Below are 144,179 nucleotides of genomic sequence, written 5' to 3' on the forward strand. Positions count from 1 at the left end.
ACATAATAAAAGAAGGGGATGGGGGTTGTGAAGGGGGGAGGGGGGGTACCTGTTCATTAATAATTGATCAAAGAGCCGTTGAATCGAAATGTGTTTGCATCAATTAATCATCCCCCCAGATGCCACTAATCAGCCTTTTCCATCGCAGCATCATAGCAGTCCTGCAGACTCCACCAGTTGTGCTGAGCCTGAGCCATCATTCATCATGTCTTGCTGTGCTCTTAAGGCTGGCCTCAAGTCTGTGACAGAGTGATTAAAACACTATTGCCATTGAGCGCTGAGGGCTTTACTCACAATCTCCTCTGAACATTGGCTGCAGTCTACATTGTGTACAGTGTGAAACTTGATTAACATGTTTCTGTGAGTTATTGATATTCTTTGAACTTTAACAGGGTGGTGAGGCGTTCTGCAACAGCATGCGGGAACCGTTTCACTTTAAATGTTCAGTTCAATCACTGTCAGGCTCTACAATGACCCGGTTTGCTGAGGGGGTGGACAACCATTAGCAAGTTTTGAATGGTACAAAATAGGATTTAAAACGATGACTTAAAGGATGGCTTCATTGTAGCTCATGGTCTGAGGTACCTTTTACCTTGGAATATGATTTAAATGGGTCAATCTTTAATACAACAATTGACAAGCATTTCTCTGTATATAACCAAACACAATGGGATTGTTCAGCCAAAAGGCACCGGGAAATCGATGTAGAGCTAGTGAACTAAAGGGAAAGAAATTTGTAGCAAAATAAAATAAACATTGAATTTATACACAAAAGAAGGAGCTGTGAAAGAAGTTCTATTTCGTGAAAAATATGTATGGCCTCGTGGAGTGCAAGGTTCATTGGTGTGCTTGATTGGTTGTGTGTGTTGGTGGACTCTATCTATAGCCTATTGGTAAATATTTGAATTGTGAAGCTTTTTGTTGTTAACTTGCATTGGGTTAAAATTGTACTCAATTACCTATTACACATTAAGCACTTAAACTAATTACTAATGACTCAATATCAAAATCGATGTGTTACATTACAATACTGTTGTAATTCAGTCCAGTTCCATATCTTTCAACAAATTTAAAACTGACACACCATGTTTGACTCCCATATGTAAGACTACCCTGGGCTTAAAACCAAGCTAAGAGCCCAACATGTGAATAAAACAACTTTGGAATATCAGGTACTTTTTATTTCTCTGCTTTTTGGAAAGACTAACCGCATCCCCTCCCTTCTGCGCCAAGTTAAAATGCTTGGCAGTCTGTCCACTGAATGCTGAGAGACCAATCTTATATTAACCTATCCGTCCCTCGCTAAGAAAAAGTAAGCACATTACAGTTACTTCAAAACGCTGATGTTGTTTAAACCATGTCCTCTTCATGTTTGATCAGCCTTGGTGCTGATACCTCTGTGTGTGTATTGCTGTTTAATGTTTCAGGTTGATTCATTCTCGAGATATTATACGGATATTTTTTGCCCATCTATGTAAAATAAATTCATATCTAGTTTAAACACATTGTGCAGCAACAATCACTATTGTAATCATTACACATTTGTTTATATGATAAATATTAGTTCTCCATGCTGCTGATTGCCATGCCTTACCTAAGCTACCTGAAGAAAGGGTGATGGAAACTGTGATGTGTTCCAAAGAGTCACCTCCATCTAATCTGTTTGACATCAGAGCCCCCGTCTTTAATTAAGATGAAAGCACAAACTGATGCCTTTTTATATTTACTACATCGGTGAACATCCAGGTTAATCCAAGAAGGGATTATCAGCTTTGAAAGTGACCACTCGTGTAATAAACAGGTAAAGTGTCTCACGGCCGGGGGGAGTTACAGTCTGGCTCAGCCACAAGCCATAGGAGTCAGTCCAACTGAGCCATGTGATGTATCCATGTCCCCATCATCTTTATTTAAAGTTTAATATCGCCAGGCTCTGTTTCGGGCCTGTTGCTGTTGACATGAAAATGATCAATGACAGTAGATCAGCCCCATGGGAAGTGCACGACACACATCACATGATTAATGGCTTTGCTAGCTGTCATGAACTATACTGGACCAATACAGTGAAGGCTTCATAAATCATAAGTCTTCTGACACTTGAAGTTTTTGCGCACTTTATAAAAGCCAACATTGTGCATTTTCATTATTCAGTTTCTTTTTTATTTCTGCAGTCCTATCAGGAACATGGCAGGATCAATTTGGCTTCCAATGTTGTCTTTTCATAGTTATTTTGTAGACAGTGTTGCTATTGCAAAGTGCCTCCAGTCGTATGATGAATTAAACATGAAATTTTAGAGTACAAATAAGATGTCCCTCAGGAAAGTCTGTCGTTTGCTGTCATGCGCTAATGAATGTCTCTTAAACCTGCATTAAGTGTTTACCACTAGAGAGACTCCAAAACAAATTCACAACAACCAAGTCCTGATATACCATCAGCTTATCAAGCGCTTAAGGCTATACTATTAGGAGAAAATTGGCTGCTTACACATCCACCAGACACAGAGCAACATGGGCATCACATTGGTTTCTTCTTTCTTTGTAGCTGTCAAATGCTGCTCACATTTCTGCCCTGGTATATTCTACAAAGCCTTGAGGAAAATATTTGGATTTCTTTGGCTTTCTACGTGGTTAGTGGTATCTGCTTGCTACTGAATGCTGCAATATGCTATAGAGCTGGTTGTTGAGCTGTATTGCTTCAGATTTTACTCTGAGTTGATTTGGTTATTGTGATATAAGCAGGTGTGGTTTATGGGCCCTTTTACTCCCAACTCCTTTGGTCTGGACTTACTGAGTGAGGTGTGAAACCTCTGTTTAGTCCAGATCAAAAAGCCTAACATTGGTCTGAAAAAAAGAGGTGGTATCAGTCCTTAGCCAACTATTTCTAGTATGAAAGCATTTTCCAATGGTTCAGACTCTCGGAAAAAACAGAGGAAGTGGCAATACAGTTTCATGTTATAAGAGTAATTTAGTTCCTTATGGAATAGCTAAGTGAGTAGTGACCGCTTAGTCGAGTGAGAATGATTATTGACATGGAGCAAGTCGTTTTACACTTAACTGCAGAGCAAAGGTACGTTTTTGACCTTTCTTTGAAGTTAAAAGTCTCTGTCCTCTGTTGCCTGCTATTAAATAAATGTTGAGAGTGATCATTTTAGTATTTTAGATGCACTTTTGATATACCACCACAGTAAAAACATACATTGGGTTTACTGTGGTTGCTTCACCACAAAGGCCACTCTATGTTTTGCCAGGTGACTGATTTTAATGTCTAGCTGCGGCAGTAAGAAATGTACCCTTTGCATTAGCAGTCATTTTTGCTGTAATGTAAAGAGGGTGACAATAAACGGTCTGGTAAATTTACTGCATATTACAAGCTGTATCGTTTCCCGTGAATCCTTTTGTGTGTGAGGGAAATTTGTTTCCTGCTACAGAGTGTCGGGACTCTGCCGCTAACAATCAAAACGATTAAATTGTGAGGTAATCACTGATTGTACGTCTTTTGAGTGGTTGTTGCAGAAAAGGGCAGACCATGAATGGTATCAGAAAATGCCAGCCTTTCACATTTCAGCAAGCCATTTGATTCAGTGTAATACAAAATGGAGCTTTCAATGTTCAGTAATGTTTTATTAGAAATAGTTTATATTCTTTTTAAGTGCATTATGTTAATCCTCTGTTTTTCACTGGAACCAACTTTCTGTATTCTTCTGTGTGTATGTGAAAAAGTCCCTCACAGTAGTTTCCCTTATTATAGTGATGAACTTGAGATGCTATTCTGGTAAATGTTTCTGCATTTGCATTTACACGAATCATTATGCTGCCATGTGGTCACAATGGCTCTCCTTAACGACTGTATCAGCAAGAAAGGTCACCAGGGGTAAATCTTGGGGATGATTACAAATCCACCCACCAACCAACCTCCACATACTGTATGCTCAAGTTCATTACTCAAACATGCATGTGTGCACACAGTCTACACAGACGCCAAGGGGACAACAGGAGGTGGTGGAGATGGAGGGAATAAAGAAGGAGAGAGATAGAGGTCAGAATTAATAGAACATTGAACCTTTACTAACAACACTGTACAATAGTGAGGCCATTACCATTTTAATTACACTCATTAGCTTAATATCTCCTTCTCCATTGTGTCCAGGATGATATGCAACTCTATTGAGATCCATCAGCTGTATACCCGTTGGGACTCTGTGAACATATGGTGCATAAACGATGTGGAGAAAAAAAAACTAACATCTTCGCAAATCTTTAAAAAAAATGTTCTGACCGTGCCTTCGGGAAAGTATTGCTTTTCTATTAACACTGAGAAAATATAAAGAGAAAATGTAGGATTTTTTCTTTATATGCCTCCATTCCTGAACAAGCAAACCTTCCAATACTTTTTCTGTGTGTAGATTTTATACATTAAACCTGTAGCTTCATTAACTCAACCATGTTTCTTTATCCTTATCCTGAAGAAAATAATAGGCGATTGTTCAGCCTGGAAAATAACCGGTATAAGGAACTGTTATTCTTAGCATGTTCTGTTTCTTTCCGGCTTGAATTCAGAATGTGCCAATTTCTTCGCAGTGGGAGGTCACTTCTCGAACCATCTCTTTCACCCTCTACTCAACCCAAACAACAGCTTGTGGGAATCAACCAGTTTTAATCTATCATTTCAAGGTCAAGAAAAATGAATGAGCAGCTACTTTCACTTAGTGGATCTGCAGAAATACCTGCCAATGCCAAGAGAAAAAGATCACTGTTTAAAAAAGCTTGTCAAAAGCAGTACATGCTGTGTTTTTGGATCTGGTAAATGAAATAGGATAACTTTTACATGTGCATTCTTTTTGGATGCCCATCAGGTTTAACTTGGGTTGTTTTTCTATATCCTGTTTTCACCTTAGAGCCATGTGATAGACTTGCAACTGTGTATTGAAGCCAATGCATGCTGGGACAGGAGTCAGTCCTATAGGGACCCTTAACAGGATAAGCTTGTATTGAAAATGGATGGATGGCTGGATGCAGTGAAGTCTCCTAGGAGAAAGATGTGCGCGATCTGTTTTGAGAATGACAGGCAATCTGTTCTTATAAGGCTACAGGTATCCTCGAACATTGTGGATAGGTTTATTAAACTGTTTTGTTGAATTAAAGGTGAGAGTGAGAAGGATTGTGCTTATTGGTGTACCTTTTGTAGCAAACAGCCAGTACTACCAAGCAGTAGCATTAAAAAAAAAAGTTGATTTTAACAGTCAGCAGATACCAACATAATGCCGAGGAGTAGAGCTATAGATCCTTGAAGGTTACTGATATTGCAAAGCACACATGTATAACACAGTGGAGCAAAGGTAATGGCACATTCATGTTAGCACAAGCAGGAAATTGTTTGGTGGAATGTGCTTGTTGATGTGATGGAGTAATCCCTGTAGGGCAGCCCCATGAAAGTCAATGAGTTCAATTATCTTATCGGTGACCCCTGAGTTGAGTTTGAGATTCTGGAAATCATCCTACCTTTTTATTTTTCAGTTGCTATAATATATGGTATAAAATGTGAATGGTGATGACAAAAGTTATACCGGGTAATACGGTAAACCCAAAGGGATCCAGTTTATAAGAGAGGTCCGACATCAACGCAGATTCCTGACGCAGTAAGCAGTCTGGTCAATTGACTCGCTAGGAGCACGGAGAAATCACTAACACTCACGGCCCCCAGGGTGCCACCGCGGAGCAGGCCGCGCTTTACTGTCGCAAAGAAAATGTGACCGCAAGGTTCAGCGCCGGGAGAGTTTGCACGAAGGGATTCTCCCACACAGAGCAGCCACCCTGACATGCCAATTTGAGAAAAGGTACCGGAGAGTCGTATTATTTTATTGAAAAACTAAAATAATCTCAGCTTTGGGTACAGCTTTAGATCCCTTGCATCTCTGTATGAAACCATCTGGTACTTTCATTTATCTCAACCCTATTCTTATGTCTTCTTAAAGTGCATGTTTGAGGCTGGAGGCTAATGAACATCAAATAGAGTTGAGGAAGTCTGAACATCGTCAGACTTAGCTGCTGAGCAGGGCAGCCCAACAACCTGAAAGCGTATATGCTGTAGCAAAGGATGCTTTGGATGTACAGTATATTTCAGCCAGTAGAGTGGGAGCATGTGGGAGCATCACAGTGCAGTTTCAGGTTCATCTGATTGCCTGAACTTGCTGGCAGACTTCTCAACGGATTTCAAAAATAGAAAAGAAGTTCTTTCAGTTTTTGGGGAAAAAAAACAATTTCCTGTGCCTATAGGCCTAGATATTTCCCTAGAGTCACAACTGGGCCTTTCATTCTGTGAGCTTGCTTAATGCTGTCCACAATATACTTATATTCATACCATGAAACCGTATAGGTATATCTGAATGACAGCCATTGTTGCTTAAGTGGTCAATTTCCAAAGTCAGTTTAATGTGGATGTCTTTTTCTAAATGTTATTGGTGCAGACTTACTAACAATTATTTTGAATTGTCATCTTTTGCATGAACTGAGGAACGTCCAGGTGTTTGGACATTTACGAAATAGGTGGTCTTCCCATCAATAGTCCTTTTTTTAAAAAAATCCTCTTATCATCCCAATTATGTTTTCAGTGGCTGACATTGAAGAGAGCGTGAGTGAGACAGAGGGAGCCAGTACAAAACATCCTAATTAAATGTTGTGTCTCAGGCTGGGAGCCGCAAGGCCTGACCCTTTGATTACACCAGAGCCGGGGACAAAGGCAATCCAAAACACCTCCCTCACCATGATGATTAATACTGCAGTAGCTGAGGCTTCCCCATGCTTTGTTGATCATATCAGATCCTTTCTGTCATAGCGGGTACCAGAATAAAAAAAAATCAATGAAAATGAAAATGTAAAAACACCTTTAGGCTACATAGGAGGGGAGAGACTTCAAGCCTGTGAGATGAAACAATTCTCATTGGACTCTTGACTTGATCTTCAGGCAATTGACTTTAAATGTTAATTAAGGCTTAGGTTCAATAAACATATCTGGTATCATTAGTTCATTCAACTGCGTGTTACAAAGTACCATGATGGATTACATATAGCAAATGTGAATGTGTAAGCAGCAGGACTTTAGAGATCTTAAAGAAAATCACAAAAACTATTCTTTATGATTTGATTATTGACTTTCAGACTGATTAGAGCCACAGTAGGATGTGTTTTAGAATCCATTATCACGGCTGTGCTGAGTCTCTATCCTATTATGAATACATACATTTAAAAAACTGGATATTTACCACCAAAAATAGGGGTGGAGGAGGAAAGCTGGCACAAAAACAAACCTTATACACTGAAAAAACTGAAACGTTGACTTTAATTAAATGTATTTTGTCAACAAATTTCCCACAACTGTACTAGGTTAGTGGAAAGAAATGATATTAAGTTGAACCTAGTACTTTTCATTTAAACTTAATATCATTGCTTTCAACTAACTGAATACAGTTGTGTGAAATTTGCTGACATAATACATTTAATTAAAGTCAATGTTTTAGTTGTTTCAGTGTAGGCCAAGAAAACAAATATCTAAAGACAATTAGGAATTAAATGCACTTGTGAAGCAATGCACAAAAAGAAGTGAAGGGTAATAACAACAACAGTCATCTCTACTATAACAGCGTGGATAGACAATATATAAGATTATATGATGTGTATGCACATGTGATCCCGACGACCCGAATATCTCTCAAATTTGCTGTCCCCTACAACATTTCCATTGAAAAATAGAGGCAGCATACATTTTCTCACTCATCTATAATTAAAAACCAAATGTATGCGTAATTATTCCTTGGCTTATGTGCTCATGCTTAAATGTGCTAGCTATAAATTGGCTTAATGAATTAAAATGATATACTGAAGCTGTTTTCATGAAGCTTGGCAGTTGAAGCATTTCTTTTTATTTTGACAGCTTGATGCTAGAAGTGAATAATGCACCCTATTGCAGTGATAATGTCCTCTCAGTGAAGAGAATACTGACGTTAGAGGAAAGGCACTGAAAGAAGAGTCCTTGCATATCAAGAGATACTGAAAAAAGAGGTCATACTAGAGCCCCTTAGGCCATAAAGTCTTGATAAAGCGAGGGCAGAGTTTAATTTGTTTGTACATTCTAAATGTGCAGTGCTTGTTTTCATTTTACATTACCCCTTTTGAAAATAACTCCTAACCATAAGGTAGAAAAATAACCAATTCAAGGTTATTATATAGTAAAAGCTTCTGTTCAGTACAATGAAGTAGTTGAAAATGCAGGAACTCTTATGCAGAAACTGAAAATTGGTTTTAGAGATAAGATTTTGTGCAACGATATAACGAGCAAACAAAATACAGAGGTACTAAGTGCTTTTATAAATGTCTGTGCTCAAAATAATCCTTTCATTCTAGCTTCAACGGGTTTCACTTATTTCCTTATGATTTAAAGAAATGTGATGTTGACATATTTACAAATTGCGATGGCCTCCTGAAAACATAAATGTGTTTTATTTTTGGAGATAATTGCCACCTAATTAAGTTTATTGGATTGAGATGTCTTCTTCTATGGTTCAAACTTTTCCCACAAATGATGATGGAACTTGAAGTCATTAGCATGTCAGTGCTGGAAGCAACATCAAACCAAATTGAGAAAGAAGTACAGGATCCACTTTTTGTCTTAATTGCCCTACTTAAATACAGACTTAGAAATAAAAAAGTTGTAGCTTGTTAGTTCTATAAATGCTACATAAAGTAAGGTCTTATGAACGTGACTTCTCTAATGGGGCTAATTATTATGTGCAGACGGAGGGGACATTTATTCTTATAATATGAATTAGACTTGTAAACGGAAAATATTTTTCAAATATGTTGTTTTTCACATAGGAATTTGACAATGAATCCAAAATAGCTATATATTGTATTATATATGTTAATCAATGATTGCGGTGTTTCAGGAATCTCATGGATTTAATGCTCAGCCTTCACTGCGTTTCTGTGAACTGTGTGCAACGGTTTCATCATGTCCCCGTACACCCACTGTTGCAAGGGATTATTGCTTTGTTTTCATCTGGAAACACCATGCTGCATCCACACCTACTCTTTGATTATCCCATTTGTTGTCATCTTTGCAGTGAGGGGAAGGTACATACGGTATTATTTTTTATTGCCTTTTCTATCACAGCAGACAGAGAACATGCAGAGTGCTTTGTGGATTTGGTCAGATAATTTGTGTCCACAAGGCACAAGCCACAGGAATGATTGTGGGGAGTGGGGGGGGGGAGTCTTCTGTTCATTGCTGTGAAAAATGATCTGTGAACCTTTTCCTGAAAGCAGACAAACAAAATGATGGAAAAGGTGTCAAGGCTAATGCTTTGGATTGTTAACACGGCTGATTTTCGTGACCAGACTGTGCCCCCGGCCGACATGTGGCTCCGGTTATAACAAGGCCTTGTGGTCCAGAAAAGCAATGTTCCTAACTCCTTTAAAAGCTGTTCTGAATCAGGGACCAGGAAATACACTTTCTAAAATGTTTATTCTGTCTTTATGTGTGCTGCCTGCTTTCAAATACCATAATATGGTCATTAGGATACCCACATCACATATGCAATTACTAAATACATTAGTGTGCAACATCTGGAACCATTGAATTTCAGTCTTTTGGAGTTTTTGGTCTAAGAGTTGTTAAAGAGCCCTATAAAACATGAAATAAGTTGGCAGGTGGACATGATATGTATGCTAATCCCTCTTTCACGGTGAAATATGAATGAATGTGAAATATGAATATGGAGCAGCATCAGCGCCTCCTGTTTCCGGACACCTGGCCATTACGCCTCAACATAGCTGCTGCTCTGGTGACTTTCTTCAAGGTTGCTTCTGTGCTGTTCCTCTACTTGCAGGCTGCACATCTTAATGTAAATATATATATCACTAACTATTTTATACTATAAAGCTCAGCTTACCTATCAGAGGATAACAGATAATGGTGAACATCTATTCTCTGGGAATCTATTTTCAGAGCTATGATCATAAAAAAGAATTGAAGCACACGCCATTAGATGAAATGAATAATAAAGAACAAAAAAGAAGATGGATTTATACATTTTGTTTGATTTAAGAAAGTCATCTCTGGGGAGCTGTGCTGCTTCTCACTGCCCATCATTAAACAGGCAAGCAGTGCGAGGATCAGAAGAGTTAGAATAAGTAATAATCATCATCCTGTAACTTTAAGTTCCCACAGTGTAAGCTCAGTCAGTTTCTCTGCACACAAGGGTATGTCAGACAGCTTTACTGTGTACACCACCTCTGTATTTACTGGCTTCTATAATCTCTTTTGCGTCTTAATCACTGTCTGAGTACTCAAGAAGGGGATTTTTTTTTGGGAGGAAAAACCATTTGATGATGTGAATTATTAATTTAGAGAGAGGAAATCATTTTGCCCTGGATTTAGACGCTGCAGAATTCACAGCGCGCTCGCCAGGACAATAAAAGCACAGATGCACATTAATGCGTTCAAAACAAACACACAGCACAGATGCAGGAATCAAGGGCTGTGAATGGGTCCAAATACATACCCCCCTCCCCTCCCCTTCCCCCTCTTAATCTTGTTGGAATATTTAGTCGTTGCCGGCTCTTGGGTGAGCGAAGATGCAGGAATGCAGCTTCCAGTAAGTGCTGCCCTAAAGCCAACGCTGGTAGAGCCCCTGCTAGCCCGATGTGTTCTGCTAGCAATCACAGCCCACTGAGTCATGGGCCAGTGGAAAATGTCAGATAAACATCACACTGGGAATGAGCTTCCTCCCTCTCCCGCTCTCTCTCTGGCAGTATGAGTGGTTTAAGAATAGCACTAGAGATGGAGCTGCTTATTTTAAGCGACACCGTGAGAGTCATAAGGTCAAATGGAATATACAAGGTTAGAACACGAAAACACGGCGCTGAGTAGATCAGAGGACTGAGGTTCATGCCAGGGTATGTTGTGAGTTCCGCTGTAATGCAAACGCTATGCAGCATGGTACTCTGTCTCACCAACATTTCTGCTGTCGTCCTCTATTATGTGCTATGCAATAAAGGAGGAAAGTCTATAGGAAATGTGGAGAAAGGGAAACCTGTGTCTAAGAGTCCTGCTGCAGGAACGCTGCTTTGAGCCGAGACGTGGCTCCCTCCCTTCCGTCTCTATTCACACCTTCACAAAAAAACATTCACAAAAGCTTGTCGTAATTTCCTGTGAGACTCTAAAGAACACAGTCAGGCCGAACACTCACTGCTGGCTGCTATTGTAAATCACACGAGGCCAGCTCTGATATTTCATTTTTGCTGAACATTTCTCTGCTCATCGACCGGTGGGAGAAGGTAGCCTGTGAAACATCTCTTCCAATTTCATGACGTATTACACAAGCTCTAATGCAGCGCTGCAAGTGGGACTTACAGCATGTTACATTTTTGTTGGATATAATAGCTTCTTTTTGTTGGAGATATATTTATTAAAAAAAGACTCCCTGACCTCTAAGTTTTAATGCAGTGGTAAAAAAAAGTACATCTATTCAAGCATTTCTATCTGAAGCCACATAAGACTTTTACTGCACAAAACAGCGGTCATTTTTGCTCTTATTTTACTATAGTTATTTAACAGCCAAGGTAAACTGTCACTATCCTACAAATGTATGTACTGTTAGAGAATAAACTCACTATACAATATAATGTAGTATAAAAGTAACACTACTTTTTACAATTTACAACCATTACAATATGTAAACGCATTCAAATAAATGCGTCAATAATAATAATGGATCACTCGGTTCACGTCCGGATCGGACCAGTGTGGATGGGTAGCTGGTTGAGGTGTAGCTGGAGTGGACTGCCAGTTCACCTCCTGGTCACTGCCGAGGTGCCCTTGAGCGAGGCACCGAGCCCCCCCACCTCCGCTCCCCGGGTGCTGTACAATAATAGCTGTCCGCTGCTCCTTGTACTAGGATGGGTTAAATGCCGAGGTCCAATTTAGCTGTGTGCATGTACATGTGTGACAAAATAAAGAGGCTTTCAACCTCTGATTCTCTTGTAGAATAACTTTCATTTTTTGATATTTGGTGATTGAGAGCAGAACTTTTAATTAAATAATAATCATTTAGTATTGCTGCTTTTAAATGACTGCGTAACATGCATGTCTAGACTGGTAAAATCATCTATTCCACACTGATAATACAAGTATGCAACAACCCTTTTTTTCCCCATATGCTAGGCTGATGCATTTACAATACAGTCCTGAGGGTTTGGATAGGTGTGACTGCAGAAGTTTCTAAATTTAAAGATTTGAGTAAAGCATCAGAAATCTTTAAGCTAAAAAACAATCATAACCCCTTTCCTGAACTTTAAAAGACCTGGCAAAGCTACATTACAGTTCTCTCAGCCCCAGTTATCTTTACTGCATTAAAGGATTCTTTTTCCAGTCTGAGAAGATGAAAAGAAACGTTTCTGGTCCACTTCCTCTGCACTGCCTCATTGCTGTGCGAACTGAGTACTGCCCGGCCCTCTACTGTGTAGCTGCTGCTCATAGTAGGGATGAGCTAGTGTCTGTCGAGGTTCCATACCCTTGTCGCTCCCTGGCATTCACTTGTGGTGTCAGCCGGTGATCATGGCAACGGTGGGCCTTTTGGTGGGGCCGGTCAGGTCTAGACTGGTCCAAGCTGCAGCAGTCTGCCGGCTGCAGTGCTAAGGCGCTGTGTTTAATTAGGCCCGCCTTGCTGAGCTGCTGCTGTTTATTTCCCCTGTGACACTCTGCTGATCTCGGCTGAGCAGCCAGGGAGAGACGCAGAATCATTATGCAAACACTTCTGTGGTAAAGCACCTATACACTGACTGCTATAGACACTTGAAGTTACTTACACATGCACATACAAACACAGTACAGCACTGTCATATAACTACTTTTTTTCTCTACTCAATCATTTTATTGCAGATTTCATTCTGTGCACACACAACCACTTTCCAGGGAGACACTATAGTGGCTCATAGAGCTCAGCTGCTGATCCTCTGGTCTTAGTCTCCCACATTATCACACTGAAGCTGTATTCTAGACCCACACATCTCCCAAAAAAAATCACATTTAAAGTCGTAAAAGCCAAAAGTGTATACTTGATATTAGCGTTGTCATAAATAGGACTCATAATTAACCATCAACCTATAATCAATTAGATGTGGGTCCTTTTTCTTGGACAGAAGATAATTGAAATAAATCCTTTTAAAAGACATTAGCTTGACCCTTTGGGAAGTACGTGCTGAGTTAGATGAGCAGATCAATACCACTCTAATATCTGTACGGTAAATATGAAACTATAGCCAGTAGCTGGGTGCTTAAGCTTAGCGCAGAGAGTGGAAACAGGGTTTTGACACCTTGAGGTTTGAGAAAACTTTCACCACAACATGTTGTTTTCAGCCTTCAGTTTCTGGACGGAATAAACAAACTAAGTCAAATCTGTTAATTATAGTTTTTTTTATCCACATTAGCAAATTGGTAGAGACTGAACTTTTTTTTCAGTTGGCATCACAGCCAACATCTGGGAAGGAGTGGAGCAGACAGCATAGACCAGGTCTTTATTTAATAGTCGCAACATCATCTGACAAAATCTAAATTAATTCAGGTTAATGACAACCGTAATGCTGCAAAACTACACGGTACAGAGGGTTCTGCTGTTGATGTTAATATTTAACTCTCACCAATAATGTGAATCAGTATTTGTCATTGCCAAACTTTGGCAGAAAGCTATGTGAACACATCAGGTTACAGTCATTTTCTATTAAATGCGGAGAGTACTGCTGTAGTGGAAAAAGTCTGAACTTCTTGTACAAAAACTGAAACACATACACTTCTCCATCTCACAATGGAGAACACAACATGTCTCTCTGGTACAAAAAAATCAATGCAACAAAATAAAACCAAAAAAAACCAATAGCCCTTGACAGAAGTTAAGTTGGGCGTGTGAGTTTCTTGGATTCCCTGCAGGACAGAAAGTCCGTTGAGTTTATTAGCTGCTTAATTTAAGTGTGGGTCCAGTGAACTGGAGGAGAATTTCTGTTTATCTCCACCAAGTCTCAATGCAGCTGGGATAAGTCTCAGGTCAGCACAAAACTGCAGACAATCAGAGGGACAGAGATAGATGGATTTGCTGTACACCTGAGTTCCAAATGGCTCGTACTGTAGGACACAATTTCCAAGTCTGCATTTTAAACTGCATAGTTAAACAAACCTGGTTGAAGCAGAAGAAAGACAAACAGGAGAATGTAGTCTACACCACCTTTTCCTCTCTTTTTTTAACCCTCCTCCTTTTGGTTTCAGGAGTTGCAAATTGAACTGAATTGGAACATATGGCATGTTAGAAATCAGTTTGACTACTTTGGCACCTACCAAACTGTGAAAGTATGACTGGCAGAGCAACCATATGCTCTGTGCCAGATTCTCACACAAACACACAATTATTTAGTGGAAATATGATTGATTTCCTGCTTTTGGATATGAAAATCCACCTATCTATGCCCTCTAGTTGTGATTGCCAAGCATACCTGCAGCTTGATTTGGGAAGGGAAACATAAAAGTTGCTTTGCTTACAGTTTTAAAAACACTATAAGGTAAGTTCATTGTTAAAGTTGAGATGAATAACTTGTAAATCTATATTTCAGCTCCAGGCCTTTAATTGTTATGACATTACATTTTTGTTGTCTGGTTTCCCTTGGTCCCCAAAGACAGGATGAGAATATTTTCCTTGTTAAATTGAACAATTTCTCCTCCTTAGGCTAAATGTATGTGAAGAATAATTCATGAGAGACACTTTTTATAGGATCCACCTTGGTTTGTAATTCATCGGCCACATGGTGTCATTGTGTCTGGTTGATAAAGTGACTGAAAGCTACAAAAAGAACATCCAGGAATACTTTTGAAGTGCACAGCTGTGCTCATATCAGTTTGTATATGAAGTATAATGAGGGACCTCCTTGTCACTGTCACCTGTGATAGACTCATCAGACTCCAAATCACAGGGCTAATGGAGGGATGTCTCAGCGGGATGCAAAGAAGAGAGATATTGTTGCAGGAGCTGACAATGGCACCTAAGCGATGAAACAGGCTGCATAATGTAGGATTTATCTATAGTGTTAATGTATTTGAGAGGAGCTCATTTGTCTGTCTCCATGTATACTTGACTGGAGAGGATGGAGATTAGCCGTGGAGTCAATGTGACCTTTCTTTCCGTCTTTCCTCTTTCATTCTCTGTTGCGCCCAGCTTTGGTATTTGTTTCAGACCGAGTGACCCTGAACTCGGTTTAAAGAGGTCCTTGGCAGCAGCGGCGTTTCTGTAAGATGACAAAGAGAAGGAGAATGCCTGTAGGACGGAGCTGATTGCTTCTGGTGTTTACTTAACCTGATTAAAAAACACACTTATCATCACACAGGCACATGGGAGCAGTTTGGATTTGGAAAACGTGATTGTAGTTTTTTGCGGTGTTTGTTTGCTTTAGCCTGTCATCTCTAAATGTAATAAATATAAAACAAATAACAAGATCAGAGATTTTGCTGAAATTGGATCTCACAGATCCTCATAGCTTGTGTTTTAATGTTTGGAAATAACAAATGATATATAATGTGATACCCAAGGTAGTATCATGATATCCAGGCACCCAATTTATCAATGTTTACATAACGTTTGGTAGATCCCTACAGACAAACAGTTGTTTAGTGCCTTGACAGGCGTCAAAATCCTAAACCAAAACAGATTCACAGCAGAAAACCATCTTGCCAAATGTTTGTAAAGATTAGTCCCAGTCTAACTGGCACTTTAATTATTTTTGATTGCACAGCATTAGCAAAACTCTCAGTACACGTTCTGTGTCTCTTGTTTGGCAAATGAAGCCGATTGTTAATTTTCCTTTTTTCTCCATGTCACCACTGTTGGATTTGAGAATGATTGGGAGAAAAAAGAGAGCAGTGACAGGCTTGAGCAAACAATCTCAGCATGATCAAAGCTGCTGAGTGGAAGAGAACACTGTGTACAATGATTGGAGGAGGGAGGAGGGCGCTGTAGTGAAACAGATCACCTCAACACAAAGTTTGTCTGACACTGCAGTTCATGGGATGGAATGGGGGTGCAGTTACACACCATTAATCATAACTCCCCTACTAATGTCAAGCAATAGCTTTGTCGGCCATACGCGCGCAGCCCGGACGTGATTGCTAACTGCATCCTAATTAAACAGCAGCTTTTATTTATTCACTTAGAATATTATTACCCAAGGAGTGATAACAGGATACAAATAACATCAAAACAGATGTTAGAGAGGGAGAGAGAGACATGTGACACCCGTACCTACCAAGCACAGTCATTAGACACTGAGTGGAGGCAGAGTTCAGCAGACGGCTCCTGTATTAGGCCTAATGGTTACATGTTGGGATGAGGCGCTGATGGGGACAGGGTAACGGAAAACTTATAATGGGTTGGAGGAATTAAATGGAGGCTGTTAGCTGGGTGTGATTTAGAGGTAGCCAAATTGTGGTGGAGGCTCCAAATCTCTAAATAATACTCATTGATTTTAATGTTACATCATCTTTTTGTCCTCTCAGCAGCTCAAGGCTTTTCTGATTATCACGCGATCCTACATACTTGTTTTTTGTAATGGTACTTTTTGAGAAACACAAAGCATATATTTTTAATCTGTGAGTGAATTCAATTATGAATGTGAAAACAACTTCATATTTTATTGCCAAAATAAGGCTTTAAGGTAGGATCTCAAACATTGGGGGTTGAGTGTCAATATTCTAGGCTGCTCTTTAATATTTTAGCGTTTTTATTGTTACAAAATAGAAGTGGGAAATAGAAAATCAACGAAAAGAATCTGAGTTCAGGCTTCAGTGTGTTTACCTGAGAATTTGAGCCACGGATAGTTACTACACATGGGACAGTAAAATATTAAAATCTAGAGCAATATCCACATCAGTAGTAGGAAAACATAAATACATGCTCTTTGTTGTAGAATACATATTTCAACAATCAAGGAATCCCATTTTATCAAGAAGGACTTTAATTATTGATGAGTTTTAGTTCTGAATATGAAGCGTCAGTTCTATTTTACATCAACAGAACCAGTGTGACGTTAAGTTTAAAATTGTATTCATCCCTGTGTTTTCTGTTGAGTCTATGGTGTAATTCAGTACATATTTAAGCTGCGTTTTAATGAATATAATGTGTGCTTTCGAGTAAATGTATCTGCAAGACATTTTGGAAGACATACAGTGTACAGTATATGCATATAAGCTCATTGTCAGCGGACACTTCTGGGTCACTTCCTCTGCATTCTAATCCAATCTGCTCCCTCTATGTACAATTAAAATGCCACTCAGGAATACTGCTCTGTGTCCCAATTATATTTCTCCAAATGTTTCCCGGCAACATTTCTGCAAGATGGGCTCCTCTCCCACTCCTCCTACTTCTAAGTTTGGGTGACAGGCATCTGAAATACCTAGTTTGTCTGTTGAGCTTTTCACACAATGCCCCAGATCCATCATTGCAGGGCCATTGAGGCTCATTGTGTGCATCCATTAACTGTATGTATGGCGGAACCTTACAAAAGGCCAGTTTGAAGAGGGTCACTGGTGCGTGGGCCCCCGCCATCATAAATCTGGTGCAGTCCAGAGCTAAACCTCCCCTGTCCTCTAATCGCTAGTACCACTTCTTGGGTGGGATGGAGGGGTGTGTGCGTGTGTGTGGTTGTGGGGGTTGGGGAGTTTTTACGAGAAGACGTGGTGTGTAAAGCATTACTCATTTGTTTCTGAGCTCCGAGACCAATGAGCCCTAACTAATCATCCGGCTTTTTGTCTTGTCCATAAAAGTGTTTCTGTAGAGCACAAATTAGCCAGCCATTTGAGAGACACTTCCTTTGTCAAGATATTGATATTAATCATTGTCTTTATGCCCACTCCAGCACAGTGTTCATATCTATATGAATAAAATATAGGCTGCACACGAGAGATGGTCAAACCCCTTCCCCCGCTTGCTTTCGGATGGATCTCATTGTTCCTCATTATTGAAGTGGGTCAGTGCCTCTTCACCCCTCTGCACACCTGTAGGAAAACATATGGGTTGAGAGGGACCTGCAATATTAATGCCCTCATAAAGCAGGCAGGACCTTCTCTACAACCATTTCCTGCCATAAATATAAGTTATGTTTTGTTTTTGTATACTGGAAAACATCTCTATGGACAGTATAGTAGTAATTTGATCCCCCGTGCCCGGGTTTGCAAGTTATTGCGCGATTGTTTACAGCAGCTGCATTATTAAATCTTGTGAACTTTGTGTGTGGTAACTTTAATAAGTTATAAAACATTTGAAGTTTAATTTGTAGTGTTCTGCAAAAGCTCACCCTGAAGCAAATCAGAATGAGAATAATTTGGAAATATATTGGAAAAATGAAAAAAGGTTTCACTCGCTCTTTGACTTGTTATGAAAAAAGTTGTGTCAAAGAGTGAAACTGGCATTTGTACCAAAGTCACAAATTGTTTAATGTGTGTCCCTGCACTGTGAATGCTGAGCAGCATCCCTGTAACCATTGCCATGCAGGTACAAGTATTCCATTAATTTAGCGACATGGCCCTGGGATGGACTAATTCTCTGTAGCTGTATAACAGCGTCCATATGGGGTTTGTTTTTGAAAGCTAAGCAGGATATGAGAAGATTCTCTAACATCCGGTATCCCACTGTTTGTCCTCTGTAGATTGGGCAAATAATTTACATTTTTTCTTTTATTTCCTTTCTTCACCTTCAGCTTTGTAGGCTTAGTCAGAGAATCTCCCACCGGAGACTGTGGGTGTCCTCTTAAGTAAAATAATCTCCTATTGGTTTTTCTTCCACGTCCCACCCACACACATCAAAACGTTTCCCTCTTTTTTGCCAATCAGTCCCTGTGAGTCCTGGCAACCATCACAGTGTCTGAAACACAAAAGAAATGTGTCCACCTTAATACTGTCTCTGGGTGCAGGGAGATGCAGACTGCAAGTATTGGCCAAAAGAGAAGAGTGCCTTTGCTTAAGGGCCCTCAGTCCTCCTCTCTCCTTCATATGGTGTATGATCAAACCTCAGAGGAGCTTCAAGTCAAGTGCATAGATGACAGCATGTTTTCACTGCCAAACACTGCAGGGTTTTGGGTGGATTGTAGCCAGGCATATTCTCACATCAATTACGCCATTACAGATAATAGACTCTGTACACCGCTTGATGTTGGCTCCTGGCACTTAGGTCTACTTATGGAGCTACATTATTTTAATATTTTATATATATTTGTAGAAAAAAGCGACCTACTACCAAATAACCAACTTATAAAACTACAGTATCTTAAATTCTGCAATCGCGCTAACTAACTAACACGCTTCTTGCTCGGCTGTCAACAGAACAGACTATCTACATTCAACTTTAAATAAATAAATCATTTTAATGAACTATATTTCAATATCGTGCAGCGTAGCGGTCATTCTATTTTAGAATTAGCACACAATGGTGAGAGCGACTTTTCACTTTGATGCCTAGTAATATACCAAGTTTACAACCAAGTGTGCACACGCTAGTAACCTAGCTAGCTCACTAATATGCTATCTAACATGGGCAGCCTTGTTCAGCTAAATTAACACAGCAGCTAATTTATCTTGTTGATTTAGAGTGAGTGAGACAGTGTTATTGCTTGTCTTGCCAATGCCAACAGGAGCTAACTTGCTAAAGTTGGTAGCAGTTGATGTTATGATCATTTGAATTATAACACTTTGGGTCTCGTCGTATTTACTCTCTTTACAGGAAACACGTTTGTCCCAATCCAACAATATGTTGAAATGCTTGTTTTGCTCTTTCAAAACGCTTATTTGCATCAAGAATCCAAGTGACATATCACATTAGTCTTTATGCTATGGGAAGAGTGTAGGTGCCTCCATATGGTTAATTCTAAACCATATGGAGATACTTTAACCCTCACACTAGCACATGCTTTTGGAAAATGGATTTAACTAATGCATGCATAAATTTGCATCTAAATGAGCAGGTATTTTCAGTTTTTACATGCAGCCATAACTTAGAGCGTTTTTAATGATGCATTGTGTGCCTTTTTTCCTTATGACATTGTGTCAGGGGCTTAAGAAAATGTTTTCTCTTATATAATCTATAGCTATGACACTTAGTTATCAGTGAAGCGAGTGTAACGCACCACAGAAAGCCATATCAGAAATTCATTTGAGGTAATTTCCAATGCGTAAACATGAATGTCGTCCTTGATAAGGTTGTGCCCAATAGTCCAGCAATGATGATAGATGGCCAGTGAATCACCCGTGTGTTAGTTAATGCTCCTCTGAACGTGCTCATCAGCTGCAGAGATTACCATTCTGCTCAGGTCCTTCTCCTACTGTGTACCAGGACAGGAAGCAGAGGCTTTGCAAAAATATTAAATGCATACGCAAACAAGCAAGCAAGCAAATACAAAAAAAAAAAGGAAATATGTATGCCTACATGTTGGATGTTGTGTGGTAATGATTTCAGGATCACTCATGCATACAATATGATTTATTACATTTTTTTTCAATTGCTAAAACACTTTTTTTGAAAGCAGAGCTCATTTTCTCAAAACACTAAACACAATTCACAAAACCACACACTCAAAGTGCAAAACACCTCATATATCTTGCAGAATGAAGCACTGCACCCAAAACTACATGAACACTTAAAGGTGCCATAGAAAGCATCTATCTGGTTATTTAAATTTTTCTCTGATGTCTACAAAGAAGGTATATAACTTTGGTCGATTCAAAAAATGTCCAGATGCGGTTTTACAGGCCAATGTATAACTGTATGATTTAGTCCTAGAATGAAACCAGCTGAATTCCCTTATCTGGGGGCTCATTTAAATAATTATGATGAGCTCTGCTCTGATTGGCCGGTTTACAAGGAGCAATCCATGGCTGCCTCAGAGCCCGCAGAAGTAAGTAAAGTTTGCGAAACTGTGAGAGATGAACATGGAGGCTATTGGCATCCAACCTTACATGTTTGAGCCTTTATCGAAGAAGGAAATCGATGAATTTGAAGAACAGCCAGTTGGTCAGGGATTGGAGAGCAACGTTACGGAGTGTTAAGTGTTAGAGTTAGTTTTTTTTCCCAGCAGCTGGTATATGCAAATGGTGGGATTGGACTGCCGTGTGTGATGTAACACACAGGGATTGTTGTAATTCGCCCGTTTTGCCGCTGTGATATGCATATTCATGATTTGCACTTGAAGGAGGAAACAACGGTGTTTGAGGTTCACAGTATGTCAGTTCAATGTACCGAACTCTCCTTATTCAACTATGCCAAGGTAAATACAGTTTTCTATTCTATAGCACCTTTAACAAAACCAAACTTTTGCACCAAATGGCACACACTTGATTCACATCACAAGGCCCTTTGTCCAACCAACTAAACACGGATGTGATCAATCTAAAGCACACTCATCTTTATGGTCTTTTTCTGTATGGGGACAATTCTGCACCAAAGAAACACAAATATTCTGTTGAAACAAACCTTATTTATTTTTCTACACAACTAATGAGTGCAACATGCATGCACAGCACATACAGTTACAGTTAAGTGAACAAAAATGTGCTCAATTTTAAAGACGGTAAATGGAATAGAAAACGTTGAGTAAAAAAATCTAAAAACATTTTTCGAAAAAATAGAGAAATATTTAGGTTGCATTTGACTTCCTGGCTGGGTCTGGCCTCATCATCAAAAGGAACATCTTCCCTGCAGACATGGAGGGAAGAAGCTAGATCCGTGTCACACCAACAACACACTGTTGTTCTCAATCTAAAACACTTTCATCTGGCTGGCAGATAGCTTAGTGGTTAGAGCTGGTGGCCTACTCACAGAAAACCTTAGCCTGGTGGGCTGGTTTGAGTCCTGAGCTGGCTGGACCTTTCTGGCTATGACTGCCCTTCTGTTTCCCCCTTTTACTCTAACATCTCCAATAAAGGCCATCTGGCCAAAATATACCTTTATTGTAAAAGAAAGCATTTTCATTTGAGTTTTGTTCTGAAAATCTTTGTTAGAAAATTCCGCACCAGAGAAATATGTGCGGAAACGCCAATATAAAACGTACCACCATGCATGCATACACAGGGTGAGTTGTGTGAACAAAAATAGGCTTTCTATCAAATACAGCACATTGAAAACTAACTTTGAGCTAAAAATATAAAGATTTATTTTTACAAAAACTCATTATTTTGATTTGTGGCCTAGCTGTGTGTGGCCCCAGCACCTCTTCACCATCACAGAGGATATCTCCCCTCTCTCCCACTGCCTGTAGAAGAGGCATGAACACAAGGCTGACGCTCATACAGCTCCATGCTGAAAACCACTCCTCAATCACTAGATCTCCCTCTAGCTCTTCCTCTCGCTGCTATGTCCATATATCCATTGTTGTTGTAAAAGGTTATTAGGTGTAGTCTTTTTCTCGTGTTTACATCCTGATTATTGTGTCAAGAATAAAGCAGTTCCGTGTTTATGGTGATTTTGGCGCATTTGTTTTTTCATTTTTAATGGCAATGTTATGAAAATGGCAAACAAGTGAATCTGTCAGATGTCTGTGTCTTACTTAAAGAACTTTGTGCAGTGTTTTGCAAAAAGTGTCAAGATGAATTGAAAATGTAGTGCAAAGGTGACAATTTGTTTAGAGTTTTGGAGACTTGAGTTAAAGTTTTGCTCTTTGAGTGTCACTTTAAATAATTATGCTTTATGTGTCATTTTAGTGTGTTAGCAATGGAAAAAAAAAACTGTAAAGCAATTTAACTGTGCATTCAGTTGAAGATCAGATTATCTTTGGTGTTGTACAATGGCTCATTTTAAAGCTGGTGGAGGTTTTGTCAAAAGCGATTACACGATTATGTGGGTAATCCTTTTTCTGTCTCTCTCCTTTTGTAAAATACATTAAATAGTCCTAATACATACATTCCTGTCAGTGTGCTAAAAAACACAGAACAAGCGGGATCACCCCAGCCGAGAAAATGTTCCCAAGTTAGATACGCTAATTAGAATTTTTATCACAAATTCTAGTTTGCAGCAATACATTTACACTCTACTGCACAGGCAAGTCAAAAAATATATTAAGATGCTTCATAAATAATAAGAACATAACTCTATAGCAGCTCTATTTGAATATCCATGTTTTTTCCTCCTTTTTTGCTGGGTTTTCTGCCACGAGAAACCACCTTTAGTCTGAAGAACATGACAGGTTGCTATTGGTCTCAAATTGCCATCCATATCTCCATAAGAAAATCCACAATACACTCAGTAATAGTGGAGTAAGAAATATCGACTCATTGCCAAAACCCACTTTGGTACCATAAAACCAGTAGAATGAGTCAGAAAGAAAATAACAGAGATGCACGTAAAATAGGGAACTAGATGAAGGGCTGAGACAAGCTTCACCTCTTTCTTATTATAAGGTGTGATTGATCCCAGTATCATGCCATTAATGGTGTTGGAGCTCACATCGAGACGCCAGAAAAACAAGGTCATGCTACCACATTATTGTGCAGTGCTGTTCAGAGACAGGGTGGCAATATCCTCCTCTTCTGACCTGGACTTTAAAAAATATCTGCAGTCGCACTAAATTTACTTTATAAAAATTGGGTTCGGAATGAAAGTCTGTTTTGCATATGAATGTTTAATGACTAGCTCCCAACCAAATACAACCAAGGAATTATTGGCTTTGCATAGCCATTTAAACACTAATGCGTCTTAATGACATCTCTATGGTTCCTACTTAAGACACTAATGGGCAGTAACGAATGTCAAACTGTGGTGTGTTATATTAAATTAATTATTGATCCCTGCCTCATATGAAACTGAAGTGTTAGTCCTTGGCTACCTTGTTATTGATGTGTATACTCTTGTATAGGTGCTCTGAAGACTAAATTGCATCAGGCTCTCATGCAGGCACACTTCATGTACATTTTCAGCTGCCATGATGCAATTTGTAGTCCATATTGTAATGAGGAAAAAATCAATGAAATACACATGCGGATCGGCATTCACAATGTCCAGCTCAGCAGTGATGTCGACACAGGAAGATAATGAGCTGAAATGGTTATGTTCCGTGTTAATGGTGGGCATCATCTCCGCCATATTTTACACTTAATTAGAATAAATGTATGTTATTGTTGCAGCGTTGGCTCTCTAATTGAACAAGAAATGGTGGATGTAACGGCATTCTAGAGGTCATAAGACATCATGTAAATGATGTCACAAATGCACTGAATTCATAATGGGGGGAATTCAATTAATTAACTGGCTAATAAAGGATTTTACTTAATTATTTATTTATTTATTTATTTATTCATTCATTCATTTGAGCTATGTCAGAGTTAGCTTGATGCTACGCTGCATAGGTTGTACACTGAATGAAATGACTTAAATTAAATGTATTATGTCAACAAACTTCACAGAACTGTATTAGGTCAGTTGAAAGCAATAATATTAAGTCCCACCCAATAATTGTTATTATTGCTTTGGTCAGGAGACAGAAAAATAAAACTCTGTTAAGGATTATGTCTTTTATCCCAATGTAATTATCTGTTAAATGTTAAGGCCCCTCACTATTGAGGCGTCTTCGTTCACGTAATGCAACAGCATTGTGGGTATAAACTGAATATATTTCTTGGCTGTTTTGCTGCTGCCAGTCAACAATATTCAAACAGCAATACAACAAGCACGTTTGCATTGTTGATCCTTATTCTTGTGCATTGTTTTTGTTTGTGCACCTGACCAAACGGGTTTCCAGTGTGTTCCACATTCACATGATGAAGTGGTTTTGGAGTTCTGGGCTCTGTGTTTGAGCTTTAAAGCCAAGAAGATGATGTATCCTTCTTGGCAGGCATGCATTTGTGCTTGTTTATAAACTGAAGAGTTGATGGGCTTCTTAGCTTTGGCACTGCTGTCTTCATCTGTCTTCTGATACCACCGTTTCTTTTATGGAACAGTCTCTACGCTGCAGGGGAAAACAAAACATCTGAACATTGTTTCTTAACGCCTGCAAGTGTAGCGGCTTTAAGATACTACCTGACTGAGCTGACAGACGTTTTTGGACAATGCTGCATGTAAAAGTTTGATAAATTACATGAAGTTACACAAACTGTAAATGGTTGTAAGGTTGACTTTGTCAGGAAACCATAATATTTTCTTCTTCAGCCTCAGACTCCATACCTTCCTCAGCATTTTGGGACTGGGCAGCATCTGGCCTGTCTGTGTATTTGTTTACCCATAATACAATGCTTCTGTGCTGTAAACGAGACAAGTGAGACAGTCCTTGAGCTTGCTTTTGTTGAGGATCCTTCTTTGTGCTGTTAGTCAGCCCTGTTCTTTTTTTGTGCTAAAAATACTTATGTGGATAAACAGAAACCAGAGAAAAGGAGAAAGAAATACATATTGTTGCGACACATTTAGCATCCAAGAATTGGACAAGAATTTTTTGAAATATTCAAAACGGTGGAGCAGCTACATCTTTATTCCCACTCTCATACTCCTTTCAGTGAGGGAGTTGTTACGTTTTTAGTTCAACTGTTCCAAGAAAAATAAAATTGAAAGGTATTCCATGGATGCAACCAAAGTCATTTAGCACTATAATATGCAGTCTGTATACCAACATAAATCACCCCCTCTGCTTTCATCTCAAGAAGCAATAACTGGATTCATATTTTTATAAATCTCAAAAGACCTGAAAATTAGCCAACGACTACATGGCAGAAATCCTAATATGACACTTGTGAAACCTCTCCTGAGTCAAATCTCTGCTTGGACATGTGACTTCTAGAGAACAGAGCTTGTAAAAACGTCCTGCGACAGACAGAGGAGACGTTCCCTGTATAAGCCACCCTGCTTTTGAAGCTCCTCTCCACTTAGAATTGAGGGTAAAGGGTCAAATCAAGAGAAGACGGCATTTGCAAAAAGGAGAGATTAGTCAGCGTAGGGTGAAAACTAATTTAACATCATCCAGTTGCTGTGAAAATCTGTTTTACACCTTATGAGAGTTGCTGGGGCAACATCATATTAGCATGAAATACCAGTTTGAGCTATTTATTATATCATGGGAATTTTGTCAATTGAATTCAAAGTGTAAAAAGGGATTAAAGGGAGCTTATAATCGCTGTGTTTATCACTACTTAGACACTCACAGAGGATGATATGACATGTCAGAGTTGACTAATGGTTTTCAGCTGCTAATTCATCTTTATGTTACAGCTGATGTGTTTATGCATTTCACAGATGTCTAACAAAGAATAGGCCGATTAAAACATACTTGAATTGATGTGCATTCGTCGGGAATGTGGGAATGAAGCTGATGTTCCTCAGACAGACTGCTCTGGAGTTTTGCTCCCATCTTCCACTGGCTTGTCCCTCGGCTATCCATACGAATGAGCGGCTACAATGGAGTTAGTAGACGGGAAACACTGGCCTACCCAGTGGCCTCTTTTCTCCTCTACATAGACAATAAAACGACCCAGTTGTACAATCAGCTGCACATTGATTTCGAGGCCGTCTAGCCTTCAGCACATTTATTAGCCACTGATCATGGAAGTCCCTCACTAGTCGGCAGCAAGACCACAAGAACGGCGACATATTTGGTCTCATTGGAGGAAATAATTGTTTGTATGCGGCCAAGGGACATAAAGCCTTAATGACAAACGGGTGATGGAATGTCAAGTGTTTAAAAGCATAAATAAATCTAAAGGCTCTCAAGGGAGTCTTGGTTTCCATTACTTTTCCGTGCCTTTGTATTTTTCCTCAATCCGTTTTTGCATATTTTATTTCAAAGGAGAATAAAAGCATTTCTCTTGAGTGCGCAGTTGCCATTTGCTTTGGTTTAATGTCATTTCTTTTAATGTTTAGTCCTTTTTTAGGTTGTGATAAAGAAGGTTAGTGTGTGTGTGTGTGTGTGTGTGAGACAGAGGAATGTAAATTGAGAGAGAGAGATGGCCTGGGTGTCTGTAAATGTGTGTGTGCATGGTTTATGATTACATGTCCCTTTGTGGAGCACATCAACCATTCATGCAAGAGAAGCCACAGCGAGATGTGAAATTCCTTCCGTGCTCTCGCAGGCAGCAGAAAGTGACATTGAACGTACATATACAAGCTGAAAATCTCATGCCCGGCCGATATGCATCTTATGAACGAAACAGCGTTCATCATTCCTGTCTCAGTGCGCCCCGCCCTGCCCACCTCACCCCCCCACCCCCTGCTTTGTGACCACGGTGTCACGGCTGTGTGTGGACTGAGAATAATGACTGGATGGGGCCTGATAAATGGGAGCTGATAAATCAGTATCGCCAACAGAGGCAGAACAATATCTGCTGAAACAGAGGGCCAGCCATGCCACAGATATCTGCCTGCAGTCAGTGAGAACACAGGGAGCCGTAGATCAAGGCTGGATGTTGGTGTGATCGCAGCGCAAACACTCAAGAAGCGGTCCCTTCCTCACTCTTTGGGTGACGCAATCAAAACAAATTGATCTAATATTACACCTGGAGATCAACAGAGTAGAAATGAAATTGATTGATTCTACCCAAGTGACTGGGTCTATACATAAATGCAATAAAGACTGCATGCGCCCTGTGTGCGCGCTCGCTATCGTCCAACCTACTTACTTATTCATTCGAATGTAGCATGCAGGGAATGGGAAACCATAAGAAATATGCTTTTGCTGCTGAGGGCCAGAAGTTCCCATCGATAGCATGGGTAGCATCCATCTTCCCAAAGACCACCAAAGGTCAGGAGCAGCATAACTCAGAATCTGGTTTGCATGGGACCCGTGTCTGTATTCTGCATGTTTACTGACAATCCCCCCCCCAACGGAGGCTGGGTGGATCTGTGACACTTGCTCAGCCAACCACGCACGCACACTGAGGAGCTGGGGATGGCTGCCTTGTAAATCTGTGATGGTGAGGGGGTGTTGGTGAAAGCATTGTTTCACAGTCAATAAAATGGGCCCTGGGGTGCTACTAAGTACAGCAATCTGAAGCCATTTTCTAAAGAGAACATCTTGGGAGTACTCAGGGGGTTATAAGTTGAATTCCTCCTCGCATTTGGAGTTAATATTTCGGATGAAAACCCAAACAATGTTGTGCCGAGCACATATTGCAGCTTCTAATAGGAAAAGATGAGGAGTCGTTAGAATACGATGTGCACATGCGAGCCAGGAGGAAAGACAACAAAGCCATCAATGCTAGCCAACAAAAGATAGCACATTGATTATTTATTTATCTTTCTATTCCTGAGGGTTATTTTTTTTTTATAAATGTGCATTCTGTATGTCAAAGACATAAACTGGCAGATTAACCAATGTCATTTCCATCCAATTTAATTAGCTTTGCAAATAATTTTCTGCATATTTGCATTCCCTTGCATTACTATTTTTATCCATTTGTCAGCTAGCTAAATTGTGCAAATTAGATACTATTTTGAGCAATTATTTCACCCATCCTTGCTGAACCATATGGCAAATAGATGATGAAAATATGCATCTCACACAATAGCCCATTCCAATTACCGCTCAGTCTGTCAATGCCAATGATTATAATCCTCAAAATACATTCTCCTTTGATTTCCCATAAAGTATATTCCAGCATCACTGTAGCTGAAGCATACTCTTTTCCTTGCATTGTTGAACACATTACATGTCTATAAATGGCACACAACGATAGGTTTTGGGTGTGGGTAGTGAAGGAGCAGTGCAGCGATGGCCTTTATGTCTTGGGCTCTCTTAGATTGCCAGCTCTCCTTCGGGGATAATCCATGTTGTGAAATTGAAGTGCAGTTGCTGGAATATCAATTCTTTTTACTCTCCCTGCTGAGGGTTAAATGAAACAGGACTTGACTACTTGCTGGATATGAACCCATTGGAGCAATCTGAACATCAAGATGATAATACGGCAGGGTGGGGGAGCCTGTAGAGGAGCTAAAGCTGGGAAGAGATTATAAAGGACTGGACAAATGTACTCTGTGCTATAAAGCTTTTCATCTCCTGTGTTTAATTTCAAGGAATAGTTTGACATTTGGGATTTTCTGGCGAAGATTAAAAGATTGATATCTCTCTCAAATGTCTAACTGCTCCTTTAATGTTGTAGACTCTTTCTCTGAAAATAAGTCCTGCATGGCTACACAGTTGTTAACGTTGGGCACATCTTAGCCATAAAAAGGATTTGACGAAGCCCTTTTGAGATGTCGAGTCACTAACCACATCTGTTCCTGCCAGGGATCAAAGCAAAGACAGCAGTTTAAGTGGTGTAACGCTTCCATTGGCGAAGCTGAAACAAAAGCACATACATTTGAAAACCTCAAAGTTGAAGAAAGTGATTTGGCAAAACAAATATAAGTCAGCTACAGTTGGAACAACACCTCGAGGTCAGGCAGTTTGTTTTTTATTACTTCACCGGACTTGGCAACGTTACATTTCATGTTGCTTCTGGCAAATGGAGTGTGCCGCTTTGCATACCCTGAGATAAGTGATATGCACCAGACAAGGTCAATCGAATTCAACTCTGTAAAAATAACTCCTCACCTCACGCAGGAGGATTTATGAAGACGAGTGGTGTTCTTAAGAGGAACAGGATGTGGAACACAGCGCAGCGACACTGATTACCCCAACTGAAAAACAAAAGGCGGGGACGGTTCACTGGGTATTCTCTAATAGACATTCATTGCGTTTTGTGTGAGGACTGCAAAACCAAGCTGGAGTCTGTCTAATTAGGTTGGATTAATAAGCCATGTCAACGTCTATTCAGCTGGGTGCCAGTGGTGGCTCTGTGAATTACAAGTCCTGAGGTAATAGAGGAAGGGTGGTGGGGGCTGGGGGGGAAGGAAGGGCAGGTGAAGGCTAACCGGTCCACCTTTTGTGACTTCCATCATCCAGGTTCAACATACACGTGACGCCTGAACAGATTGTTACAGCACCACCACATACAGTACACACACACACACACACACACACACACACACACACACACACACACACACACACACACACACACACACACACACACACACACACACACACACACACACACACACACACACACGTCAATCTCGCCTTCATCCTAGCACATGTCCCAGGAGTGCAGATACACACAGAGTCCCTAGAGGACGTTTTCGGAGGCATTCTTCACTTTGAGGCCGGGTCCACTGTGACCTACAGTACCTTACAGTACTAACGGCTGACAGCAGACAGATGCTGATTGGACTTGGCGTTACCGTGAGCTTTTGTCCTTGACTTGGCTTAGGAACACACAGATCGTGTTACAGAATGAGCTAATTGTTTACTTCTCAGGCCGCGAGCCACACAACTAATCAACTACCTACTTGTAGGGGCCTAAAGAACTTTGTGTACAATGTGTGCAAACAAATAAATATGGTTATTAATGGTTCATTCTCCCCTCTGGTGAAATATTGTACAATAAACATTTTTCTTCATTTAAAGCTTTTGTCCTTTGAGATAGATTGCACAATTCACAATCTAATTACGTCTCTGCAACAATACTGAGCTGGAGTGAAAATGAATAAATAAAGAGGCAGTTAAGTTTTTAGCTCCAAAATTAGCATTTTATTTGGATGGTTGGGGTCAGAGATGTATAATTTGTTTTCCAGTACACACGGTTATCCTCAAGGCTTAAGTCCAAAACCTTTTCCAGTCTTTAAGCTGATTCAGTAATTAGTGCCTAGCTTGTCATCCCCCTCCCCCCCACTGCCCACCCTTTTTGGTACAAATTCAACAGTTGTGCTGACAAGATCACTACTTTTCCATTTTTATTAATGTGTTTTTTTTCCCACGTTTTATACAAAAAACTCTCTTAACGTCTACACATTTAATGTCACCCAGATTTTTATTAATTTTTTTCACTTTGTAAATAAATTTGGGAAACAACATTTTTCACTTTTGTTGTCATGAAAAGATAAAAACATGCAAAAAACTTGAATTTGTAGTCCAAATTATACATTTACAAGTTTTTGGAACTTTTTGCACTTCTTCATACACTACATCAAAAGAAAAAAGATAAAGGAAAAAAAAAACATTATGTACACACATCTTTTTACAGTGAAGTAAAGTTGAAAATATCAGATGATGACTAAGGCAAATGAAGTGTACATAGATTAGACCAAAACTGTTTTTTTGTGGTTTTTGTAAAATACTACATCACTTCAGAAACAAAAGAAAGAAAATCTGCTACAAAAGTATGATTCATAACTCCCTTTATTTGCAACCAGCTGCATCATTTTAATTTTTTAGTGAAAAAGTCTAGAAGTCTAGCGTACTGTACAGTGCTGTTCTTAATTGTTTTTCTCTCCATCCGAGCTAACAGATGATCCTTCATTTAGCGTCTTTGTATTTTATTTAAATAATCTTCAACAAACAGGAGCGTAGTGTAACCAAAGAAAAAAAGCATGTAGAAGCATACCAGAGTGTAACATACTTAGTTTGAAATCACTCCAAAAGTCAGTACCATTAAAGCCTTGAACATAAAACTAATCATTTAGATCCAAAAAAATGTACAAAAAGGCACATTATATCCCAGTGCTTCTGTACTGTGAAATTCAAGTGTAACTGAGCGCATTCAATACCAACAATCCAAGTGGCGACAGTCCACCAGTGTTCCCTCCCACATTCTCCATAACTGGACCACAGCCTATGCCAAAGCTTTCAACAAGCATATGTATGCGTAGACTACAACAATAAGCCTAGGTTGGTTTTTGAAAAAATTTCTGAATCAATGTTTATTTTTTTGTTTCATTTCTGTCACAGTTCCATCACTCTCTCGGGGAATATCAGAAGTTGTCCATGTCCATCAACAGGAAATCTTTCCTTTTTTCTTTAATTTTTTTTTATCTCTTCATCCTCTCACGGAGTGGCTGTGCGTCCTAGTCATCGTTTCCACCGTACATGTCTGCCAGTTTTCTAAAGCGAGGGCCCCAGTCGTTGAGGTAATCGTAGTCCTGGTCGCCCCCGCTGCTGGAGGAGTTGAGGGAGCTTAGGGAGCCAGCTGTGGAGCCGCTGCCCTCGTAGTCGAACACTAGCAGGGAGTCGTAGGGAGGAGCGGTGGGGTCGTTGTCCGCTGCCTTAAGTCCCTGCACAGAAGGAAATAAAACGGCGGTTAGATGAGAAGATTAAGCCACGTCTGCACAGCAACACTGTCTGCAACGAGGAGTGAGCCGCATCATGCACCCCCCTCCGGCTGCACACACTAATCTGTCCTAAAGTCAGTCAGCAGTTCCATCTTAACTTGGGCAGGAAATTACATGAATCAGGCTCTAGTGTTCCTGCGAGTTTCCTTTGTACGTTTGTTGGGACTCTCCTGATGTTGCTGGGATGTCGGATTATCTGCTGCTTGATCAAAAGCCAAGAAAAAGGATGTCCAGCAGCCTCCGATGTCTGGAATTGTCTCCCCCTCCCCAACCAGCCCATGCAAGCCCCCCCCTTCTCTTTCTCTATCTCTTCAATAAACCAGTGCTTCTTCAGCACTGATACTTTGTCTTTTAATATAGATGGCAACACCTTTTAATATATCATATTTATCCGAGGCCTGTCTTAACAGCAGTGAGCTCTAAGTTAAACTGAGTGGAATGTGTGTTATCTCCGAGCTCGCAGTGTTGGCAGGGGGTGGATCTATTTTAAAGATAGTGCTCGACATTCCCAGAAATCCTCATAGCACCATGAGGGGGTCCACATGGATTGTTATTGATTTCCAGCCGCATTCCCTAACAGGACTCCGGAGACTTGATGGATTGCTAATCGAGGAGTCGAGATGTGCTTTGGCCATGAACCACTTTGGATCTGAGCCTGGTTTCTCTCGCTTATCGCCACCACTGAGGTAACCCTACAAATAATAAATGAATTAACAGAAGTGGAGCAACATAACACCAACAAAAAAAGGAAAACGAGACCTCAGCTCATGGGGAACTTGTCAAAGATTTATAGTTTCCTCCATGCTGCCGTTACAGCGCTGGAATGCTTTCAAATAAAAAGGTGGATTGAATTAAAAGTGCCTGGGCACCAAGCGATTATTTTCCACTTGTTAGCTTTGGTTAAGTATTTGCTCAGGGCTGTGACGCTGATCATTTGGTGAGAAATATGACAGATGGATCTTTCATTACAATTACAGCCATGATCGCTGCGCTGGTTATAGCCCCCTCCGACTACAACAAATAACCCACCGGCATTTTCATAAGGTTAGTCAATCACAGCCCCATCATTTCATAATAACTGACTCATCCGCTGAGACAATCCCCACTCGCTGAGGGGAAATGCTGCACTGTCCTTACTTGTAGGAGTCGGCTGTCCCACAAAAACAAAAGAGTTGTGTAATAAAACCCACTGGTATTTCTATTCAGAGAGCAACCTTCCCGGGGCGGACGCTGGCCCTCTGCAGAAACAATGAGCGCAGTCACGTCAGCTTTGTGGCTCTGTGTCCACCTGCGCCCAACAGAGGTCATGCAAAGTGATGCTGCTGGTGTATCTCATTTTACCCCCCGACCCCTTTGTGAGAGAGGCTGACTAATAGACCTTTGTTTGTCCGTCTGCGAGGGTTAAAGTTCTTATGGTAAACCTCTGCCTAATTTCTTTTGTCCCCTCTAATTTAATTAAGAACCACAAGCTGATCTCCATTGCGGGGTGGAGATCAGATCCAACTCCCCCATCCCTTACGCTGTCTCCCTGCTCCTCTGGCAGCTAGCCCTTATCAGTTAGGTCATATTCCAGCTCCATGAGCGCTGGAGTTACCATGACTGAGCTTTAGCGACAGTCAAATCTGTGACTAAAAACAGATCGCTGCCTGGTTGCGCTGAGACGTTTTCTGGGTCAGGATGCTCAGACTGGGAAATGTCTCAGAGGTTTTGTGAGAACATCGCAATAACAAGTCTCATGAAGGGTTTCATACATTTTCAAACCGCTCCTTATTGAGCGGTGCAAAGCATTACATTTCAACTCAATACGGGCCGTTCCGAAAAGTGTATTATGTGTATTCATGACACATGGTGAGGGAGAAAATGAGTGGTGCCTGGGTAAAGGGATCCGAGAGATAGATGTGTCGGGGAGCACAGCTGAAAGAGCGTGTTCTAATCTAAAAACATGGGCGCCATCCAAAAACTAGGAGCGAATTCCATTTATAATGCTGTGAAACTCTGGTCTGTTGGAGCTATTGAAAAATACATGACTGCTCTTTTTCATTTTACATTCTCCCTTCATGCTGGAGTCAATGATGGCCTCCGGCAAAAGAGGGCACTCCAATAGAAAGCCAATGTATTGCTTCTCATCTCCTATTTCTATGCTGACACATCTATAACTACTTTGGCGGAGAAGTGAGGAGAAAAACAATTATATTTAAGTGAGTTAGCATCGTGTACTTTTTGGGGCTTCATTTGAGTGATGAGAAAAGTTTCTACTTTCTGCGGGGGAAATATGGAAACAATTCTAATAAAAGTTGATTACATTTTAAGTAGTTCTCTTTCTATCACTACAAGTTAATATACATCAAATTGTTTATTTAAATACAAGTTATTAACAAGAAGTTATTCAGCTTGAAAATGAAATTCAAGCTTTGTAAACAGCGCTGATCCTTTCACTTCAGCTATTTTCCAGGGATTTGATTTCACAATACAGCAAAAACAATCTCAGTTTTCACAAGCACTGTATGCCTGAGGGTGCTATTACCTCATTGATGAAGTCTCCGATGTCTCCAGGGTGGGGTGCTGCTGACCTCATGGGGTACTGAGGCTCAGGGTGGAGGGGTCTCTCGTCTAGACGGCGGATTCCCACCGGCTTGATGGCATCAGGCTCTAACGTGTCCGGCTGCTGGAGCTGACTCAGGTCGTAATCCTGTGGAACAAGTCGACAGATGGGAGTTAGCGAAGTGGCGTGGTGAGACCCAGAGCAGAGTGCGATTATCTAAATAGGTAAACACGTCCTGTGCCATATAGAGGATGAGAAGTTCAACTGAGGAGGGGAGATTTCAAAGTTTGTAGCAGGAAGAGTTGAGAGTACACAAGGGAAACTTTAAATCTACTTGTCTGTGAAGTACAAGCCCAGGGACAATTTGACACATTAAAGAGCCAGCACTGAGTGTGTGGGGTGGGGGTTGGGGGGGGTGGGGTCCAAGCTGAGGACCACATCATACGCTGCACAGTATTTGTGCGATGTGAAGCAGGAAGGATGTGCAGGGCGACTGTTTTGCTCTAATCAATGCCCAGACACGGGATGGTGGATATGCATAAGCCATTTCTAATCCTATTAACATTACCAAGGCAACCTGAATGGCTCGCAGTTTGTGCAAAGTCATGGGCAGGGAAGGAGGTGGAGAAAGAGCGAGGAGAGAGAAAGAGGAGTTAGGAGAGACAGAGGCTGTGGCGAGGAGCAGAGCTGAATGACTGGATGGTATCTCGGTGACAGCAGATATGATAGAGAAAATGCCATTCCAGAATCAGGGTGTGTGCCTAATAAGCGTGCATGATGGATTGTCCCTCTTTAGAAGATTTTCAGTAATCCATCCATCTCTAATATCCCCCCTTCAAAATTGTCTTTGCTCAGTTGCACTTGTACCTACACATACACACACGCACAGACGCTGGGGAAAAAAGAAAAAAAAATAGGCTGCCGAACAATGAAAAAAATAAAGGTGAGAATAAATATAAAAGCCTGTGATGATGCACGAACAATAAACGACGTGGCCACTTCACAAACACTTACTCAACTCCACACTAATAAGTATCATCTCCAATCTAAAACAAACACATTGATTATTCATGTGTAATTTGATTTCATGTGGAATGACACTCAACCCCGAGGCGAGCCGGAGAAGAACAATGGCCGCCACACATCGTGCAATAACGCCATCCATCATCTTTGGAGCGTTTCTGTCTGACTTCTGTTTGACCTTCTCTGAGGTCGCACACCGGAGGGGTCAGGAGTCTGTAGCAGGAATTGCAACAGAGACGTATAATGGCTGAACTCAGCAGGAAGGTCTAATGACAGACCAGCCCCCCTTCAGGGAATTGACTCCACACACACACACACACACACACACACACACACACACACACACACACACACACACACACACACACACACACACACACACACACACACACACACACACACACACACACACACACACACACACACACACACACACACACACGTTGGCCTGGTGAAATGGCCGCCCCTGGCCCTTGTGACCCACATTCAAACATGGGAGACTGGACAATGCTAAGCCGTATACCCTTTATCTGTAGTGAGTCATCGCTGAGCAATTTAAAAAGTGTACTGAGTTTATTGATTTTAACAGTTTTGCCGTTAATAAATAATAGCGGACACACTTATTATATTCTGCAATCTGGGAAAACAGCAACAACACTAAAAGGAATTACCAATGCAGCAGTTAAATAATCAAAAACCAATCCACTACAGTTCCTTTCATGTACGTCTGACACGTAGCCCAGTTATAAGTTCACACAGGGTTTCTATGCATTGATGGATTATAACAATAATTTGTGATATTGGGAAATTAGCTTTTTGTTGATTTCTTGACAAGATTTGAATTACTCTCATGTCTATCCATTCAATATGACAGTAATCCCTAGCCAGTCGTGATTCCTTGTGTATGATCTCATAATTCAGGCCAGGATTGCGGAAAAGAAAAAGCCCCAAATAAACCATCATTTTCTTAAGATAATATTAGAATCAGATCCTCTGTGCGTGTTAAACTCGTCTCGTCTCTGGTGACAAAAACGACACTTATACTATTTGCATAAACAGGTCTGATTCGTTTTGTTTCACTTACCGCATGAGATTGAAATACAAAACAGAATATTTTTTCGGAGCGTGCCCGCGAAGCCACGCTGTCTCATCATTCTTAGGTCATTTGAAGAAGAAGACTCTGCCCGTCTTATATTTTATGTCCTCACCTGCACACATGATTTGCTTATATTTCTGCATTTTCTCCCCCCCATGTCCTGGGAGCGAGGCCTGTTCAGCTGTCTGCCTGTGATGGAATGAGTGCTTCACAAAGCAATACAAGGCAGGGCAACTAAAATCATACACTCTGAAAGCGCCCCGATGGTGTGACACTTCAATTTCCTCCCAGGCGGGAGATAGGGAGAACAGAGGTGGGCATTATAAAGACCACATGGCTGGGAAAGTAAGGGCCATTTTATACCACTGTAACACTGACTCTTGATTCCGTAGACAAGACCCTTTTCCCCGGCGCCCTGCTCTCTTCTGCGCCACTCAAAATGGAAGTGTGTTTTCCATCAATAAATTGCTGCATCCGCTCGTTTGCCTTTTAGGGATATTATATCATGCTTCCTTTTTTTAACATGTTCTGCTCCACAAGTTTCACCATTCTGTCGGTGAAAACAAGGATGTGAATACACAAGTGTGTGCGCTCCCTTCTGCCTAACCACTAGCTGATGGCTTTCAAGTCGTATTGTTAACTTACAGAGCTTCATTATTGTGCCCCACCAGATGTCTATCTCCAAATGACATCAGCTTACCAATTACTAGTCTCCGAGGCTAATTTGGCACTGTGCTGGGTCAGACCGGGGTCTCGGGCTTATATCTGCTATACCTAAGCCACCGGAGCACTTCATCCAGCAGCAAGAAAATGGCCCATTTGGTATATTACTGCCTTTTTTATAAAATGATTCCGTTTTGTTAACAAGGGGGTCATTAGGACAATTGAGTTTGTGTCTGTGTGTGCCTGATCAGTGCAGGGGGATAAAGAGATGGGACTTTATTGATGCCCATGGCACTGCATTTCTATTGTCTTTGTGTGCAGCAAGACCCAGTTCCAGTTGAGGAAACATTTCCAATATTTCCAGAACTGATTAGATCAGATGGGTTGGTCTTATTGATTGCAGATTTGAATTCACAGCTCCTTTACAAAGAGAAAGTACTATTTCTATTTCACCATCAATCTGTCTTGCTCTCCATTGGGAGTCTTGGTGGTCCTTATACTGCTCCAGTACTGCCACTCACCTGCATACTGTCAGTGTGACCTGAGTGTTTCCCTTTAAGAGCACACACACACCTTTTTCAAAAACATTGCACAGCTTCCTGCTTCATAGGGCTTTGTGGAATGTTACCTTTTTATACACCAGCACTAAATGTCAGCGCCAAAACAAAAAGAATAATATTTTCTGATACCAATACGCCAGAATTGGGAAAATATAACTCTTAGATTCTAATGGGGTTCTGCTCCAAATCGATGAGGAAATGTCAGACAAATATCACAGGATTCCCTTTAAATCAACCAAACCCAAAAGTGTGTTACTATGCACCTTCCTTTAGAAGCACATTAAGAAAATAGGGAGTCTACACTCATGATTCTTACCTGATCCTCCTCTCCTCCACCTTCCTCGTCATACTTGAGAATGTTGTCTCTCACATCGTCCTCGGGGTCGATGAGGAGCTGCTTGGCCTGACGTTCTTTATCGCGGCGCTTCATCCACACCACGAACATCAGCACGAGAACTGAAAGGCAGACGGGGAGAGGGATCTCATATTACAAAACGTAATAACGTGCATGTTTTCAGACAAATGTAATCGGATCTGATGTTTTAGAGCTTGGATGGGGGGCTGATCGAGGCTATCTTCTTGGTAATCCTACAGTAATCTAGCCATATCTCGGATAATGTGTATCTGTCTTTATAATCCCTGTGTGTGTGATGTGCTGTTCGAGAGGGGCATTGAGACACTCACTGAGGAGGATGATGATGCAGAGGAGGATGGAGATGATGGCGCCGGTGCCCAGACCCGCAGCCATGATGTGTTGCTGGTCAGTGCAGTCGCCGTTGAAGTCGCACTGGCACACTTTAATCCGCAGATAGGAGGTGTTGGACATGGGCAGGTTGCCTGAGTCTGTGATTATGACGGGGATATCGTAGATACCGCTTTCGAGGAAGCCAATCTTCAGGCTCATCTGAGCATAGTCACCTGGGAGATGAAGGGGGACAAAACACAGCGTGAGTGGGTGGTCCATGATGGCCGTTTGTCTACGTGTACAAAGAAAATATAATAATATATATTTTACAGAGGAGTCTTTTAAAGGAGATTAAATCAAAACTCTGAATCCTTTGTATAGACCGCGTTCACAGTACGATTACACTCCTGTTACTACAAATATGCAGCCTCATTTCCTACCTGGAAGTTGCATCAGCACATCTAATCCAAAACACGGTCGGGATTTAGATTTTTGAGCTTATAAATCTACTGAATACCTTTTGATAATGCTGCTTAGGATGAATTCCCAGCTGCAATAATCCAAATGCCATTATCCTATTAAGATATATTCACTGCTTTATAACTCAAACTATCTAATAGCTTAATACACAACAAATGGGTTCCGACCATTCATATTTTCAATTAGCATAAACAATTAAAGACTGCATAGTTTTGTTAATATAATATTATTTAGTTTCCCCTGCTCTACCTGGCCCCTCTGCTTTATGCTATTAACATGTGTTCAAAGTGAAGAATCACAGCTTTAATTACTAAACAGACTGCTGAATGATATGTCGATATTGTAACATATTATGTTTTTAATCATTAATTAAGATTCATTAAAAATGCTGAAAAAGCTCATCTGCTCCTCTTTTAATCTTCAGTAACACATACAAATCAATGCCAAAAAGATGAATCTGTGCCAAATTAAGTTTACAGAGTATCCTGTGCCTTACCGCTGACTCTTGTGATGGTCCAGTTTCTCCTGACATCCGAGGGCTGGTGGGCTAACTCAAAGGCAAAGGGCCCGGCGTTGGGGTTCAGGTCTCCGTCGAGTGCGGTGATGTTGATGGCATTTGGCTCCGGCTTCTCACATATCTCCGTCTCCTGGGGGAACACCTTGGGCGCGTTGTCGTTGATATCCAGCAGGTTGATCTGGAGAGTACCTGTGCCACTTGCTGGAGGTATACCTGCACGGACCATAAAATGACACACGCTCAGCCCATGCATATTTATGGGGAAAAGGGATTTTCTTTTTAAATTTACATATGTATGGGGAATATATACTTTTGAAATGCAATCTTTCATTTTGCAGTCGTAAAGTAAATAATGGAATTTTCTTCTTGGATCTCATGCTATAATAAGACACTCTAAACAGCTATTTACTCTAGTGGGAGAAGACTCATCCAAACTGCATACTGATCTGAGAATCTTATCTCTAGTGAGGAGGTAGGCAGAAAGAGAGAGATATCAGGACATTTGGGTAGTGTGTGACTGTGTGCCCGAAGAACGTCTTCCTGACGAAGGACACGGGATGAGAATACTAAAGCAGACAAACAGAGCCCACTGTCGCTCCTCTCAGGCTCCTCTATGTATTCACTCAGCTAAGAGGCTTTTTACCATTCAGGCCACGCTCAAAGGAGCTAGTCATCCAATCCTGACCCATTAATGCTGAGAAACCCCTTTATTGGTAGAGTTTTTAAGCCTATTGGCCTAAGCTATGCTCGGCAGAGCAGGGTAAACCTGAACAGAGGTAAATCCCGCTAGGGCAGGGAAGAGGTGAATACATCCACATGCTGCACGGTTCTGGGATTGCTAGCACATTAACCTTCAGCTAAGGTTGTCGGCGTTTCAGACACGCCAAGTGCCTGGTACAAGGTTGACCTTCAAGCGTTGAGGATGTCTTTGTGTCTTTTACTACAAGTTTTTTAGATTTTTAAACTGAAGCGTTTGAGGACTGGCTTCAGGTGAAACACATCCCAGTGGAAGTCAAAGTGATGCTAGGTGGAAGATTGACCTTTCAGAGGTAGTCTACATTAGACATCCGCTAGGCTTTCCATTGAAGAGGCAGCATTACCTCCTCCTGAATGCTCCAACAATAATGGCCTGGAATAGAGTGCTTGTGAAACAGTCTGGCTACAACATCTAGACCATGTAACCGGTGCATCACTGGAGCTCAACAAGGTATTTTTGGAAAATGCAGTACCATTTAAATGGTTACTCACCGCTGTCAGAGGCCAGGAATGTTGCGTTGTACCAACTGTTCTTCACATAGGGCGACTCTCGGTCCAAAATGGCAATTGTTGTTATGCGGCCGGTATTTGGGTCAATCCTTAGCCAGTTGGCTGGATCTGAGAGTTTGGAGTATCTGAGGAAAGAAAACAAAGAGATTCACACATTGATGCCTGTGTAAGAGTATTAAGAAAGTTGTAAAAGGGTTAATTTTGTTACATGAAGTCTCCATTTGAGTGTGGGCTTCTTTGTTCTTCTAAAACAGCTTTTGTTCTTATTTGTTAAACATAGAATTAATATATCAGACATCATGCATTTTACATAGTTGTTCGAACTTTTGAGAACAGCCCCACAAGGAGAGCAGATTGGTTATCAGTAGCTCAAACTAATTTGTAGGACAAACCGAGTAATTACAAAGTTAGCTAATTTCACATGGACTGTTTTCAGGCAGATAAACTCTATCAAGGCCAAACAGCTGTGAGGCAAGACGTCTGATGATGAACAGGAAAAAATAAGGCTTGTTCAACAAAAATGAGATGCCGGCTGCATATTGTTTCTTGAGCAGTGATGATGAAAGGAAGTGGCCTCATCTTAACCTATCATTTCAATGCTGTTTCACAAACAGAGTACTATAGTCAGGGATGAAACCACCAGCATCTTCAATGCTGTTGTTGCCAATTATTTCCGCGTTACGGGTGATAAAACCCAGACATTGTATGATATTAAGATGTAAACTGGCCTTGATTCATTTCAAGATGTGTTCTCAAACACCTTCTGTATCATTTTCACTCTACCTTATGCTCTGCTGCATGAAGCGATCCGGGTCCTGTGCAGTGAATGTGGTCAGTGTTGACTCAGGCATCATTCCCTCTTCCAGTTTAATGTGTTTGGGGTTGGGCTCGAAGTAAGGACTCTCGTTGACATCTATCACTCTGATGGAGACAGTGGCAGTGGACTGGCGAGGAGAGTGGATGCCCCTGGCCAAGGAAACCTCATTCTTGGCTTCCACTGTCAGCACATACGTCCTACTAGTTTCATAGTCAATGGGCTGGAACACAATGAGAGGGAGTATATAGAAAGTCGATCACACGTCAGGATGAATTTAACAAAAGTGAGTCGCATTACATTTTGGGTAATGTGAAGTGAGTGAGAGCTACCCAAAGAACTAAAGCTAATTCTTCAGCTTGTCAGAGAAATCGTATTGGGAGCGCTCACAATAACCAATGAGATGCAGTAAAGGGAATGTGTCCTTTTGTGGTTGAAGGATATGCCACTGCAGGAGAATTGGCAGAGGACCAACCAACCAACCATTTCTTTATTTTTAAATCATGTTTCCAGTTTTAATAAATATATATTTCGATTTAGAGAATAGAGAATTTGCTAGTAGCACCCTACTCATCATGGTCAGAAAATGATTTGTAATATGTGACAAATATGGTGCAGTGACCTTTAATTTAACTGTTCATTGCACAAAGTACTTCTATCCTTGAAAAAGCTGAACTGTACCATTTGATTATTACCTTTTCGTAACCATGGGCAACATAACAAAAATATTAATGTTATGACAACAACGGCCAAATCTGTTATTGCAATATAAATTTACTATGCATCTCTAAGGGATAACAAGGGTGGAGTTTGAAGAGGAGGCCTTACCTTGACAACCGTTACCAGGCCCTCGTTAGTGGTCGGATCAGTGGGCACAGAAAACCTGCCAGTGGGGTCGCCCCCGGTGATTTTGTAGACGGCGTTCCAGGCGGGCGTGTTGGGCTGGTCCTTGTCAGTCACCGTCAGGTTGGCCACGATGACATTCACACGGTTTTCAGGCACCTCGCCGAAAAACTGCATGAATAAACCATAAACACACAGAGCTGTTAGTGATAGCGCTGTGGCAGCAGAAATACTGCGAGTGCTGCCTCACACAGCACAGCCAGACCAATCTTGGGTAAATAGACATCTAAGGTAACTTATCATGTCATCATGGTCATCTCGTTCCCTGTCCTCCCCTGATAGCACAACAGTAGCATTACAAATGTCAGTGATTCCCGGGCACAGTAAGTGCTTCTTTGACTCGGGCAGACATCCCAGTAGTTGCATGTGTCAACATTTTGGAGGGGAATATAACACTTAATGCATGGCTGCCTACTTGTATATCTGTATGGCTTCAGAAATGCTGGTCAAGCAGAACTAGGTAAGTGAGCAGAACTGGCGCCTGAGTGCTTATATGGGGTGAAATAGGGCGTCCTCGAGGTGCTCTCACTTCGCCGAGATTGCTGTGCTGATGTCTCAGGTATGAGTTAGTTTCTCACCGTCTCAGCAGTAAACTCCGGTGCATTGTCGTTAACGTCAGTGACTCTGATGACAGCGGTGGCTGTGTTGGAGAGGCCGTACATGGGGTTGCCCTCCATGTCAGTGGCCTGGATGATCAGCGTGTACTGAGGCACTTTCTGGAGGGACGGGAGAGAAGCAAAAACAGGATTAAAAACATGATTCTCTGAACTTTGCCAACAACAATATAATACCTTTTAGTAGAAATGTTTGGATATTGTGGACATGCTCACAGAATTGTCTGTTTATTTGGGTGTGTTTTAATGAAATCCAGCACAATACTCAGGTAACAAATGGTATCCAATATTTTACTCTGTGGTTGTTTATAATGTAGATGCTGTGTTGAGCCATTATGTTAAAATGTGTTTATATTCCACCTCATGCATGTTAATGAGGGTTAATTAAAAAAAACAATATCAAATATAATTTAAAGCTATCAATAAAAACACGGCCTCTAAACAGGCCTTAAAGTGAAATATACACACCCGTATTAATGTGTTCAACTCGAATAAAACAAATCTGAACTGGCTTCCTTCTAATTTACGATGACAAATGGTGGCTTTTTATATAAATTGTATTCATTCTCTGTGGAGTTTGCAAATGCATGCGTGAGCTTGCACCTCTGCTATGTACATCATCATGAAGCAAACAAATGGCTCTTTTCACATTAAAAGCCACTCAGGTGACGGACCAGTTGCTAGGTAATGAGAGTCGGGCAAATTACATTCATGGTAGCAACTGGTGAACATAAAAAAGTGGCCCCTGGGCGGGAGTGATTGAGCGGCCACCTAGCCAGATTGCTCTCACTAGAATAGCACCAACTGGCTCCAGCTTTCTATATATTTATTTTTTTCTCTAACTCATATGCGATCCAATTAAATAAAAGGTTGGTAGCATTTACAGCATGGGAAGTAGAGAGGAAAATGAAAGTAAAGATTTACCTTAGGGAAGACAGTGAAGGCAAGAATAAAAGGAAGGAAGCGTTTAGCTGCTCAGTGATGCAAGTATGAGTAAATAACTGCGAAACAACCAAGTCCGTTTTTACTTCTCATTTAGTTGCTAATCAACAACATTCCCTTTGGCTCATTAGTTCTCAGACAGTCGGAATATTAGCAAATATTCTCAAGCTGTGCTTTGTCATTATATTTACAAGGAAACATTTTCAGGACATTTATGTCAACACGAACAAATGTACACTTGTATGCATATCTACAAGATGTGGGAGTGCAAGACGGAAATTATAATAGGAGGCCGTGGTAATGTCTCACTTAAATACTGATACAATCTTTTTATAAGTCTACATTCACATTAAGTTCAAGAGTAAGAGAGACAAAAGTGAAAAGCTTATGAATGAGAAGAGAAAGAATAAAGGACAGAACATAAAGATGTGTCAGGCACCTCTCTGTCCAGGCCTGCCGCCACCGTGATGATGCCTCCGGTTTTATTGTTGATGGTGAACATATTGGAGGTTGGACTCTCTGGATTCTGAGACAGGATCTTGTAGCGCAGCATTCCATTTGCTGTTTTTGGGTCGTCTTTGTCAACAGATGTCACTGTCATAACAAATGTTCCTGCAGGACAAGATGCAAATACTTCCATGTCATCGCTCTATTTATTGCTTTTTTATTGACAATCAAAATATATTAGTGGTTGAGTGCAATATCGAAGACTACAAGATGTATAGTGTTGTAATACAGAAATCCAATGTTCCTTGTGTGAGCTGAAAATACCCCCACCCGCTTTAAAGCAGCAGAGGCAAAGTTAACAAAGTAGCCACCCTAGGAATGCCATCAATGCTGTTTGATCTGCTATCACCGCAGCAGCGTGTGAAGCCAGAGGCTCAGACTACAGCCAATCAGTTGCTCATACAGTGTGATGCTGTGCTCGGCTTTATGTGGTATATTACCTGGCTTGGAACCCTCTGGAACAGAGCCGTTCCAGATCTGATGAGTGAACTCGGGTCTGTTGTCGTTCATGTCGATCACATTGATCACAATGTCAATAGGGTTTTCTACCTGGTTGCCGTTGAGGTCCACTGCATGAGCTCTCAGCTGAAGGAAACACAAACACATCTGGGCTGTGGAACTGTTCAGGCAACAATGATTTTCAACAGTGCAAACATTATATCGGGACAAACCACCAATTCTGCACTCAATGTCACCCATGGAACTGCTGTGATAATTAACCCCACTAACCATCACTAAAAGTTGTTTACTTAATGCAGAAGAGCAAATACTTCAGTGAATCTCTTTATTCAGACCAGAGAGGAATCTTTGTTGATGTGAAGAATAAATTCTTTCTTCAACCAGCTCTGGCATGCCAAGGCAAAAGAGGAAGACATGATTAGATTCAGTCAGATGCCTGCCACAGAGTCGACAACAACCCAAGCATTTCATCTGCATTTTTATGGTCGTCTCTTGAAACAGATACAATCTGATTTTATTCAGTGGTGTTGCCTACACTGGGTCATCACAGGTTTAGTTCTTTGTTATGAAAAACAACTGATGTGCTGCAGTGTTTTGCACTTCAAGTGCATATTTCATGCATACACACTGTTGTAAGTTGTTGCCTTACACAGGATTTTTGAATCAGTGATATATTTACATATTGTGATCCTAACCATTCATTCTCTAGAATAACTACATATATTGAAAATCTAGAGGCTATATGCAGCATCATATGGCTTAGCCTAGTAGTTAGAGTATAAATGGATCAATTAATTATACTATACAGTGAAAGTAAGTCATAGTATAAATGATGGGAAATAGGAGACAACTTAATACTGGTCTCCCTTATTGCTCGACAGTTAACATTCCACTTACAGCTTCAACTGAACCAATGTGGTACTGTGTGAATGTCGTTTGACATACACGGTAGTAGACTCTAGTACAGTCATTTTATTTTAACTGCAGCCTGGCCTTGGGTTTACCAGTTATTGTTCAAGCCTATGTCATTTAAAGGCCATTGCAATTGCTATGTAATGGGAGAACCACTAATGAATAAAGCAGGTCTGAAGCTGGACGTTATCATAATGTATCTCTCTCACACACACACACACACACACACACACACACACACACACACACACACACACACACACACACACACACACACACACACACACACACACACACACACACACACACACACACACACACACACACACACACACACACACACACACACACACACACACACACACACACAGCATCACGTTAAATCCCCTACATTCTCAGACGGATAAGTCAGATTTCTGGGACACCCCGGTCTTTTATGTGCCTGTTTAGGCTACACATGACCCTTAAGCACATGCAGATTGCCAGGAATGTGCAGAGCCAGAAAGACCACCTTTCTCTGGATGAAGCTGGCATGAAACACCAATTGCTAACTGTAATACATTTAAAGAGTTTGTATTTTTAATTGTTTGTTTTTGACATACATGGAAGTTGGAGATGTGCTCTCGATCCAGGGGCTTTTTCACAGAAAGCTCTCCGGAGATTGGGTCGATGATGAAGACGCTAGTGGGGGGCTGGTCAGCACCGGGGCCCGTCACGCTGTATCTCAGGAGGCGGTTCTTGTCGTTGTCTGACCGGATCTGCGAATTTAAACATTTATTAATGAAAGCCGCAGAACAAAACTTACACTACCCATTCTTAAAGTGGACCATATCTGATTAACAACATTTGAAATGACACTCGTCTTTTTACATTGGCACATAACAAACATGGAGAGTGTGTGTTTGTGTGTAGTACTGCAGTTCTGTCTCTACTGGGCTCTCTTGTTTGCGATGTAAGCTGAGCCCCTCTGTGCCGACACTTTGGATCCATACTGAGAAAGACAACATTTTTCTCCTCCTGATATTATCCAGTAATCCCACAAACATCCTTATTAATATGTTTCGATTTAATGTGATACATACAAATAGCATGTACATGACTTCAGCTCAATACGCTGAAAACGGATCTGCTCCCAAGCTGTCCCGTATATGCTTGTCGTCTGTTAGCTATCAACACTGACCAGAGGAAAGATGCAAATGAACCTGGCTGTACGTGTCCTCGAGCCGTGTTTAAAAATAGCAGTATGATATCTCAACAGGCAACCGAGGGACAATTGGGCTTGTGGGCACTTAAGATTTCTCTTTGCTTCTAAATAATGCTAGGTTACATTTACTCCCACTGCCCCCTGAAACAAAAGATAAATAATATAGCAGAGAAAGAGAGCCCTGACCTTTAGAGAAGTGCTGTAAATATGAAACATTTTGTCGAAGGCACAAGTCTCATGTCTGTGACCCTCTGAGTGGGAGCTTAAGGCTACTGGACCTACAAGGTTGTCATATCGAGCAAAAGGCATTTCTCTTTTTAAGTTGTGACATTTTTGTGTGTGTGTGTGTGTGTGTGTGTGTGTGTGTGTGTGTGTGTGTGTGTGTGTGTGTGTGTGTGTGTGTGTGTGTGTGTGTGTGTGTGTGTGTGTGTGTGTGTGTGTGTGTGTGTGTGTGTGTGTGTGTGTGTGTGTGTGTGTGTGTGTGTGTGTGTGTGTGTGTGTGTGTGTGTGTGTGTATCTGTGCATGTGCTTGGGTGAGCTATGTTACCCGGACAAGCTCCTGCGGGAATGGGCCTCTTGAGTTCTCCGGGACATTGATTGGGGGGATGACCCAGTCTCTCTTCATGCGCTTCAGTTGGCTGTCCGTGTTTCGTGATGGAAACACTATTTCCTGCAAATCCGTCGACATGACTGGAGGGGCAGCAACTTGCTGGACCTGTGGAAAAGGAAATTATTTAGTTCAAGAGCCGGGTACAGATCACATCTTTGTTAAAAATTAAAAAAATGTTTGAGTACATTTATTCTTTGGCACTGCTACTATATGGATGGATGCGTTGTTTAGCCGGTCGGTCCACAACGTTGTCATGAAAGGTTGTTCAGACATGGGCCTCTATGTTGTCTATCCCCGACACAAGGTTTACATTTGTGGTTTTGCGGACAAGACTAACCGAATCAAATAGTTCTGGTCTGAAATCCTCCTTTGTCTTATTATATTATGTTTAATGTTTACTCTAAAAGAAATATTCCCCTTTAGCTACCATTAAGCTTTGATCAACCGCAGTATCTGCAAACCAAGATAGTAAAGTGTCCCCTTACTGCACAGAATAGTATTGTAAGCTGACTAATGACCCTCACCTTTCGCTTAAGTAAATTGATGTGGTGATAAAAGGGAACAGGATACCATTTCCTGCAAGACTAATAAGCTCTTCCAAATGTCAAGTATTCAAAATGTGTTTTTCATTAAACAATCTATTTTTTATGACTTTCTTTGTAGCTTAAAATATCTACAGTCCGAAATGTGATGCTATGCCCTGAAACGCTTTGGTGTGACGAGTGCAGCCACCGCTGCCCCGCGCCACCACTGGTTTGCGTTAAATGGCAAACCCCCTTCTTATGTGCTGATAAAATGCACCCACACAGACAGACCAGCTTCCATAATGGATCTGCCATCCTCCCTCGGCTGTAATGAATGAGATTTGAAACAAAGGAGGATGGTACCTGCAAGCCAGACACTAAACACACAGATGGCTCAAATTGCCTATGCTGCTCCAGAGACTGGGGAGACTGAAGTAGTGCCAGAGAAAGTTAAAATAACCTTGAACAGAATGAAGAAGGAAGGAAAACAGAAAAACAATATGTAGAAGCTGTCAATGTCAATGAATGATAGCTAGAATTTCAATGGAGCTGTCAAGCCCCTTGAAGTATCTTCCTTTCTGTTGCCTGTAATTATTTGAATGTGGATTGTACGCCAGGTAGTCTCGTGTCCTAGAAAATAGTACAGTGTGCAGTGTGCAAAAACATAAATTAATTAACACTTTGTCACCTTATAGCGTGACCCATATGCCACACTCACTCCCCCCCCCCCCCCTTCTAACATCTGGAAGCTGTTGCAGAGCTTCCACTAATCATGTTTGAAATCCGATTATACTGCTTTCACACATTGGCAATGCAGAGAGGCAAGCGGACAGATAGCGAAGGAGCATGCTTCAGAAATATCTATTACCCTATTAAAATGGGCGCGAGTGAGAGCAGTAATTATTTGCAACCTACGTCTGGAATGATGAATGGCACGGTGGGTTCGTTCAGCCCAACACGCATCTATCTCTGCTGCGCTGGAGGTCCCGCGCCTATCTACACTCTCAGAACCCCCTCTATCGTCTGACTAGGAGTCTGGAGTCCAGGAGAGTGTTAGACTGAGTGATGGCCTGTGTGTGTGTGTGTGTGTGTGTGTGTGTGTGTGTGTGTGTGTGTGTGTGTGTGTGTGTGTGTGTGTGTGTGTGTGTGTGTGTGTGTGTGTGTGTGTGTGTGTGTGTGTGTGTGTGTGTGTGTGTGTGTGTGTGTGAAGGATTAGGCACATGTGTTTGCCCTTTTAGAAAAAATCTCCCTTTCAGGAGGCTTTGATAGAGGTGGAGACTGCGACAGATGACACTCCTGTAAATGAGGATATTGTTTGGCTGTCATTGATTAAAATGTTTCCCCAAGGCTGCTGCATTCATAGACTAATACAAAAAATGTACTCGCTGATGTGATTAAGAGATGCGTGATGATTCTCGACAATAATTGTGATGGGGGGGAGATAACCGCTGATGACCTCTTAAATGGGCAAGATACAGGAAAGTCAATCCCTGACTTCATTACGGAAAATCAGGGCAAACTCAACAGCTCTCCGCAGATACAGATCAGAGAACAGCTGCTGAACATAAAGTTGATCATTTCTATGAACTTTACAGCCTGTGTGGGGTCTGAGTCTTATTACAGTGATGAAAGTCTATATTTACCTGTGTGTGACAAGTATGTATTTGTCTTTGACCAACAGACAACAGTGACTAATAGTGCCATTAAAATCACATACCTGCAGGAGTCCCTATTTTTAAAGCGTTGTCAGTGGCTAACGACGGTGTTTTGAGCAGCCATGAAACCATTACATGTTTAATTTCCGTTCAGCAGACCTCCGCGCCCGCAGCGCTCACAGTCACTACAAAGAACTGTCAGTACTAACTTTAATCTACACCCACACAAAATACACCACCGTTTCCTGAGATTATCTGCTGTGCTGCTCATTTAGAAATGGCCACTTGTGACCATTTACCTAAGTGTATTACAGGGATAAAACAAGACACACACATTGGTCTGTGTAGGGCAAACACGATTATTGCATTTGGGGTTGTTCATTAAGACACCAGAAGGCTAATGATCTAATATCTAACGGCAATGATTATTAACATATGCCCATAAAGACTCACTTATAACCCCTACGGGATGGGCCAGGACACAAAGTGGCACACTAACATAGCATGTGTGTGTCTGTGTAGGTTTACAGCGGCAGATATTTTCTAATTGAGCAGAGTCATATAATCCACTTACACTGAAGTTAAAACCCCTACAACAACACGGCCTTCTGAGCTTCTTTTCATTTCCTGGTTACTAAGCCAGACAGGAAGGACATGTGCAGTGCTTTTTTTGTGCACTTCCTCTGATCCCCCGCCAACCACAATGTTGACATATGAGCACACGGTCATTCTAACTAATTGTAGATGACTGCACAACGCGTCCAGCGGAACGGTTAGACGGCACTCTGCAGCTCAGACAGATGCTTCCTGTCTTCCAAAGCATCGAAAGAGGTGCGTCCCCTTTTGGATGACAAGGCAATAACCTCACAATCACGTTGTACGCTCACTGAAATGTGCTTTATGAGGTGCTTTTTTTTTGCATCTGCTCTCGCTACCCACTGACCATGTGGAGTATATGTTTGTGCTCCTAGTAAATTGACACATTAAGTTTTAATTAGCACGCATCCATCCAGTCTCTCGGAAACACCTGCTACAATTTAGGCATCTAGTCATCTGTGAATGTGCGATGGGTGGAAGTTATTCGATGAAGGGGAGAATTGATCATTCCACCTTTCTTCAGCACTAACACCAGTCAGACAATTAACAAACAAGTCAGAAATATCAGGGAGTTAATGGGTAGGGTATATTCACCTGCTGGCTGTAGTCTGAAGAGTATGTCAGCATGACCTGGGTCACCCATTGCTGCTGAGTCGTGGTGTCACTGGCCTTGATCAGCAGCGGTGACGCATGCAGCGTAGAGTGCTCAATGCTCCTGGCAGCGTACACTACTCCGTCAGACTCTATCCGGAAGTCCGATGGGTTACTGCATTCAAATCGCACCAGACCACCTCGGCCACAGTCGGCAAACCTCACTGTAAGAGAACGGGAAAAAAATACAGGATTAGCAAATTGGCCTAAGAGTGAGAAGGAAAACAAAAAGTGATAGAGAGACAAAGGAGGCGGAAGACAGACAGCCAGCCAGACACTGAGGGTCCACAAAGGTTTTCTGATTCTCCTTCTCGCTCATACATTATTCACTTCAAGCTGTGCCCCAAAGGTATTGCTTAAAACAGGTGCAGTGGAGGAGAGAGTTAGTGGGAGAGAAAACTAAAGAAAAAAAGGAGAGTGTGCCCCTTAAGGTCTATTAAATAAAAACCCAAAACACTACATTTAAAGCCTGACGTCTTAATTACACTGTCTCAATCCCCCACTGCGGTTGAGAATATATACACAGAATCTGTAAACATGTTTCTATAATTCAGCTAGATAATAATATTGTATTTCCAGCAAAGGTCACCCATCGCATGCTAGCTTTGTCCCTCATGACATACAGGGATGCCTTCTGCGGATGACTACCGATCCTCAGCTCCTCGAGAGACAGAAGTAAGTGCAAGTGATGTTTATTTCATCAGCATGTTCACACACAAAAAAAAACACTGACACTCACGCACGCATACAGACACTGCAGACAGGTGGCTCATGGGGGTTTGAGTCCCAGTGGTGGCAGTGGTACAACACCGGTTCATGTTACAAGTGAGTGACAGTACAGCAGAGCCTATGTAGCTCCTACATGTACACACACACACACACACACACACAAACACACACACACACACACACACACACACACACACACACCTTCGTTGAGCTTCTTTGTGTGATCCCTTTGTGTGGGTATGTGTCCCTGTCAGGCCCCCCTTCATGTTTATAGCACACAAAACAGCAAAAAGGAACAAACAAAAACTCCTCCTGGCCACACGGATCAGAACTTTGCTATATATCATTTGTGTGGAGGCTCTGCTGGTGCCGCTTTGAATTATTAAAGGAGATGTGGAATTACTTAACAAAAGCCTTGAAGGAGGGTGCCTAATCTTCCTTTGTGCCGCTACCTTAGGGACCCACAGATGTCTCCAGAGTATCATCTGCATTCGGAGCATATCGAGTTCCTCTGGCTTCAAGAGAGGATGCAGTAGATCAGTTCTGGGTCCAAAGGAACTCCTCAGTTTGGCTCCTAGGCCTAATTTAATAGCAACACTCGAACACATGCACTCGATTGTCCTAAAGTGTACCACACCCTACTCCTAATAAATCTCTCTGCGATGACGGGAGTGAATTTAGCCATTTTCTTGGTGCTTGTAACAGCAGTCATGGCAGATGTTTTCAGGTAGATACCCTTTGACCCAGCTGTGTCTGTTTTCAACTACATGCAGAATGGCTGAAAGCAAATGGGAAATGGAAGCAAAACTAGACCTGAAGAAAGACCACCTATTATTGAAAAAGAAATGTGGTGAAATAAACAAGTAGCATCCTTTACACAGTATCATGTTGTCGAACTAGAATGCATGTCTGAGAAAGGGAGAGGGAATGAATCAAAATAGGAAGTCGCACAAGAGAAGTTTGTCATGCAGTGTAGTCACAATGTATTCATCGTGTCCTGATGAATGAAAATGCAATCTTGCTATACTTTATCAAAACCGAAACGGGGGAGAACAAATCTTCCGCGAGGACCATGAGCTGCATTTCATAACAGCTGCTGCTAAAAGATTAAAACACAGACAAAATAAGTAAACAGCACAGAAAAGCACACTTTTTTTACCAGAACAATTGCAATTCATCTGAATATATCTAAATGGCACACAGCAGAGAGCATGCAGATCTGATAATGAAGATAGGAGATGACAAGATCTTCTTCCCTGGAATATACTTGTTATTGACCCTTTCCTTCCTAGCTGCTTTTGTTCAATTGCCCCTGACCAATTAGCTTTTTCTCTCTTTGAACCTAGCAAAGCTGACATCAGATAGATGACCTTCTCCCTCTGAAGGTTTTTTTTTGCCTTAAAGCTAGCTGCCTGTAAACTCAAAGTCTTCAGGCAATCAGCAGCCAGCCCAAGTCAGCAGAACCTCAGACAGAGGTAGAATACAGAGTAAGGGACTGTCAAAATAACTCACAATGCAACAGAAGACACTCCATAGTTTTACAATTTCTCACTCCACTATTCTGACTGATGTGCCAATGCTATATAATGTTACTCAAACAGTGTAAGCACAGCTGAACCGATGTTGATGAATTAATAAATACATCTGGATGATTACAGCTTAAATATGAGCATTTGCTGTTTTTGTTATTTGAATATATTTGGTTTAGGGACTACATGAAGAATTTAACAATATAACATTTGACTCTCAATGATTTCAGATGTATTTATAATGGAAATAATCATTATGGCTTATATACATTGGTTGCCTGCAGTTTAATTAGATGAATGCAGGTACATTTCATTGGGCTTGGGCAGCACTGGCTAATAAACAATTAAATGTTTTTGTCTTCATTTTTATATTTATGGAAAATTCCAATCATATCAGTGTTATTTAATAGCAACAGGACACCAGGCATGTAACACTGGCCTGCCTGATCTTAAAAAGTAAATATCCTCCTGCAAATTATCTAAAATATGTTCTACTAACTCACAATGTAACAATAAAGCCATAACTAAATGCATTTAATTGTCTCTGACTCATTTTGGATCCAGAAAAGCGGCAGCCCACATGCTTCCATTTTCTGTCCCATCAGCACTTTTGACTCTACATTTCTGTGAATGTGTGTAGCAGTGCAGTCCACTTGACAGCAGCCTTTCCCCTGTGAGTTATTTAAGCCCAGGCCTCTTGTTGAGCTGAGCTCCTGCTCTTTAACATTGTCTGAAATTTGGCCATCAGGACACCTCTGAGAGGCCCTTCAACAGTCAGCCCCCACGGCAATCGCTGCACAAACTCCCAGCAGGCACGACCATTTCCAATGATAATGAATGAGAATGTCCAGCATGTGTCTATTCATTTATCAGACACCCTCTAGTGGCTTATAAAACCGCAGAAATGTGCAGTGGGGCCCCGGAAAGACCCTGGCTGCTGAAACTTAACTATATCTAGATGTATTGGCTCCCCAAGGTTCAGGGCTAAAAGAGAATTTGGCTGCCACGCCCTATCAGACATGTCGTCATGGACACAACGATAAAGGCCTTTGGTTTGGACAGAAATGCCGATGCAGCAGAGGGGGACTGGGGGTTGAGGGTTAAAAAACAGAGGGGGGGAGGAGATAGAGGGAGAAACAGGCCTGTCAGCAGAAAGGTCTTTCCAACTAATGCCCTGCACCGGGGCCCAAAATTACCTCCGACTCAATGATCCTATTCACAGCTTAGATGCCCCCCCGCACTGACAAGCAACACAAAAACCCGGCTAACCTCTTCGTAGTGCCAGAGTGCCTCTCTATTGTCTGCTCCGTCACGTGGTAACTCTAACTCAGACGAACACAAATAGTTTGGGAGAGGCGGAGAGATGCATTGCATTTGGAACATGGGATGTGGACTGTGTGACTGCACAGAGGCAAATAAAATGTTCCACAATCTCAGCTTTTATTTCTAGCCTGTCAAACCCACTGGCTGCGAGTGATGCGGCTGAACGTCCCTCTAATGTGCCGTAAATATGACAAGACTGAAAGCTCTCATGTGAGATCATCCCAATATGCCATCATTCATTTCTGGGAAGTGAGGTCACTGACAGTTGAGAAATTCTCAGCATAGGTGTTTCATCAGTAGCTGTGGATAAATGCAGACCCAGGCAAATACCCCAGTGGCAAACTCCCCACCCCCCCTCCCCTCAACCCTGGCTAATGGTACAACACCCCTGACAAAATGCATTATTCACAAATGAATGTGACCAGGTTTAGTACAGTGGCCAGCTCTGGCAATGAGACAATGAAATATGAAGCAGAGGCTCCAGCTGAATGTGCTGTGTGACACATCCACGTCAGCACCACTGTTTATAAGATCCTTTTAAGCCCCAGTGGAGCCCCCACTCGGGTACCTGAATTCAATCTGCTGCGATATGAAATCCTAATCCAGTCCAAAAATTGGGGAGAACAAGCCAAATTAAGGTCAGCATTCTTGAACAGCGTACAGACCTTGTGCCCAAGCACAAAAACATCCTTCACAGCGTATTCTGTAATTGCCCAATTATTGTACAAAATGCTAAAAGCACAATACACTAATGTTTTTAAAATAGGACGGCGGCTCGCTTTGCTTAATTGTGCATGCATGTTATTTTCTCTAACTGTACTTTCTTTTCTCCTAATGCTATTATTTTTTATGCTTATTATACAGCTTCAAGGCTGGCAAGTAAACAAATACCACTGGGTAACTTATTACCTCTTATTCTTCACAATTATGGCTATTTTAATGTAGATGCTTAAAATGTAAGACTATTTTCCAACGGAAGATGTGCATTTTGTTTCAGCTCACTGATCTTAACTGCATATATTAAAAAGAAAACGGGAATCAATTTCGTCTAGAATTAAGTCAACAAATGTAGGGTTATAAAAGCATCTTCAATTATTTATTTTTTCATTTTAAACAGCACTGTTAGAGTAGCATTTGTTCAATCAATCAATGAATTTCTAAATATCCCTTTATTCAAAGAAAGTGTGATGCAGAGACGAGACAAAGATATATTTTAGGTTTGAGAAAATAGGGTATTCTTCAGAGAAAGTAAACTGTTTATAGCTGAAGCTTGGATCTGGGAATGATGATACTGCCTTTTGCCAGACTAAGCCCTTGAAGGCGTTTTACTAATGCACTTCACTTCAAACGCGCTGAGCATTCCATGCATTTATAGCCTGGCCTAAAATATGCAAGGGATTTGCATGAAAAAAACATGCAGTGTTTGTACTCTGTTCAGTGTCTCTAGCAATTAAGAAAACTAAAGAGGAATTGCATCAGAGCATAAACACATTAGCAAGCAGCTGGCTTATTTTCCTAGCGTGATTGTAGTGACCATTCCCCCAACACTGGGTTTGTGTAGTTTATGCATATTGTTGGAGCTATTTTTTCCTTCCTAAAACTGCTGCTTCAATTACAGAATTATGAAGAGGCCCTCGGAAAGCGTATTGATACTACCTTCCCTTATCACACACGCCCACATTGGGATACACACTGAGAAATGTAAGAAGCATGAATGTTTGAGCGTCTACAGCGATACGTGCTTGTTCAATCTCAAACTGAGATTTCTGAGCTCCCTTGATCTACAAAACGGGCCCTAAGGAGATGGAAACAAATTTAATTCGTTTTGACGTGTTCTTTCTTTTCTTTTTTTCACATGCATTTATATCACATTTGTGCATGGTCATTTGCACTCTCTCAAACCATTTTTGACAACCATTGTATTTAAGGACAATTACAAGGTAAGCAGGCCCCCCCACCAGGTGAGAGTCACCTCCGTTTCCTTCAGAGTGCCGAAAACTTTCCTTGTTCCTGTTGGCTAGGAATGTTTGGTACCACTTTACAATAAGACTACCCTTATAAAGGATTCATAAAGGGTTTATAATGAGGTTATAAAAACTTTAGTAATCATTAAGAACCATTTATAAACCAGTTCTAACATAGTTATCATACAGCAACACAGGCTCACTATTTGGCAAGATGACTAAGCCTTATATTGGCTACCTAGCTTACTTCATCTTCTTCAACAGCCAACATCCTTGGTATCTGTTGACTGAGTTGATGTTTCTTGGCATCTCTTTATGACCATTTACTATAAGTAGCCAATATAAAGCTTAGCAGTACAGATAAATGTGGGCTCAGTCTTTGGCAAGCAACCGGTCACAGTTGCCCTGTTGTCTTATGTCTTTATAAAAGCTTATTAATGATTTATAAGTGTTCACAAACTAATTAATAAATGAATTACAAACTATTCGTAAACCTTTGTAAGGGTATCTTAGTGTAAAGTGGAACCGAATGTTCTTTGTATTGTCTCAGCAATGATTGACTTTTAAGGAAACTACCACGTCACTCTCCGCTGACTGGCCCATACCTACACATCAGCGCTGTGCTTATTAGAAACCTGCTGTGTTCTGACTGAGCAAAAAGCTAGAACATATCCGGCTGCTGTGATCTTCCTAAAATGACATTCAGTAAGAGCCTCTTATTACCGTGGCAAAACATGTTTCTGTGTGAAGAAAAAAAATACATGATGACAGTTCGGCTCTTTTGAATAAGTAATATTTGGCCTTTGAAAATTATCAACCTCGATGGGTTTGTCGTGAAGGGGAAGCACAGGGGAAATCACAATTATTCTCGGGCCTTTGTTGGGTAAATGAAATGATTGTGTGTTTTCCAGTACAATGACAGCCAGGCATTGTGTGGATTACTGTGTCACTGGAGCCAAGAGCTGATAAGCCTAAGCTACATCCTTCTGCAGTTATCAGCGCATAGCTACTGGGATTTTGTTCCGCGAGTTATTGAGACGAGCGGCTTGATACGTAGGCTTTAGTGGGGTATTAAACTGACCACATTACCAGGATGTCAAACACTCTTACTCTTTATGATGTCTTTCAGAAAAGGCTCTGTGACCCATGGGACTGCGTACACGTGAAGAACCTTATGAAAGTCATCACGTTTATATGCTGGTAAATCAAACTACTAAAATGACAGAAGAATCGTCCTTCACGTATGATTCACTGTCAGAGTTCAAAGGACGATAATTGAAACTTTGTGAAGAGTGAGACTTATAATTACTGTAGACTGTGATTGGGCTAAGTGTTAGGTAAATGTGACCGTAAAATACAAACGTAGTCTCTAAATCTTTGAAGCCTTACTGTCTACCAAGCCCAGTTGGCAGAACCTCTGGGATGTAAATCAGAGTTATTGAAGATGAGGTGTTGACCTTCATGACCACAACAGCCATTCTTTGACTTCCTTCTGTCCTCACATAAAGGGTCATATGTTTTTAATTGCTCTCTATACCCTATTTCACCTTATAATTTTCTGACATTGGTCACTTTGTTACATCCACAAAAGCTTTAATGATTATCGGAGGGCAGGAGAAAGAGATGGAGAACAAAAGCAGGCAGGGGTAAAGTAAAGCAATCTGCACAAGGTTGGAGGCCAGCGGCAGTTTGAGATTCCTTTAAGAAATCAGGCTGTGAATAATAAGCCATTTAAGGTGGCCACATGCATCATTTTTATTGTTCCTTCATCACAGAGGTCATTCTTTGGTGACCGTTCACCGCAGTTATACACATATTAGGAAATGCTCTACTGCACCGAGCATCCATCTCTGCTGTTCCTTGGTGCTGCGCTGTTACAATGAGACTGCAACGCAGCTATTTTCTGCTGGACAGGAAGTTTACTCATGTCAGGTGCTCTCATTGGCTGAGAAATAACCATTAATTTTACAGATATCTCCTTTCATTTATTACACCTCCACTGTGGTGAAAACATGGATACCACTATAAATAAAGAGCTTTCGAGATGTTTTAACCCCCTCGAAATGATGTCTTTTATGAACATATTTAAGAATATGCTTCAATTAGATGAAAGAAAATATGGTATATGTATTTTTCTTGAATGCATTTGTCGATTAATGACTCAAAGGAGTCTAAGAGAAAAGGCAAATATGAAAGGGCAGCAGCCAAAGGCTTCATCAGATGAATGCTCTGAGCCCCGATGCCTTTGGTTCCAAGCTGAGCTGATGTTTTCTGAAGAGGCTGATCACGAGGGCCGGGCAACAAAACTGCCTCAGAGCAACCTGTAATGTAACATTATTAGGTCCTTTTGATCTCAAAAGCACAGACTCAAAGCTATTTAGTTCTTTCCCTTGATCATTTTTGTCAAAATACCATCATAAATATCAAAGAGACAAAGCAGGAGGCAGTGACCCGATGATGAGGTAACCTCGGCTCGTCTGCTCACTGGGTCGTGTAAGACTTTTTAATCTCAGCAGCAGAGTGTGTCCTGTCTCAGATTTGTTTCAGAGAGGAAAAAGCCAGAAATATATCTCCCTGCCCAGAGCTGTACCAATGAGTGTTCCATAGGGACAATCATTATCCAGGGCTTTTGGTGGGAAATGGAATAGGTGACCTATGCAATGATGTCAATGTCTCCCTCTGCTTTCACCAAGTAGAAAACTAATGGTGTTAAGATCAGGCATTGTTAGGGGACAGGCTCCAGCTTCACTGTCTCTAGCTGTAGTAAATAATATCTGTCAAACACTGCTGGCCAATGCTCTGGCTGAGCACTGTCACAGTATCATTTTGACTGAGTCAGAAGTGCATGTTTATGAAAATGATATCAACAATCACTTAAGGTACTCACTCATTTTAGAATTAAGAACTGTTATCACTGGAGAAAATGCAATTGGTGTTCCTGCGGTTGAAGATGGCTGGTGCCAGACTGAACTGCTCCAGCGCCAGTGTGTGTGTGCAAACATGGCATGTTTCAGTGAAGGGTGGAAACATATTGTATCAATCATATCGCAACCGCTCGCATATTTGTCATTCATGCTGAAAACGACAAAAAAAAACGGAAGCTATGTATTGACACAGCTGAGGAATTAATTATGTAATAGAAGTGGTTTCAGAAATTTCAACAGTTTTATAATGTATATATATATATTTTTGTTCACCAATTAGCTCTTTGTGAGACGGAATATGTAAAAAAAAGTATCCATAAAAAGCTGATTGCGTTTTATTATAGAAAGATATCTGATAATGTTGTTAATAAAAACAATGTGAAATAAAGTCCTAAACACACATATCTAGGTTTATATCAAGTTCGACATTGGATATGTTTCAAGAGAGTAAAAAGACAGACAGGAACTTGAATTAGGGAAAATAAAAGTCCATTGAAACGTTCAAGAAGAAGTTTCCTGGGAGAGTGACTGTCGAGGAAGCTATTTGTACAATATCAATTTGGATCAAAATTAAAACAATGAGTGTGATTAGATACGGACGTGTTGTCTTACCTCCTGTGTCGTTACTTGACATGGAGTTCATTTAACGCTTAAAAGAAGCGGATGAAGTACCGTATATAACTATCATGCGTGACAGGGCTGGACGCTCTCTCTTTAAATGTAACAGCTCTATGCATAGTTATACAGCAGCAGATGGTTATTGCTAATCCTAAAGTCTTCGAGTGCTTTCTGTCGAGTAATAAATGTAACCATATTGATTGCCTCACTATATCTACACACATTAAATCTTTCATTACATGGTGCCACGTGAATAACCAGCCAGGACAAACACAATGGCAAGAACATAACCTGACATTCAAGGAAATGTAAAGGAGTAATATGAATAATTTTCCAATTTATATGAATGACTCCCCTTTATCTGTTGCTTGAGTCATATTCACACATTTGGGAGTATATAGAAGTCATGGCTGCTCAAAACTATTGGTGTAAAAAAACATCCTGTGTATAAGAAAAATATTCAGAATAAAGTAACAATGCATAATAGTATGCAAATTTGATTTCTAGTTTACAGGAACAGCTCTGTACAAACCACACGGTTTTCCGGGGTTTTCTTCAACAAAAGAAATCTCTTTTCCATGTCCTTGGTTGTACTCCTTGGTGCTTCTCTTTTCAAACTCTGTTTCACTTGTTAAAATGGACGTTGATGATTCTTCTCAGTATGTTAAGTTTGATGAATTAAGCAAATTTATAGAAACCTCCCACTGTGTTTAACTTAAGGCAAGGTCTAATCTACTGAAATACACTCAAACACTCCAGTAGATGGAGCATGGCTGGATAGACTTGATATGCCTTTGTGCATACGCAATTTTCAACCGTTTTCTTAGACTCCATACTAATTAACCAGAAAGTGATAGCTATTAAAAAAAGGCATGGTTTGTACATCCTCTCTGTCCTCATAGGGAATTATATTTGCGCCTGCTTTGCATCGCTCTGTTGTCAATCAAACCCATGCAAATGACTAGCTCAGGTAAAGACTGATATGGTCCACTGAATCCAATTACAAACCTAACCACACACACAAACATGCAATTCCAGTTCCCTTTTTTTCAGCCCTTTCTTTTTAACATCCACACATGGGTGTGTGCGCCCACACACACGCCCGCCCACACACACACACACACACACACACACACACACACACACACACACACACACACACACACACACACACACACACACACACACACACACACACACACACACACACACACACACACACACACACACTCACACTCACACTCACACAGATATACCGTTCCCGTTTATCCCTCTGTGTGCTCAAACAGAAGAGTGCAGCAATTTGTGCCACATTCACAAAGCAAAGGATGTTATACAAACCAGAGTGTGAGTAAAACGAACAAAACATGGAAGAAGTGATGCACTCACCTACTGCAGAAGATGTAAAATAAAGGCTGTAGAAAACTGCACATGGATATGGGACCGGTTCTAGGGCCATTACGCCATGTGTTTCACAGTCACAAGTTCATGCGTTTTTTGAGAACATAGCTAATGGAATTCCTACTCTCCTGCTTTTTTCTTTTTCAGAAGTCAGGGCACGGGGAGAAACAAGGAGAGGGCACGTGAATCCTCTTTGCCAGGGAAACAAAGCAGCATACAATGGAAGATGAGGCTGACAGCCTCTGGAGAACACTATTATGCCGTAAGATGGGGCTTGTTTCTGCGTCTCTCGTGGGAAAAAATGATGAAATTGCACATACAGAAAGAAAAAAATGTATATATACATTATATTCTGCCGTATTTCTTCCATCTACATCTGTAGATCGTACGAAATGTACATTAATGTGGTTTTCTGTTAAATTATTCATTGTTTTTACAAAGAAAATATATATATATATTCCCAGAAAGGCTATGCAAATGCTTCTTTTTAAAGCTAAACAAAGCAACTGTGAGTCACTTTGGTGGGCAGACCATTATAGTCGTAAATACCAACCATTATCCTCATTTGACGCACTTACCCCTTATGCCACACATCACAAGACACTTAAAAATCTCCCTCTCCAAACCCCATTATAAGACCAAAACAAACTAAGATATGGGGGAAAAAACAAAGCTCTACCTCCTCTAAAAGGCTGAGGAGAAAGTACATGTAAAAAAATCCATCCGCAAAAACAATGACAGCGAGGAAAAAGAAGCTTGTTCAAAGAGAGGGATTAAGGCATCTGCCAATATATGGGTGTGCGCATTTGCCATTGCACGTTTGAATCAATATGTGTCAGATTCTGCTAGAAACACAATTAGCCCGTGCTTAAAGAGAAGACGAAAAATACACAGGAGCAAGATTAAAGACAAGCCCCATGTTCCACTCAGAAGCTTTCACATTCAACACATACACAGCGTTTCATATGCATGACAGCTTGTTAGGTGCTCCAGCAAGCAAACAGAGAGGAAACTATGCATTTGTATGAATTTACAGACGCTGTCTTAATGTGTCAACCGAGCTTATCCCTTTGTGCTGCCTCGGTTCCTGGAGACATCAAGCTACAACTGAGATGTCAAATGCATCTCGTTACTAAACTACTGTGACCTGCATGACCCTCCCCCACACATAGTTTGTGCTCAAATGAGATCCACTGGGTGGAGGGGAAAAAGGGGAGTAGGAAAGTTGTTGTATGGATTGGTGGGGGTATGACATCCTTTTCTGAAGAGCAAATAATGAGTGATCTCAAGGCTGAATGATTCATATTTGACAATTGATAGCAAGAACTCCTACTCTACTTTGAGTAGACAAAAAATCTATTTTACTGCTTTTTCTTTTCAAACTCGGACAGTTTGTAGACTGGAGTTGTTTACTGGATGTTCGTGGAAAGTTGGTATGCTGTGTGATATAGACATCTCATACACAATCCAGAGCTGGTATCGATCCTTTTCACTTTTTTTTTTTCTTCTTTAATGCAGAAGTTGAGCCCCTGACGCTCAATGCGGCATCAATTTGTAAAAGAGACACATCTTTCTATTAGTGCTGCTCACTTTCTTATGCATGGCTCCTTTTTTTTTATATCTGAACAGAAGCAATTTAACACAATCCAGCCCAGCAAATTGGCATACAGCATTCTCTTGAGTCTTGCCTTCACGTGATGCAGGTTGAGGAGCATTTTAACTACTCAAACTATTTCAAAAAGTTTCCTGCCAGACTGAGAAATACATACTACACATTTTGCAAGCTAAAAGATGGATTCTGAACAAATATAGATAAAGAATGAAAACGATTTTCCTTGTGTGAGCAACGTTTGCATTACTAATAGAAATGGATATCACATATACTTATGGGATAAAACAGTTGCCCAGAGCAAATGCAACATCAGGTGTTAACAATTAGTCATGGCATGAGTCCAGCACAAGGAAGTGTCTCCTCTCGCATGCATCATCTGTGTTACGGGAACAGTAGAGCATTGCCATGTGGGGAGCACGGCTGTGTGACTGGACTGTGAGCGGAGAGCCCCCTTACTCCCGTGTAATCATCTGAACCTAGTGGGTTCAGAGCAGGATCTGTGCAGCTGTGCTTTATTACAGACACAATGAGTCCCAGATTAGGGGAACTGGGAGGAAGGCGTGGAGGGGGGGATAGAGGATCACGGTGGGGGGGGGTGAAAATGACTCCAAACACATCTGTCCTCAGTTTGTCTGCAGCTATAACACCAAACCACAAGCATGGCCATGTACAAATCTGTCTCTGCTTGGAAAGGGCCGCCCGCGGAAATGTTTCCAGACCTTGGGTTTTTAACGCGAGGGCTCGTGGGAATAGTCTGTCGCCTCACAGTGATAGCAGTGTTCGTCAGGGTCACACACACATCGGTGGCGGTGGCACAAACAAGCAGGTTGTGGAAACATGTGAATCGCTGTGGACAGCTTCTGGTTGTAGCTTGTGGTCGGCGACTCGAGGAAACAATCAGCTATGTATTTATTGGGGCCCCTAGGTTTATGGTGAGTGACATGTATGTACGAGTATTACTGCTGTTTCCACTTTGAAGAACAGTCGGACTGGTAAATGCTTTTAGGTTAGGCCTGGCAGTGCATCTATAGCTCCGGAAAAAATTAAGAAACCACTCCAAATTGTTCTTAAATCTTTATCTCTGGCAATGCTGAAGTGGTCTCCTAATTTTTTCCGGGGCTTTATATAGTTGTGACGTGGGACTTTTACAACCTAACAAAAAATGCAAGCTATCATGATGCCTCCACATGACTCATCTTAACAGACACAGAGCAACGGAGAATGGAGGTGCTATGTTTGGTCAGTGCTGTCCTGTCATTCTACTCCAGTGGAACCTCTCAGGAAAACATAAAATGCAGGTTCACAGCAGGTTACGCCAACCGAGGCAAGATATACCAAAAAGACTTCCCACTACCATTAGAGCTTACTGAGAAGCCTTTCTATCCCCCTTAGAACATTTTACGCATAAGAAGTGTTTAAACATCAAACCGCACTGTTGCGCCCTAATCCACCACACAACTCCTGATTTGCCTCCCTGTTGTCTACTTCACATATGCATAAGAGACGAGCTGATTCTGAACTCTGCTTAGGATTAATCCTCCAATAAAATGTTGTGTTTGAAAAGTGGCTTTGTTAAACCGTGGGGAAGATGTTCCTTTGTTACAGTTTACTTACTGACAAAAAAAGCTTCACCTGAATTAATGATGAAATGCAATTTAGGTTTTTTATGGATATTGATCATCTTTTTCAAACTCTGGGGGGATTTGAAGTTACTGGCAACTGGCCAACAGGCACCCGACAAAAGGGAGGTAGAAGCACTATTTCTTTGTTGGAAATGGAGAATTAAATGTTCCAAGTAGGGTCCTATTGTCTTTAAAACTCCCCTGCAGGTATAAGAATAGCAATTCCAAAGACTGGAATTGATCCTTTTTTTTCAAAGCTCATGAACAGACCAACAGAAATGATGTGGGCCGCATCACTTGGTTTGTGGCTGCTTTTTCTCACTTACACTGCTTCTCATCTAAGGCTGTTTTTCACACTTATTCACACGCATCTGATTCATTGGTGAAGGAACAAGAATTACGTCTTTTTTTTTACTAGCTCAATCTCATTTCTTTCGTTGGCTGACAAAAAAAAAACGTATTCTTTTGAACAAAGACTATCTGCACCAGACATGTTGGCATGGGCAGAACAATGCTTGGATTTATACATGTTAGGAGGGGATATTAATATTATAACCCTGTTTGTTTTTTTCCATATATCCTGTGGTCAGGGTATAGCGCAGCTGCTTAATAACCAATATGATCTCCTCGGCTACTCTATTTCCTCTAGGACCACACCAGACACATTGGGCAATATACATGGACACTCAAGATGTACAGCCTAATAACTCACATTATATGAATTCAATAACACGTGTCTGCAGCCCTGCATGGTTGTTGATGAGAGCGGTAAAACAAACTTTAATATCCCAGTGTGTTAGAACTGTTAATGAGCAGTGCTAAGGGCAGTTAGGCTCTAACTCACTGTCCGCGGCCACCTCACTGCCAATGTAGACTGTACTGCTCATGCTAACTACATGTGAACATGGAAGAGACGTTTCTCCACAGCACCAATATATAACATCCATTTTGATATGCTATGTCAGCATTTAACTTGGAAAAATAAGACTCACCACATTGTTTTTTCTCACAGCGTTTTGTTGGAAGTTTATTCATCAGTACGTGATCTAGCATCCAAATAATTAGTTCGCAGAGGTAGGTTTTTTGGCAAGGCTGACGAGTTGAGCAAAATATGGCAAACACGGCATGCTATGAGATCACGGACCGCCAGCCAGCTGTGTCTGTTGGTGCCGCTGAACCCTTTCAAGCCCCTTCCACATATGGTTTGAGTCAAGCACATCAAGAGTCATACTGAGTTTTAAAAACAAGCAATGGTGCCATGTATTTGCAAATGTTGGTTTAATGACAACACTGAAATACACATCATTAAATGCAACATGACATGTAGAAATGCTGACACTGTACTTGTGGGACCGCATAATTCAAAAGCATAATTCAAAAGGAGGGGAAGAAAATACTTGGCTAACTGGTTCGGTTTAATCCAGCAACTGCTTTAAATTAAAATCTGAACGGCTTTTGACAGTGAGGTTAGCTGTAACAATATCATTCCTTGCATTAAATCAAGGATTTGACTTCATAATGTGGTGCTGAAATATCTGGACACATTTTTCCCAAAACCCTATTCAGTTGGGAAATAATCAAGACATCAAAATGCTTTAAATTGAATACAGCCAATAGTTGCATTTATTAGAGCTTACAGTTTTAGACTATGAGCTTTTAATAGTTTAAAAAATCTTCCCACTTCTCACACATGTTCAGATGCTAACATTAACCCACAGCTGCTGTTCAAAAAACTAAAGCTACCTTTCTGACGGACATAAAAAAAAAAGCATTCTTATGCTAGCAAGTACATCACTAAAGGGAGTGAAAAAAATCACATAAATCAGAGGAAAGGTGTTAAAAGACCATTCTGAATACTAAGAGTCATTATAGCCAACCTCCATTACTGAAGTGTGAAAAGGGTGCTGTTGTATTCATAAACCCTGCTCACAAAAGGCAGGCAGAGACTGGCCTTCATTCGCTGCTAAAGCAAACAGCAAACTGGTAAACAGATGTTTCCTTTCCACAGAGCATGTCAGAAACTAATGACTCACTTATTGGAGACCACTGTCGCTTTTACACTCAAAACAAGAAGCAGATACTGAACTCAATCCCCAACCATAAAACACCTGCATTACGTCCTATTCCACATCAGTGGTGTAGGTTTGCAAATAATCTGTTATTGCTCAGATTTAATTTCCTCTGTGAGTGACATATGTACAATGTCTATTAGCAATGTTCTTTTAACTAGAGTCTTATAATAATAATAATAATAATAATAATAATAATAATAATAATAATAATAATAATAATAACCATGTTGCAATGCTATATTTGCATGAAAACCATTTTTCACTTGATCATATAAACTCACACTGTACTTTTTACATTTCTATTTAATGTAATATTCCATTCCTTACACACTTTTGCAATGCTATTTTATTTCTGTTGATGTTTACATTTTGAATTGTTTATTTCTAGTCTTTAAATTTCTCTAATGTACAATGCCTTGTCTTTTTACACTGCTGCAACGCAAAAAAAAATCCCAAATTGGGATCAGTAAAGTACTTCTTATCTCATCTGATCATACCAAAGCAGGCAGAACCCAGACAAGTGGTCGGACCAGAAAACACATGTTGAACACATCCATACTTTTTTACCAGAAACATCATTTCTAGGATGGTTTCTTTTGGCGTGTAATGTAAAACTTCAGCGGGCAGGAATGGTCAGTTGATCCTATGAGATATAGTCTGGGAAAGGGCGTTGCCCATGAACCTCAGCGTGCTGCTCCATCTTGTGTTACACATCCCCCCATGCTTTGTGCACAGGGACAATAACAGTGGTGGTGGAGGGGGGGGGGGGGCCTGACAGGAGTGGGGGGATCTGGTTACCTTCACAACCACTGCCATAACAACATATGGAGGAAGCTCACTTATATGACAACAGGTCCATCTTCCTGTGTTTCTGCTCTTGCCGTGTATTCGCCTCAGGACACAGATTGTACAGCGCAGTAAAATGTAAAACTCGGCAGCAGCCTTTTATAGCAGAGCCAAAGGAAACTTTCTATGATAACGTGGACTTAATGTCCGGTTTAGGACTGAAGCCAATTTGAGGCTTCCATTGCGTCACCGTGTGCAAACTCACAGACACACACTAACAATAAATGGTGTGTGTGTGTGTGTGTGTGTGTGTGTGTGTAGGCAAATATTTGTATCATGCCTCCTCTTTGTACATTCATTAACATAATGTGGGCGTAGAGGGGTCAAAGATCAGCCCCATCACAAACCCTTTGAGTGAGGATACACAATGGGCAGGAGCTGAATGCTTTTAGGCTAGCAGTAAAGGGGAGAGCGGCTCCTCCCTTGGTACTGCGATCCTCCATCCCTATCCCCGCACCTCCACTACCTCCAGTTCTTCGGCGAGTTTACCATTTGAAAAGAATCTTACAGCCTGCCCTGTAACCTGAAGCGCTCTATTGCATATCAGTTTTCCACCGAAAGTAAGGAGAGCTGCAAAGGAGAGGAGAGGAAACAATATAAGGCAGAAAAAAAGCCTTGTGAAACAAAGGGTATGAGGGAGGGGGGGGTAAAAGCCGACCTCTACTAGTTGCTGTTTTATTGTATCCTGGTCCATGGCAGAAACTGTGGGGCTTCTTTCAGTTGTCACATTAAAAGAGCCATCCGTCAGAAACAGGGCTCAGTGTGGCCCCTGTAGAATGGCAATGAGGGGACACTTTCCACTGTGCCGGCCAACACTCCTAAACCCATCTAGTGTAAATAAGTTTTCCATCGGCGCTCATTACGACCAGCATACAAACAAAGCCGCTGCATTCCACAGAAAAGAATACAATGAAATTAAAGAGCTGGTGGGGGGGGGGGATATTTGCACACAAACCGAGCGTTGCTAAGCAGAGAGTTTATGAGCTTTTACCCCGGATAACACTATATTTAAAAATCTGTAGTTCATGTTAAGTTCATTCAGCATTTCAGAAAGCAAGGCATTATGAGGGTTTTAAATCAGATTCCCACAGTTGTTGTTTTCCGGTTGGGACTTGAGCCTCAAAGATGGCTTTTGTGCCGGAAGCCTGGTGATTAAGTATGCAGGCATCTGTCATAATAATCGCAGATATCTTAAAGTGTCTGCAGGAGGGACATGAGCAGATATTGTGTTGCATCCATATTTGGGAGGACGGTTCGGTTGGGAAAGGGGGATAACATGACAGCTGTAGCGACCCGGGATACCGGGAAGACCTGGAAGCACAAACATTTGCCTTTCTGCCTCGCTGGAATCCACATTAGGAGGTCATCGGCATTTCAGAAAACCCCAGACGTGCCCTGGTGGCAGCTGTGCACGAGAGTTCACCGCTCAAACACAAACAAGAGATAGGATGTTCAGAAAAAAAAGGGATGGGTGCTGCCAAGAATGTACAGTATCACACTGACACACTATCCCAGACAGTGGGCCTGGATTGAATTAAATTAGCCTTTTATGACAGCCACTTTCATGGAACCAAGTACACATTTCTGTATAGAGAGGGGGATAAGAATGAGAAATGATGTGATTGGTAACATGAGGAAGCCCATTTGCATCATAAATCAATCGGGATAACATCACCAGGGTCATGTGATCTTACACCAAACAGTGAAATGTTTGATGTTACCCTTGCATATGTCCCACTCAATCAGTCTAAGGTCTTCTGCTCAAGTAGACCAGGGGGAGCAGAGCTTTTAAGATCAATGTAACATATGGAACACACCAAACTGAGAGGGAGTGGCGCCCAAGGGTTAGATTTTAACACGGACAGACAGCTGGTGCCATGAGCTATGACAGCAGAGGATTCATATGGAATTCAATTCCATTTTTTACGGCTGTGGAATTGTGGGCAAACTGTGGAGCTTCTCTGGTAAGAACATTAAAGGCTTTTTTTATAGGTCTCCCAGCAGAGAGCAGGTCACTTTAATGAGGGGCAATGTCCAGCCTGTGCTCCTCCTCTCTTTTAACTGCATGCTTCCTCAAAGCCCACGTTGGACCCTCAGCCACATCAGGGACATCTGGCCCCTCCATCTACAAACATAGCCCTTAATGGGCAATTACAAAGTCCAGGGCCCGGGAATATGCTTCGATTTATAGTTCAAATGTATCCCAACGCAGAATCCTCTGTCTATCATGGCCACATTAGGTTATATGAGACAGGAGGCCCATCAGACCTAATAAGCCTTATCCTTTCCAGAGGATGGCCATTAAACTCCCCCCTACTACGCCGGCCCAGTCATCGGCTCCCAGTGTAGTGAATTAAACAAATGAATGGCATCTATGGTATTACAATTAAAGCATAGAATAACATGAGACTGTGACGCTCATTAAAGACTGAGACCGAGCAGAGTCCAGGAAAACTCATTGCCCATCATCTAAAAAGCAGACATCCAATGTGTGTATTTTGTTTCACCCAATGTCAGGCTCACATTCAGTCCCACTATATGCCGACATCTGAGAGAGGGGGGGTGGGAGGCAGTGCCATTTTTAGTTGCCCCTGACAACCCATGGCTTTTGCCAAGTTGAGCCCTCTTCATTTAAGTTCCCCTCTCTTCTTTATTTCCCTCTTGCTCCCTCTTTTTCTTCAGGTGGGGGTCTCCTGCTTTTGTTCAGCCCCCTCCCTTCTTTCGTTACAAACACTACCACGTAATCCATGTCAAATCCATTGGAGACAGCCTGAGGAAGTCAATATGGAGCGAATAGATTCTCTGCTGTCAGTGTGGAGCTCCTGAAGCAGGGGAGGCAAACACTGAAACTATTGCAGACAGTTAAAAAAATAAACAACCGTAAAAAAATTTTAATCCAATGCAAGAATAAATTGTATTTTTTAAGGAACTGGTACTTTCAGAAAACATATCAAAAAAACAATTTCAACAGCTAGTTCCTCGGACATCAGTCTGTTCAGATGTATGCAGGTTTGAGAGTACACTGTTTATCTCCCTTGCAATGTTCAGGTAAATAAAAAACCTTTTAAAGCCCCCCCCCCGCTGACATGAAAAGCTGGACATGTGAGAGGAGAAAAAAAGAAACTCTTCACAGTGCTGGTGAGCTCATAGCCAGTGAAAAGGGGATTTTTGTACAAACACATTAATCTGGATACTTTATGAAGTGCTTGAGCAAAGATCATATTCCAATGAAATGCAAATGAAGAACAGACCAGCTGATGGTGTAATACTTGGATGCAAAAATCTAACTAGTGTTGGGAAATGATTCTTAGTCGTGTGAAATATCAAATCAGGAGAGAACAAGAAGGTGGCCCAAAATAACTTATTTCCATGCCGGGGTTTTCACTGTACTTTTTAGCAATTAACACCTGCCAACACCCTTTCACCCCCCCACCCCCCAACCCCCCCGTCCTGAGCCGCAGGTGTGAGGAGAGCGATGTGCGACCTGATGAAAGACACACTGCCAGTGTAGTGCCAAACAGTCACCTCCCCTCACTGATAGCCTGTTCTTTATTTAGCGTAGCCTGAGGAGGTGTGCTTAGCTACCCCACAGACCCACAGACACCGGCAAAAACCCTAAAAATAAACCATTAGCACCAGCACGGCCCCCTGGTCACACATTAACCAAAGCAAAGTGATATGATAGGGAGGCTTTGAATTAAACACATCAGACAGAAAACAGGAGAGGGAAGAGACGGAACATTGGAAGTATGAATCACCACCTGTACGCCACTCTTCCTCCTGCTCGCCCAATGGCCGGAACTCTGGAAGTGACAGTGAATACTAACAATGTGAGCTAGTGTCTCCTGGGCGTCTGTACAGCAGGCACAGCCCGGAATCATAAATGAGCGACTTTGACAGAAAACACATAGGCTTATAGAAAAAGAGGGGTGAAGGATGAGCGGCAGAGGAGGCAATGAATTTAGAGGTTGGGGGACTTTCGATATGACGGGGGTAGTTATTTGTTGGCAGCAGCAAGCCCTTTACCAACAAAGGGCCTTTCATATTTCCTCTGAACAGAGACAGAGACTCCCATTAATCCCGGAGGGAGGACTCATCTCAGGCTTCTCCTCCGCACATAAATTACTCTTCTTCTGCCCTTCCTCCCATTACTGCTCCGTGTTTACAGCGTGAAGTGTAAAGGAAGAAAGTAAAGGAGCCCGCCGCACAGCTTTAATATGTTAGACCACTCTTAAAAACAGTTATGTCAGCGCTAACTCATAACACATGTATCAACATTTGCTTTGCCCCAAGCCACAGCCAGGAAGCTCCAGCAACCACACTCCCCACGTCCCTCCTCTCGTGCTGTCTCTCTGTGTCTCATTTCTGTCTGTCTCTCACGTAGAGGAGGAGTGAAAAAGCTCTGCCCAGCTGTCGCATTTTTGAGCAGATGAAACCCGCTCTGACGGGCAGAGTACATGCCAATCCCCACTTATCCCACACAGAAAGGAGTTTAACAGTGGTGCACAGCTGCCTGTGTACACATGCTTAGACCCCTCGGTGGTCTGGGGGAAGGCCTGATAAGCGGCTGAGGAACCATCATTTCGTCTGTGTGGCACACTGAGAATGGATTTGCAGGAAGTGGAGGAGAATGAGAGATAGGGATGGAAATGGAGATAGAATGAGAGAGAAAATTCTCCCACTTATGTGCCCAGTGTCTGAACGGCCTTATTTTAAAGAGGCACAAATCAATGCTGGTGCGAATGCATTTTCCAGGCACACTGCAGACGGACCCATAAATGAAGGCCGGGGATCAGAGGATCGGCTGAGGGGAGGCTAGACACTGTATTGGCTGTGGCCAAGTTTCATAGAATGCTGTTCCAGCCGTCAGCAGACTCCAACACCTACTGCCACACACACACACACACACACACACACACACCCTTTAATGCCTACAACAGTCCTTTTCATAAGGTGCTTAACGTGAGAGGCCTCTGGTTGTTAGCTTGTCCACCAATAAAAGCAACAACGGCCACAATGTTTTCCTGAGAGATCATACTAATAATCATTCTAAGTGCCGTACAAATGCGGGACTATTATCTTGTAAAAGGGCTGAATTTAGGGCCTTGTTAGGATATTCATTTACACAGCTCGCATTTGCCTCCGGATTCATCCCAATGAATAATTGTTCAAATTCAAATCTGAATAGTGGATTGTTTAGTACTCCATCTTTTTTTATCATTCATCTAACAATGAAAAACCGCAGACCTCTTCCACACAGTAAAATGTAGCTGCTGCGGATCATTAATCATTCCAGTTTGGATTGTTTTTATGTCCACGAAAAACCTCAAAAACACACAACTTCATTTTAATCCAATTTAGAAGACAATAAAATGTGACTATCTTGTCTGTGGAAAGTAAAGAAATATAATTAATATGCAGCCTTGTAACTCATGAATAATTCCTCTCGTTCGATCAACTAACCAATCTTTTAACATGTGTATAAAAAAACAATGTGTGCCTCTGTTGTCCACTACAGACGTTCTGCACAGAATAAGCCGGGTGAACGCAGAACAAAGCCGTGTTTGTGTCTTTAAACCATAGCTCTCCTGGACAACACATTCTTGGGAGGACAGAGGGGAAACATCTAGATGGGTTCACCATAGTTGACTAACTGTAAGTAGTGCCATGTAACCTACTGTTCTTGGCAAGTCATCCACAGCCAACTTTGGTACGGACTGTTCAAAATCCAATAGTAAGAAGTTAATATATAACTATGTAGCTAAAAAAGCATATAATGGCTCATTTCCTGGTTTATGTGACTAAAATTGCAGAGTGATTTCCTCATGACTAATAGAATACGAAGGGCAGCAGTATTCTTACTGAATGTGTGATTGACAGCTCTATTTCAAACTTACATGCATTTTAAAGGACTTACTTCAGCAGGGCGCAACGAGCAAACAGGAAAATTGTAATAGTGTACTCTTACTAACATCTGTAACCACGGCAACATCTGTTCCGACCGTAAAAAGGTGCCCACACTAGCTATCTGATTTTTTTTTTCTTCAGCTTGGCTTGATTGCTCGAACCAGCAAAGGTGTAATTTTCTCCATCAGCTTGTGATAAACCAACACTGACTTGATGTGCTTTTCCTCCTGACAAATTTACTAGCTTTAAGAAACGTTCTCAGTGTGAAGTGCAACATTTGGTCCAAGACCGTAAAGTGGCTCACACTGGGAGCAAAAAGCAGTGGAAAGGCATCGTCTGGATTAAATATGAGGATGTAACACCTCATCTCTCTGAGTAACCGGCATCTAGCGCGGAAAAAAGCCACTCCAACCTCAAAGAGGAAGGGGTAGAGTGTTAAAAAAAGGCTGACTATGACTGCGATGTGGCTGACTTCTAGTTGTCCAATGTTTCAGTTCGACTATCCACACACAATCCAATTCAGCCAGGAAATCTCAAGTATTCTTTTTGCCTGTTTGTTGGTCATACTCTTTTGTGATTGAACTGTGTTTGAACTTAATCTTTAGAGTGACAACCATATTTGGCTGCAGTGCGATCATATGCTGGGTGCATCATATGCTGGGTGCATATGATCCCCCCCCAATCATCTGGCACCCACTGTCCTTGCTCGAGGTATAAGCTTTTTGCGATATGGAGCTTTTAAAGTCCAAAATAGCCCTCCCACTGTTACATACCCCTGTTACTGACCGGCAAAGATAATACTTTTTCCCATTTTATACAGTACATTTTTATAAGTAGTCCACCCCAGCATGCAAATCAGTCCCCCCACCCCCCTCTCTCAAGCGCACACAATTCTCATGCATTAGTTCTTTTACCTCATCCTCTGGCTATCTTGCTGCAAATAAACAAACACTTGAAAAATTCAACAGGCTCTTCTGAATGAATACTAGAGGAGGGCTGCGTCAGGGGCTCTGCCTGTGTCCTTGTTCTCTATGAGGTTATAAGCCCACTTGAAATATATGTGATATATTTGTATGATTGGAACTAATGTATGATATTAAAAATGTCCTTTAAGTTGGACCTCACCAGGGACGTTCTCTAATAACAAAAAACGCATTTATGGTGCTGGTTTTATTGCTTATTTCCACTGGGATGTGATTGTGGTCCTACGTACAAACAATGTATCGGGCGGAGATAAGCTTCTCCAGAGTCAATAACAATGCTTTTGGTTGAACCCCCATAAGGGACCTGGTATGATTATAAACACAAGTAGTGGAGCTGGAAAAATAACATCATACCATGTTGATCCAATATAAATGCATGCCTCCCTTTCCTCCCACCAGGTTTGTACAGGCTAGAAGCTCTGAGGGAGGACAGCGGGAAATAACATGCTCAATCTTCTCTCTCTCTCTGTGTTTCTGTTTCTCTGCAGTCCACACAGCATTCTTTAGTTGCTATTCAAATGGGTTTCTACCCATTCTGCTTTCTTTTTTTGTCTTACAGCTAGAAATGTGGAAATTAATCACAAGCTAAGACCCATAAAGATTTGCAAAGTTGGTTAAGTAAAAGTCGCCTTTGCAACATCATTTTCGATGAGTGATTCTGAGTCTACGAAATCCTTCATCTGATAATAATGACCTCATTTGAGGATGTACTGCTGTAATGTGTTTTGTGCTCTAAGTATTAATCCTTCACGCGATGCACCCTGATCCCTCCAAGACAGATTCACGGCAGCATTATGATTCAACCGCTGCTGCATGCGCTCTCCATTCTTTGGCAGAAGACAATTGGTCAAACGGTGTAAAGAAAAGTAATGATTTGAATGGAATAGAACACAGGAAAATTAAGTTGCCCCTCAGTTTGATTCAAAGCCAAGCTTCTTAATAAGCTCAATTCATTTTCCTCCTGGGCCTGGCTCGCTCTATCACTAGTGACAGGCGTGAAAGGTCAATAACCTTGGCTCATAGCCCTCATATGGTTAGCAATGCTATAAATTAATGGTTGAGGCCGTTATTCCAAACTCTTCAAGTCAGCCGAGGGAAGCTTATCTTCTACAAAGGTCACAGTGCTTAGAACACTTAGTGTGAGAGTGAAGGGCAGACACCGGACCTACAGAAGATTGAGCGTCTCACAATAGGGTGGAATCAGAGAGAAGGTAGGTGGGATGCTGGTAAACATTTCGAAACCTTTGTTAGTGTTGCCAAGCATTCAGTTAAGACATAAACCAAAAAAGGCATTAGAGCCAGCACTTTTTGATGTCTTTTATACATAAATGTGTCCCCGGTATGTAAGGAGACTCACAAAGTGTCAGAAAATACAACCCTCTCTCTTTTCCTCATTACCCACATCTCTAAAAACGGGGTTACAAATGAGCTGATCCAGATTTGCTTCGATTATGACATGATAACCGAACGTGGGCTGGCTTTACATTGAACTCCTGGCAACGTCCCGCCCACGTGACATGTCCCAACCTATCGTCTCTGTATCTGTGTGTTCAGCAGGATGTCTGCAGGAGGGACTTAGAATTGTTGTATATATAATATAATGTCACTGTTCTAGTGGTAAACATTGAGAAGTGTTTCAGAAATAATGCTTGAAGTGGTTTTGAAGATAATGTGGGGTTTAATCACGGCAGCGTTTAGCAGAGTTTTCCCGTTTAGAACCTATTTCTTCAGACAGAGAGCTGCATGACGCTCTAAAGGGGCGTGGCCAGCTTCAACTACGCTCAAATTTAAAGTGACAGTGACAGAATCAGCACTTCAGGAACAGGGCTGAAATAGAGGGGGATGAGGCATGCTACAATGGGTGATCTGTTTGGTATCTTGAGAAAAAAACACTTTACAGACAGGTTTTGTATAGATATGGCCCTACAATATATTGTTCAAATATAGCATAATAGGAGACCTTTAAAGACATCTTTGTAATGGGGATAATATAAACCATACTATTTCTTATGGACACATGAAATGTACCAGAAAGTAGCAACAATAGCAAAGGAATGCTACATGACCCCCAAAAATGTTCTACCTTGAAAGTTTTGTTGAGACTGCCTTTTTTTATCCGCAAAGCACCAAGAGATTAGATCCTCCAGGCAGCAGATATGTTCTGCTAGTTTCCAGGGCCTTGATCGCTTCATCACATTGAACACATTTGGCGGTGTTAGCTTCAAATGATGCAACCAAGATTTGCTTGCACTGCGCTTTTTTGGTATTCTTTTTTGGGGGGGCTGTAGTATTCAGTACGGCTGAAGACAGAGAGGGAAGGGAGACGGAACGAGGAAGAATTGCAGAAATGGGTTCAAACCCGAGACTGTAAGGACTCATTGGTGCCAGAGCACCCTGGCAATCTGAACTGATCATGTCATCATCGTATCATCGAAAGTAGTAACCTTATTTTAAAATACTGTAAGCATGTTTATGTCAAATAGTATTAGATTTTCCTCTTCCACCCCATCGTGTTTTCCTTTCTTTGAATCATTTTGATCCCAATTAGCAATTTAGGGAGCAATTAGGAGAGTGTGGCTTACTGCACTGATCTCCTGCTTATCCAAACGCTGCAACAATCATTGTCATGTACGAATATGATTTCAGAGTTATGAATGTTAATATTGATTCCATTACAATTAATCATGCAGCTCTAATGGACAGCTTCTCTCGCCTCAAAACCTCACACACGCACAAAAACCTGCCAAGGCTAAAGTGGCAGAGAGCCAGAGAAAAGTAAGAAAAAAGTGAAGACATAAAATTGTTGTGACTTTTGTTATGGAGTCTTGCTGTCTTGATTTAGAGCAACTTAATTAATGAACACTGCCGACTCTGGCAAGTAGTAATGCAACCATTGTCTCCACAACTCTGTGCTTTGTGCTCACAACTTGAGGCAGGAAGTAATTTACAACAAAATCAAATCAAATCAAAACCACAATCAAACTGTTATGCCATATGCCTTTGTGTTATCCACATCATTTGTGCAGACTCAGTCAGACTCGGATAAATTAGCAGACCTTTATCTTGTAGCAGCAGTTATACCCCTCAGTAAGAATCAACCCCCTAGCCCCTGTCCTGCTGAGCCGGCAGTGCTACAGGAAATTAAGTGGCGACATGCTGCCCGCTCTTTAATGCCTCAGTAAATATCGACAGAGGCAGAGATAATATAAACTCAGACATCGCAGGCCACAGAGCGATATGTTGCTTACTGCCATAGTGTGCACTCAAATGGAGACTAGAAATTGCTGCAGGTCAATCATAATACTCGTGTGGTGGCGGCAGACACTGGTGTCAGCACGGCTTGGTAACAGTAGATCACTGGAGACAAGTAATATAGCGTGCTACATATGCTTATCTGATGAGCACGCAGTTTGGGGGGCGGACGGTTATGTAAGGTTCCTAATCACCAATCCAGGCAAGATTAAATTAAAATATTCATTTACTGTTAATAAAAAGTACAAATATATTCTTTATTTTGTTGGACAGGCTTGTTTGATGAATAGACAATGAGACTTTAAATCTCGACAGACGCACAACATGAAAAACTATCAAAAAAAGCTCAAGCTCTACAACACCTCCAGATAGCCATCTATCAAAAATGATTACCAAAAGCACTAAAATCGCACATCACACTCATGACTGAAGCCATGAAGCAACCAAGGTCACTTCCAGAAGCAAACTCAGTTCTAGAATAAGGGACTAAATGCAGCAGAACTGTCCTTGCATTACTCAATTAAGTCACATCAATCATTGTAAAGAGCCAGGGGAGCTCCTCCATCTTCAGCCTCTCGTGAGGTAGGGGGGGAAGGGAGTGGTGTAGGTGATAGAAAGCCTGATAAAAAGGAGGATGCATGGAGGATGTCTCGTTATATGACCTAGCAACTCGTCAGAGGCTAGTGTCCAAAAGAGGCGCTGGTGCGTTGAAATTGAAGCCCCCGCCGGAACACAATAGTTGGCGTGGCCCGCAGGAGGTAGACGTCTCTTCTCAGGCAGGATATTGGCTTTTGTGAACATGGCTACAGTATCTGGGTCAATTAGCGTGTCCCTGCTTCAAATTCCTCTTTTGTTGGCCGAGGAATAATGGCGTGCCGATTCATGTAGTCTCTTGAACACAGCATGAGGTTTGAAAATGTGAGCTATATGTCACAAAAAAAGGCTAAACACAAGGCTGGGTGTATTTATTTTTTTTCCATTTGCTCTCATTAATATATTAATTTGAGTATTAGCTTCCCGGTCTGACCCGGCACACAGAGACGTTGTGTATGCCTGTTGTCACTCAATGCTGTTTGATTTACATCTGGGCAGCAAGTGAATGCATTCTTGTCTGAAAGGAACAAAGCTGAAGCTGAACGTTTTGCCTTAAGAACAAAAGGTTGAACTAGAAACAGAAAGTTGTGGATAGGTCTGCCGATGTAAAATGTGAAGCCAAAACTCTTTTGGCTCTAATCTGTCTCAACGTAATGCGAAAAACAAACAGGGCAGGGAGAAAAACAGAGTGGGGGTATTGCACAATAAACAGTTGGGGCAGCACGGCAAACAGAACCCTCTTTGTAGAGACAGGATCTGAGAAAGAGATATGGAGCTGTATGCTCAAGCAGCCAAAAAAAGGCTGTCCCTCAGAAGAAAAATGGCACTGAAATCCACAAATCAGTCCCGAGAAAAGTAAACAATTCACTCCATAGTGCTGATGTATTGTCTTCCTTGTGCAAGCTGGCATTTTCCTACTCGACACTTGTTCTGGCATTTCACTTCAGCCTAGTTATAAGAAGGCATATATGCAGAAAGCCAGGTCAATACGGCTATTTATAAGCGGCCTCATTACATAGTGGGGTCATCTTATGCACTTCCTGGGTGTCTTCACATTAAATAAACCACATCAGAATCAGCCTGCCGGTTACACGACACCACAATCACTAAGAATGATCGCTGCTCCCTCTCATGTCACAACCAACTGCAAACAGGAAGGGATTGTTTTAGAAGAATAAATAAATTTCCTCTTTTGACAGTCTATTAGATGGAAGCACACACATCAATTTTAAAGCCTTAGCAATACAGCATTACGGATGGAGGGGCGCAGGTGGGATCTAGAACCAAATAACCTATAAAATCCGTCCAACCTTCACATGACTGTGAGGCAGCAGAGAGGTTCTGCTTTTCACATCTGGTTCCAGCATCTGTAGATCATGATGGGCAATGACACTTTGATTTGGCAAACGTAGCTACATGAAACCTTGTGAAAAATAAATGACAGTTTACATTTAACGAGTCGCAGTCAGATTTCACAGCACGAGGTGTGGCTGCGGGTTTTCAGTCAGATGTTGTTGATAAATGCAGGTGAATTAACCTTTACCAACAGCTAGTTATGGAAGTTACCAGGAGCTGCCTTTCAACAACATAACCGAGAGCCGTCTGTCTGAGTTGAACAAGCTAATTATATGCCAAGGACAACCCCCCCGCCCCCTCGCATATTCACACAGGCACGAGAGAGGGACACCTTAACTCCTGTCCAATGTCAGAGCCACACACTGTTAGGCGCGGATGGCAGAGGGCAGGGCCTGTGGCTGATAAGAGCGATATGAAGGGAGGTGATGAAAAGCCATCAGGATAATGTCAGTCCTACAAAATACATTCTCTACATGAAGTCATTTCTGAAGAATCCGTCTGCCTCCGAATATGGAGGGATTATATTCAGACTACCATTTGGTTTAGTTAAGAACCTAGAGCCTAAAAAGGTCAGGCATGAATAATATATGCGTTATTCTGTCGTGCCACCCAGCAGGCTCACAAAGCACACACACAAATTAGCCACAGACGGGTGCACTTGTTTTAATATGCTAACACTATCAATTATTTTTTTTACGATATGGCCTTAGGAGTGCAACTGTGACAAAGAGTTGTGGCGACCCCAATGCTAGCACTCAACCAGCTCTGCTTCCTTGTAAGACCCGGAGGCCAACTGCACCAGAGTTAACTTCCCAAAAACCATGCAGTGCCAAAATTCAATCTGTTGTCACAATATGTGGTGGTTATCTAGGCCATGGCGCTCCCAGGAAAAAAAATAAGACAGTGATGGGATGAAAAGAAACGTATGAAGGCTGACAAACAATGAAGAATAAAACAAATTCAACTCCAGCCAGCGATGCTTTAGATGGGAATTGAAGCGCGGCCTTCAATTCAACATATTGATCACTGAAAACAAAGACCCTGGATTCATTGATTCACTTCCTGAACAAAAAAAAGAAGGGGGTAGGGGAGCAACGGTCTGCTCTTACTAACAAACGTGAGCTGAAGCTGCTGCTAGTGCTAGTACAAATAAAGCAGAGCTGGAGTTTGAACCCCACTAAAAAGAGAAGGATGGAGGGGTTGCTATTGATGTCGCAAAATGACAAAGAGAATATGTGAAACGCGCCGCAGTTGCTATACAATTAAAAAGCTTCACAATGTCTCATGATGCTCTTGATTTTTCTCATCTGCTAGCTCCTCTGTGCTCGTGGAAGTCAACTCGAACAGGGATTTGAATATTAAGAAAGTCGTGTTTGACTGCTGAATTATTCAGGATTCGCACAGACATCAAGCCAGACCCCATACACCTCAAACACAAGAATATTGATGGCAGATTTTTTTTTTTTTATGACACTAGGCTTCAGCAGATAGCCTATTCCAGGCTTTTCAGTAAAGGTATCAACCTATAATGATTTTTTAAATAAGCAACAGCGCTAAATTGCATTTAAAGTCCCTTATAGTTCCTGGCAGGTATCATCAGGGCTGTGAGATACTATCCAACTTGCTATACTAACCTGACAACCTGGACTTCTCAAAATGTGCCTTTGTCCGTTTCCCCCGAGTGATAGATGACCAACTTGCTAGGTCAGAACAACATGAGGTAAGGTAGCCCCCCTAGTGACGGGTCAGGGACCCCTTTGGGCTGGTCTTTCATTCATATATACCCTACCAGGAAACCCCCACCAGCCTGATCACCACTCTGAGAGCAGGGGAAAGGGTTGAGTACGTTGCTGAGCACTTGGCCCAGTTTACAGGAGAGGGTCGAGCAGGGTCATGTCTCACCAAACACTGGGGCCCCTTAAACACATGTGAGTGGCCCCAGCTGTACCCAGGGCCATCAGGATCTTAACAGAGCGTAGAGAACCAGAACAACATAAAAATGGGTTCAGTCGGAGTAGCACTCAGGATTTCATGAATAGCATGTTTTTCTTGTCAAAAGGGTGAAATTTAGTTTGTTTAAAAGGTTCGTCTTAAACAAACACAGCAGAGAGACGTAATTACACCTAATGATGGATTAACTGAAGATTCAGAGATATATAACCCGAACGCGCTTTCCAGTTCATGTTCTCATTGCCGACGTTGACACTAATTGTTCCAATCACATTATTAAACTGGTCAACTGTAAATCCCCCCCTCCCTCCTTTGTGGAGCCTTATCCCCTGACTCTCTTGGCACGCTCACATTTAAAGCACTTGAACCAAGGCTAAAGCAGACTCAAGACGTACTCCCCTTAATTGTGAGGAAAAGGAAGAAACAGGGGTGTGAAGTGGAGGGAAGAAAAATGAAAGCAGGATACATGTTGGGGGTGGGGACGGCAGAACAGCAGCATGAGAGAGTGTATTAGGCCCAATTAGGCTTTTGGGCTTTTCATTAACCCAGTTTTTAGGGAGGGAAACCTCTGCTGAATAATGCTCTGACTGACTCACTTTGCCACCCGGCTATAAAGGCCTCATCTTAAAAAAAAAAACTGCAATGTGTGTCAGCTCTCAGAAGCCACCAGAATTCCATTAGACACCCAAAGGCAAACCCCCCACAGCTGCAGGCTATCTGAAATTAAATGCAATTTTGTAAAACATGTTACTTTATTAGGTGACTAAACAAGATAACGCTGCACACGCGTGTTTAAAGGCTCCTTTCGTTCGTACGATGGTCTGATAATAAATAACTATGTTTGGTCGTTTCTCTCCTCTCAGTATCAGGCCAGAGCAAATATTCCAACGTTAAAAGCAAGGTCAAATTGCCGGCGCAGAGTAAACAGTGGGTAACCCCCTAATACTGATTTGGTTTTGTGTCTGCAACAATGAGTGTAACCTCCCTTTAATGGATCATTGGAGATGAGTTCTCATATAAGAATAATTGTCCTTCCTGGCTTTTTCTCTTTGCTGCTCTGCCAAGGAACTTTAAAGGAACACATTTGAACAAATCTATTGAAAATCAATGGGGCGTCACTTGGCCAACCAACAGTTAAAGTCTACTCTATGCCGCTGCTAATGTGATTAAATCATAAAATATAATAACTATGTTAAATGGAAAGCCATAATAGATACCATCAAATCCACAGGATGTTTTTAATTTAGCACATACAATGTCGACCGTTTACATTTGAACTGCCCCTCTCCCCCATTTCCAGGGTTTACAGACCACAGAGAATGTGTATTCTCTTGATCAATAACAAAAAGGGAGACTGCAATTAGATGGGACAAAGATATCTAACAGCTCACTCTGGCTGCGTCTCATGCATACAGTACACGGGGGTCAAAAGCAATACAATACGAACAAAGGACTCATATTACTGACACCTAACACAATGTACGGATACTATTACACAGATATTCGAGCAGGTCCTCTTTCATCTGAGCTACAAACCAATAACATGAGGAGTTTTTGCATACTGGAATTAGCTGACTGGGTTGTTTGTCACATGACCAACACTATGCATTCGGTTGGAACATGTTGAGACTTTCAGGTATAGTCAAAAACATGATTATCCCATGCATTTGTATTCATTATGGAAGACTTTTCAGGGCTTAATTGACAAAGTTAATGAAATGCAAGGAATGGTAAAGACTAAGCCCGCTACATGCAGCTACAGAATGAAAAAAAAAACTCTGCTCCTGGTCAAAAACAATATCCTCACCCAGCATGGTGAAAGAAAGTTGAAAAACTTTGGGCATACTCTCCCCACTGTGGGGGCTTTGTCTTTCAAAACATGCCAAAGGAGCTTTTCATTAGAGAATGCAGTTTCATTAACATCATCCCACGCTGCTGAGCTCGGCTTCATTACAATGACACAGGAGTGCCCCTCTCTGTCAAGGAAACCTCCACAGAGCAACAACTCGCTGGGGGAGGGGAGGGTAGAGAAAAGAAAATAGGGGGTTGTGTGAGTGTGAGGGGGGGGGGCAACAAAAGGGAACCTGATTACCCCCGGTCACGGCTCATCCACAAGCCAACAGAGGGAAATCCATCACCTGCAGGATCAAACGGAAACTTGTGCACAAGGTAAAACTCAGTGAAAGCTGTACCCACCCATCTAAACACTCTCTTCCCTCTCTCCTTTTCTTCTCTCTCGTCATTGCTACCTCCTCCACCACCTATCTGACTCACACCGATGGCAACGTGCAAGTTTTAGACACACACTGTGAAATCCAACACAAGTGAGAATGTTTTCTGGTCCAAATGACCTCAAGGCTCTAACCTCTCTAATAGCACACTGGTGATATATTCCAGTTTTTATTATCGTCTGTGGGCCTGCATACTCTTTCATGGTAGCTGCATACTCATTTTGTCAATATTAAACTCCAAAGAGGCAGTATTGGTCATGCTTGCTGCAATTTAATGGGCTAAAAAATAAAATCATTATTTTTCCCTTTCTTGCGATGTTATATATACACCTATTACATCTGGGTTTCCCACAGAAAGACTATCTCTGTAACAAATATTTTGAAAGGTATTTAAATTGCTGTTATTACTGGGCTTAGCAGTGCAACACTGCAAATGGATACATAAAGATGTGATTCAAGTGTGTATTCTTATGCTTAGAAGTATTGAAGTTAACAAATAGAAGAACTACTTCCTGTAAATCTGTACTGAAGAAATTATAAATTAAAGAAAAGACAAATGCAAAATAAAGGAATATGGTGATGGGAGTGGTTGAATGCATCAACACACAATTCTAAAGTGGTGCAAACATTCAAATCTGTGTAATTGACTTTCTAGTCTGTGCCATCAAAGAAGTTCCTGTACTTTAAATGACAAAGCCAGCAGTTTAGCCACAATGTATGTTAAAGCATTAAAGTAACAATATGCTCATGTGTATGTCTGCTTTAGAAAGCAAAAACAGCATGTTAGCAGAATTGACAGGAGCTATGTAGTTAAGTTGAACCACATTTGTGCTGGTTTACGAGGCAAACTACACGACTGGCAATACAGCACTGCTACACCGAGGCTAATTGTTTAAATATGTCAGGCTTGTTCTGATCCTCCCTGAAATGTAAAACATGGAGGCAAGCACGCACACAGACTCAAACTAACGTAGACATAACACGCATCCAGGACAAAACAGCGCTGGGAATATTTGATCACTTACCGGTGAAAAGGGGATGTCCTTTCTCGGAGATATCTGGCATCACAACCTTGTATACATCTTCAGAGAAGCCTGGTCTGCATGGTGGGGTGACCCTGCCCTCTCCTGCTATCTGTAATGTTGGGGGGGAAGGGGGGGGTTAACAATGAGTCATAAATCAACCTTAAGAAATTCACTCTGTTGCCTCTAAAAACCTCTTGGTCACGTTCTGAAGTCCCCACAGTTGTACAAAAGCATCTGTTGTTTTTATAGCAGGGCCTGCAATTAGGATAATGAGGCCAAAAGGGTTAAGCATTAGCCAAAAAGAATGGCCAGGCAAGAACAAGCTCCATTTGTACCCCTGGAGGGGCCCAGGCACAGGGTAGGGTTATGACCAACTCTCCCACTCTGTCCCGGTTATCAACACACTGCTATAGACAAACACTCCACTTTGAAGTACAGGAACAAAGCAATAAAAAAAAGGTAAATGCTAACGATCCACTGTTGTGGGAATAAACATTTATGTGTCAAAGTCTGAACAAACAAGAAATACCATCTGCTGAGGTTTAAAGAAACTGCAAGGCGATCACTGTGATCAATAAAGTGCTTTTTCCTTGCCTCATTTTGAAGGGGGAAAACTCTGCTTAGGTTGTCAACACAAAGTATTCAGGGAGTAATGGGGATGTTGCAAAGTAAAAACAGTCGGTGAATCACTGGGGCTGGTATTACGGTAAAGGATGATTTGTGCACAAAAAAAAGAAATGACTAACAGTAGGAACCACAAGCTGAGAACAACAGATGTTCAAATATACTCCATCAGACAACCTTAGCATTGATTCAGCTCCTAGGAACGAAGGCCTGGCACTATTTCGTTTCATGCACTAAAAAGAAAGTAAAAAGAACAGTCCTGCTGAAAAAAGAGCTTTGTGGGTATCCGTGCCACTTGCCATTTTAAATCAGAGGAATTTAAATGGAAAATGCTTGAAGAGAGGGGAGGGGGAGCAGAGCTGGAGTTCTAGCACGTTACACCAACGGCTCCAGGATGTACATTTCTGGATATGAATAGACACCAATCCTTTATAAACAACTATTTCAGCTGCCAAAGTGCATTATTTAATTCTTGGGCTGCTTTTTTCCATTTGTTCAATGAATACATTTTAACAAAGTGGCCACATTGTCAAGGAAATACAATTATTTACGCAAAACATTACATTACACTGTCAGGTTTCATTCTGGGTTAAACAACAATCCTTATAGCATGTCGTTAGGCTATACATAACCAGCTTTTTTTCTTTACAGTAGGCTACTTTTCATAATTGCTTATAATGATTTTAACAGAGAGGCAATTAACCCTCCGGGGGACAGAGACACGCTGCAGCAATCTACATAAATATTATATTTAAACTAAATATAACCAAATAAGCACTCGGTTCGTGTGGGTCTGTATCGCCCAACTTTCAGACAATAAAAGGTTGAGCTATTGTGAACTCTCAGACGAGGCTACGTCATTGCGAATTTGAACTATTTTAGCTAGAATAATTAATTCAAATATGCGTAGTAGCTAGGCAGATAGCACAGCATATCGCAAGCGAAGAAATAGCCAGTGATTACGGCACGTGCTAGACCTACTTTATCGTGAATGTTTGGGTACATTAACGGCAATGTTTCAGAACTGCACGCTATGTAAAGTGCATTTTGGAAAGCTAGCAGCTCGACTGAACTCGTAACTCAACAAATAGCATGGGCACCGAACAAGAAGCAGCTAAACTGTCCGGTGTAACTCCGCTCTGAAATTACATTACCTGCAGTCCTGCCAAGACCGCGAGCAGAAACAGACCGCTGCCCTCGTGTAGTGAGTACATTGGTGCGTCCGCGACTGTTTAATCTCCCCCTTCGGAAATCCGTGTGACCAAAAATACAAAAGAAATAAGGGAAAAATAAAGGAATATCCGTCTGGATCAAGTGTAGCCGCGGTGAAAAAAAGGGTCCCTCTACGACAAAAGCAGGAGCGGTGGCGGCAGCATGTAGCAGCCTCCTCCTCTATCTATCCAGTCAGCACTGAGGGAGAGCGGTGCCTGGTACTGAGGCTGCTGCTCCCTCCCATCCAGTCCGACACAAACACAAACAGAGCCCCAGCCACTAGACTACACACCGCCCATCTCACTGTCTCTCCCTACTGGTCACACAGCCAATTTCACTGCTGGGACGGAGAGGGGTCCCCTATGTTAACCACCATCCCAAATGACAGAGTGTTATAACGTTTACACATAATTGTTATGTTCATTCACCATGTGTGTGGTATAGTTTTAGTGGTGGTCTTATCTTACATTAGGTTGGCGTTTATCAATTATACATTTAGTTTTTTTATTTTATTATTTATTTTCTCGCCTATTATTTTGGATAAATTAAATAGTCAATCTTGGAAACAAGTAATGTATATGAGAATTTTTGAGTTAATGGTGTTATCGAGTTCAAGGTGTTATCTTGTTTTTATGGTAATCGACTAAAAATGTTTTTTATTTTCTATCCTGTTATTGTGTGTATGTAGTTATTTTGGGGTAATAAGATTATGTCTATGAGTGTGTTTTGTAATTATATAGGGATTATTTATGTATTTAATGTATTACTGTTGGCCTAAATTGGTAGATGTATGCACAACTGCTGATAAGGCTTTAATATTGAAACTGCATAAAATCATTACTAACTAAACTAAAATACGGGTCCTATTGGGAAGACTGAACTGTCCTTCCAGTCCAAATTAAATTACTTCATGAAAGACCACGTCACACAATTTCAGATTACAACATCAATAGTTTTCAACATTTTAGGGTAATTTCGTGGTCACTATTTATTTGCCTGTTATCTCAATCACTTACTCTTGCACATTATATTCAAATGAGACTGATATAGGAATGCAAAGAAAGACAAATCAGAACGGACGTTGTTGTGTGTGAATATCTTATACATGTTATCATTATCTTATCATGTGTACTAATGGTTGTCTTTGTTTTCAGTGTTTCATTTAGAAGTTAAGATGGAAGTTATCAAATGGTGTTGTGCTATTTGTTATCATAATACTCTGATTTGTATATCTGTGTTGTTTTCATTAAAGTTCTATTGTTTTTAGCTACAGACTCCTTTGAGATGAATGCTTTTTAAATGTCATGCTCATCAGTAATGCAGAATTCAATCAGTAGCCTAGGCCAGACTCTATTGATCATTAAGGTGGGAGATTTTGATCGCATAGCCCTTTAGGTAATTGCTGTTTACTGCACGTTTGATTTTAAGGATTAAAACTTGTCAATGTTTTAGGGATCTGTATGTGTGTGTGTGTGTGTGTGTGTGTGTGGGGGGGGGTGTTCTATACAGTCTGCCTCATTGCTGTAGAATAAGCTCACCATTTCACAAATTACTATCACTGTGGAATTCTGAATTTCGCATTCTATCTATTCATTTTCACTTAAGCCTAGAATCCATAAGTAAAGCTTTTTTCATGTTCTACTAAAATATGCAATGAATAATTCCCTCACATTATCTTCTCATGTGATACAGGCTGATGAAGGTTAAATTACCTTGGTTGTGCTGCTGACATCTAATTAACTATCAAGAGAAGGCTCTATGGAATAGATTTAGTCTGTGACACAGACATATTTTAGTATGGTTGGCGAGAAAAATACTTAGTCTCTCTCCAAATAATAAACAAGGGCTGACTTTTCTTTCACCTCCTTCTGGGCAATCTGTTGTTTTCCAAGTTATTGGCATTTTGTGCTGCATCGAGTTTGTGATGGGAGCGATGCTTCTCCCCTCCTCTCACAAATCAAACCATTTGCTCCTGAGAGTGTCTTGTAATCCTAAACAAACAGTAAACACTAACATTTCCCACTTATCGTTAGTACACACACACACACACACACACACACACACACACACACACACACACACACACACACACACACATACACACACGCACACACACACACACAGCAAAGAGGGCTGAATAGTTTTTGAAAGTGCTTGCGTGTCATAATGAGTCCCACGTCACTTCACAGTCTGGTCATTGATTAGTACGCCTGATCATCCATGTTTTAAAATAATTACACTCTTTGCTGTAAATGAATGCAATCAAAAGAAGAAAGAAAGTGCAACAAAATTAAGATAAGGTTAAAGAGAGACTGTTGTCATCAGTGTTTCCAACAGTTTCCTCACAGCTGATAAGAAACATTACAAAATCATGTTTCAAAGGCAGTCAGATTCAATGTGCATTTTGGCAGAATTGGGCACGAGATCAAGCTGAATGACCTGTTGATAATTGATATCGCATTTTGTACAAATTTATGTAATCTAATGTAATTGAAACTAGGATCAAAATGCTCCATCTCTTTGATTAATGTAGAGGCGGTTATCTTTAATCAGCACTTGTCTGGGCAGGGAGGGGAGGAGGCGTTAGTGGGAATCCAATTTGGACTTTGTGCATTCAATCAAACAATATCATGTTGCATGATTCATAAGACCCATCTTAGACCCTGCAAGAACTCTGTGTGCATCTACCTGAATTTGGCATGGTCTTAAATGTGCAATCAAAGGATAAATGTAACAGTTTGGTCGCTGTGCCGTAATATATCCTCTGTTAGTGCTATTTGTAGACAGATAACCTTGTTTTGCAGGCATGTGTGAGGCAGCTCTATGATGCATGTTGGTGTTGCTGCTGACACTGCTGTTGACTCTCATAAGCGCAGGTGTCCAGGGGCTTAGTGGCCTGGGGGGGCCCTTGATTCCACACCTTTTACTCTGCACAATTGGATGCAGCGCGAAGCACTGCAGCCCGGTGGCCTTGATGGCACTGGAAGAAATATGGACGAGGTCAGCAGCACTTTCACATCCGCTGCACTTCTTCATGCTGACTTTGTGTTGATACAGGAATATCACACAGTTCACACTCCGCTCCCACATGCTGTAATTCAGAATTCAGTCGTTGCTGCTGAAAGCCAAATATAGATGACAATATTCAGTGACACACATACACATAGCCTCTTTGCTTTGAATCCATGCGATGCTTATGTAAATTGACAGAGGCACATATCCAGTATTTCAAAAAGACACTTGGTATTCGAACAGTGGGCGAGAATGTATTCTCTTTTGGCATAAACACACATATTTGGAGCCCTCTCAACTTTTGGCTTATTACCTTGTCATTGGCAATTTGAAGCATGTCAAAGGTTGCTGTAACAAATTAGAGATTGGAAAGGAGAAACCTAGTCCTCAAAGGTATTATCAATTCCAATCAAGCTTCATTGTTATGCATTCAATAAAAGATCTCCAAGGAGCACAGTAATGCTCTAATTATTCTCCTCTTCTGCAAAATCGGCTCATTCAATCTTTTATGCCACTCGAACAATCGAGCCAAACAGAGCCATGCATGTATTCGGGGGTACATACTTACATGTGTGTGAATGTATGATGTGTATGCTTTGCATGTATTAATCAAATCTGGTTACTTGAAGTTTTTCACTGGCTTTTGCAAGTATTATATTGCAAGGTCCCAGCATGTGATCCTCCACAAATGTAATGCATGACATGTTTTAGACAAGAATATTGCGTGATTATTTAGGAAAATTTGTAACGATAAAAAGGATCTCATTATATTGTATTGTATGCAAAGTGACAAACAGTGACAGACACACTCAAGAACATTTCCGCTGAGCGTTTCCTCTGTAATTTCTTGTGAAAAGACATGTCAGTTAAGCAGCTTGGTACCACCCCCTTGTCGACAAATAAAGGCGAAATGACGTTTCGCGAGCTCAGGCAGCAGCTTTGGCAGCGTCTACTGAGTCACACGGCTCATACAAGTGCGTGTCTTCCCCAATTTAGAGATTGTAGTTTTGTTGCTGGGGGCTACATGTGCCTGCTGTGTGCTTATGAGGCACACAGATCTAATAGTGATTGATTGCCTGATTAAGGCAAATTGTATTGAACTTCAGAGCAACCCAAAGAGAGAGCTTCTTTGGTTGGTGATGCAATAAAAGTGTGGCTATTGATTTTTAATGGCACATGTCGGCCAAAGGCAGTTGTCTCAATTAATCATTGTTCACTTGTTATTCTCTTTTTCTTCCAATAAAACAGTAATCAATGTCCGAAATGTTGCATGTTAATTATTTATTGGTAGTGTGCTAATCACTTCAATTTAGACCTGTACAAAGAAACAGAAGAGTATGTATTATGCTGTTTTGAAGTATGTATTGTACTAGTGAGAATAGACATAAAATGGCAGTCTACATGTAAATTATATTTTGTATTATTTTTAAATAAACATGAAAGGTGTCTGTATTAATGCTGGTTGTGTAAGGCTGCTCCGAGATGCTTTATTAAATAGCTTTATCAACCATACATGACATGACACGGTTAGGCGGTCGAGTGCTCACACACACACACATAATCACACACTTGAACTAACAGAGTCATTTTTATTTAATTATTTAGAATATTATTGTACTTTCGGTCACTATTTTTTGAATGAGTGCAGGCATGTACCTTATTGTACCAAAAATACAGCAACATCATGTACACAACAAGACAACACTTCCTCAATGCCAAGCTCATCTTTGCTGTTATCCACATGAGCAAAATCAACCAAATCATTATCTCAGCTCCCAGACTGAAATATTTTCACCACAACATTCAAAAGTGCAGTATACATATCTACTGAGCTTCTTGCAGCCTCAGTATATCTTCTGTGTCTTCAGTATTTGCAGCTCGAAACGTATTCCCCCTTATCACTATTGATCTGTAAGAAGACAAGGTCTCTGGTCCTGACAGCCTGGCCTGCCTGATTTAGGGCTGGACCAACAGCCTGTCAGAGCGCAGGAGGCTGGATGGATTTATATGAAGGCTGCTGCTGCTGCCCATCCACCCTCTGCATTCCTGTGTCTCACACTGGGCTTTCTTATCGAGAGCTTAATTTTGGAGGCAGTCAAGGAATGAGCCACTGTTTCTTCTGCAATCAAAGAGGTAATGAGATTAGAGGTTACGGATTTTTTTTGGTTATCCTAATGTGTTCAGCTGGGAGAGTTTAGTTTTCACATTTATTAGATTTCCTTTTCGCAAAAGGCACAGGAGCCTGATTACAAAAATGCGTTAATAATTACCGTGGGCTTGAGAAGGTGGCAAAGGGCTGGCTTGCTCCCTGAATTTGACAGATTGAATAAAGAGGTATAGTGTGTTCATTAAAAGAGTAAAAATAATGATGAAAAGTATGATAAGAGGCAAGATAGTTCAAATGACATTATAATAAATGAACCAGGGCATATTTTGATGCATTGCTATTATTATTGCAGTTACCTCTTTCATGTTGGCATATTTTATCTTTAACATATATAACAGTTCAACACTGCAGATGATAAAAATATTAACAAATAAATTACGAACATAATGTTTCTTTCTTTTGCTACAGTAGATATTATCGTTCATTTGAAACAATATAGTGTGTTTTAATGAGATTAAAAAATGATCCTAATTCATGATAATTGCCATGGTACCTATTCCAACACACATGCCTGTGGGTATTAAGTATCTTTTTTTCCCTGTCAATATGAACAGGATTATTATCTGGTGCATAATGCTTTTCACAGCTCATTAGCAGTCAGCAGGATATTAAATGCTTAAGATGCTGTTTTTCTTTCATTAATTCAGAAAATAAAGCTGCCTTTTTCATTTCAATTTGATAATTGCTCAAAAGTAAAACAACATGAAGCCTTTTAAAGTGCATTGTAGTGGTCCATTCCGCACCCAGTGATATAAATTCCACTGTTGACTTGCTTTCACTTTGACTAAAAAGAAGTCCTGTCAGCCATAAAATAAATAATTCAACTAAAGAGAATATCAATTATTTGAAAGTAGCATAGATATTATTTGACGTTTTCATCGTTATTGCGTAGACAGTGCCTCACACCAATAATCAGACACGATTTATATAACTTAGAAGGGTATTTGCGGCCAAAGCAGCAGATGTTAGTGGCAGGTTGCTCAGAGCGAAGGGTGCCTCATTTGGCTCGCTCAGGAGGTGATCATGAGACATATTGCCTTTACTCTCGCCTTCCACACGGACACATGGACACATGACTGCTTACTTCACCCGCTGGGGAGTTCAGCAGGACTAACATCAAAGGGTCAGTAGGATGCAGCAAAATGTCTGAAGTGCACCAGTCAAAGTATTTCAGGTGTCTCACAATGTTTGTCCATGAAAACTGTAATATCAAAAACTCTTTATAGTCAAAACAGAGCTTTATTTGGTTAAAGGGAAGCAGAATGATGCATGGGTGTGACTCACACAATCCTCACTTCTCCAAAACACAAAGCATGTCCCACACAATTCTTTTGAACCTCCCACGAATCAGTGAAGCTGTTCTCAGATGTTTTGCTTTTTAATATCAGCTTTTTGCTCTCTTAAAAACAAGGAGGATGTTTCAACATGAAACATTTTTTGAGATAGCCTACTCTCGTATATTTTTACAAACATCCTGAAGGATCCCTTTTTGTCTTATTCTGTGCTTTTTTTGCTGCTCAAGTCCTCTCTCACCTTTCTTGGTGTCTAATTGGGTTTCATTGATTTACTCCTCCATGATGCTGGCTTGGCCAAGTCTCTGCTGACCCTGCAGAAAAATATCAGCCGGCCTGTCTAACAGGCACTGTTCCGGCTACACACACATACACATGCACGCACACAGCACCCCCCGCTACAAGCAATGAATGATTGTGTCAGTGAGTTGGAAGTGAGTCAACCTGCCGCTCCTGTGGCCCTCGCAGCAGAACCATAGATTTGCGTCGCACTGAAACAACAAAAGGCTTGAAGGGAGGTGTTTGAACCAACTGCTCTGGGACTCTGGTGCAGCTGTAGTGGGGAAAAAAGTGAGTAGGCCAACTGGCGGCCCAGGGACAGCCACTCATTTGTGCCTGAGCAACCATGTGTCACCTTGAGCTCTCTGGAGGAGGTGTCCGGACACAAACCTGCTGGGCCAGGCGGGGTGTGAAGAAGGAGGCAGGATGAGGGCGCGGAGGAAGTAGAGCTAGCTATCCAGCTTTCCATATGGGACATATGTCACTCAGGGGATAACAGAGAGTGCAGCAATAACTTAAAGGATTTCGGTCAGATTGAAAATGTAAAAAAAATGAAAATACACTCCCTTTTTCAATTCTGCATACACCAATAGAGAGGATAAGAAGAAAAGGATATAGTACACAGACAGGGCTTTGATACCAACTGTGTCCTCGTTTCCTCCTCTCAACTCCTGTCCCCCTTCTGCCATGCATTATAAACGGCTGATTATGACAGTGACAGCTCCTCAGGTGTGCAGTATGCTAGATTTGTTATTCAGCTCACAGGCCTTGCTGTCCCTCCCTCTTACCACCTGCACATGCACACAGACACATACACATAGCGACACACACAAGCAAGATTGTGCACAAACACACACACACACACACACCCACGCACGTACGTATTGCTCACAGCTGCTGTGTCAGCGGGACTCTGGAGCCAGAGAGAGGAGGATATTACTTGAATCAGCCTCACACAACTGTTGTATTCATAGTGCTATGATCCAACTCACAATTTAAATTGCGCTTTCATTGTTTGATTTCGTTTTTCATGGGCCACTAGTGGTTTCGTGAAAAAGGATTTGTTTAATTTTGGAGATATTATTACATTTTAGTGGACAAGATGGGCCGATTTGCATTCCTGGAGCCCATTGCAAAGGCAGCCTCAAACTTTAGGCAACCTAAACCGTTACCCAAAAATGACTTCAATGACCAAAAACTGTTTATTATACTTTAAAGATGATTTGTGAATACGGGCTCTTCCATAGTATATGGAATGCAATATTGAGTGCCTCACATGATAAAGCATTAAAGCTGCACTAATCAATATTCTTGTATTAATAATAAATCATATGATTATGAGTGATGTGAAAGGGTTCAACCCACAGATAATTATCACCTAACTCAACAGTTCCCCTCTGAGAGTTTAAGCATCTATTTGCTCATTGTTTGGGTTTTATGGCCCGCAGCTTTACTGTTTTAGTTTCATGTTTAACAGAAAAAAGGTTGAATATTTTAACTACAACTTTCCGAGGTACAAAATTGTGACTGAAACGATTACTGACTGGCTGATGAAGGTAATGTAGCTTTTAGCAGCTAAAGAGCTATACATCCCTGAAGAGTTGGGAAAGAGAACAACACTGAGCTAAAGGGAGGGAAAGTGAATATTGGTCTCTGCTGAATGCGTAAATAAGCAACTGTTAGCCAACATGTTTGCCACCACAACTTAATAAGGTAAATATTTGTCAATGTTATGTTTACAATGTATATTCCTGCCCTAAAGTGGCACATTTGTATATTGCTTTAAAAATGTATATTGCTTTAAAGTTTTCTGAGCCTGCTACTTAGTAGTGTATTTATGTTATTGTGAGGAACTTCTTAGTTGTAAAATATGAGGTGAGGTCAGCCAGCAATTTTGAAATAATGGATATGCATCATGGTAAAATGGTTGATTGAAAATCAATGCTAAACATTTTATCTTAAAGTAAAGATGCTATCATAGCCTCACTTGCTGCAGTTCTAAACCAGTATCTACAGTACCTCTAACTTACACATCATAAAACAGTTACTGTCCTAACATATGAATATCTTTTGTATAAAAGTTTTACCTGGACTAATTCCCCCTTGAAGATTTAGCTGACAATTTTGAACTAGTGTTGCTTTGTACAATCCTCATCATCCTTTTATATTCTCCTGTTATACTATTTTTAAATTACAGTTTGGCTTTTGTATTAAAAAAAATATTTAGGCAAAAGTTGGCGAGGAGGTGCCTTGTAAAACAAAAATAGTGAGCAAAAATAAGGGCATGTTAAGAAAAAAGATAAGATTCCTGAGGTGTCTCCTCCTCACATGCCTGTTTTTTCAGCAGAGCCCATGGTTTAACGCTCTAATTTGCTCCAGCTTTGGCTTCAGCCTACCATGTAAATGCAATCAAGTTGCTGACAAAGTATTACTGTTGGCAGAGCTGTCGTCTCCCCTCGACATTAAAAAAATAAAGAAATAAATACATCGGAAACTGATCTAAAAATAGAAACATTAATCACTTTGCCAGGCTTACTGTGGGAAGCATTAACTTACAGCGGGTTGTGGCTTCACCTTTTGAAATCACATTGATTTTACTGACGTGTTGTTTGTACTTTCTGTATATGCCACATGTATTTCTAACCTAATCCAACTTGACAGGGTTAATATCGTTGGGTCCAGTGTACAGTTCAACAGATTGCTGACCTTTTGGCACACAGATTCATAGTCAACTTTTAATTAGGTTTCACTTCATTGCTTTGCTTTCCTAATGCAGCCAGATTGCAAAACAGTAGATATATTAGATGTGATTTAACCTGAGTAGGTTAACTGTGCATTACACACTACATCAAGACTGATTGCCCAACCTTATACATGAAAAGGTTACATCAACCTTCAATTAAAGCCTTCACATGCTATACAGTAATGTAAATGTTAGTATAAAGAGGTCCAGGTCAGGAGCTGAAATGTTAATGACCCAGTGCCTAATTTACTTTGTTTCCTCTAGGGTTAGAAATGAATTATCATAGCAGATAGATAGACGTCTCCTTAATTGGAGAATGCCGTTACATAGTTTCAGTTTCATAGGTCAGTAGTACATGCAGCAGGAATTAGTGCACAATTACATTTGCATGTGTTGATGTGAATACATTATACCCATCCCATAAGCACCTCTTTAACATTATGCAAAAGAAACACACAAGGGTCTATGGACAAGTTTGTGTGTTTAACTGACTATTAGGGATAAACCTAAACATGCAGAGGAAATGTATATATTATGCTATGGATATTACCAGCTGTTAGTCAGGGCTGTGGGCACTCTTGGCTTACTCAACGGCATTGAACCTTGGGGACGCTGCTTGAGCATCTGTTGGTGAGAGTGCCAGGGCTCGGACCCCTTAAAATAAGATTGAAATTGATACTGACAGAGAAGCTCTTATGAATGTCATGGGCTCCTGAGTGCGATGACAAATTGTATTGTGGGTAGAGTTTAGTATTCTGGTGACAAAGTGTCATCTTGCATTAGCTGACTGGAGATTGGCGGATCAGGCTCAACAAGGTGGCAGTGAGGTAGTCGGCACATGAGACTGTTCAATCCTGACAAGCTTGCTGAACGCTGTTCAAGAACTGAGAGGAAGAGCCTGTGTAGCCAAGCGATTTTTAAGTGCTTGGTTTCGCACTGCTCACTGTGAACCGCCTGATTTCCCTTTTCCCCTGTGCCATTTTTAGCTCTTTTTTTCATCCTTTTTGAGTAGACACACATATAAGTTCCATATGCTTTTTAAATAAAAAAAAATGTTTTAAACCAACTCAGAGCGCTTTTATGTCCAAGGAAGAGGAAGATAATGGCTAAAAGCTCCTGTGCTTATCAAATCTCCCCATCCACAGTGTACACTTGGAACAAGTCTAAAATTCAGTCTCCCCACGGCATCATGTTGAAATCACAAAAAAATGTGCTATAAAAGAGGAGGAACCCAGCTGAGATTTACCTCTTCCCAAACTTTTAGAAATGTGCTTTTATATTCCTTCCTCCTTATGTGGAACCTATGGTCGATTCAGTGCCAGCTTTTAAGAAACTTAAAAGAAAACTTCTATGTAACATATTTGCTTTCTTCTCTTAGCCTCTTATTCTGTGTTTATCTTGCATGTTCCCTCACTGTTGCTGTCCTTGACTTGTGGTTTGTTTGAGAAAGCTTTTACTTGTGTGCATTTTCAATTCCAAATGTAATTAACTGCAGTTAATATAAATGTATATTAGCTTGTTTTTTATGCTTTTCAATTGCATTCTATTAAAGTGCTCTTTTATGTTTCATGAATCACCTTATTATAGTTCCATCTTAAAATGGTTGAGGATTTTCTGTTTGCATAGATGAGTTAATACATCAAGTCAAACAGGCAGGAATGAAACTTGTGGTTTCTTGTCACTCTCATGTGGCCCCTGCAAGAGCTTTGAGTTCGGAAAAAATTGTGGCTGGACATTTCCTAATTGTATTGCAAAAAAACTCACATACTGTGTCTTTTACTTCTCAAACACATCAGACATCTGAGATGCATTCAGCCTGCTGGGTAAAAATAACAATGCTATGAATAGGATGCTGTAAATTGTCCTTGCAATATTATGTTGTTAATTTAATTTGTATTCCCACTTTACAATTTGAAAGGACAATGTGACATCTCCCCGAATGCAAAGTAGGGGGAAAACGCGTTATCTTATAATAGCTAATTAGATTTCTTATGTGAATACTGACATGTTAAACAGGCTTCTCCTAACAGTGTCCTTCATGGGCCATACTCATGTTTATGATTACCATTAATCCTGCCAACAGAGTGGAAACATCTAGCTGCCTGTGTGTTGGCACGGAGCTCCTCAATCATATCAAAACTAATTTGTTGTCTTGAGTTATTGATGTAGAGCATTTGGACTGAAGTTATGAGGACTGATTTCCCTTTTCCAGTAACAAACAAAGCTGTTTGTTAAATTAGTCAGGCTGAACAGATATATTGAACGGCTTTATTAATAAACATCCACTGGTATTAACATCTAATGCTGTGCAGTCAATAAAACAAAGGATAATTCCTGTAGCGTACACTTCATTATTATATGATGTGATGTTAGTAAAAAGCTACATCTTACTTCATTTTTATTCCTTAAAATCTTATAATGTATGAATGTGTGTTCATGCCCTGCTTCTAATCTCCTCTGAGCAGTATTACATCAAAGAATAAATCTTCTATAGCGACTACAGCCACACGTCTGAGGATGGGACATATGAGGTAATTTGTGAAATTTGTTGTCAGCAGTATTGATTGGTAAACATCTCTTGAATTATCGACCCATGTGAGCTCAAATCAGAGCACTTCCTCTTTACATTATAATGTATATTTTTTGTGGATAGCAGCAGGTTATAGCACCAATAAGGTTTTTACATTCTTATAAACAAATACAAATATAGATGTTGGAAGTAGAATGTGGTCGAGGTACTATAAACACCACGTGGATCTGTTGGTGATCCTCTCCTGTCAGAGAATGTGGCGATCTGTTTACTGATTTACTCCTCCCCACTGCTCTGTTAAATGGGATGTCTCTAATGCTGGCACAATAACAAATTACCTGGTGAAATCGCATGCTGTTGTTGCAGCATGCTAACATCACTGCTTCCAGTAATGACCTTCAATTTGCTAATGGAAGCTCTTTTATATTATCTCTGCATATTTTTGCAACTGTACGTGGTCATTGAATGGAGACATAAAAGCATAATTGGAAGGAACATAAGCAATTTGCCTAATCTGCTATTTGTTTGCTGAAAATGTGTCTTGCGCATTTATGTAGCCTTCAATGAGGCATTATCAGAACGTCAGGAGAAGTACAAATGTTTGTTTTTCAATGAGAGTGCTTAATCTGGCTGGGTGAAACTCACAAGCTGACATCTTTTTCCGCAGGCTGTATTGATAAAAAATGCTGCAATATAGAAATGATGTTTTAGCCCCTCGTTTGGCCTCTTAGGACTGACTGCCCTGAGATTGAGCACTACACTTAACTGCACTGCAAACTTTCAGGAGATTATTTTCCAGTTGGGGAATAATAATAGTTGGACTTAAACTTCACTTCAAGCATAATGGAAATCAAAGAATTGACCATTGCATCAATATAGCAACATTTTCCATTACCTTTGTTTAGATGGAAATTTGCAACAACCACTTGCACTGCAGTAGGCCTACAGTTGAAGCTGAACAAAGGCATATAAATAGAAATTCTGCAGGCACATTCCTTTGCCGCATGTGTTCACTTTTCTGAAGTTATTCTACTCACAAGCTCCAGATGTCAATAACTGGTATCAGTCTCACATCACCATTCCCTTCATTGAAATGTTAAAACTTTTGGGAATATGTAATCAAACTAAAAGGTCGGAAGTAATCTTAGACAGATAGGCTGAATAAATACTAAACACCTTGAATACCTTAACGGGATGACTGAGTGTTCACTCAAGTTTCAGCTGAAACTACTTTGGTGTTTGTATAAGACTTCTCTGTGGGGCTGGCAAGAATTCAGTTTCACCCAGCGATATCTCTAAAGGCTTTCTAAAAATGTCTTGGCCCGGCAGTGACACATCCTTTCTGACCTGGCACTACCTCTGTTAACAGTCACGTGTTCCAGCTCAGTGTTATGACAGGAGGGATGTGAAACAAGATAAATAGGCCTAAGCTAAACCTTGAATTTATAGTAGATAGAATGACCCAAAGAATTCTTCAAAGCAATGACAGTGTCCTTTATGTTTAAATGTTGGATTAATACAAAGTATGTTCTTTAAAAAAAAAACAGATATTGACAATGTATGTGGAAAGATCATAATCAAACGGCTGTTTAGGAGGCCCAGAGACAGACCTGCATCCTTTACAAAACGTTTAGTGAACCCCCAATAACTTTAAGATATTGTTATCTAAACATAAAATCGAAATCTCAATTCCTAATGTAAAAGTGTGATGCATTAATGATCCTCAGATGAATAAACTAACTTATTTTGGGCAGTGTAATGATAGAGCGGAACTTCACATTTTGCGGATTTTGTCCACTGGGGCGATCATTAATGTAACAACACCTGGCTAACAACAGCAAAAATTGAATTAACTAGCTATGATAAAATTTGGCGTTTTAAGGTTTGTTTTTATCAAAAAAAATTACGTCGGATTTGGAGAAACCAGGAACTGCAACAGCTGAGGAATAAAGTGTGTCAAAATCAGGCGCACACATTGGACAACACGTTTTACACTGGAGGACATTAACCGTGCATTGCCGTCATGTGCGGTATTTCACATTGGAAAGTGCAACTAGTTTAAGAGCTAACCTAGCTAGCATTGGTATCTTTGTCAGTAAGTGCACAGTTTCCTGAAAGGATTTGTACCCTAAGAGTTTCTACACTGGGCCCCGCAGTCTTCAGTCTCTCTAATGGTAAGCTATGTTACATTTTTTCACCACTGACATCCCGGTGCTGCTTTGCTGTTGCCATTTGCGGATCACATAGCTACTGTTGCTTCACATTGCAATGTTTTGATTTGTTAACTATGTCGCTATCTTGCTTCCTGTAATGTCTGGAAGCTCAGTTATGTTACAAGTAATATTGTGCCTTCAATGGCACTGAATGTACTAAACGTGTATCAACTACTTGTGAAAGGTTTGATATTACAGCGTTGATATTAAACTATTAAGATAAAGGGGAGACTAAAATGACACCACAGAGGAATATAACACCAAGAACCGATGCAAAACATATGGCAATATGTGTATAAATATGTTTAAAGACTCTTGATGTCATGGCAGCAATGATGAAAACATAGCCCAACATAAAATAATGCCAAAGGCAGCTGTTACAGGCAGGATAGCAGCAGTATTTTGAAGCATTTAAGTCTAATATGAAAATGTCTCACATTTCTGTTCTCAGACAGAACATTATCCACATTACACTCTAGAGACACCATGACTGCTGGAAGAAGCTAATTAACAAATCATTAGAGTTTTGCATTTGATCCCTGGTTTTACAATTTTATGCGGCAAAGGGAATTAAGACCTCTCTTTTCTCTGTAAAGATTTTGGGTGAAAATGCAGTTTCAACAAAGAGTTGATTAGAGTTAATAAAATGTCACAGTACTGTGAATGGATTAGATTTTAAATGAATGCATGGGCACAGTTGGATATCAAAGATATCTGTTCACCTCCACTACTTATGATAATCGTTATGCCTGCCATTCAAAGGAGAAGCAAAGCATTTTGATGCCTAAATTTAGTTGAGCATGATTATCATCAAAGCCAGCCTGATGTGGAAAACAAAAGCAGGATGCTTATGTAGAAAATGACTTTTGTTATAAAAAAACAAAAACAAAGCATATTTTGGTGTCAAACTGTCAAAGAACTGCGATGGTTAAGGTGTTACAAAAAAATTAAATTCCTACCCTAAGATGTGGGTACCGGCGCTGTTGTCACATGCAATGACAGTTGGGATCTAGCGGAAGCTATCATGAAAAGGATATTGTTGTTCACCTGACATGGGAAATCTACTCTCCTAATAAATGAAATGATTAGATTTCCTCAAAGAAGACACAATTCAGGGCTTGGTTTCAAAGAAAATAAAGGTTCCCGCCTCTCGAAAACTATAAAGCATTTTTCTGTCTTGCCAAAATGGTGGAGTGGTATTTTGCAGACTTTGAGGGAATAAAGGGGGATTTCTCCTTGTCTCCTCATTTTTTGTGCAGGAATACTTAAACAGCGGTTTTTTATTGTCTTTTTTTCCCAGCCGAATGGAACTCAACAGCGCCTTAAAAGCTATTGCTTTTGTGCTGATTGATTTAGATGAATTTACCCTGAATTATAACATAATAAGCTCACAAGGGGGTTTTGCAAATTTGTTGCAGTAGTCAGATCGTTCATCTCTGTAGGGAAACTACTCTGCATCATTTACCACTTATTGTACCTTGGTTTTAAGACCACCGAAAGCAGATACTCAATGGTACCGCTGTACAGGAGGCCAAAGAGGCTTGTCAGGCTGCTGCTGCAGAATTAAGGTGGTAATTACAGAGACAAATCACTTGAGCTTATCCCAACTGTGGGAAAAGTGGAAAACCAATTTCTGAACACATTAAAGGAGTTTCACACGTTGCATGTTGATATCTCAGCCTGATGATTTGCTGCTAGATTGAATGATGCATACTCTAGATTTTTCTCTGGTAGTTGTATATGACTCGATCTCATGGTGCTATGCTTACAATACTTCTGTTGATTTTCTATATTTTGAGGGCATTTTTATTTTGCCGTCATTTTTCCAAAATAATGGCCTTTCAATTTGTCCAAAATCAACTCGGGACACATTTCTCATTGAGTTTTAAAATACAGCGATGAGCATCATATCTCTCATCAACGGCAAGCAAAAGCTCAGAGATTGAAGCATTACAATATAATCTTTAGTATGCAGACACACAGTAAGCAATAGGTTTGTAACACTTTATTTTAGTATGTTTGGTTACATCTTGAGAAATGTCATGGTACATTTGCTGTAAAAACACTAAACTCAAGGTTAACCGGAGAAGCAGTTTGTGTTGACCACAGTGCACAGAGGTATGCTTATAATACTGTGCAGGTGGGCCCCTTGAAACAGCATTAGCCTAAATGATACCAGTCAATCTTTACTTATGGCTCCCTGGCACTGTGACTTTGTATCTGCAGCCACTCTGCATTCTGCCTTTAACTTGTTTCTTTTCCCCCCACCAAGGACATAATGTATTAAGTCCAATTTCCCTGTCACTTTGTTAGATTGTTAGCACCGTACCTCAAAAAATTTTCTTTGATCAAAATACATCTTGTTCATAATTCTTCAGCCTTGAGCTATTATGCAGTCTTTGAGTGCTTGTTGGTGTATTGCAATTGATTTTGATTGTCCATGACATTTTTGGAAATCTGTTGGTGTCTACAACAAATATCACCAATGCTTGTGAACACATACTTCTTGGCATACATGGATACATATGACAGCTTTAGTATTTACCTTACAGGTTTAGAATCATTCATTTTCAATACCATAAAATACCATAAACTACCATATCGTTTTTTTTACACAACAATATTGCTCAACTTAAAGACCTGAATAATTCTTCAAAACAAACATTTATGTGTTGGGAGCTGTGGTAAGGATGTTAACAGTTTTTCACAACATATTTTAAATAATAAGGACAGACAATTCCATGCTTATATTGAAGGCATACCACTAGAAACCTGTAGTGTGTGCATATTTGTTCAATATAAAGTAAAATAAATCCAAACACAAGTGGTCATGGAATCTGCCAATAGTAAGCAGCTTTATAAGGTATATAAAGTTTATTTTTAAATTTCACAAAATAAAATACTTCCGATTTGATTTATGCTTAATCGACAGTTAAAGTAGTTTTTAAAGGGAGCAAACTTGTGGAAACAGCTGCATCTTAAATTATAAAATTTAACCTGCTCGTTGTAGAAACGATTTGGACTTTATTCTTTACTGCAGTACTGTAAATGTTGGCTCCGCACTGTACCCTCATGGCCCAACTTGATGATTAAACTTTTATATGGCATGGAGAGCTCTGCCAATATGTCCTCACCGTTCAAGCAAACCTCCGTTTATCGTTTGAAGTAAGGCGCACCATCAGCAAATACCTCGCTGAAATTCAAATGTGTTGAAATACAGTTATCCTTTTTTATGGGGATTCGGATGGAGCTGTTTGGAGTTGGGGCTTCCTATTCATTTATTCTGTCACCAGGAGCCGCTCAGCTGTATTACTGAATTGATGCAGTGTGACAGTCTTAAGCTATTTTTATCTCTTTTCTCCATCGCATTGAGAAATTACAGCTGATATATTGTAGAAAAGTCATGGATTTCCAAACGACACTGAACGAAACTTGATATAGCTCATAACACCATCTAAGCCTGCGTATTGAGTTTTGTTCCTCGGTGACCTGTAGATCAAAGTAATGGACTATTGGAGGCTGTGCTCTCCAAACTAAAGAGGCCTGAGATACTGAGCAGTTTAATGGTTTTGGGCAGGTTCTTAATTATAGGACAGTTTCCCCCTGAGTGATTCCTCTCTTATGGAAGAGCGAAGCAATTCTACATTTTTACCTGATCAATACAATGAGAAGGTTTAATAAAAAGGTAATGAACAGGCTCCATCAAATCAATTAGGACCCAATTATTCAGATTGCCAGCAATGCAATTCATCAGCCTAGTACGACGTAAAGTTCTTATAACATGCAGTCATGTTACAACGAGGGCAGCGTGATATAAGGAAACTCAAATATACCAATATTGTTTTTTAACTAAACACCATGTTGTGATGATATGATAGGTATTCGGCTTATAACAGAATCTAATAAAGATATTTGTTTAATTATCTTCAGCAATGTGGATGTAATGACCAGATGAATAAAGTCCAATACTAGAAGTGCTAGAACAGTCATAACTCATAATACAATATCCAAAATGTGAGATTATATCTGGTCACATATCATGATACAGATATAATATTGGTACACATGGCCAGCTCTAGTTACAATTCTATTTGATCCAGAAATCACAGTTGCAATTATATTGTTATCCATAGTTCAATAAATTTGCCTTCGATGATATATATGTTCGAGCACATTTCAATAATAATTGATACAAAGGGGTCAGGGTTGTTAGCTTGCTACCTGCGACATTTTCTGCACCTCCGAGGGTACGGTATATTGTGTGCCCTCAAAAAGCTGCTGCTGCTGAAGGTTTGTCCTTTTTATCTCTGTTGTTGTGAGCATCTTGCATGAATGCTCTGTTAATGGTCTGATGTCTTTTTGCTCCAACAAGTTCAGCGGGTCAGTCGTGTCATCCATTTTACTTTGGTTGGAGCTGGTGTCGATCGCTCCTAAATGTGGCTTCTTTTTCTCCCTTAGCAGGGATTTCTATGGCAGCTGGAGAAAAATACTCCTACCCTACTTATCTGGGCCAAACTCGCCAGACGTCTTACATCCAGACAAGCTGTAAACATTGATATGGTACAGCAGGATGGTGTAAAGATGATGCATTGCAAATAAGTATAGTTTTGCAGCATGGTATCTGAGTAAAATAACATAGCATGGACGGTTTTCAGCGGTGGATGGCTGAAAAGTATTGCGTTTACAAAAACCATACATTTGTTGTTGCCCTTGTTTACCAACCTTTCTATCTGGGATATGGAGTCATGGGAACTTTCAAAAAGTATGATGATGATTACAGTTGCAGATTTCATAAAGGAAAATATAAATAGAATTGCAATAGGATAACAAAGCACGTTATTCATTTGTTTATTCTAGTAAAAAAGTCAATTAAAGCAGGAGTTTGACATAAGGTTAATAACATCTGATATGCCTGGTCAGAGTATACGTGGAGAACGTTATGCTTTTTGAGTTAGACTTATTTATAAAGTTGTGTCTCTCAGGATTTAATGAAACTCATTTTGTACTTTTTATTTAACTGAATGTTTGAGATCAAAATGAAGAGGTTAGATCTATGGAGAACTGCTCTCTGGGTAATAAAGTTGAGCTCTATAAACTATCTACAGTGGGGCAAAAAAGTATTTAGTCAGCCACCAATTGTGCAAGTTCTCCCATTTAAAAAGATGAGAGAGGCCTGTCATTTTTATCATAGGTATACCTCAACTATGAGAGACAGAATGAGAAAAAAAAATCCAGAAATCACATTGTAGGATTTTTAAAGAATTTATTTCAAATGATTGTGGAAAATAAGTATTTGGTCAATAACAAAAGTTCATCTCAATACTTTGTTATATACCCTTTGTTGGCAATGACAGAGGTCAAACGTTTTCTGTAAGTCTTCACAAGGTTTTCACACACTGTTGCTGGTATTTTGGCCCATTCCTCCATGCAGATCTCCTCTAAAGCAGTGATGTTTTGGGGCTGTCGCTGGGCAACACGGACTTTCAACTCCCTCCAAAGATTTTCTATGGGGTTGAGATCTGGAGACTGGCTAGGCCACTCCAGGACCTTGAAATGCTTCTTACGAAGCCACTCCTTCGTTGCCCTGGCGGTGTGTTTGGGATCATTGTCATGCTGAAAGACCCAGCCACACTTCATCTTCAGTGCCCTTGCTGATGGAAGGAGGTTTTCACTCAAATCTCACGATACATGGCCCCATTCATTCTTTCCTTTACACGGATCAGTCGTCCTGGTCCCTTTGCAGAAAAACAGCCCCAAAGCATGATGTTTCCACCCCCATGCTTCACAGTAGGTATGGTGTTCTTTGGATGCAACTCTGCATTCTTTCTCCTCCAAACACGACGAGTTGAGTTTTTACCAAAAAGTTCTATTTTGGTTTCATCTGACCATATGACATTCTCCCAATCCTCTTCTGGATCATCCAAATGCCCTCTAGCAATCTTCAGACGGGCCTGGACATGTACTAGCTTAAGCAGGGGGACACGTCTGGAACTGCAGGATTTAAGTCCCTGGCGGCGTAGTGTGTTACTGATGGTAGCCTCTGTTACTTTGGTCCCAGCTCTCTGCAGGTCATTCACTAGGTCCCCCCGTGTGGTTCTGGGATTTTTGCTCACCGTTCTTGTGATCATTTTGACCCCACGGGGTGAGATCTTGCGTGGAGCCCCAGATCGAGGGAGATTAGCAGTGGTCTTGTATGTCTTCCATTTTCTAATAATTGCTCCCACAGTTGATTTCTTCACACCAAGCTGCTTACCTATTGCAGATTCAGTTTTCCCAGTCTGGTGCAGGTCTACAATTTTGTCGCTGGTCTCCTTTGACAGCTCTTTGGTCTTGGCCATAGTGGAGTTTGGAGTATGACTGTTTGAGGTTGTGGACAGGTGTCTTTTATACTGATAACGAGTTCAAAAAGGTGCCATTAATACAGGTAACGAGTGGAGGACAGAGGAGCCTCTTAAAGAAGAAGTTACAGGTCTGTGAGAGCCAGAAATCTTGCTTGTTTGTAGGTGACCAAATACTTATTTTACCGAGGAATTTACCAATGAATTAATTAAAAATCAGACAATGTGATTTTCTGGATTTTCTTTTCTCATTTTGTCTCTCATAGTTGAGGTATACCTATGATAGAAATGACAGGCCTCTCTCATCTTTTTAAATGGGAGAACTTGCACAATTGGTGGCTGACTAAATAGTTTTTTGCCCCACTGTATTTCTAAAACCATATATCCAGATCTCCCTTTTCTCTATATTGTATGTGGAGTACATATAGCCAAGTGATTTAATATTTTGTAGCATTTATTCCTTTATACATTGTCCTTGAGTGGAAGGCAGATTGTAAATTCATGATTGTACCGGTGAACTCGCTTTTAACTCTGCATATGACAATAAATGGGAAAAATGTCACACCCCTAATGCAATGTAAAAGAGTTGGGCTCCGTGATTTAATGACCGTATAAACATAAAAATATATTAGTTCTTCATTAGTGCAAGTTGAATACATTGTGAATAATAATTGTTTCTAGTGCAGTGCTTCATGTTAGCATCTCAAAACCAGGTTATTGAGTGAGCATCTGTTTCAATAACAAACTACACTAAAGCGTTTTTCACCCAGCATGCGGGACTATTATCAACAAGCTAGGCCTATTTATTTTTTCGCTAACAGCTCTTTAATCGTTATGTACACCGTGTTTTGTGGTGGCTTATGAATGCCGAGTTCTTTTTCATACTTAAGCTGCAAATTTTTTCAAAAACATTCTGAATAATTTAGTTTTTAAGTGGAGTTGCCCTGAAATCAAAGAGTGTGCTTGTCTGTAGTGCAGAGAAGAGCCTCTCTGTATGACTCTGTTAGAACTGCTCTCTGTCAACTCAGTGTAGTGTGCTTAAAACTTGTCTTGCAAGAGTTTCATCAGTCATGCATAATTTGTCTTTGATGCACTTGTTGGATGGCTGTGAGTAATGTTCGACTGGTTTTAATGTTAGTGACACGTTTTTTTCTTTGCCCACAGATAGCTCAGGTAGATAGCCTTCTAGCATTTAAATATATATGCTGTTTTTACACCGCACCGTGTCCTTCAGTTAGTCTTATTGACATAAATGAGCCAAATATATAAACTAACAGTGAAGCCATGTTTTGCAAGTCCCTGTCGCATTGCTTGTAACCAGTTTGTCTCTCTGAACGAGTTTGGTATGTAAAATTTAGGAATATCATTAGTTTTAAGGATGAGCTTCAAGCAATTTCAGAAATAACAGCTATGTTGCTGTCATGGTGCTCAGCGGTGAGCTAGTTTAAAAAGGCAGCTCACTCTTTGACTTTGAGAAGTTCTACAAGACCTCATCCAGTCACGCTCCGGACTCAACTGGATGTGAACGATTTCAGGCCGACATAGATATCATCCATCAGCCACCTCACCTGAGCCTAATGGCTTCCCGCAGACAGGTATGTTTGACAGTGTGTTTCATGTGTGCATACCACATACCCACCTACTCTCTTTATGTCAGAATATCAGCAGGCAGCACGGTGTCAAGTCTTACAAATGGATTTTCTAATCCACTTGTTTGCTGGAAGTTCTTTCAACCCCACGTTTTGAAGTGCAAGCCAAAAATGTACTTAAACGCAAGCGTTCCCTTAGACTCCTGTCTGTCTCAGCCCTCGGCTGTCATTGTGTGTGTTTGACTGACTAAAACATTTCCCTGGCAGAGAGAAAAAGATGCAGGCAGGAGAAGCGAAGGACATCAGGAAAGCTCTAATAATGAGATGTCAAGCAGGGCAGACCATAATTGTTAATTACATTTATTCCAGTGCTTTTGGAATGCAGCCATGATGCTTTCAGGAATATAAAGTGGTGTCCTCAACATGTTCCAGGTTCAGCCTTTTAAATGGGTCTGAGCTATCAGTCCTGAAATTCAATAAGGAGTGCCCCGATTCAATCTGCAAGCACGGCCATATAAGGAACAAAGTCAGACGTTTAAAAGCAAGATGTATAAAGTCTCACAGCATCAAACTATATGAAACACTGGCTTTGTTAGAGTGCCTGCAGACCTGCCAATGTGCTGTTAGTTTACTCTGACATACACAAATATATTTCTCCATTACAGCAGAGTTTGAGCTGCATGGGTGACCAGGACACGGCTTAATAGTTTGACATAGTGTAAATCAAACTGTTTTGTGTCAACTGGAAATCATTCCCAGGGTATTTGCTTTGACTGGGCCATGTTTGCTTGTTCTTCTCTTTAATTAGGTGACCTTTACTCAACTTTTTACCTCTGCTTGAACTGAAGCTGCCTGGTCTGCACGCAGTGATTGCTACTTTTTCATAACATCTGAAGGCAATTAAAAATGTGCTGGTCAAGACCAGTTACTGAAGTCGGAAGTTCACGAGTGTCCCGTCCTGTAGGGGCTTTGTGATTCTGTGGTCAGATCTCTCATCTCCAATTCAAATAAAAGACAAGTGCTTCTTGTCAGGTTCTTGCTGAACATCTTTCCAGTGTGTTGCCTTAATTGCATTATAAGGAGAATCTGTCAATCATAATACTTATCTGTCCCTTAACAAATACATTGTTGCTGTAAAAAAACATAGACTAAGGCAAATTGCCATAAGGCTCTGTTTGTATTAACACCTTATTTTTACACGCATGCAAAAGCACATCCTCTGATGTACATATCCCTAGTTTTAGTTGCCACCCCCAAACCATCTGCTGTCAGACATCGGTAATTAGTTTTATGGTGTTCTTGGCAGCCAGAGTATGGCTTCACGATAATTACCCTTTTATTGTTTTGTATTCTATTGTTAATGTTGTTGTTGTTTTGTGGCTTGTCCTAATTAAAAGTTTGGAGCTTTGCAGAATTAACACAGTCTGCCCTTTTTGTCCTCCTAAATTGCTTATCCCGCAATGCCAACATTAAAGGATATGATGAATGGAGTGTGTGACAAGAGCAGATATGGTGTGGGACGTTAAAGTCTCTCAGTAATGAAACAGACCAAACCCTTCTGTTACCACAACCTGTAATGAGTTTAAGTTTTACAGGTTGCTGGAACTTTTCTCTCAGAGGAGAGACTATCATTACTATTTTACACCAAAAGTCTTGTCTTGCAGGCCCCACGTCTTTCAGGTGGTGGAAACAAGCCATGTCTCCACTCTTCAGCTTTCTTTGAGATCCCTCTTTTTTCTCTTCTACTCCGCCATCCCCTGGGTAAAGTATAAGTCAATATTCTCCCTGCATCTCTCACCGTGCTGTTTATTTTTAATGGCTTTTAAGTTGACTGGCGGTCAGCGCCGTCTCTCTCTGGCCTCAAACGTGTTGCCTGAGAGGTCTCTGGTTATGCGCTTTGGACATCGTTGCGGCCAAATCCACTTACACACAAACCAATAAGCTCTCACGTTCAACAGCACACATTTGCGTTAAGTAAAAGCTCTCTAGATTAAACGGAAGACTTGACCAAGAGAGGGAAAAACTGACTTAATCTGATATTGACATACACAAACCCATCCTGATCCTTTGGAATTACAAGTCATTGATCATACGGATTTATCAAATGTATATTTTATTGTATTTTAACTTAACATGAGTAATGTTGTAGACAATTTACCCACAACGTCAACAGTGAGGCACCTGAAACAGACACATTTTACCTTGTTTAACTAAAAGCAGTGATGATGTTTACAAGCAATAATACCTCTAACTTATATTGAATACATTTTCTCTTTCCACAGTAGTGTGTTTTTACCATTAGCAAATATTTTCGAATGAATAATGAGTCAAAGATTCAAAAGGTTTAATGTCGTGTCGTATACAAAACGACAGTGTAGTTTCGAATGAAAAATAAACAATAAAAATAGTGCAAGCCGGCGTTAAGTAGTCTCATGGCCTGTGGGATAAAACTGTCTCTGAGTCTGGTGTAATGGTAATGCAGAATGTGACTCAGAAGAATTTGTCAGCTCCATATTTGTCCTTGATTATTAAATCATAGACTCCAGAGGAATGTTATTTCCATTTAGCTTTCAGCCTTTCTTTTTGCACAATTGCATGCCGTCGGCAGTATGCTGTGAAGCAGTGAGGGGTATATGTGATACAGCCTGCCTGACTGATTACTAGATCTTTAAATCTGTGTTTAACCAAAACTTTGGGGAAAGCAATCAAAACTGCCTCAGCCTCTTGTTATCTCACTCTCTGTTCTGTACATTTTCAAAATAGTGCAATATTCTGCTGTAGGAAAACACGCCTCCTGACAGAATGACTAAAACTTTAGTAAGGTTTCATTATAGGTTGGTTGAGATGCTTTTCAACTAAGTTGAAGGCCTTCAGCTGTCGGTTGCACTTAAATCTGAATGTTAATACAACCTTGTTGATCCTGTAGTCAGTATGTATGTTCTTAAAAAGATGGCCGGAGCATTTGAAACACTAAATTATAGAGAGGGAGCAGGGGGGTTTACGTAGAAGACACATTCAAGCTGTTTTCTGCGAATAAAGGGTGGCTTTTCTATCTAATTAAAGCAAATTAGGCAACCAATGATTCAAGTTGTACAGGGATTTTGTGTCGTGTTTTTTTGCCCTTGATCCCGTCCGAGTAATTTAATACCAGGTCCAGATCTGATACTTATACCTAGCTCTTCTGCCAATTTCAAAACAGTGTTATGCTCAATGTAATAATATCAGGGAGAAAGTATGGTTTGTTGCCTATGTTTATTGAATTGGTTTGGTAACAGTTCACTTCAACAAAACACTGGATCTGGCTCTATAGCTCTATGTATTGTTAATATAAATAGACGATTACTTGACTATTATCTGATAAGTAAAATACTTGCTGTGAATAATTTTTGACCTTTAATTTGACCTTATCCTTTATTAGAAAGACATTTATTGCTAAAGGTTAGCTCTATGAGGGTTGTTTCTTCTCTTTCCTTTGAATATAAAAACATACACTTAATGGATCATTTTTGTTTCATTTCCCCACATTTTTCTTCTTCCTAATTACCCAAGTTTAAGTTTGCTTTTACATCGCACCCTAGCCTAAATGTCATACCCTTACATATTTGCTGTGGCTAATGGCCTGTGCTGACAAGAGATTGGGCAAAGCCATCTCTTTATTTAACACGCAGCGAGTAATGATTTGCACTCACGGGGGGCTCTGGTGAAGGCCGGACAACTCATTCTGTTTCCCTTAATAGGGCCTGTCTCCAATGATTAGGGATTGTTGACAGCGGAAGTAGCAGTGCCTAGCACCAGACGGAGCGCTCAGTTTACTTTTCCCATTTATTTACACCTTCCTAATATCCGCTCACAAAAGCACTAACCCACACACACATGCACAAATGAACACACACAGACATACTTTTGCTCATTATGTCAAATATCAGATGGTGAAACAAAGTCGTGGGGGAGAGCTGAATGCCGCTCCTCCCACGCAATCTGAAACTCCTGGGTCTCAGGGCCACACTGGCAATCGCACTCCGGCTATCTCATCATTACACCGCGGTTCAGAGCACAGCATCATTGCTCTCTATCCTGGACCCGGCTGGAACCAAACTAATTAGCCTTTCATTTCTCTTGTCTTTGGGGCTGCTGGAATTTCTGTGTCTTCCATGTCATTTGTTAAATAGGTTCATACGCCTTCAAACTCTTTTCTGTCAAAATGAATCAACACTGTACTTTCTTATTCTGGTAAAAAAAAGAAGGCTAGACCTTGAGCTAATTGTTAAGAAATGACTCTGCCTCAAAGTATTATTCCCTCCAATATTCAAAAAAGCCTGATTTATCTTTTTCGTATTGCAACCCAGACTGTGGCAGTCAATTTCTGTTTTCCTATCTCAACCCTTCGATCCAGGGATCCAACCCGGGTTCACTCTGGGATACAAGACACTCTAATTGACCTACACCTTTGACCTGTGCGTGTACACAACCTGTATAATCATAATGTAGCATGCAATGCATGCTGAACAGCTATGTCTTCCTTTGGGGCTGAAGGCTACATTAATTAATATGAAAGTCAAGGATAACTAATGGGCAGCCTGGACAAATAATACAATAAAATCCCTCCTATTCTACAGACATTCAAACACACAAGGCATTTATAATTACATATTCCTGCCAAATGCATACTCTCCCAATAGGAAAAAGGACACCTAATGGCATACTAATGCTTAGTGTTAGCCATTATGCATGAACCGTTTCAGCCTAAGCCACCATAAAAGCTAATCAGACCATAGCCTTCCAAGTTCCACATTGGGCCTTATTTTTTTTAGAAGCGTTTATTCTTCTGATATCAGCAATTAATTGCACAGAGTTAATTGCAGAGTGAACTGCAGATGACCTCCGCTGCTCTGCTGCTGCAGTGTGTGTACCCTGAGACAAGAGTGTAATAGATGTACTTGGGGGGAAAAAGGATGCGCTCAGGGGATTACTGTAGCCTTTCTTGTGCAACTAAAGCTAGCATGTGATTAAAGATAACACCTGACCATAATAAAGAAACGCTACTGCAGATATGTTTTAATGTTGTATCCATCAGCATGGACAAAAGTGAAAGTGACACAGTCTTCAAAGGCATTCTAAGCTCTGGAAATCTGACCCAGCTTTTTGACTATCCATCATACATGGCCATTAACCTGTGACACATGGCAACCATCAACCAATCATTCCTTGCCATAAATCACTCCGTCCTATGAAACTATACAATTTCTACACCCTTACAATGCGATGCCATGGGGTAGCGAGGACAAAGACACACATGGCCCTTTGAAAGCGGTCATTTTGGGCTGCTCGTCACTCTGCATCGCCAGGTCCAGTGCATAATGACATGTTAGTTGATATGTGCTGGCTCATGTGCATGCTCATGCCGTAATCGGTCATGATTATAACTAATGGCCATAATGATGTACATTTTCTCCCCAGCAGGACTCTGCAATCAGGATCAAGCAAATTCAGTATCCCCTCAGGCAGTCCCTTAACCCTCTTTCTCTCGGAATCTATTTAGCCAAGTCATGTGCACGTGGACAGTGTATGAGAGTGAAAGTCTTTGTTACCTTTTGTAGAACATAACACACTTTATTTTTTTGGTAACTGACCTTTCATTGAACAAGAAAAAAGAATTTTGATTGTAAAAAAAACTTAACCAAAGGTATTGAAAAGTGTATTTTCTAGAACCAACAACTTTTCCATTTATCTCGGGAGAAAATGGCTTTTGTAACTATTGCTTCACTGATGAAACGAGAACCCAGTCTTTTCTGATTGGTTAGCTGGTCGACTCTGTTGTGATTAGTCAACTTCTTACGCATGTAATGGAAATGTCCCGCCCATATCTTCTACATGTCTTGGAACTCAAGCCTTACATAATGATGTCACTATGTGACGGATGTAAACAAAGGAGATCCGATGAGGCGTTTTTGGTGGGGGGGGGAGTGTGGGAAAGAAACTCCCTCTGGAGGGACTTTGGGATTCCAGCCTTTAGCAGACCATTTACATGCACTCCAAAAAGCACAATAAATATGTCAAATGTGTATATTGCAACATATGCATATATGATATTAGTAACGCTTAATGACTTTTTTCTAGGAACCCTTTCACTAGTAAATACACCACAATTTCAGCAGCTTTGAAAAAAACAATATTTTGCGAAACTGATAATAAAGTCTGTTTGTTGACAGTAGTAATGGACAGCCTTTGAGTAGCCAGCCCTGGATTTTAACATTAAGCATTAGAAACATGTGCTGTGAGGCTCGCTGCAACTTTGTTGATCATAGATGACTGCATTATTCATCAAACAAGACTCGCCTCTGGTGAAACTCTCCACCCTGCAGCAGTTGTTTCAGTTTGTTGTTTTCTGCAGGATAGCACTGAAAACCTCTATCACATAACATGTCATTACATAGCCCTCAAAATCACACCTGTGTCATAGTTTCAAACAATTTGTGTTGAACAAACTAGTCATTTTTTTGAGAGTCAACATGCTGCCTTTATCATTAAACATGTTTGGATCTGTTCCTTTATATATTTCTGGTTTCCATGGGTACTGGATTCTCAAAGTCTCACATTAAAGGATGTGTTTTAGAGTCATAAAAAAAATGGGGGGTTTAGTCTCAACTATATTTCTTTCCTTCTTAAGACACTTGTTATATACACACACACACACACACACACACACACACACACACACACACACACACACACACACACACACACATTGTGCTCGTCAAATCAAGCCACGTCTCCATGGAAACTAGAGTCGAATAAAGAGATTGCCTTAATCACTTGATAAGTAGTACAAACTCTGCTCCAGTCTGGCCAAAGACATTCACTTTCCAATATGATTTCAAATTTAGTATGTGAAATATGTGAAGCCATTTCATTCTATTAGCCAGAGTTATACGTGGCGACATCTGGGACGGCTCTCCAATATGTTTTACTTGGGGTTAATTAAAAATGTAATGGTCAAGTCTGTATTTCTAATAGAGCCGACAGGAGCTCATAATTCATTCAGATTGATTAGATATTAAACCACTGGTCTGTGGAACCAGCAGTCAGAGTCGACTGTATGGAACAATTATCCCTAAATCAGAGCTGCTGGTGATGTCCATTGCTCTGATCGGGACGTGTATGGAAACCTAAGGAAGCAACAAGAGCTTGTGAATATTTGACTCTAATTCGCCTCAAATCCATGACAGTGATAAAACAGATTTTTGTTTTTGAGATCAGTGTAAACGTGTCAAATCTTAAAACCATCAGTATTTGAGATAATAAATACAAACCCCACTGATGTCATGCTAGGGTTTTAAATACAACTAAAATGTGTTTAATATTGTTTGGAAATTGAAGCATGGACAACAGTAGAATGAACGCTTAATCCTAAAATGAATTCATATTTATTCTACCTTGCAATACAGTTTCTATTTGGAAGATTTCTTTATCTGTTTTTATGCATAATTTGAAAGAGGAAAAAAATACTCTGAGAGAAGTTGATTGTCTGAATTTGAAAAATGTTCAGTTAACTCCGGACCAGAAACACTGACGACAGATGAAACAATTGAGCTTAAACATGCCCTCACAGTTCGGCCTCAAATTAAATATCCAAAGAATCATTAAGCATGCAGACATGTTCACAGCTTAAACCAGAAAAAGTTTGAAAAGAGGGCAGCTTACTTCTCCCGTGAAGACATAAACAAAAAGGGGAGAAGAAAAAGTGAGGGACACAATATAAAGGGGGGAAGTCCCCACAAAAATAAACGTCTGGAAACAGAGACTGAAATTATGATGTTCCGCCCATCCGGTATGAATTATTACTATTTACAGAATACAGAATTTGTATGATTATAATTAAAGAAATATCCAACTATAACTACTGTATATTTACAATTGTTACACCTGTATTTCTGTGTACATCAGGGCTGTGTCTATACCGGGTAACAGGGGCGCTGCCCCCTCTTCCGTTCAGCGTGCAACCTCATTCTAGAATTCAAATTTTCCCTGTGAAATGTTAAATTGATGCCATCTTGATATATCTTATATACAAGATACAGCGCCACAGTATTGCCCTCATACTATATTTTCTAAAAAAAACATTTACATCATAATATTTGTATATCAGGCCTTTTTTTTTGGACTGACCAGTCAGAGATACATTTTTATCTTGTAACGTTTTCAATTGGAAAGAGCTCTATGCATTTAACTGATAAATATCATATTTATTAATACAAGATATCCCCACTAAGAAACTGCAATCTTTTTCCTTGCATTATAAGTAAAGTGTGAAGTCTCTTTTAAGAAGGCAACATATGTTATTTACTGCTTTATATCGGTGCACCAAACACCAACGATGATTGATGTGGCAGCTTCTCTGGAGCCATTACTAAAGGAAGTACACAGGCTCTATCTATGCTTCCATCCCCGTCCCCCGAGGCAGTGCTTTGTGTATGAACTGAAGAATTATCGCTGTGAGCAAAGATGGACACCTGCTTTCAGTACCATGATTTCATTGTGTATTTCTGTTATACTGCCAGTATTTATCTGCTTAAAAAAGGATAATAAAAAAACCCATTTCTCACATCTTGGAAAGCTCTTTCACATATGGATAATAAGGTTGATGTGAACTTAACCATCTAAACGACCATCTAAAACATGGAGGCTGAGAGGATTCTGCATATGTTTTCACACTTGTTTGCCTTTTTATTTATTTTAAAACCTTTAAAAGTCTATATATTATGATGAAAGTGCAAAGATCTTGCGTTCGTAAAGATAGTTATTTAAACCAGGCTTTTCATGGGACTGATAAATCAGAGGATCAGATGTGGCATTATGAAGGCTGATATTACTAGTGAAAGCTAAGGTTTTTTTCCTCAAGGCAAACAAAAAAATGATTTCTTTCATATTTTAACACATTTTTTCTCTTTGTCACGATGATGAAGGCTGACAACCCTGAGTAGATTGATTTCTACTGTTACTGAGTCATGACAAGCACATCTCAAGTCAAATCTTATTTTTGGCAAAAGCTTTAATTTCCCGCTGTATAATCCCTGAAATCAAAGAAAGAACGAATCATAGAAAAAAACATCTGAGCTTTCCTGGCTGAGCCGCTTATTTGTTATTGTGCTGAAGTGACAGACCTGCAGCACACTGCACAGGTGTCAGGGAAGCACCCGACAGCACCTGAAAATCATGTAAAACAGGGATTTTGCCAGATTTTTCTATGAATAAAAAAAATTGACCTGGCAATTTTAGAGAAAGTAAAATATAAACTGCCTTTCAATCAAGAGGTGAAACACATCTGCAACCCTTGAGCTCTAGCGCTGATATCTGAAGAGGTCCACGAGGAAACACTCCTAGCAATTGGCTGTATCCTCTCAATAAAAAATTAATATAGGAAATAAATTATGCAAATAACTGAATCAGTGAGTCAGTAACTGAGTGTTCATTGAGAGTTCGAATAAAGCATCAGAAGAAATTGATTTTCAGAGGAAAGCTTCTGAGGTGATACTTGTACTTATGGAAAGTCTTAATAATGGGCTAATGAGCAATTTGTGTTTGTCAACAATATGCTCAGTAATGGTTATATCCCACAATACACAATATTCCTCCTTTTTATATTCCAACTTTGTTGTTGTTTTTCTTTGAAAGTCATTAATTTGCTGCATTAATGTAGTTAATGGAACATAAAATGCCAATTTTAATGCAATTTCATGATGGATGACTTCTAACAATCAACATATTGTGAGTGAAACTGCTGAACTAAAAAAGACCAGGTTTCTATAAAGGAAGGCCAATTAAAGTTTTATCGTTATACACATTGTCTTGCAAATTTCTGCTGAGCATTTTAGACTAAACTGAATTAAACTTTAACAATCCCTGCAGGGAAATTGAGAACATGTTGCATAATGTGGCCTAAATACTAAAATGTGTAAGGTGAATAAGAAAAACTGTTGTGCTGCCTTCAGGCAGATATAACACATTTTGGGACTTTTATTTAATGTGAAATTCATTGAGCAGGAATACTTTTATTTTGACATAATGTCACAGTGTTAGAAACAGGAAGTAGGGAGTTGGAAGTTAGTTGGAGCAAGGTTAGCTAATGTTAACATGCTGTGAAAGGGCTCCTTCTCACGAAACGCGGACTCATTTGCCCCAGCAGAGGCATCACTTGTATGTATTCCTTTCTTAATGTTGTTAAACTTTGTTGTAATTTATAATTTCATAGTTTATGTCGAATTCATGTTGTTAAAAAGCAGTTATAAAAGTAAATGGTTTAAAAACGATTTTTTGAAGATGTTAGCTAAATGTTAGCTACAGGTCAGTTTAGGCACTGCAGTCAACAGTGAATGTCAAGGTCATTAGCTTAGCTTGTCTAGTTGATGTATGTTAACTTTCCAACCAAGTAGAACCTAATTATTATATTACATAATTGTTTTATTTTTAGTTTCAATTTCCTGACTTTGTGATTTTGTGAAGAATTTCAATAAAGACTGCATCACGGATAAAGGAAAGTTTAGCTCACTGTCTAGCTGGGTTCCCACACCTTAGTGAGGACAGTACAACTGTTGACGGTAATTATTTAAGGAAATTGTGTTTTTGTTAGACACAATTAATTGCTTTTTGTTACAGTATGTTAAGATGGGGAGGAAATTCATTTGTAATCTTGAGAAAATAAGCTAAACCATATGTGCAAAAAACAGCTCCACTTTTTTTAGAACAATCTTTTAGTACACGGATGTCATTCAGAGGGCTGGATTTTAAAGTGTGATTAAATGCATTTATTGTTTGGTTGTGACTTAATTGTCTCAATCTGAACAAAATCATTTTATCATCACACAAAGCAGCATTATTTCTAAAGGTTAATATTTCATCTCTGTTTTTCTTTCTACTGTTGAGAAGTTATTTTCACTTCACCCTGCAATAACTGTGCTTGGAAAGTAAAGGTATTTTAAAGCAGGGAGCAATAATTTATCAAGACAACAGAAACAGCTGTAAAACATGGACAAACATTGGAAACCTCCCGCTCGTCACTACAAGAGCAGAAGCAGTAGCATGTTGACGTGAGCCAAACCTAACCGAATATATGAGCCAACCATCGTGTCTTCGAGATAATTTACCTTTTGTTACTACTTGAAATTCCCCCAAGAGAGAAAACACAGCTCATGTTTCTAAAAATATAATCCATTCCCAGGTGATTTTCAAAGTCTGAAAGGCATTCTGGTTTTAGATTTTGGTCTGTTTTTGGCTTTTTTCATCTGTCTAAAAATAAATGCAAATGCAGTTTTACTCCACAAATGTAGTAACATATCTTTCCATGTGGTCAGTAAACGCTGTTTTGGTGCACATAGAACACATAGTTACACAGTAACACATATTATATTCTCTTTTCTTTTGCCAGCGTATGGTTGGCAGAACAATGGCTATAAAACACAATTAAGAGAATATTTTCAAGGAGATGGAAATTATGCACGCCTCGGGGCGCACACACAACGAGCTGTGAACCCCCCCCCATTTGTCCTGTTTTAGCCGCATATGTTTTCATACCCACCATGTCAAGATAATTACAAGAAGTACATGAAAAATTAAAACATTACATTGTTATTTTGTGCAGCGTGCGCTGTATGATAATGGTCAACATCCTTGTAATGAATAGTAAATCTGCATTTGAGAGCAACTAGGCAGACTTAAATGTGAAAATATCACTTCTTAATGTATTTCATGATGTCTGTAGTTTTCTTACACCTGCTGTCTTCCGGTTATTCTATGTACGCAATAATTAAATGTAATGACGTCCCTCCCCCCAAAACCTACTCCCTTTAGTAGAGATTAGTTCAACATTTCTTTCAGTGAGTGAAGTCACACCTACAATATACTTTTATGAAATATGTGTTTCTTTTGGCTTCTTTGTGTGGAATAAGGGATGGAGATATATATTATTTACCCTGTTGACACATGTAATGATATAAACCTTTCTTCTTTTAACCTGCACTTCAGGGCAGTGTTGTCGAAGTAGCTTTATTCTTTGGAAACTCTGTCCAATCCAGTTCCCTTAGCAGGCTGTGATTTGTCTGGAGACTATTATCCGTCGACTCAACAATCGGGTTGTATTCATTGGTATCAGGCCAACAGCGCTGTCAGACTCTGGGATATAAAAGAGAATCAGAAATCATAATACCATTTTTACAAGATTTTAACTTGTCAAAAGTCTTGCTGATTCTTTAAACTTCCCTCACATGCCGACACCTCAGTGGATGTGGACTGTGCTGAGCCTCTAGAGAGCACAGGGTTTTAAGATCCTGTTCTGTGATGTGTTGTTATGTAGACAACTAAGCAAGTAAAAAGTTCTGGGCCAAGTTAGTTTAAATTAACTTTTTTTTAAGCTTGAGAAGAGCTTTTTAAAGTTGAGTGCTTCATTGAAGAAGAGTGCATCAGTATTGAAAGTGTAATCCTGCCAAAGGTTTTTTTTGGTGAACCTTTAATTATTGATGTTCAGCATCAGACACTGAACACAATGAAAGCAAGGACGGCCTCAGAGTTTTGGCAAATGTAAAGTGCACAGTGAGGCATTAGACCTAATCCAAGTTGTTCTTCTCTGTGTGTTTTGTGGAGCAGTTTCGGATGCTGATTCACACTGTCTCATGTTGCAGAAGACTACAAAACCGTGGCAATTTTTCAACAGATTTTTTTCTTTAAAGAAGCCATGAGCAGAAGCACATCCACATTTATTTCATATTTCTACATACAAACACACAATTTGTAGTACACTCGCCACCTATTGAGTATTCAAAAACTCATGGACCCTTTTTTATAGAACGAAACCTCTTAAATGGATATGGTTGAATAGAATAACTGCATGCTATTACTTACATATATGAACATGGCCTAGATAGCAACATGTCTACAAGCAATACCTTCCCTACTTTGCAAAAAGTGAGACATATGTTCCACTCTCTCACATTTGTAGCAATATGTCAGAGCTAGCAGTTGGACAGGGCTTACCAAGCACAGCAGATAGGAAATATGACCACAGTGATTTTATTTAACATCTCATTTAGCATTCCTGTATAGTACCTTTAGCCTAGGTTCTTAATGGTCTCTATCCCCCAGGATTTGTCAGAAGATGTATGAAAATGCAAATATTTCAGCAGGATGTACACCCAGCTGTCTCTGCATGTAGACAGGTTTGATAGAAGAGCAGCAAAAACTGGCTCAAGAGGGGAGCCTTTAGCTGGTTTTAAGCATTTAAAGGGGTGTGCATATGGCTGCCATAACAATGTCAGGACAATTGACAAGTTCATAAATTCAGCTTTATGAATGTTATTTGGTTAATAAGGTCATTTTCAAAGCATAGTTTTCTCTGTGACCGATATGTTTTGACATCTGGGAGCTGAAGTCTATCATTGCAGGCTTCTTCTAATAAAGATAGTGTCAAACATTATTGTCATTGTGTCAGTATATTTTTTACTGACTTTATTAAACAACTCTAAAAGCTTTTAAGAAGAATGTATCAACTGTGTTACTACATTGTAATAAAATAACACATTTTTGGTTGAAATGTTGGTTGAAATGTAATGCAAAAATACCTAAAATAAGAACTGACTAAAAGATGCAGACATGGACCTGGTTTACTGTTAAGTGTCTTTACACTACGTTTATGACATGGGACAGACCTGTGTGCACTTCCTCAGAGTTACTGTACTGTAGTGACACTTGGAAGTAATAAAGATTTTGTGTGGTTTTAAAAAAGACATGTATTTACCGCTGTTTAACATCTGGCTAGCATGTGTCTCAAACAACCTCCAGAGGTGGATTTTCTTCAGCATGTAACTCTTTTCTGATGAACTGTATGAGTTTCTTCTTAGTGTAATATAAAACGGCAGACATGTATAAGAAGAAGTTGATGCTTCATTTTCTTGGCATTAAAGAGTATACTTTCCTTTACACATGCATGGTATTACACTTTAGAGATGCCACAGTGGGGAAGATTTACCGTCGGATTGTAAACTAATGACAACACCGATGTAACCGAATACACCAGACATTTTACAGGGAAATATATTTGTCCATGACCCTCAGATTGCTTATCTTTAACATGAAACTGCTGCTGTATGAGGGATACACTTTCAGTTTGTAATTGCTGCCTATGTTGCCTATGTATTTAATACATTTGAGTTTTTTATAGATGAATACGGGTGCTGTCTTTGGACATGGAACTAAATCAGGTATGCCCAAACAAGGTGTCAAGCCAGTAACAATGACTTCTGTAGAAAGCCTCACACTCACAGCCACATCCACCCCATTCAGAGACAATACATCAACAAAAGTAACAATACATGGCTCCACATTTTGAATCAATAGTAATGTGTTTAATTACATCTCTATGTCTCCAGAGTCTCCGACCAACTGGCGGAGATTCGGTCCATAGCTATCCTTCGCCTGTGTAATGTTGGCTGCTCACACTGTACATGGGAAATGAGAAAACTCAGCCAATCCCATTAGGTTTGAACTCCTCCAGGGCATCAGCCCCCGTTCAGACTGTTAGTTACCAATGGCTCCTAATAGGTTTACCACAATGTATCATTTGGCACCATCCCACACTGGCTACCCACCACAGCTCTAACCTGAAATAAACCACATTGGTTTTCTTTGGTCAGTTAGAACTGAGGGTGGAAAAAGTCCTGAGCCTTTATCAGGTGCTGCAAAGTGCCTTCAGGAAGTGTTGCTGTGTAATGTGTGGAAGTCCGGTGTCAGCTACAGTCTCTTTGTCAGCAGATGTCTGCTGGATCCCTGCCAAGCAGACCTCCAACAAGTGTTTTTCCATTTCATGTCAATGTTACTGTACAGAGCAGCAACGCAGTAGGTGTGCTCCTTCTTTTATGTACCCAATGTCTCCACTTTTGACAGTCCCATATCACCACATTACAGTGGTTTTAGTTAGTGTCTGTTGCTTTACATTATTATACATATTTTTGTAAATGTTCAGCATTAAAACAAAGCTGCTACAATTGGTAGTGCAATATCATTGACACAGCCAAGTTACTCTGTATGACACCGCTCAAAAAGAATATATTTAATATATTCCTGAGAGGTAATTTGACACAGTAAGAGTGAAAATACACTTTGAGCCAGTGCTTGACCCAATTGCAGAGGTTCCCACGGTTCTCAATAGCTGTCTGATAAATGCGAGCACATTGTGGGAGGTATATTAATCACCAACGTGTAGTATTGCTGTAGCAACACAAGGACACACAATCCTCCTTTGCTTTCAAACTGAGCCTACCTGGCTAGTTTTTACAGGATTAAGGGTCAGACTTTAGTAACACAAGGCAGAGTATTTGTTTTATTGATACAGTGCTCAAAGGATGAGTGTAGATTTCTGTGTGTGTGTGTGTGTGTGTGTGTGTGTGTGTGTGTGTGTGTGTGTGTGTGTGTGTGTGTGTGTGTGTGTGTGTGTGTGTGTGTGTGTGTGTGTGTGTGTGTGTGTGTGTGCGTGCGTGTGTGCGTGTGTGCGTGTGTGTGTGCGCGCGCTCGTCTTTGTGTTTAAAGTTCAGGCAGTACCTCAGGTTTGTGAGTTAAAACCTTTTTTCTTCTTGTGCACTCACTGGCAAAATCCCTTATAAGATAAACACCTTCCTGCCTGACAGATCCCACACATTCTGTACCACACCTTCAGTTCTTGAAGTGAGACTTTCCTAGGTGAGATGAGCTGTGCGATAGTGTTAAACAGCTCATTTAGCATTCATGTAAAGGAGAGTTTACTCTGAAGTTATGCTGCTCTAGGGACAGAACAGATCCACCCACCCCTGGCCAACTCTTTTCCATTTGAATACAATACTGCTGTGCTGTTAACAAGGCAGTTTAACTTCTCACCACAGAAACTAATCTATGCCCTCATCATGTTTCATGACTCCTTATATGGTTATGAGCACTCAGATGCTGACTCCAGCACAGTCAAAACTGATAACTTTCTGTTGCAGTATAAAATGTTCACAGCTGTAAAGGCTGATCTAAAAATAACCCCTCTCCTTTTTCTCTCCACTTGTTTTGTCAAGTGGGAGGACCTCTTACTTTTTTTTCCAATGCCTGAGCATGGCCTCTGAGTTGGGAGCTTGCTCAACTTGATCCGCTTTTTTCATTCCCACCGCTTGCCAATTTTCCTGACAACTGAGGCAGAATGCAGACAGAGGGAGAGAAAGTGGGTTTCGGGGCTGACGCAAAAGCATGACAGTCTGTCTCTGCCCTTTGTAATGGCTGTGCTCACCCTTTGAGCATCCCCCCCACAGTACTCCCCCCTCCTGTATTCCTCCCTCAAGCCTTACCGGAACAGGCTTTATCATCTGTGATAAAGTACCCATGGTCTGGGAGGAATCAACCCTGGATGTTTATTACATTAGGTCAGCACATACTAATGGAGAAACTCCTACGGACCGTGTCATCGCCACAGGGCAACAGGGTAGCGGATACAAAACAGTATTACTTCTTCTGCCCCTTCAATCTCTGTGACTCCTTTTGTTTTTCACACAGACAAACACATCCACACAGGAGAGGTCATACTCGAAATAGAATGCTGATTACAATCTTTAGCAAATGCAATTTATTTTGAAAACAAATGAATAATTCTATACTATTCTTGCTGCTTATTTATGCAGCTTTGTCGGATTCCATTTATTTGGCAGCATTAGAAAATGAGTTTACAACATGGTTTAAATGGTAGTCACTGAATGCTATTGGTCTATGTGTGTGTGTGACATGTGGATACACACCCGCTTCACAATGTCCACTGGCAGAATATCAGCAGTGCCGGATTTTTGCCGCCTAAAACAGCACAGTGACTAGTCTTCTTGTATTTTTGGCCATCCTGCTGAAACCGGTGGCCAAAAATACAAAGACACACAGAGGTGGTGCGGGAGGGCATTCAGGTAAGAGGGTGAGGGGGGGTTACCATGGTTGGTTTGTTGCTAATGCTGTAGAACCCACAAATGACATCAATTAGAATTTTACATCACGTATGCACCCGAACCTAACCTGAGTGGCTTTCACATACTTGGATCAGGAGGGAAAGAGAGAGAGACAACCTTTTTGCTGACACTTTCTGAGTCTCTTATCACACAGGGGCGACACATATAATGTATTCAATACATTAAAAAGTGCATTTTGCATGATAGGGGATCTTTAAGATTATGAAATCTATAAATAAATCGTAAGTATGCTCACTCCGGTACTCTGATAACAACTTTACTTGGGCTCGCCTTGTTCAGGTGTCTGAGAAAACATCAGCTGCCAACTCACCTGAGGGCCACAATTAGCGTCAAGCAGCTGCTGAGCTTTCTGTGCCATAACAATTCACACTCTGTGGACACAGACTGTCAGCCTTGCAAGATCAGCCACACAGAGCAATAAGCCTGTCGTCTTCCCTTCCCCATCTCAGTCTTTCATACTTTGTCCCGATCTGTAAATGCATGCTGAGAGACAACATACCGTCTACTTTGATACAGGAGGCTAACTGTCATCCCTTCTTCGTGGAGCAAGCCAAATATTAAAGTGACTCTCATTTATATTCATCAATGTGCTATTGGAAGGAAACGGTACTCAAGGTTACAACTGCTTGTTGACCCCCTGTAGTAAGCAGGCAGGCAAGCGCCTACAGGTAACCCCGGCCAGTGACTCATCAGTAGCCATGGTGGCCCCATTAATGAGGGACACTCGCTGTGTGTGATGTGAATCATAGAGAGGCTACAGCGTTTCCGTGCTGTTCAACGAAAACTGTGTTTTAATGATTATTAGGGAAAGTAGGAGAAAGCCTGAACAGATGGTTTCTCTTGAGGCATTCCCTGTTAGAAGCAGCTGTCAAAAGTAAAGCCATTTACCTTAAATTATCTGTTCTATTCTAAACACACACAATATTGTCATCGTTATAAAAATGTACAGAATAGAAGATTGGGAGGGCAGATAAATTATCTTCTTGCTTAATGCAAATGTAGCCTTTTTATTTAATATCTGACGTTCTCCTGGGAAATCCGTTTGAAGTTCAAACATGTTCTGTCCAACCCTGTGGATTAACTGTCAGCAGGGTCACTACTGCTCTGGGATAGACTTGTCCTTATTTTCAGCCAATTATTTCCCTGTAAAAGCGAGTGTGTGATATAAATGTAATTCAATATATACATTGTTGGAGCATAAACTGGTTTTGGTTTGGGGTGTTTTTTACAGTAATGATAATCGGCTTGTTGGGTTGCACCGGTGCCGGTTGACAATGCCAATAAAGTCTGCTCAAAACATCCAGTACACTGAACGTGACACCTTTCAAAACACATTTGTCTTCTCCTGCTTCAAAATAAGCTGCTTGGGCACAGTAATATCACGCTTTGCTAGCTGGTGCGTCTTTCTTTTTGGAATGGAATGAACGGCAGTCCTCCACAAGAAATACTCTGAACAATTCAAACATAGTTTTAATCACTTGTTGCCACCGGAGAAGGTGGAAAGCATAACTATGGAAACATGTTTTGGCACAACATCCTGCTTTATTCAGAGTACATATGCTTAGCACAATAATATACGCTACACAATGATATTCTGTGTGAACATGAATGAACATAGCACACACTCACATGAATTTCCAGCGTATTCACTCAACACTTGCTTGCATGTGCGAACACACCTGACACTATAAAACACACTCACAAACACACACATAATAACGTTATAACTTCCAGTGCCACAATCTAACCTGAGAACTCTGGGCAGGATGTATCAGTCGTGTAGACTTGTCTGCTGGAGGAGGGGCGGGGGTTCAACAAGCGAGTGAATTATTTGTTCTGTTTATTTTGATCTCCACACAACAGCGTTTTGCAGTCTGCCAGCAGCAACATGTGCTGAGGGTAGCACAACAAGCCGGTCGGCATGCGAGTCAGTAACACAATTGCGAGTGCAAATGAAACACCATTGCTGGAAGACCTGTCTGCAGGTATGTGGATGAACACGTTTCACAGGCAAACACATATTCAGGGGCATCACAAAGAAATGCCCTTCTCCAGGACAATGAAATAAAGGAAAGTAGTTTGCATTTACAGGGGCATTGAGCCAAGGGGATCTAACCTCATTTAGACACTCCTCTTAATGCATTTATTTTGTATTATTCTGTTTATTAGGATAGCAGTTGTTTCTTGGGTTTATAGTGACCTGTTTTATTCATGGGAAAGTGTTTGTTCAGTGTTCCTGGAGTGTATTGCAGCAGATTGTGTCCATCTTTGACAATATTTACTGATATCCCAGTAGTGGAAGTGTCAGAGTGCAGTATTACTCTTGTATTTTAAATAATCTAAGAAGCAGAGAAATAGGACTCCATCAGTAGCTGCATCCTAGGAGGGAAACACATTTTATTTGGTATACTTTCAATGCAAAAAATGGTGCCTTTGCCATAGAAAAAAAGGATGCACCAAATGCACTTTCCTTTTTTTTATTAAAGTGGGGGCATAACCCCAGCCCCCCCTGGGGGATCACCTCTTGTTACCTCTTCACCCCTGGTGTGTTTGTATGCATGATGCATAGGTCCAGTGGCATTTTGTGCTTGTGCTGTATAATCCTACAGCAGGTTTTACAGTGTACAGGGCTCACATAATAAAGGTGTGGAGGTGCCTTCAAAGCAGAGCAAGTAAAGAAACACTAAATGTGTTATGTACTGTATCTGCCAGTGAAAAATCATTCCTGGAAGCAGTGCAGGTACCCGCCTCAGCGCCTCTTTTCTTCTCTTTCAGTGAAAACGTTGTTTTTCTTTCGAGGGAGCGAAGGTTCATATCTGCACAGAAAAAAGAAACATGTTGCTACTGTACCAAAACAAACAGGATAAATCTCACCAGCAGAGGCAGCGGAGCAAAGACAAGCCTGACAACAGCCGCAGGGCCCTGCGACTACTGCACTCTGCCTAATCAAGCAGTCTTTTGAAAACGCTGTCACTTTTATCCAGGCAAAAGGAGGAGGGGGAGAGGAGGGTTGCAGGTAGCATTGGAATACATTTTTTTGATGTAGCCAAAGTAGTTGTTTTTGAGGTGTTGTGCAAAAGGATGTAGCAAAGGAACAAAACAGAGAAATGCATAGGAAGCACGAGTGCAGGCGGGTTTGCTGACTTGAGTTATGGCCCTGGGCATTCTAAGCAACCACTAATGTTGAATTCCTCTTGCGTGGTTTGGCTTTGCTCAACTCACTGTTGTTCCCAGGTGTTTTCTCTATTTAATTTTTCCGAACCCTCAATATAGGCAGGACTTTCTTACTTAATTGCCATAGTGACACCATATAAAAGAGTCATGACATCATCTTGATGGCGACAATCGCTGAAATCTTTCATCTGCTTTTTGCACTAAATGTGTGTTGTAGTATCAGTTCAGTGTGCAGCCTAGTTTTGCAGGCCATTTTATTTAAATCTTAGACTGGTGACAAATACATTGAGGTTGCTATTGATGCTTCTCTGAGCAATCAATGGGCTACAGTGTTTTCACTCCACCTTCTAGTGTCGGCTCATTTGCTTGGAACCCGGGTCAAGGTGTTACCAAATAAAGAATCTAGACGTATTTATTTATATACTATTTACAAGTTCTGCTGTTTAGTAGAGCCGTGCCCTGCCATCCGGTGGGAATGTGGCATACTGTGAGTTCTCCCAGGTAAAAATGTGCTGTTTTCATTTTGTTAGTCTTTATTTAAATGTTTTAATGCAAATCTTTGAATATGGTCATGTGGGCACTGCATTTCAGGTAATTAACATGTTCTCCACCTGACCTTGGCAAGGAAAATCAGGCCCTTAAGCAGCTTAGTTAGGATGGACTTACCACCCACCGTATTAAATCTCAAGTGGTGAGAAATCAGCAGCGAAGTACTGTGTGAAAAGTCAAAAGCAAACTTGGGTGGCCAATTATCCTCTAAAATCTGACATGTTTTTTTTTTTTCCAACAAACGCTTGTAATCATTATATTTTATATCAAAGCAGAGCTTTTAATGATCACAGTCAGACATTCCTTTCTTTGGAGTAGCTTCTCTGTAAACACGAGAAAACGATAAACCTTTCAACCAGACCACACAATCAAATTCATGTCCAAAATAAGAAAACATTTCAGCATTACCTTTTCCCCCAAACATCCCCCCTTGTTAAGATACATTATTGATGGAGGCTGATTACCAAATTATGGTGTACGCTTTTGTCCATATTCACTACTTAAGGAGAACTAGTTTCTTATCCTTAATGCTACCTAATAATCCATATGAACCACTCCTGTTTCACATGCTACATATACTGTAACTATTGCTATTCTATACAATTATTTACGTCATGTTAATAGACCTTTCATTCTTAAGATATATTCCATCCCTGTTTACAATTGCGGTAAGGCCTAGAGAGTGAATGACCTTCTACTCATACTCTTTTTTCTCTCTCTCTATCCAGTTAATTACTGGTCTTAACTGCCAATGCATTTCAATGACTTTCTAAAAAAATCTAAATAATTTGAGGTTCAAGGTCAAGAATTTATTATAAATAATTAGATTAGAAACATTTCCATGATGAGTGTTTCTCTTTAATGACATTAATTTGCAGGAAACGTGTTGAAGGTATTTTAACATCCTGATAGGAGTAGAAATTGAACGTGTTTTGCGATGGCATTTTCTGTCAAACATATCAAATAATAGCGTTAGAAACAACCTCAGGTTTTTCCTACTGAGTTGTGCCAGTGTTTTGTCTATGGAGAATATGGAAAACATTCAAAGTGCAGTACCTCAAACCACATGTTCTTTTATTTAAAAAACAATCTATGTGAATCAAGAAGTCATTCTCCTCTTTATAACATTAGTTATCCATTTCTCAGATCATAACATAAACCCTCCGCATCATGAAACATTTTTAAACAGATAACATGCACACTTTTAGAAGAGAACAACACAACTGATATAAAATACAGGGCTTGTAAACTCCCAAAACAAATTAAGTCAGAAATCATACATTTATCTTTTGCTATTTTTCTCAAATTGTGATTTTAATGCACAACTTACGTAGGGTTGAACGATGTATGTGTAATCGACACTTTATTTTCCTTCATTTTCCACTTCCTTTGCGCAATGTGTCCATGTGCGTTATTGTCCTTTTGCGTTATGAAACCAAAATTCCCTTAAATAACTATTAACAGTCATCAGCAATCAGCTAGTAAGTAATCCAAAGGGAACACTTCTTTTAGAATAACAGGGACTTTGAGCAAAAGTCTGACATGTGTAAATGAGTTTGCCAAAGCTGAGGAATTAATGGAGGCCATGTTTATAAGTCCCAGCCTCTAGTCTCTGTGATATCAATGTCTTCATCAGTACAGGGAAGCTGAGGCAAAGACCTTTCATGCATCTACAGCCAATCCTTCAATCTCAGCAAGCTTTCCTGGGCAAATGAAACAATGTTCAAATTTAGCCTCTCCTCCCTCCAGCGAGAGAAAGTTGACTTTTCTTCTTTCTCACCGGTGCAAAATGTGGAGTAACAAACTTGCTTTAAAAAAATAAAAATAAGGTTTGTGTGAGGAGATGAAAGAAAAACTTTGGAACATCTGGCAAGCAGACGCTGGCAGGTTAAGGTAAACAGAGTGTCCTTTTATGGTAGTACTCCTACCCTCCACAGAATCAGAGGTATGATGTGGAACACCTTCAAAGGAGTGAGGGGCCAGCACATCTTGTTTCAATTTATCCTCTCCCTGGCAGACATGTTCTCCGGCCATAATATACTCCCACAAAGAGGATACTAGGCATACACTCGCACAATTGAACAATAATAGTGAGCCATGCTAGGAAACAGGCACATTCTCAGACACAAAAGCTTTTGTTAAGATATGCATTTCATACCAGACACACACACACACACACACACACACACACACACACACACACACACACACACACACACACACACACACACACACACACACACACACACACACACACACACACACACACACACTCAGACATTGAGATATTCACAAACTTGCATATTTTTGTGTGACCTTCTGTGAAACCGGGGCGGGAGTAGATTAATTAGTTCACGGCCAGCCCTGAAAACTAGCCTCGTGCCAGACCTGCATGTCAGCGTGTACAACATCTGGCAGGGGGCATCTGGTGCCATACATCAAACTAGCTCCTCCACGTTCCACGCCCCGCACTCTGAATGTCGGCCTGATCAAACCAACTTCTAAAACTAACATTTGCTTTACAGGGGGAAAAGGGGACAGTGAGTTCCCCAGAGGCAGAACTGGATCTTGTACCTGCTTTTTAAAAGGTCACTGCCAGTCCAAAAACTTACTTTTGGTTTTAGGTGTAATATTATAAGAGTGGGTAAGGAAAGCCTCTTAATACATTTTATGCATGTATATGCAACCAATTCCAACTTCAAATCCCTTCTACCCCCAACTGCTCCAAGCATCCCCACCTTGCCTAAACCTTTGATGTCATGAGTAGAAAAGTCGTGAACCTACAAGCAGTCCGACTGCTTAGAAAGCTCTAATGAACAGATAAAAACACAACCCCTAAATCAATGAGCAGGCAGCGGCAACCCTGTAGCTGTCACATTGATATCAGAGCGCCTGTGCCCTCCATGTTGAAGCTGCAGGAGAAAAAACTGGCTTCCCCTGTGATAATAGGTAGCAGGCTTTAGGCTGTTAAAGTGGGTCACTTAGCAGTACATGTATCCGTGGAGCTCCCTAAATATTTCCTCATCTCCTCTCCCCTTACATCCTTTGTCTCTTTTCTTCTCTCTTACACACTCGTCACCCCGGAGATCTTATTTTAAATGCTTACCCTCCAACAGAGCGCCCCCAGTACTCCTCTCTTGCCCTGCCACCCACTTTCCCCCACCCTGATAACGGTAACTACATTCCTCTCCGGTGATACCACCAAGGATTTACTTGCTGCCGGTTATAAAGCACATTGTTGGACTGGCTTGTTTGAACACTCATAAAGCAGCACGGCAGACCTTTTTTAAATAAAGCTGCCTATCTGTCTGCTGGTGTGTCTGGTATTACATTATCCTGTTCCTTTGAGTTCCAGCTCTCTCGTTCTGTAATGACAGAAAGATATTGTTACCTTTACCACCTCTCCCTGTGTGTGTGGTGCCATACTCGCTGGTGGAGTATAATTGAATGATTTTGTGAGGGATCAATGAGATTAGGGATTGTGTTTATTCCTCTGTCACTCTGGATTAGCAGTCCTTTTATATCTGCCTTGAAGAACAACACATACAGTACACACTTGACACAATCACACACCATGCCGGATACACGGATAAATGAGCGGATAGCATAGCAATATGGTAAGAATGCATCAGTGAAATATTGAAGCTGTGCTCTACAAAACAACGAGGTTTTTCCATTTTAAAATGAATTTCTGGGAATTGAGTCATCTTCATGTTTATGTAAAAGCATACAGTTCCTATACACCTCTAATGTCTTTGTTTTTTCATGCTCGTGTGTATCCTTTTTGTGTATATCATTCGCTCAGGTAAGCGAAGCAGCTTCAGAGGAGATTGCTGGGGGGATTTTTCTCATGGACTCTATTCCAAAAGTGGGGGTAGGCTCAGACGTTTGTTATGTAGGGAAAGCCTCAGGCCTGCCTATCTGCCGTTATGCGGGTTAAAGGAGAGTTTGCTATTATAAACCTTGCTATGAATCCCGTCCTTCTACCAATCCAACAGTAATCCTAATAATCCAAGCTTGCACCCCCATCTCTCCATAATGAGTGCCAGATGCTGATAGAACAGATAAACAGCAAACCTGTGTTTTTATCCAAGAAAAATAAAGCAGAGAGGCCCACTGGAATCCACATGCTGTGATGAAAGAATGTGAAAACAGTGGTACACATAAGCAGGGAAAATCTCTCATCAACAAGAGAGACAATGGACCTCATGCGAAAAACCTCTCAAGCGAACAGACTCGTTTTAGAGCGGCACGTAGAAGTGATTCAAGATAATTTGCGGCATTTTGTAGTACTTGTGAATTTCATTCTCTAAATGAAAAAAACATTTTAAGTGGTCCAGACCTGTGGTAGCAGCCATGTACGAAAAGCCTGCCTTCCTCCCCACACCCCGAGGACTAACACAAGTAATACGAATTGAAAAGAAAACACCTCTGAAATACCTTGGCATGTTCTCCCATTTATAATTTAGACAAATAAACTACTTGAACATCGGCAGAATGAACATTTTGAACATGTCAACATGTTTTTTAGAAGAGAATGAAGGAACGAAACACAAAGGCGAGAAAAGACAGACAAATACAAACAGAAATGTACATTTCTGACAGTTCAAAGGAATAGCTGGCAGGCTGTTGTATATGAAGTGTTATACATACACACCCACAGCTCCCTGGGCCTAACAGAGCGCTGGAGCATTGTTCAGACTGATCTCCTCGGGCCTTTTTGTGCTGCACAGATTGCTTCCACAATTCCTTGGAGGCAGGTCAGTGGGGCTGGAAGTCCAAAGAGAAGAGATCATAGCAGAGGGTTACATGAAAATATGAGGGGTTTATCTGTTCATATAACCAATGAAGAGCCAGTGAATAATCTTGGTAGCGCTTGAAGGCCAGTGCAAAGTTATTATTTCACTTTTGATGTACGGTGAAAGATAGCGGCAGGACGGTAGTGTTGGTACTTTTGTTAGGAGCCTACAGGTGATGCTATTCAAGTCACCCGCTAATTAAAACATAATTCTCAGAACTATCACTTATTGTGGGCATCTCAATAGATGTTTCTGAATGGTTTCTTTTGTGACTCCTGACTGTGATTCATTTTTATTGGTAGGGTGAGTCGGGCTGACCCAGTTGTAGGAATGCTTTGTTTCCTCTCCCCTTTCAGAGGACCAATATGCTGCCCTTGACTAATACTCATGCACAATACCGTGCCTTTAAGGCTTTTACACGGTCCATGCATGGGCACTGTTCAATGCTGCATTGTTATCCTTGAGACATACCAACAATGAGTTGCACAAGCTTATATCCTTAACCGATTCAAGGTTTAGCTCTAAGTGGAAATATGCTGATTTTTTCGCTGTTGAAAGTATGGCAGAATATGGAGGGATAAGCATTAAAGTAAATGTTTTTCAGCAAAGGTATTTCCAAATGAGCTGAAGGCGACTTTGATGGTAAATGATGAGGAGGGTAATAATGATGATAGCGCTGATGTTGATGAAGATAAAATAGGGACAATAAAATAGTCTCATTACCATATTTCTATCATATGTAGAGAGCTAAACCCTGGCAATGTGTTTAAGCAGGAACTTTATTCACCACCTCCCAGTCTATCAGAAGTCTTTAGAGACAGGAAAATAAGAACACTGATACCAAGAAGGAATCGATCACAATAATGTTATGTACCCTGTGCAGAGGGAATTGTAAGAATAATCAATATATTGAAACGGAACATTGAAGGATATAATTCAATGTTTCTCGACAGACCAGATTTTTGTACTTCCGGTAGTACCGTATGTTATTGTTTTTAGCCGCAGTTAGCATGTACCTAATACTATATTATATATATGAGTGGAGGGAGAATGACGCGTGGAGTTACGTACTAAAGACACGGCCTCTACCTCTCATTCATTGACACTGCATTAATGCTATTATGTGTTTAATAACCAATAAACCTCTGAAGAATTGTATAATAGAATATCATAGGTGGAAGCGTCATGACTACATCAACAGATGGCGACGGAGACATCATGAGAAGCAGAATGTGCCATGGACCAGACTCCGTTGACGTCAGCCAATAGAAGAGACGGTGATATGCCCATGTGACGATAAGGGGCAAACAGGATCTGGCCCCCGCTGCCAACCAAAGAGAGAAGACGAGACCGGAAGGAGCAGAGAGTAGTAATGCGTGATGTAAACAGAAGATCGAGGCCTTTTCTCCTCGCTGCTGGTAGACAGCTAACTGCTTAAACGTGAAAAAAGAAGAACATTCCTAACAGAATCCAGTGTAAGTGACATAACCAGCCACCCCAGTTATACACCGCACAGCACTCCATCACCTCTGACAGTCTGAGACTGCTCGTCTTTTCAAATCTAGTGGCCCTTCACTTTATCTACCCAACCAATGGCTTTGCTACTCATCCTATCCTCTTATCCAGTTGAAATTCTGGAGCCTCGCTTTAACCAGTCAGAGCCCCCAGTCCTTTCATCATCCCAAATGGTCAAATTAATAGACACTACCTTTCACATGTGACATATCAGAGGATTTGGCAAGGCAAGAGGGAAAAGACGTGCTTCCTGCTGCTTTGCTTTAATACCTTTATGCAAACTAGCTCCAACACTCAACTTTGTATCAGTGTTAAATATGTGAAAAATCTTCTATTTTTTCTCTCTCTCTGTGGTCTCATGCCTCACATTATGCTCTTTTCAAAATGGTCAATCATCCCTTTCTCACACTTGCCTGATGCTGCTCACTTAACGCTAACAAGCTGCAATTAAGATTTTCATACTTCCCGTCATTGGGGGAAAAGTGTTTTGTTTTCTAAATAAAGAAGTGTTGTGTGAGAGGATGACAGGTTCGCACAGTGTCTGAAAAGACAACACTGGTCCTGGCGTGTCTCACTCTTCTTTTCATGTCGGATAATGGTGGCCCCCATTAGGCAGAAATGCGTAATTGCATGAGTCAGGCACGCTAAACAGCTTCTTTTTGTCTGTCTTTGTCAGTCTGCACGTCACACTGCTGAATAAGGGACAGGGCAGTCTGCCAGCTCCAACTCCTAAATGCTGATTTACTTCATCCGGTGTGTGTGTGTGTGTGTGTGTGTGTGTGTGTGTGTGTGTGTGTGTGTGTGTGTGTGTGTGTGTGTGTGTGTGTGTGTGTGTGTGTGTGTGTGTGTGTGTGTGTGTGTGTGTGTGTGTGTGTGTGTGTGTGTCTGTCTAATTGTGCGTATATGTGCTCATTTCATGCCTATTTCTTATTTATTGATTTTTTTGTCTCATTATTCGTCTATTTGTCTTCAGTCCATTACAGCATTATTGCCATGATTGCCCTTTGGAGTAAATCATGCAGAAGGCTCCTTAGCACGCAACCCACATACTGTACAATGAGAAAAATCTCCGATACATAATGACCAAATTGTGATGCTTTATTAACGCAATAACGATAATTGTTATCGGTAATAGACCAAATAGCTATAACTAAATAAGTTCAAATGGCTTCACAAATGCTAAGATCCATTTCTCTTAGCAGCAGTTTCAGTTACTTTGCAATGGGCAACAAATAAGCTCATTTGTGCTCCAAAGCTTCACTCCAATATTACAAATTGCTAGAGGACAAATAGCACTTAAAGATGCATTCACCCCACATGGTGAGGCAATATACATTTACAAACCTTTCCCAAACAGCAAGTGGATGAGATGTGTTGCATATAGTTTTAATACATGATTTTGCGTTTCATTTTAATAAAATCGAGGCAATTATGACTATCATTAGCTGCTTGTATACAGTCATTTATGTGAAATTTTGCATTGCAAATCGTATTATGAACCATTACGTGCAGATCTTTGCTGAGCATCATTACTGCATATTTTTCAGTTTCTTTTTTCTCCAAGCAAAACTCTCTAAAGAACAAAAGTTCCCCTTCACTTTATCTCTAAGTGACAAGTTGAATGATAATCAATGTCACTTAAAAGCAAAATGTTTGTACACTTTTCTAGAGAATGGTTTGTACCATTATTAATCATAAATGATTTAAACAGGTGGCCTGCACACCTGCCTGGGGGCTCAGCAGTTCCCTACCGATCCGACAGATCAGTCAACAAAGCGGGATCAAAGTTGGTCAACAATAATATTCTCTTTCAAAATCTCTTCTAGTCTTTAGTTTTTTGGTCATTTGGTCATTCTCTCTGTACTGTCAGCAGGTAATAAACTACTTATATTTTAGGAACACAGACAGTCATTGAGACGGTGGTGATATTAGGGAAAAAGAGCCATGTCTAGCTATTACCCCCTTATACACAACATCACATTCTTCTGTGATGTTCTGTTACAGTATCTCCCCCCAGTAATATCTTGAGTGCCACCATTACACCATACCTATCTATTAGGCAACCCTCCAAGTGAGGACAGGTATGACAGAGGTCCCATGCTGTTGGTCCCTCAGCTGAACTAAAAAACATTTCTCTGTTGATGCTCATACATTATTAATGTGACAGCATTCCTCACTTGTGTTCTTGTTTCTCTCCTTTTTGGGGCATAATTAAAATCTCAGGAGCCCTCTCACTGTGCTGGAGATTAATCTCCCATGGCACATCTCCATCTGCAGCCTGGATCATCAGCCATCCTGCTCTGCATCAGCCCCCAGCTGTGCAACATGAGGGGGGGGGGGGGCACACTTGGGAAAGAAAATGGGAGAAGAGAGAGAGAGAGAGCGTAACAAGAAAAGGAGGTGTGTGTTCAAGGGGAGGTGTGTGTTGTTGGGAGGGGGGGTTAAGAGCAGCGATAAATCTTAATATTCCACATCAATTTTGTTATGCAAAGCTGATTTGAGCCTCATTTTCCCTCAAATGGCCTTTTCCACTGAGATCTGATTGATACTAATAGCTTCTACAGCAGTTGCATTTAGGGAGGGTTAGAGCCTTCTTTATAGGTGCAGTCAGTTGTTAGTGTGGCACCAAGTAAGATTGTAAATTTGGCTCTGTTTCACATAATGTGACTCTTGGGGGTGATAAGGCTGAGAGCTTCTGATACACGGCCACTGTCCATCGTCACTTGCCTTGTGCATGTCCAATACTAATGAGATGAATCGTTTCTTAAATCCCGTAAACAGACACATAGTTAAGCTAATGTTGCTGGTGTGCTTGACAAGTGGACAAAATATAGTAATTTAAACAGAGCCGTGTTGTCATCGTCATAAACTATGCAGCAGTGTTATTCGGTTTTTGGGGTTTATGATAGTTAGACACCAAAAAGCAGTTTGATGACAATAATACCACAATGACAATATGTTGAATGTAGCTTTGGTACAAACGGAGAGAAGAGGGTTCCGCAATAATACAGCATATCTAAATGAGCAATGCAATATGACAGCAGTCCGTCCCACACACCCATGGGTTTATAACTCTCCCAGGCTTTGGTTTGGAAACTGTCCTGCACAAACGAAACAGCCAAGTATTTGGCCGCCTCGCAGTCCAGCCGATTTAACGGGCCCTGGCTTCCAGCATGCAAGATATGGTTGATCCAATTTAGGCCATGCTCAATCAACCTAATTCTACAGGGGACACGCAGGCTGGGTACTGCAGTGTGTGCAAGAATGGATTGCTCAACAAAGCAGCTTTTAAAGGTCATGTTTTCGCTGCCTCCATGCCTACAAGATCCTTATAGAGGGCACCGTTTGCAAACACTGTATGTAAATTCATCACAAACCTCCAACTTAACAGTGATTTATGTTCTGAACCTGAGGGGCCTCAATTCTGGCTCCAAAATTGGAGTGTAAAATGCCTCTCTAAAGCCCTGTTCGTAGTATCTGTACTTTTAATAAGTTGAGATGTCACTTAAAATTACGCTGATATTACAAGTATCTGAAATGCTTTGGAGTTATTCAGTACAGACATTCAAACTCTTGTTTAACTGCGTACTCTTGCCTCCTTCTTGTTGTAGAAGCACAGTAATTACGTGCTATCACTGTAACTTGTCACAAATGTATGCATGTGTGCACGTCAACAAGGTTTTGCTACTCCTCAATTTCCTCGTCTTTCTCATGGGGAGCACGGTGTCATGCTTTTGCTTCTGCCATACAAGGAGCCAATTATATTATCAGCATGGGACCTCCGCTTGACATCGCATGTCCTGATGGTATAATGAAATAAAAGAGGTTTCACACACGTGCTCCCACTGTGTCCTTGACGTGCGAGAATGTCTACTTTGCAATTTCCGTAATTTGGATGAGATGTATATTTTCGAAGATACCATAGTGCTCCACGGGGGATAGGTAACCCTATCCTCCATTTTAAGGGTTTGACTCTTTAAGGGAAAAAGAGAGCGTGTTGTGACCTGCAAGGACCACAACATAAGGGAGACACGCAATGAGTAACAGTTGATAGAAGAATATTTTATTAAATCAAATTAAACCAATTAAAATATTCACAACAGGGGATGTAGAAAGAAGTATAGTCAGTGGTTTGTGATGTGTGCAGGAGGCTTGTGCAGGGATTGAAGAAGCACAAAGATGAGCTAAGGGATCCTATTCAAAACATTGTCCCAGATACAGCAAACAGAAATAAAGGTCAGCCCTCAATCATACCAGAGAAAGCTCTTTTATGCTATTTTGTTTGTACTAACTTTCAATCAAAAGAATCACTGTAGAGAGGAATACTAAAACAGGTGGTCCTATAGACAATTGAAGGATGTTACAGTTTATCACAACATGACTCCTATTTTAAGAGTTTTGTTCATCGGTTCATTACGTAATAAAAAACTGTTTGCCACGTAGCGAATTGCTGTGATCTAGGATTATGGCCACACTTTGGAATAATCATTTGAAATATCAACAAAGGTGGAAATCAAAAAGATTATCCCATTTGTAACATACATACTTTCCAGCTTCAGTCCGTAACTTCATAGGCCCCGAAGATGATTTTTCCCATTGCCTTACATTCGGAAAGAGACACTTAACAGTGATATATAAATAAGTTGTGTCCACATATCTACATTTGGAATGTTTCTATTAAAGTTTATTTAATTTGATATGAAGGTTAAAGGAGATTAGTTTATGTTTTTCGCTCAAATGATATGTTAAAATAATGATGGATTTATTGGTTCTCATTTATCAAGCAAAACAAACATTGAGCGACTCCAGCTTCTCCAATGTGAGGATTTGCTTCTTGTCTTTGCTTTATTTCCCCAGAAATGGTATATCATCTGACAAACAATTAATCAATGCAGTAATTAGAAAGAAATTGATCATGAAAATAACAACATACTAACTTAACATATCCTTTCCCAAAAATGTAATATTTCATAAATGGAATTACAGTGTCTAGGATTATAAGTGCAAACATTTGTCAATCAATGATACAACGTGGAGGACAGATTGACACAGAGGCTGTGGAGTGTAATCGGGAGCTATGGCGAAGATTTTACTGTTGATAGTCATCATGTTTTAAATGCAAACCTTTACAGCAGTCAGGAATGTTGGTTGTAAATGCTCAACACGATGCAATAAAATGTTCCAAGCCGTTCTTTATGCTGGGGTTTAAAAGAGCCTTGTTATAATGAGATCTCCCACCAACAAACAGATGTGGTGAACCAGCATTCTGTGAAGTTAACATCTGTAGATAATTGGATGGTGTAGCTATTGTGGAAAACACATAGTGGGCCCCTGTTTCTCAGTGAGAAGTCATTATCAGTGTTTATGTTAATAGCCTTACCATACCAAGGCTGCATGTGTTCCTGGACTTAAGGGGAATTGGCTGACTGTTTCTGCTTTCCACTTCTTGGTCATGGGTGCTTTGCTACTCTGGTTTTCAGGAGTCTTGAATAACAAGCTGTTGTACATTTCCAAACGTAGTGCTTTAGTAAACACGGACTGATGCTCTTCATGTTCTGATTTGGCACAAGTCACCTGTGGGTTTAACCATAAGCTGTATGGTAACAGAGAGGATGCTGTTTCACCTATAACTTCCGTAAGAGACATAAACCTCAATGTGGGTGTCCGGACATGTTGACAGTTTTGACTCTGACCAACTCCTCGCTATTCCAAAAACAACTTGTGCAGTTGTGGGAAGATTAGCCATAAACACCAAAAGTTGTCTTGTACCAGGCGGTTGACATGTTTCTTGCTGGTGTAATATTGGGCAATTTAACATTGTGGCTAATGGGGATTGATGTGAAGACAGCCTCAACTGACAATTCGAGGTACTGCGATTTTTGGCTTAGTTGTTCAGCAATGAAGTTTAACCACTTTGGTTAAACTTCCACATCAACATACTCTTGCTGCGTTGGTGTGTGTCTGCAGTAGGTTATGTATAAAAGGAAACATATTTTCATATCATATTGACCTATGTCAACAATGTGTAATTTAAAAAGTGTCTTTATTCTTATTCTTTGTACATTTTTTCTGTTTTCTTGCATTGGAAAAATATTCTACGTCTGACATAGTAAACAAGAATTTCATGGAGTATTAAGGTGTCAGTGTTGCTTGATGAAACATAGATGATTTGGTGGATTTTCTTTTTACGCTGCACACCAACAGATGACCTGATCCTCTTCAGTATTCTCTGAAAACTGTTGAATCATTTGAAACCTGCTCTGAATCAAGATGTGCTCTCTGTGTCTGTGTGTGTTTCCCTGGCTAGGTTTTTCCTTGATTGCAATTTCCTCCATTTGAAATTCACATTCAGTCTCGTGGCAATCCAATACATCATTTATACATTTTTTAGATAAGCATACCCAAGGACAAGACAGGTGATGATAAATGTATCATGATGGGCAATTAAAAATATCTGTCTGTACTGAGCTTTGGATGTCGGTAATTGAGTGTCTTAATCAATGTAAATGACATGGAGTGATGGAGATTGCACTACATGCTATTTGTTTTCACTCTCCTTCTCAACACAAGGAACTCCAGTCTATCAGTTCCTTATAAATAAAGCATAAAGTGTAAAGCTTGCAGACAGGTTTGGACTGTACATTTGCTGCTTCAGTAAATGTTAAAATAGGCAAGATGTGATCCACTGTAAGCGATTCCAACTTGGCATGTTGACATGTGGCTGATGTGCCTCAAGCATCTGAGAAACCCTGTGACCACAAGCACCCCTGGGATCCTTACGCATTATGCTTCTAGGAGTTTACAGAGAAAGAGGCCTTAAAAAACATCCAGTCGGCAGCAGACCCCTCTTTAGTGTAAGAGAAGTCAAAGGAGAACGTTAGATGCTGTTCAAGCTAAATGTAGGCTACTTATAAACACGAGACGGCAACTTGATACAACAGGGAGGTTCAGAAAGAGCACGGTTGTGAACCCGGAACATTATGTCAGCATGTTACCATCCCCCCATTACAAGATGTAGCCTGAAAATCGGAATGAATTGCTGTTTTGTTTTACTTCAGTCATTCAGTTTGATACGGACTTAATGTGAGCTTAATGTTCGGGGTTTGCTTTGTTTGCTTTTGAAATTCCATCAGTCGCTGGTGACACCAGACAGCCTGCTTTCTTAAACATTTTTAAGTGACCTTACTGTCTGTGGGGCTGTAGGAATGTACCATTATGTCTGTACATTTGACCAGAACCAATAAGTAAGGGAGACTTATCGGCCTCTCATCAGTCTTGTCCTATCAGCTGACAGCATCAGCATCTCTTGTAGTAGTATGGTAATGTCCCCAGTCTTGATGTGGCTCACAAAGTTATTTTTGGTCAAATGTTTCTCAAACAACTTTCAGGGGCTCAAAGTCAGACCTGTGGAATTCTGTGACAACCTTATTCAGAACAGAAACCAGGCGTTACCACGTAAGCATTATTTATCAGAGTGGATCTTTCAATGTTTAAATACAGTGTGTACTATGATAGTTTTCTATGTCATGTAAAAGGTATGATTGTGTCATTTGTGACTCCCATGGCTGAGACTGCACACAATATCAATCCCAGTTGAATTGAAATTCGAACAGGAGATCCCGTCTTTCACAAGAGGAGCTTCATTAGAACCAGGATTTAAGAGTATGCCTATGTAGGCTCAATTTAATCTGATTTAATTACGAGACATGCTTTTAAACATATCGTTGGATTACACTCGGACATTAATAGTGCGAATTAATGGATTCATGATCAAATAATACAACAA

General features: G+C 40.6%; 1 protein-coding gene across 1 annotated transcript; it reads right to left on the reverse strand.

Annotated features, from left to right (window-relative positions):
• Nucleotides 1-30,805: 30,805 nt before the first annotated feature.
• cdh2 (cadherin 2, type 1, N-cadherin (neuronal)) lies at nucleotides 30,806-87,418 on the reverse strand. Its single transcript, XM_063886421.1, has 16 exons — nucleotides 87,133-87,418; nucleotides 85,355-85,463; nucleotides 51,360-51,580; nucleotides 47,927-48,094; nucleotides 46,778-46,933; nucleotides 45,245-45,389; nucleotides 44,737-44,909; nucleotides 43,320-43,457; nucleotides 42,667-42,852; nucleotides 41,808-42,061; nucleotides 41,007-41,149; nucleotides 39,738-39,971; nucleotides 38,761-38,994; nucleotides 38,393-38,532; nucleotides 34,717-34,881; nucleotides 30,806-32,135 (listed from the first exon to the last, which is right to left on the reverse strand). The coding sequence occupies exons 1-16, from the start codon at nucleotides 87,190-87,192 to the stop codon at nucleotides 31,929-31,931; spliced, it is 2,733 nt and encodes a 910-aa protein (XP_063742491.1). The 5' UTR covers nucleotides 87,193-87,418; the 3' UTR covers nucleotides 30,806-31,928.
• Between the last annotated feature and the right edge of the window lie 56,761 nt (nucleotides 87,419-144,179).

This window comes from Eleginops maclovinus, chromosome 6, assembly GCF_036324505.1.
Source record: "Eleginops maclovinus isolate JMC-PN-2008 ecotype Puerto Natales chromosome 6, JC_Emac_rtc_rv5, whole genome shotgun sequence".
In the NCBI taxonomy this organism is placed as follows: domain Eukaryota; kingdom Metazoa; phylum Chordata; class Actinopteri; order Perciformes; family Eleginopidae; genus Eleginops; species Eleginops maclovinus.

What these genes read in the sequence shown, in the direction of transcription:
- cdh2 (XM_063886421.1), bottom strand. Translation starts at nt 87,192, where the DNA reads ATGTACTCACTACACGAGGGCAGCGGTCTGTTTCTGCTCGCGGTCTTG. An exon ending in TCCCGCAGGAGCTTGTCCGG is followed by an intron (nt 46,934 to 47,926) that starts GTAACATAGCTC and finishes TTAAATTCGCAG; the next exon opens with ATCCGGTCAGACAACGACAA. An exon ending in GTGGAGGAGAGGAGGATCAG is followed by an intron (nt 34,882 to 38,392) that starts GTAAGAATCATG and finishes CTTGTTCCACAG; the next exon opens with GATTACGACCTGAGTCAGCT.